The following is a 144,179-nucleotide window of genomic DNA, read 5'->3' as shown; positions in this document are numbered from 1 at the left end:
CATGTCAATATCAAATTGATGTCTTAAGGAGTGTAAAAATGTTTCTGTCAGAAGCCCACTGATGCATGAGTAATGAAAGTGGGCTGAAGCTGAAGCACATTCAGCAGAGAGAGACAAGGCCATTGCCCATATATTTCATTATTCATCCGTCTACCGTGTGGTTACTGTCCAGAATATCTACATCCACCTTTCTTCATGTGACACATCTAGGAATACAGCAGGATTTCCTTTTTCAGTTAATCTATGTATAAATATTGGATTCCCTCCCTCCAAGACCAACATCTCACTTAGGCCATGTCCTAATAACCTTTCCTTCCTCTCAAATTGTGCACTTGCTCCCTTCTCTTTACTGATTTGAAAGGAAATGGCTGGTATAAGAATATGGTGAAAATTCCCACCAGCCCATACCTCCACCAATCCAATGCTTTTAGATTTGTGCACTTCAGGAAGGAGACGATATTATTGGGATGCAGGCTTGGATTGTAGATTGCTGCTCACCTTTTGTAATGGCAACAGCAATGTGTTGTGTAGCATAACAAAATAATTAGGAGTGCAAAATACTGAAAATATTATTAGCTTTTTCCGTAATCCTTTACCAGTCCCTCCAGGATTCTGCGATCGCATAATTCAATGGAAAATCAACAAATGTATGCATATTATGTGAGACCTTCCAATTTTGACCAATCACACTTTTACCGCATAAAAGGGTCCAATCAAAAAAAGGTTTGCAATTTCGACCACTTACCATGGAAAAACGCTTAATCAAACCACACGTAAACAAACTTTTTATCCCAGTCAGTGTAGGAAGCGGATGGTTGATGACTGACAGATTACAACCGACAGAGCAGAAACACATCTCATCTACCAACAAATAAAAGCTAAAGTCGCTTTGAATCTGCAATAAATGTGAAAAGAATGTCCGAACAGCCACCATAGCAGCAGCAGATCACCGTGACCGAAGCAATACCAGGGAAATCTGTGGTAGGGATGTCCAATTCGCAAACAATTCTTCTTTTTACCGACTCAAAAATCATTATTATTTTCTGGAACTGATGGTCGCAATGAATGACAATGAAAGACTGATACACCCGGCTCAGCAGAGTGGCTCCAGACTCAGAGAGGTGTTCAGACCAACAACTGTCTATCATACGGTCTGTGCACGCAAGAAAATAGATCAAATCAAATCAAATTTTATTTGTCACATGTGCTGAATACAACATGTGTAGTAGACCTTACAGTGAAATGCTTACTTACACGCCCTTAACCAACAATGTTTTAAGAAGTTAAGTAAAAATATATATATATATATAAGTAAAAAAGAATTAAACGGCAGCAGTAAAATACAATAGCGAGGCTATATACAGGAGGTACCGGTACAGAGTCAATGTACGGGGGCACCGGTTAGTCGAAGTAATTGAGGTAATATGTACATATAGGTAGAGTTAAAGTGACTATGCATAGATAATAAACAGAGAGTAGCAGCAGCATAAAAGAGGGGTCTGGGTAGCCCTTTTCAGCTGTCCAGAAGTCTTATGGCCTGGGGGTAGAAACTGTGAAGAAGCCTTTTGGACCTAGACTTGGCGCTCTGGTACCGCTTCCGTGCAGTAGCAGAGAGAACAGTCTATGACTAGGGTGGCTGGAGTCTTTGGCAATTTTTAGGCCCTGACACCACCTGGTATAGATGTCCTGGATGGCAGGAAGTTTGGCCCCAGTGATGTACTGGGCCGCACGCACTACCCTCTGTAGTGCCTTGCGGTTGGAGGCCGAGCAGTTGCCATACCAGGTAGTGATACAACCAGTCAGGCAGGATGCTCTCGATGGTGCAGCTGTAGAACTTTTTGAGGATCTGAGGACCCATGCCAAATCTTTTCAGTCTCCTGAGGGAGAATAGATTTTGTCGTGCCCTCTTCACGACTGTCTTGGTGTGCTTGGACCATGCAGGCAGCATAGTGATGTATTCTGCTTAAAATGTTACCAGAAGTAAGCACATATTTTTGCTTTATACGAAATTAACATGATAAAAACAAAAATGATAAATCACATATTGCATTGCAAAATTTCAGTAAAGTCGTCGCAAAACTCAAGCATTCTTGCCCACAGATATCACACAAAAAAACATTGCGAAATCCTGGACGGACTGCTTTACAGCTAAACTCATGACAGAAGGTGATGTATAGGTGACTGACTATAGCTGCAAGGTATGAAGTCTTAAAACTGCAAAAACGCTAAATGAACACATGAAAAGACACGAATTGGCTACCCATGCAAAAATGTTGTTGAGCCAAATAAACAAAAATTGCTGCACATATACAGTGCCTTCGGAAAGTACTCAGACCCCTTGACTTTTTCCACATTTTATTACATTACAGCCTTATTCTAAAATGGATTACATTTTTTTTTTAAATCCTCAGCAATCGACACACAATACCCCATAATGATAAAGTGAAAAACAGGTTTTTAGAAATGTTTGCAAATGTATTAATATAAAAAACACAGAAAAACCTTATTTACAGAAGTATTCAGACCCTTTGCTACAGTATGAGACTCAAAATTGAACTGGTGCATCCTGTTTCATTTGATCATCCTTGAGATGTTTCTACAACTTGATTGGAGTACACCTGTGGTAAAGTCAATTGATTGGATATGATTTGGAAAGGCATACACCTGTCTATATAAGGTCCCACAGTTGACAGTGCATGTCAGAGCAAAAATTGAGCCATGAGGTCGAAGGAATTGTCTGTTGAGTGCTGAGACAGGATTGTGTCGAGGCACAGATCTTGGGAAGAGTACAAAAACCTTTCTGCAGCATTGAAGGTCCCCAAGAACACAGTGGCCTCCATCAATCTTAAATGGAAGAAGTTTAGAACCACCAAGACTCTTCCTAGAGCTGGCCGCCCAGCCAAACTGAGCAACCGGGGGGAGAAGGGACTTGGTCAGAGCTTAAGTTAGGGCTGCTCACTCAGTAACCCGCCTCTGTGAAAGGACAAGGACTATAAAACTTTTAAAACACACCCTCCTCTGCCTTCCTATATAAAGCCTTGACAACAACATAACTTCCTGTTCCGAGGATATGAGGGCGACGGTCCTATGTCAGAATGGTTCAGATAATAACTACAGAACGAAGCCAACATCAGCATGAGCTTTGATTGCGAATGGTATGAACTTTGAACTCTTATTCACGACAGAAGTGATACCTCCTAGCTGTTGAGTTAGGGACCGCAGCTGCAAACGCAGGTTAGGAAGGAACAGACAGAGTATCCCATCTACCACACAACGACGTTACTACAACTTATCCAATTAACAACCAGAGACATTCTTCAAAGGACAGAGGACTCGGTTTGGCAACACAACCTACTGAAGCGCAGCTCAGAGTAAATATTTATTGCATTTTCCTTTTCCAAATGGGCGGTACTTTAGAATGCATAAGATACTGTATTTACGATAGCACAGCTTCTCCCTGTGTCCCTCATTCTTCCCGCTCCTTTACTCCAACCCAGCCCCTTTTCCTTTGTGTAACAAGCTGTCATATCTGTTCCGCCCGCTAGGGACGTTTTCCTTTTTGACGTAATTTGTAATCAAGTTATGATTAATTGTGTGTATGTGAATTCTGTGTGATTAGTTAGGTATTTAGTAAATAAATAATTAAACCCAATTTTGTATTGCTGATTCAAATTGTTAGCCAGGGTTCTTGCAGATAAATAATGAATGATTTTACTGAAGTAAAATGAAGATTAATGTTGACTGCTATTGATGTAAAATATTACTAGTTCTTTAAGAGTTTATTCGGAAGATAACAGCTGATGACTGTACCTATTTTGTAATGACTACTGGTAATGCCTACTGGGAAACCTTAAAGCATCTCATCAAAGGGGAGCCTCTGCAAGCCATTAAAGTATGATATATACGGTTGCTATATTCTAACAAATGTATCATTGGAACCCATAAGAGAATAGTTCATTTTCTCAAGCTTTAGGAAGAACATTACATCGCTGAGCCATTGAGAAGTAGAGGGGTGCTGAGCAGACTTCCACTGGAGAAGAATTCTACGTCAAGCTAATAAGGATGTAAAAGCATGTTTGGGGTTCAAGGAATACCAAAAACAGCTATCAAGGGACAAAGCCGCAGGTGAATTTCAAGAACAGCTAAAGTTGTAAAAATAGAATCCCAGTAATTTTGTAGTTTAGAGTATTGAATAAGAATGTGACTAAGGTCACATGGTGAGACATGACATGTATCACACTCATCGTTTACATTTGGATATGAACGTCCTCTCACTGTCAAGTGTGTTTTAATTTCAGAAAAATTAACATGTGTATTTGTATGTGTACATTTGTATGAACATAACAAGATTCAACAACTGAGACAAACTGAACAAGTTCCACAGACATGTGACTAACAGAAATTGAATAATGTGTCCCTGAACAAAGGGTGGGGATAAAATCAAAAGTAACAGTCAACATCTGGTGTGGCCACCAGCTGCATTAAGAACTGCAGGGCATCTCATGGACTGCACCAGATTTGGCAGTTCTTGCTGTGAGATGTTTACCCCACTCTTCCACCAAGGTACCTGCAAGTTCCCGGACATTTCTTGGTGGGAATGGCCCTAGCCCTCACCCTCCGATCCAATAGGTCCCAGACATGCTCAATGGGATTGAGATCCGGGCACTTCGCTGGCCATGGCAGAACACTTACATTATTGTCTTGCAAGAAATCACGTACAGACGAGCAGTATGGCTGGTGGCATTGTCATGCTGGAGGGTCATGTCAGGATGAGTCTACAGGAAGAGTACCACAAGAGGGAGGAGGATGTATTCCCTGTAATGCACAGCGTTGAGATTGCCTGCAATGATAACAAAGTCAGTCCGATGATGCTGTGACACACCGCCACAGACCATGACGGAACCTCCACCTCCAAATTGATCCCGCTCCAGAGTACAGGCCTCGTTGTAACGCTCATTCCTTCGAAGATAAATGTGAATCCGACCATCACCACTGGTGAGACAAAACCGCGACTCGTCAGTGAAAATAACCTTTTGCCAGTCCTGTCTGGTCCAGTGAAGGAGCGTTTTTGCCCATAGGTGACGTTGTTTCCGGTGGTCTGGTGAGGACCTGCCTTACAACAGGCCTACAAGCCCTCAATCCAGCCTCTCTCATCCTATTGCGGACAGTCTGAGCACTGATGGAGGGATTGTGCATTCTTGGTGTAACTTGGGCAGTTGTTGTTGCCATCCTGTACCTGTCCCGCAGGTGTGATGTTCGGATCTACCGATCTTGTGCAGGTGTTGTTACACATGGTCTGCCACTGCGAAAACGATCAGCTGTCCGTCCTGTCTCCCTGTAGCACTGTCTTAGGCTTCTCACAGTACGGACATTGCAATTTATTGCCCTGGTCACATCTGCAGTCCTCATGCCTCCTTGTAGCATGCCTAAGGCTCGTTCACGCAGATGAGCAGGGATCCTTGGCATCTTTATTTAGGTGTTTTTCAGAGTCAGTAGAAAGGCCTCTTTAGTGTCCTAAGTTTTCATAACTGACCTTAATTGCCTACCGTCTGTAAGCTGTTCATGTCTTAACGACCGTTCTACAGGTGCATGTTCATTAATTGTTTATGGTTCATTGGGAAACAGTGTTTCAACCCTTTACAATGAAGACCTGTGAAGTTATTTAGATTTTTACGAATTATCTTTGAAAGACAGGGTCCTGAAAAAGGGACCATTCTTTCTTTGCTGAGTTTGTCAGACTGTCTGGATTTGGAAAAAATCTGTCTGCTGGAGCTGTATTGCTGCTGGATTGATTGGGAAACACTCACTTTTCTGGAGATTCAGCTTGTAACCGGAGAAGGAGCCAGGTTGCAAGGTTATTTGCAAGGTTATTTACATAGAGTAACAAATCATCTGCATATAATGATAATCTATGTTCAACTCCTTCCCGTGTTACACCTTGGACAGAGGAGGATGCCTGTCAAGCTACTGAAAGAGGCTCAATGACGACGGTAAATAATAAAGGGGACAGTGGGCAGCCTTTGCGTATCCCACGTTCCAGGGCAAAATAATCCGAACGGGTGTCATTGGTACAGACACTGGCCTGGGGAGATGTATACAGGAGATGGATCCATAAGCAAAATTTGACCCCAAATCCAATTTTTTACTTCCACTCAATTCTGTCAAATGCCTCCTCTGCGTCTAGGGAGATTACCACCTCAGGAAGTTGGAGAATTGTTGAGAATAAATTATGTTAAACAGCGTCCGAATGTTTAAAAAAATCATATCTGTCCTTTATTAAGCCGGTTTGTGCCTGTGATATGAGTCCTGGTAAGACTACTTCCAAATGCCTAGCTATCACCTGTGTTAGGTTAGGTGGCAACGAGCCATGTTCAAATGATTCATTATACATAGATAAAAGTAAAGGGGCTAACGTGGTATAGAATTTCTTAAAGAACTCAGTTGGAAACCCATCAGGCCCTGGAGCCTTGCTGCTCTGCATTGACTTTATAGACTGAATCACTTCTTCAGGGCCGAGAGAGGTCATCTGCAGTTTCAGCCTCAACTGTGGGAGTCTCCAGTTCACCAAATGTAGTCATATTGGTAGTATCTGATGGAAATTCAGATGTATACAGGGAGGAATAGAAAGATTTGAAGGTGTCATTGATCACCGAGGGTCAGAAATCAAGCTATGAGAGGAATCTTTAATTTGGGGAATCAGGTAGCAGCACTGCGTTTGAATTGGTGTGCGAGCAGACGACTTGCCCTGTCACCATGTTCATAGTAGGTACCACGTGAATGCAATAGTAACCGCTCTGCATCTGTAGTGGACAAGAGATTGAATTCAGATTGTAAGTTCAAGCGTAGCTTATATAGCTCTGGGGATGGCGTCAGGGCATACTGATGGTCTGACTCAAGGATGGCTTTAGTGAGTTCTTCTTTTTTAGCTTTCCGGGTTTTGTTTAAATGAGAAGAATAAGAAATAATTCTCCCCTAAGATAGGCCTTAAGTGATTCCCATAAGAGAGAATGAGAGGTTGAGCTTGTCTGTTTTGAAAAAATAAAATGATCAATAGAAGTGGAGATGACGTTACAGAAGTCTGCATCAGACGGGAGAAGAGAATTGAATATCCAGACATTATCAAAATTGTGAGCATATACATTGACCAATATTACACGTGTGTGCCAAATGGCACCAGTTATGATTAAATATCTCCCATTACTGTCTGAAATAACATTAGTAGTAGAGAAGTGTATTATTTTACGAACCAAAATTGCAACTCCTCTGGCTTTGGAGTTAGTCTGAATGGAAAACCTGACTAAACCTGGAGTTTTGTAGCCTTGTGATCTTTAATGTGTAATTGGGTCTCTTGTAAAAATACCACATCTGCTTTGAGCTTTTTCAAATAAGAGAAGACCCTAGACCTCTTGACAGGATTGTTCATTGCCTTAGTATTCCAAGATAAAACCTTTATAGGATTAGGCCTACCTATGGTACTATTATTAGCGTTGTTAGCCACCTAAAATATTGAAATGAAAAAGGTGTGAAAACAGGCCAAGCATTTGCAAAGATAACAGAGAAAACAAATTAAAAAAGCTAAGAAACTAAATACATAAATAATAATAGGACAGAAAATGGTCACTCTCCTCTCCTCCCCTCCCCTCCCCCCAAACCTAAAGTCTATTCCCCCAGCGAGGAGACACCAGCTTGAAGTTTACGCAGCTTCGATGCATATGAACAGAAAACCTTCCCATCCTAATGCAGAGGCTCCATAGCACCAGTCGTGAAATACATTTGAAAAGGCATTCACAAACCGGTAAAGTAGGTCAACAGATAACCAAAACAAACACCCCATAACAGTGAAACGGAACTGTCCTGACTCAGGGAGTCTTCAATCAGTGCAACAGGTACAATGTGTCTTAAGGATGGCCAAATAAGTGTCCCACAGTATGTTACCCTGTTACAAAAGAAAAAAGGTGGGCCGAGTGTCTGTATATGTACGAATGATCAATAGGGCGTAATAAAAAGTGGTGAAAAGTCCTTCAGTAAGTATCTAGACGAAAAGAACGGGAAAAAACAACAGCGGAAAGCTCTGCAAACGCCTGGAATTGTAGCCATGCAATACTACCTTAGCCATCTAGCCAAATAAAAATGACCTCCCAAATGTGTAGCTTAAATGACAACCACACAAGACAGAGTAGGTCATGGATCCAAGATACGGCTCAGAAGTGACTGTCGAACCAATGCTGGGCATCCTCGTGGGAGTCGAATTGTAGCTTCCCCCGGCATGTTCAATGTGCAGGGAAGCAGGGAGTGAGAATTTCACTTTCCTCTCATGAAGTCTGCGTTTCACATTGAGGAATTTAGCTCTTTTCTTGGCGACATTCGAGGTCAGGAAAGATGAACACCTTGCGTCTGCAGAAGTGTAGCTGGTCTCTGCCCTGCCTCTGGAGGATGCACTCCTTGTCACCGTATTAGTGAAAACGGACGATAAAAACGCTAGGCTTGGAGTTGTCGTCTCCCCCCGCTGGGGAGGGGCCAATGCGGTGGGCTCTATCCAGCTTCGGGGGTGATGGAATGATGGCCCGACCCAGCACATCCGTGAAGAATTCTGACATTAACTTAACTGAGTCCCCTCCTTCACGTTTCTCTGGTATACCAACAACACTAAGATTGCAATGGCGAGAACGGGATTCCAGGTCATTGGTCTTTTCAATCAGTTTTTGGTTTTCGGAGCTCAGACGGGCTCAACCTACATATTGAATTGAGGATTATTAGCACCTGTTTGGTGTAATTGTTTAATCATACACCTGACTATATGCCTACAAAATCCCTGACTTTGTGCAAGTGTACCTACAAGAATTGATGCTGTTTTGAAGGCAAAGGGTGGTCACACCAAATATGGATTTGATTTTTCTTCTGTTCACTCACTTCGCATTTAGTGAATTGATAAATATAATCTATTAACATGTCTATTTTTGAAAGCATTCTTACTTTACAGCATTGTTTCACACCTGCTTAAAACTTTTGCACAGTACTGTATATTTTTTAGATCACAGTAAGTGAAAATAGACAACAACAAAAAAATACTTTTGGTCATGCACATTGCCCTCTTGCTGTCGCAAAAAATGAAGATAATGTTTATGCATGTTGATATACTTACGTTAGACAAAGTAATTCATCACTGTGGCCAGTCTGCCAAAAGCTTATAATGTCCATTGCAGAAATCCCAAACACTACGAAATATGCAATTGATCAATGCCAGAAAATGACAACCCTGTAATACTGTCTTTCAAGGCCAATTGAAATAATTTGGCCATATCCCACCAACACCGCGTTTAACGGTGCCCCAGGTAATATGCGAGCAAGACCTTTGCATTAAACACATATTTAATCTACCTGTGCCTAATAGATTAATAGACGCAAGGCTATGTGGGAGCGTGTTCAAAATCAAGTTAGCCTACCCTACCTTCGTAATTAGCATATAGCCTGATGTTCCTTCTCTGCACATGATTATGAGGACCGATTTGAAAACGTGGTCCTGGCCAAATTGTGAACATTATCTTAGAGCAGAGACCCCAAACTATATAAGCCATAACACAGGTCATGCATTAGACCAACTACCAGACTATTAATGTGTTCGTTCTATAAAAAATAGAAGCTTCTCAATATAGTAAATTGTGTCTGAGCTGTAATACATCTCATCGATTGATCCCTGGACGCTCAGGCCTAGTGTTTAAACAATAATTGATTTCTCTACTCACGTTTATGGAAGAATTGATTCCAACACATCAGAAACTGCTGGGCTTCTAATACATTTTGGTGGATTTAGTTGTTCTTAGTATTACATTGGAAAACAGTGCTTTTCGCAGAGATGTGTAAATCTGAGAATAAACCCGTTCTTTCTGAATGTCTTTCCCATTTACAGTGGAGTCAAATTCTCCATTGTGTCATTGACACTGACCATTGTGATAGCAGACAGTGAAAACAGTCAAAGCATCACACAGTGACGATCCCTCCCCAAATAGACCCATAATTGCAAACAATTATTAGAAATAGCGGACAGGCAAATAGGAAATGAACTGTTAAACCCATTTCCAGGTACTTTAAAGTGGTCTGCAGCGGCAAAGATCATTCTAAATGGATGTTGTTTGCTTCCTTGTGACCAAATTCAAATTTCAGTGTAAAAGCCAGCTGGCTACAGTCTTAAATACAACTCGGTGGATGCTGGATCTTTTATTATAAATAACGTTTCTTCATTTCGCACCTGATCTTTGTATCCTCGGATAAGGCCACAGGTTCTTAAATCTAGGTCTGTCTGGGATACGATTACAACAAACCTTTTCCTTGAAAGGCTTCAGTTTGTTCAGAACAGTGTCAACACATTGAGTTCCTCATATTAGCACTGCTTCTTTAGACTGGTGAAATGCCTCCCGGCCAGTTGAAGGAAGGACATTTTCATTGTTCATCATTAACATAGTAGGACAGCAATGGAAACAGCTCCACTGAAATGACAAGATGAGCCTGCAACAATATTCTGTTCTGCACTAGATGTGCTCAAGTAGATTACATCGAACACTTGGGATCACAGTGTGCAGAGGGACGTGATGTTTTTCTCTCCCTATCCAACTGTACAGTGTGTGCGCGTGTGCCTGTGGCCAGTTTGATCAGAGTAAGAGCAGTGTATTTTTGAAGACCATGCTCCATGGTGGCTCTGTCTGGTTGCCATGAAAGGTTGCTAGGTGAACATGTGCTAGTGGAGAAAGCAGCATGAGTGACTGTGATGAATGTGGATGGATGCATTAGCCTCAGACGTTTGCTGGAGCGGGCTCACATAGGGCATCCGTTCTGTTTAGGGGCCATTTGGAGGGATACAGATCCTTGGATTTACAGTACATTCAGACCCCTTCACTTTCACATGTTGTTACGTTACAGCCTTATTCTAAAAATGGATTAAATGTCCCTCATCAATCTACACACAATACCCCATAATGACAAATCAAAAACATGTTTTCAGAAATGTTTGCAAATGTATAAACGTATATTTACATAAGTATTCAAACCCAAGTCTTCTTGGGTATGACGCTACAAGCTTGGCACACCTGTATTTGGGGAGTTTCTCCAACTCTTCTCTGCAAATCCTCTCAAGTTCTGTCAGGTTGGATGGTAGCGTCGCTGCACAGCTATTTTCAGGTCTCTCCAGAGATGTTTGATTGGGTTCAAGTGCGGGCTCTGGCTGGGCCAATCAAGGACATTCAGAGACTTGTCTCCTGCGTTGTCTTGGCTGTGTGCTTAGGGTCGTTGTCCTGTTGGAAGGTGAATCTTCGCCCCAGTCTGAGGTCCTGAGCGCTCTGGAGCAGGTTTTCATCAATGATCTCTCTGTACTTTGCTCTGTTCATCTTTCCCTCGATCCTGACTAGTCTCCCAGTCCTTGCCACAATTCCTTGCCACAAGTTCAATCTGGTCATCAGACCAGAGAATCTGGTGGTTCCAAAACTTCTTCCATTTAAGAATGATGGAGGCCATTGTGTTCTTGGGGACCTTTAATGCTGCAGAAATGTTTTGGTACCCTTCCCCAGATCTGTGCCTCGACACAATCCTGTCTCAGAGCTCTACGGACAATTCCTTCGACCTCATGGCTTGGGTTTTGCTCTCTGACACGCACTGTCAACTGGGGGACCCTTAAATAGACAGGTGTGCACCTTTCCAAATCATGTCCAATCAATTGAATTTACTACAGGTGGACTCCAATCAAGTTGTAGAAACATCTCAAGGATGATCAATGGAAACAGGATGCACCTGAGCTCAATTTTTAGTCTCATAGCAAAGGGTCTGAATATTTAGGTAAATAATTGTGTGTAGATTGATGAGCAAAAAAAGTATTTTATCCATTTTAGAATAAGGCTGTAACGTAACAAATGTGTAAAAAGTGAAGGGGTCTGAATACTTTCCAAATGCACTGTACATCATTACATTTGCGGGACAAGTGTCAAATCAGACAGAAATTTAGAATTGTTCCGGCTCATTAAAAGTATGGCAGTATTTGGCAGTTACATTAACCCATAATAATAGTGATGCAAAAAAAAACAATAGTTTTATATTGCAATATTATTTTGGATGATATCGATACGTTTTTTTGTTGCTAGGAAGCATTAGCTAGCACAAGTCGGCTGTACCTGTGCCAAAACTCCAGTATTTTTCATCCTATAGCTTGTTCGCCATCTTATTATTAAATAGTGAGCCAACATGTTTTCAGCATTTATTTCCAAAACTGATCAAAACATTTCCTCATGCCCTTTCATCTTTCTGTAGCAGACATATAGTGAGAAATATGTTTGGAACATCAAATCACAACAAATTTGCAGTTTCAAATTGCAATACACATAGAATCATGGCAATTACAATGCACGTCTTGCTCTTTGATGTAATCAGAGGGCTAATATTAACACGTTGCATGCCAGTACATCTTGGTTAAGAGTTGAGGAAACACTGACTGAGTCACTTCTTGTTTTTATAAGAAACATGAATGTGTTGGAAACTTACACACAGCACAGACACACACACTTACCCCACCAGACATGCCACCAGGGGTCTTTTCACTCAGGTCCAGAACAAATTCAAGGAAACGTACCGTATTATACAGAGCCATGAGTGCATGGGACTCCCTTCCATCTTATATAGAGCAAGTGAACAGCAAACCTAGTTTCATAAAGATGAGCAAAAAATACTAGAATAAATAATACAAATACTGAGTATAAGGACTAACCTTGTTAGGTATTTCAGGCAGCCCTTCTTTCATGTCAGGCCTAAACTGCTGGTGGCATCCATTTTATTTTATCATTCTGCTAAATGCTTCAGAGTTTTCACAACCCTTGATTTTTTCTTGTGTTACAGACATAATTTTAAATGGATTCAATTGAGATTGCGTGTCCCTGGCCTACACAGACACAATACCCCATACTGTCAAAGGGGAAATATGTTTTTTAAAATGTTTACAAATTAATTAAAAAAATATAAGCTGAAATGTCTTGAGTGAATAAGTATTCCATATCCCTTTTGTTATGGCAAACATAAATAAGTTCAGGAGTAAAGATTTGCTTAACAAGTCACATAAGTTGCATGGACTCACTGTGTGCAAAAATGGTGTTTAACATGATTTTTGAATGACTACCCCATCTCTGTACCCCACACAGAGTCAAGCAGGGAATTTCAAACACAGATTCAACCACAAAGATGAGAGAGGTTTACCAATGCCTTTTTAAGAAAGGCACCTGCTGTTAGATGGGCAAAAATAAAAGCAGACATTGAATATCCCTTTTACATGTAGCACAGTGAAGTTATTAATTACACTTTGCATATTGTACCATTATACCCAGTCACTACAAAGACACAGGCATCCTTCCTAACTCAGTTGCCGGAGAGGAAGAAAATCATCTCAGGGATTTCACCATGAGGCCGATGGTGACTTTAAAACCGTTAAGAGTTTATTGGCTGAGAATGGATTAACAACATTGTAGTTACTCCACAATACTAACTCCACAAAACACAAGACCAAATATACACTGGAGTTGCTTACCAAGATGACATTGAATGTTCTTGAGTGGCATAGTTACAGTTTTTACTTAAATCGGGTTGAACATCTGTGGAAAGACTTGAAAAATTCTGTCAATTCTTTTGACCAGGTAAGTTGACTGAGAACACATTCTCATTTACAGAAACGACATGGGAATAGTTACAGGGGAGAGGAAGGGGGGATGACTGAGCCAGTAGAAAGCAGGGGGTGATTAGGTGGCCATTATGGTATGAGGGCCAGATTGGGAATTTAGCTAGGTAAACACCCATACTCTTACGATTAGACCAGAGGAAATAGTGCCTCCCACTGGCCCTCAAAAACACCACTTCAGCATCTGGTCTCTACTCTAAAATGTGCAGTTTTGTCACACAACACAATGACACAGATGTCTCAATGATCTTTAAGAGAATATGGTAGTACGTTGAACCGGCCTCACAACTGCAGACCAACGCCAGCCCAGAACCACATCCGGCTTCTTCAACTGCGGGACCAGCCATCCGGCCAGCTGATGAAACTGTGGGTTTGCACAGCTGAAGAATTTCTGCACAAACTGTCAGAACCCGTCTCAAGGAAGCTCATCTGTGTGCTCGTCATGCTCACCAGGGTCTTGATCTGACTGCAGTTCGGCGTTGTAATCAACTTCAATGGGCAAATGCTCACCTTCAATGAACACTGGAGATATTCACAGATGAATCCCGGTTTTAAACTGTACCGGGCAGATGGCAGACAGCATGTACGGCTTCACGTGGGCAAGCGGTTATCTGATGTTAATGTTGCGAACAGAGTGCCCCATGGTGGACGTGGGGTTATGGTATGGGCAGGCATAAGCTAGGGACAACAAACAAAATTGCATTTTATCGATGACAATTTGAATGCACAGAAATACCCATTGTCGTGCACTGTCGTGCCATTCATCCACCGCCATCACCTCATGTTTCAACATGATAATGCACAATCTCATGTTGCAAGGATCTGTACACAATTCCTGGAAGCTGAAAATATCCCAATTCTTCCATGGCCTGCATACTCACCAGACATGTCAAACATTGAGCACGTTTGGGATGCTCTGGATTGATGTGTACAACAGCGTGTTCCAGTTCCCGCAACTTTGCAACTTTGCACAGCAATTGAAGAGTGGGACAACATTCCACATGCTACAATCAACAGCATTATCAACTCTATGCGAAGGAAATGTGTCGTGCTGCATGAGGCAAATGGTGGCCACACCAGATACTGGTTTTCTGATCCACGCCCCTACCTTTTTTTTAAGGCACACTACATGGCCAAAAGTGCTAGACGAGCATCTCATTACAAAGTCATGAGCATTAATATGGAGTTTGTTTCCCCCCTTTGCTGCTATAACAGCCTCCACTCTTTTCTACTAGATGTTGGAAGATTGCTGCAGGGACTTTCTTCCATTCAGCCAAAAGTGCATTAGTGAGGTCAGACACTGATGTTGGGCGATTAGGCCTGGCTCACAGTCGACGGTCCAATTCATCCCAAAGGGGATGGGGTTGAGGTCAGGGCTCCGTGCCGGCCAATCAAGTTCTCACATACCGATCTCGACAAACCATTTCTGTATAGACCTCGCTTTGTGAACGGGGGCATTGTAATGCTGAAACAGGAAAGGGCCTTCCCCAAACTTTTGCCACAAAGTTGTTAGCACAGAATCGTTTAGAATGTCATTGTATGCTGTAGAGTTAAGATTTCCCTTCACTTGAACTAAGGGGCCTAGCCCAAACCATGAAAAACGGCACCAGACCATTATTCCTCCTCCACCAAACTTTACAGTTGGCACTATGCATTCGGGCAGGTAGCATACTCCTGGCATCCGCCAAACCCAGATTCATCCGTCAGATGGTGAAGCGGGATTCATCACTCCAGAGAAAGCGTTTCCACTGCTCCAGAGCTTTACACCACTCCAGCCGAAGCTTGGCATTGCGCAAGGTGGTCTTAGGTTGCTCGGCCACGGAAACCCACATCATGAAGCTCCTGACGAACAGTTCTTGTGCCAAAGTTGCTTCCAGAGGCAATTTGGAACTCGGTAGTGAGTGGTGCAACCGAGGACAAATTATTTTTACATGCTACACGATTCAGCACTCGCCGGTCCCATTCTATGAGCTTGTGTGACCTACCACTTTGCGGCTGAGCCGTTGTTGCTGCTAGACATTTCCATTTCACAATAACAGCACTTACTGTTGACCGGGGAAGCTCTAAAAGGGCAGAAATTTGACGAACTAACTTGTTGGAAAGGTGGCATCCTGGACTCTCGGGTGGCGCAGTGGTCTAGGGCACTGCATTGCAGTGCTAGCTGTGCCACCAGAGACTCTGGGTTCGCGCCCAGGCTCTGTCGCAGCAGGTTTGGCTGGTAGGGATATCATTGTCTCATTGTCTCTGGCTTGGTTGGTTGGGTTGTGTTTCAACCTTCGACTCTCCCGAGACCGTATGGGAGTTGTAGCGATGTGACAAGATAGTAACTACTAACAATTGGATACCACGAAATTGGGGAGAAAAGGGGATAAAAAAAGAAAGAAAAGGTGGCATCCTATGACGGTGCCATGTTGATAGTCATTGAGCTCTTCACTACGGGCCATTCTACTGCCAATATCTGTATATCTGTCTATAATGCTCGATGTTATACACCTGTCAGAAACGATAGAGGCAAGAATGGCATCATCAGAGGAAGTAGAGTCAGCAGAGTCCTTCGTAGAGATTAAAACTTCTTAGGGCTAGGAGCCACCTGTCGACAATTTCCAGTGAAATTCGGAGGGCGCGCAATTCAAATAAATAATCTTTCAAATTATGGATATTAAACATCTATATTGGTTAAAAGCTTGAATTCCTGTTTAACTGCATTGTCCGATTTACAATAGACTTTACAGTGAAAGCATGCCATGCAATTGTTTGAGGACGGCGCCCCACATCAACACATTTTTCAACTAGCACAGGCTTCATAAAATCACCAATAGCGATTAAATAATCACTTACTTTTTTGAAAATCTTCCTCTGATTTGCAATCCAAAAGGGTGCCAGCTACAACATGCATGGTCGTTTTGTTAGATAAAATACTTCTTTATATTGGAGGTCGACCGATTATGATTTTTTTAACGCCGATACCGATTATTGGAGGACAAAAGAAAAATCCGATACCGATTAATCGGCCGATATATAAAATGTATTTGTAATAATGACAATTACAACAATACTGAATGAACACTTATTTTATCTTAATGTAATACATCAATAAAATCTATTTACCCTCAAATAAATAATGAAACATGTTCAATGTGGTTTAAATAATGCAAAAACAAAGTGTTGGAGAAGAAAGTAAAAGTGCAATATGTGCCATGTAAGAAAGCTAACGTTTAAGTTCCTTGCTCAGAACATGAGAACATATGAAAGCTGGGGGTTCCTTTTAACATGAGTCTTCAATATTCCCATATAAAAAGTTTTAGGTTGAAGTTATTATAGGAATTATAGGACTATTTCTCTCTATACCATTTGTATTTCATATACCTTTGACTATTGGATGTTCTTATAGGCACTTTGGTATTGCCAGTGTAACAGTATAGCTTCAGTACCTCTCCTCGCTCCTACCTGGGCTCGAACCAGGAACACAACGAGAACAGCCACCCTCGAAGCAGCGTTACCCATGCAGAGCAAGGGGAACAACTACTCCAAGTCTCAGAGCAAGTGACGTTTGAAATGCTATTAGCGCGCACCCCGCTAACTAGCTAGCCATTTCACATCACATCGTTACACCAGCCTAATCTCGGGAGTTGATAGGCTTGAAGTAATAAACAGCAGAGCTGGTGGCAAAACGCACTAAGGTGCTGTTTGAATGAATGCTTATGAGCCTGCTGGTGCCTACCATCGCTCAGTCAGACGGCTCTATCAAATCATAGACTTAATTATAAAATAATAACACACAGAAATGCGATCCGGAAACTATCATCTCGAAAACAAGACGTTTATTATTTCAGTGAAATACGGAACCGTTCCGTATTTTATCTAACAGGTGGCATCCATCAGTCTAAATATTCCTGTTACATTGCACAACCTTCAATGTTATGTCATAATTACGTAATATTCTGGCAAATTAGTTCGCAATGAGCCAGGTGGCCCAAACTGTTGCATATACCCTGACTCTGCGTGCAATGAACGCAGGAGAAGTGACACAATTTCACCTGGTTAATATTGCCTGCTAACCTGGATTTCCTTTAGCTAAATATGCAGGTTTAAAAATATATACTTCTGTGTATTGATTTTAAGAAAGGCATTGGTGTTTATGGTTAGGTACACATTGGAGCAATGACAGTCCTTTTTCGCGAATGAGCACTGCATCGATTATATGCAACGCAGGACACGCTAGATAAACTAGTAATATCATCAACCATGTGTAGTTATAACTAGTGATTATGATTGATTAAGTTTAATGCTAGCTAGCAACTTACCTTGGCTTCTTACTGCATTCAGGTAACAGGCGGGCTCCTCGTGAGGCAGGTGGTTAGAGCGTTGGACTAGTTAACCGTAAGGTTGCAAGATTGAATCCCTGAGCTGACAAGGTAAAAATCTGTCGTTCTGCCCCTGAACCAGGGAGTTAACCCACCGTTCCTAGGCTGTCATTGAAAATAAGAATGTGTTCTTAACTGACTTGCCTCGTTACCAAAGTTTAAATAAAAGGTGTAATTTTTTCAACCGATTTCTGATTGTTATGAAAACTAGAAATCAGCCCTAATTAATCGGCCATTCCAATTAATCGGTCGACCTCTACTTTATATCCATGAAAGTCTGTTTAGTTGGTGCCATCGATTTCAGTAATCCACTCGTTCAACATGCAGACAAAGGAATCCAAAAAGCTACTGCTAAACTTTGTTAAAACAGGTCAAACTACGTTTCTATTAAATCCTCAGGTACCCTAAAATGTAATTAACCTATAATATTTCATATGGAAAGAAGTATGTTCAATGGAAAAGTAAAATTAGCAAGTGTGACTCCCAGTACCAAAACTCTAAATTCTTCCTCGTTTGAGAATAAACAAGCCTGAAACCTTGAACAAAGACTGTTGACATGTAGTGGAAGCCATATGAATTGCAATATGGGAGCTGGAATTTCATAGGACCCATAGCTTTCCATTGTAAGAGCATGGGATCTCAAAACAAATACAATTCTGGATGGTTTTCTCCTACCATATCAATTGTGTTATAGTCTCATACATTATTTTAACATTTCTACAAACTTCAAAGTGTTTTCTATCCAATGGTACCAATTATATGCATATCCTGGCTTCTGGGCCTGAGTAACAGGCAGTTTACTTTGGGCACGTCAGTCAGACGGAAATTCTGAAAAAATGACCCTACCCTTAAGAAATAGGATGACCAAGAAACCTTCTACAGACTATAAATATGTGACATGCACAAGGCACGTGATGAACAACGTGAGTCACTGGCTAGGACCGTTAATTACAAAAATGGCTCTCCTCACAACCCACCTGTTGCTGTTTACATACCACCTAGTTGCAATATGGCACTGTTCAGTCGGTTCCCAGTGAACCCTGATGAAATTCCTATCGAAGGCTGAGTTGCAGCTATGAAATCCACTATGAAAATGTGGTAAACCCCAGTATTTACAGGGACAAGCCATGTGTGTTAAGTGTGTTTCAAGATGGCGGCGCTGATTTGGAAGTGATGGGTTAATGCTGCCCAAAAAGTGCAGTAACTACGAATTTGGCTAAAAATCTTTGATCTATTGTAATGGCCAGATCTGGGGGGGTCTGAAATTATTGACACCTGTGACAAAGATGGCATAATAACACAATAACCCCAAGCACACATCAACATCCACAAAGAAATGGTTATTTGACCTGAAAATCAGTCTCTGGGCTTTGAAAAACTGTGGTTTTAACTGAAGAGGGCAGTCCAGAAGCGCAGACAAAGGATTTCAAGGATCTGGAAAGATTCTGCATGAAGGGATGGTCTAAGATCCCTCCCAATATGTTCTCTAATCCCATAAAACATTTTAGAAAAAGGTTCGGTGCCGTTATCCCTGCAAAGTGAGGTATTAAAAGGTATTGAAAACCGGGGTGCCGATAATTCTGACCCTTAATCTTTGAGAAAAAAAGTATTACTTGTTAAACAAAATCTCTGAGCAATTGTATTAGTATGAAATCATTTTCAGAAAAATGTCAGCATACAATATAGATAAGTATTTGTATTATTTATTTTATACAGTCTTTTTTGCTCATCAAGGGTGCTAATAGTTTTGACCAGACTGTATATTTGGAAATACAATTTATTTGATTTTTTTTAGCTTTCCCTCACAAAATTAGGGCTGTAAAACAATATTTATTTTTAAATTTAGTTAATCAGAGGATTTGCTGCAAAGAAATCACAAATTCTGAATTTGCTCTAATTGAGCTGTAAATTTCTGATAGTTTGTAGACATAAAGCATTACAAGAATGCAGACATTTTGGGGCGAAATTGTCCAAAGGGTTAGCAAAGTGAGTTAAATTAATCAAGCACATTTTCTTTCTTAATTTTTTTTCATACCCATTTTCACCCTAATTTCGTGCTATCCAATTGGTATTTACAGTCCTGTCCCATCACTGCAACTCAAATCAAATGTTATTGGTCACATACATGTGTTTAGCAGATGTTATTGTGGGTGTAGCGAAATGCTTGTGCTTCTAGCTCTGACATTGCAGTAATATCTAACAAGTAATATCTAACAATTACGGAACATATACCCAATACAAACAAATCTGGTAAAGGAATGGAATTAAAAATATAAACATATATGGACGAGCAATGTCAGAGCGGCATAGAATAAGATACAGTAGAATAGTATAGGATACAGTGTATTGGGTAATGCAAGATATGTAGACATTATTAAAGTGACTAATGTCCCATTAATTAAAGTGGCCAGTGATTTCAAGTCTATATATATAGGCAGCAGCCTCTATGTGATAGTGATGGCTATTTAACAGTCTGATGGCCTGCTTTGATGCACCTGTACTGACTTCACCTTCTGGATGGTAACGGGGTGAACAGGCAGTGGTACGGGTTGCTGTTGTCCTTGATGATCTTTTTGGCCTTCCTGTGACATCGGGTGCTGTAGGTGTTTTGGGGGGCAGGTAGTTTGCCCCCGGTAATGTGTTGGGCAGACCGCACCACCCTCTGGAGAGCCCTGCGGTTGCAGGTGGTGCAGTTGCCGTACCAAGCGGTGATATAGACCGGCAGCATGCTCTCAATTGTGCATCTGTAAAAGTATGTGAGGGTTTTAGGTGACAAGCCAAATTTCCTCAGCTTCCTGAGGTTGAAGAGACGCTGTTGCGCCTTCTTCACCACACTGTCTGTGTGATTGGACCATTTCAATTAGTTGTTACCTGAAGTCCACAATCATCTCCTTTGTTTTGTTGACGTCGTGTGAGAGGTTATTTTCCTGGCACCACACTCCCAGAGCCCTCACCTCCTCCCTGTAGGCTGTCTCATCATTGTTGGTAATCAAGCCTACTACTGTTGTGTCATCTGCAAACTTGATGATTGAGTTAGAGGTGTGCTTGGTCACACAGGCTTGGGTGAACAGGGAGTACAGGAGGGGACTCAGCACGCACCTCTGTGGGGCCCCCGTATGGACTCTGGAGAGGCGAAGGTCGAGAGCCATGCGTCCTCTAAAACACGACACTGCCAGGCTGCACTGCTTCTTGTTTAACCCGGAAGCCAGACGCACCAATGCATTGGTGCGTCTGGAAACACCGTAGAAACACCGTAGAACTGGCAACTGTGTCAGCGTGCATGCGCCCGGCCTGCCACAGGAGTCGCTAGAGCGCAATGGGACAAGGTCATCCCTGCTGGCCAAACCCTCCCTAACCTGGACTACGCTGGGCCAATTGTGCGTCGCGTTACGGGTCTCCCGGTTGCGGCCGGCTGCGACACAGACCGGGATTGAACCCAGAACTGTAGCGACACCTCAAGCACTGCAGTGCCTTAGACCGCAGCGCCACTCGGGAGGCACAATGTCTACTTGTTTTGACATCTCATTGTTTTTAGTTGTATAGAGTATGTATTTTGGATGTTTTAAAAAAAACATTCAGAATTTAGGTTTTACATCAATTCAACTGAAGGAGTGAGCAAAGTATTTTGTGATATGTAAGGGTACACCCAACCCGAACAAAATAATCCTAAAATGCAAACATTGATTTTCTACATCGCATTTGCAATAACAAACATAAAACTTGAGCCCTATGAACAACAACTTTATTTTGCCTTCGTCAAAAGTGCCATAACCTGAATTTCACAGTTAATTTCGCTGTATATTTGAAGATAATAAAGTATTTAGACCTACATGTCTCTAGTGCATTTTCACTTTAGCAACCAAATCATTTAAAACACTGGCACAAAAGAAAAAGGGACAAATCTGGCAGGCAATTAAAAATGCAAAGTAGTCCAAGCAAGGCAATATTCCCTTACCACTAGAATGATTATTTCATCCAATCGTACCAATTCAGATTGGCCATCGTAAACTGCTTTGGGTCCCACTAATTACATATGGCTATAACCAGGCTGTATTTCATTCTACCAGACACATATCTATTCTGCATATTTAAAAGCATTGAATACATTGAGATGTCCTTTGAGACTCGGCTGGAGCAGTGAAAGGTTCCCGTTGCAGTGGGTCGCCTGAACGAGCCTCCATCAGTGCCATATCAACTCTAGTGTTTTGTAGTTTGTGTGTAGAACAGAAGTGGAACAGAAGCAGCAGGAGAGAATGACTGGGAGTGTGTGCATACAGTCCACACCCCAAATAGTCATCAATGGGCAGAGCGAGTCACTAATTGCATTATAACCAAATGACGAGTTTTATTTAGTCAACAAATACCCTCAAAAGAAGAGTAAAAAAAAAAAAAAGAAGCTATGTATCCGAACTGTTATTGTGGCAGAGTGTGAAGCTTAACAGAGAAGGGGATCAGGGAACGAGTGGCATTTCACTCTCAACAAAAGCAAAGGCAGTTTGTATTGCTGTTACTGTGAAATAGTCCTGTAGTTCTACTGGTTGTCTGTCCATCAACCTCTTGCATATGTATAAAAAAATAAAAAAATTAATGACAAAACAAACTTCAAAGATGGCTCCATTTTCCCATAACCCATGCTAAGGGAGAAATATTGCGCATTCTTCACATCGATAATGTCCACCATTTCTTTTATCTTTTCTGTAGGTGTAGATGGGTATAACCGGTCCCTACATATGAAGATGTATATTGTGTTATTGACTGTATGTTTTGTTTATTCCATGTGTAACTCTGTGTTGTTGTTTGTGTCGCACTGCTTTGCTTTATCTTGGCCAGGTCGCAGTTGTAAATGAGAACATGTTCTCAACTAGCTTACCTGGTTAAATAAAGGTGAATTTAAAAAATATAATAATGTTTACTATAATATAATATAAAAAATAATTTTAAAAAACACATTGATGATTGAGATTATATACTGGACATACACTCTGCCAAACACTCTCCCCATGTTGGTCCTCACAAAGGCAGCATTCATTCTGCTAAAGAAAGAAATGGGTTCAGGTGAACAGCCACTACAGTACTTGAGAACATGAGTGCAAGCTGTCATTTTGGGCTCCAGCTAAGTACACTTCAGTGTCCTTCTGGATCTGAACAGAGGTTTATTTGATTAATTCTCTCCTCGATAACAGCTTCTTAAAACACTGGCAGCAACAACGTGGTGAGGACTAATGACTATTCGATGAGAGGGCCAAGGATGGGGAAGCGATTACATCTCTCCTCGGATATCAATGGAAAAAGACCCAGGGCTCGCTTTTATCAACAATACATTTTGAAAGGCATTGTGAAATCATGGAGAACATGTGTACAACCTAAATACAAAGCCATATCAACGTATATGACGCATGTCGTACACTGCAGCATCTGTACCAGTACACTAATATCTGTGCATGGACAAGACTCGCGGGAGACTTTAAATGATGCTGTGCCTCAGAGGAACACAAACCATTACTGAACTGAAACAGCAAAATAAAAAAGCATTTTGCCTTTTGAATAAAGCTTCAAAGTATGGCATTTTGCAACCTCCAAACTGTGTGGTATTGCACACCTGGCCACAAAATAGGAATTTGTTGAGAGGAATCTAATTGCTTTGGACAGTGCCCAGGATGAGGTGGTTTATTATACGTTGTCATCCGGCATGGCAGAGGATCAAATGGGAGACAGAGATTCATGTTGCTCCAATGACTTCTATGGCCAAATGTTTCTGGGTCATGAGTATACTTTTAAACACAAACAGTGACAAGGGCAAGAACAACAAACATGTAAACTGCATTGGGAAATAATTGCAAACTTGGCATACACATGAATTGAAATGTGCTGTTCCACACCTAGGGAACTCAAGCGCTATACTGGTCACATTTTCATTTTGTATGTCTGAGACGTGAAATCCATAAGATCAGTAAATTGGTATTGCATCGATGCGAGTTGTCAGCAAATCCGTAAATAAATGTATCACCACAGAATAAATGCCTGTCAGAAATGCCTGTCAGTCTATGCATGCATCGTTGCTTATGATGCGATCAGTAAGATTAAAAGAAAAGCCAATGAACATGACCAAATTGTCCTTGATTTGACAGACCCATTCATCAGGCTGTCAGATTCCTCTGTCACCACCAGCAGCTCCTCAATCTGTTCTGTTGCACTTCTTTGATGGGAAAATGAAATTGTTGTTTAGAACTGCCACCATAAGTGTTAACAATAGAATGCAACAAATATGTTTTTGACAATGACAAACTTATTAACGTGGCTAATGTAGATAGTTTGCCATATTGCCGATGTTAAGCAAGCTAGCTAAAGTTAGCCATCTTCTCTAGCTTTGGTCCAACCTCACAAGCACTTGAACACAATCATGTCGGACTTCCCACCTCACCCACGTCCCACGAGCACATTCACTTAATAATGTTTACATATCTTGCATTATTCATCTCATATGTATATACTGTGTTCTATACTATTCTACTATATCTTAGTCCATTCCGCTCTGACATCTCGTCCATATGTATGTGGTCTCAATTCATTCCCACTTAGATGTGTGTGAATTGAGGAAATATGTTGTGTAATTTGTTAGAATTACTTGTTAGATATTACAGCACTGTAGGAGCTAGGAGGCACAAGCATATCGCTACACCCACAATAACATCTGCTAATCACGTGTATGGGACCAATAAAATTGGATTTGACATGAATACCCCATACACCTACAATGTGGTACCTGGTAGCATAATTCTTTACCACATAAATAGAGGTGCATTGGATTGTCACCCATCATAAATGCCTTTCTTCGTACATTCAGCTTTCGGTTTCTTACACCGAATTGAATTCCTCACTTGAACTCCAACACAGGTGACTCACAGCTTCAAACAAGCAAGGGTTATCAAATAGTTTACTCACAGTCCTTATATCCTAATTAGGCATATTTAATTAGGCAATGTCACGCCATTTTAACTGAATTCATTAACTTAGTTAATTAAAACCATGTTCATTTGTAAACCTTCCCCCATTGCCCCTGCCACCTGCATCATAATATGATAGTAATGGAAAAACTGAAAGGTGCTTTTCAACATTTCCAGTGCTGCAGAGTTAATACCATAACATCTACTGGAAGAAAAACACGAAATTAAAATGTAAAAATAATTGTACGTCCAGCAGGTAAGATCATTTGTTTGACTAATGAGGCACAAAGACATCTGGAGGTTCCATAAAAGCCTGCTTTTCTCTCCTGATGAACCATGACCACATGTGTAAATTCAGAGAAATACTGAAGCTCACACAATGCCTTGAATATTTCTGGGTTCATGAATTTTACTCATTCAAATATTCAAAATAGTCCAATATCGCAGAGAAACCAATGAGGTGAGGCCTCTCGGAAACATTTAGCTTACGAAACCATGTCTACTTAGTACAGTAGACCCTGACATTAGGTTTATACAATTTATGTAAATTACAATATTGTAACCAAATTAAAAAAGGAACAAGATTCCATTCATGGTATATTTGCAGATACGTTCAGAGCTAAGTAATCTAGTGCCTCCCTGGGTGTATTTTTCCTCCTGTAAACAAAGTTTAGATGGGTAGGGCAGGAGAGACTATCAGCACCCTAGTACCCAGGATGTATTTGTCAGCCTTACTTTAATGTACGATTCATTTTCCACTGTGCGTGATCACCAGCGAGACAGCAAGTAAAGCCCTGGTTTAGGCAGCATGGCCGTCTGAGATATATTACTGCATGACTCAACAACCAAAACCATTACAATTTATTATCGAAGAAAGGAAGGAAAAGAAAGAAAGAAGGACAGAAGGAAGGAAAGGAGGAAGTAAGAAAGGAAGGATAGGAGGAAGGAAGGAAGGAAGGAAAGGAGGAAGGAAGGAAGAGAATGAAAGAAAGAAAGCGAAAAATGTTTTGTGTGGACTCCAGGAAGAGTAGCTGCTGCTTTTGCAACACCTAATGGGGACCCTAATAAAATACCAATAAAATACCCAATTATCCTGCCTGGTCAGCCCTTTAGCCCTACCTTCTAACTACAAGACCTGAACACGAACTCCTATTAACCGTCAATATTGCACATTGTCCTTACTACAGTGTTTGTGGACATGAAGCAGCCAGCTATAAACTCAATAGGACCCCCACAAACCAAGCCAGCTGTATTAGAATATATTTGCATTATTAAAACGATAACTGTTTGTGCTGTAGCCTATGTACTGTAGTTATTGGTGTCATTGTCTTCATTAAGCAAGAGAAGGAAGCCCCCCTCCCTCAGACAGGCAGGTAGTGCTTTATGGTGCACAGTGCATTGCGGTGTGAGGGGTACCTCGGGTGTTTCACAGCCCTGTTTCAAAGGGAGGGCACGCTCTCTGATCGATGTTTTTATAAGTAAGACCTTGCACTGCGTTCCTCCTGGGCCGGGCCTATGCTTCCTGGCATCAATCACATGTCATTTCCATTCCTGCGCCACCACGTGACAGAAATACTGTAAAGGTGATCTATGTGTGTGTGTTAAGTAATTATTAAGTGTCCAGCTGCACTAATAAATCATTCACATCCACCCACCACCTCCTCAACACTCACATTCTCCCTTTCTTATACACCCCCTCTTTCCAAAATAATAACTTCAAGCTAGGGAGCTACAGTAGGGTTAGTGCTATTTACATTTTCTTTCTGGGGGTTATTTAATTGAGGTAGGGAGGCTTGGCCTAAAGGTACGCTGCGAATTTGAGCTGCCGGCTGGGTTGGGCTGTACGGCTCTGGCTGTGGCGCTGGCTGGTATGGTTTTAATGAGAAGCCTGCCATCAATCAGAGCCTGCGGAACGGGAGACGACTGTAAATAAGGTGGTGATTACGGGAGGCCAGTGACAGGTGTCAAAGTGACAGGGGTCAGGGCACACCGCGGGACCATTATTGGAAACTGATGCAGGACCCAAGATGCTCCCTGTCAGCATGGTGACCACACTGCTGATGGATGAAGCTGTGGGACCAATCTGAGGGAGGGGTTGTGTAGGGGTGGGGCAGACTAATGTCATTGAAATCCATTGTTTCAGTACTTCTAGGTGGACAACAAATTACGAAGGTGAAGCAGACTATAAACACCAAGATTCATCTAATTCAGTTGCCACTTTATATGGAGATGCTTTGATTGCGGTCAGTCATATCTACTGTGCACAAGCAGATTTGATTGTTGTCAACCATACTGTGCACAAGCAGATTTGATTGTAGTCAACCATACTGTGCACAAGCAGATTTGATTGCAGTCAACCATACTATGCACAAGCAGAGATTTTAAATCATCATGACAAAGATGGCAACCAAGTGAAAGTCACTTGTGGAAGAAATAGCTCCAAAATGTACTTGAATCGGGACTCCCATTCTTTTCATTCTATTTCTGTGCATTTAATCCTAATCCAGATCAATTTTGCAAATTACATTGAGTTTGTCTGTTTGTTAGTCAACAAAACTTTTTCTATTCAAAGCCTAACAAGAGGCTCGTTCATACTGCACTTTAGTTCTAGGCTAAGGGAGATTTTAGCCCAGGGCTAAGCATGTGTTCACACTTGCACATTCTAAAGTGGGCTAGCACAAACCTTAGCCCAGGGCTATATGGCCCTGCTCCGGAGCAGGGTTAGCATCGGCTTTTCGGGGCTAGCCCCAGAAACACTGTGCCTAAATAGCCAGTGTGAAACGGGGTCAAACACGACGCATAGAATTTTCACTGTCTAAACACAAAAGCTGCACTAGTATATATTTGCAGGCGAGTTTCAGAAGAAAGGCCTTTATTTCTGTCCCTTTTGAGCCTGTAATCGAGCACACAAATACTGATGCTCTAGATACTCAACTAGTCTAAAGAAGGACAGTTTTATTGTTTCTTTAATCAGAAAAACAGTTTTCAGCTGTGCTAACATCATTGCAAAAGTGTTTTCTAATGATCAATAAGCCTTTTAAAATGCAAACCTTGGATTAGCTTACACAACGTGCCATTGGAACACATCTGATGCAGCACACCATCACTCTCCTTCTTGGTCAAATAGTCCGTACACAGCCTGGAGGTGTGTTGGGTCATTGTCCTGTTGAAAAAGAAATGATAATCCCACTAAGCCCAAACCAGATGGGATGGCGTAAATGTCCATTGCTTGTGTTTCTTGGCCCAAGCAAGTCTCTTCTTATTATTGGTGTCCTTTGGTAGTGGTTTCTTTGCAGCACTTCTACCAAGAAGGCCTGATTCACGCAGTCTCCTTTGAACAGTTGATGTTGAGATGTGTCTGTTACTTGAACTCTGTGAAGCATTTATTTGGGCTGCAATTTCTGAGGCTGGTAACTCTAATGAATTTATCCTCTGCAAAGGTAACTCTGGGTCTTCCATTCCTGTGGCGGTCCTCATGAGAGCCAGTTTCATCATAGCGCTTGATGGTTTTTGCAACTGCACTTGAAGAAACTTTCAATGTTCTTGAAATGTTCCATATTGACTGACCTTCATGTCTTAAAATAATGATGGACTGTCGTTTCTCTTTGCTTATTTGAGCTGTTCTTGCTATAATATGGACTTGGTCTTTTACCAAATAGGGCTATCTTCTGTATACCCCCATACCTTGTCACAACACAACTGATTGGCTCAAATGCATTAAGAAGGAAAGAAATGCCACAAATTAACATAACAAGGCACACCTGTTAATTGAAATGCATTCCAGGTGACTACCTCATGAAGTTGGTTGAGAGAATACCAAGAGTGTGCAAAGCTGTCATCAAGGCAAAGGGTGGCTACTTGAAGAATCTCAAATATAAATATATTTTGATTTGTTTAACACTTTTTTAATTACTAGATGATTCCATGTGTGTTATTTCCTAGTTTTGATGTCCTTACTATTATTCTACAATGTAGAAAATAGTTTAAAAATAAATAAAAAATAAAGGTTATTGTGTGTAGATGGGTGAGAGAAAAAATCACTTTGACACAAAATGTGGAATAACTCAATGGGTAAAAATACTTGCTGAAGACACTGTATATATTTCTTCAGAGACACGCTTTTAAATGGATAGTCGTTGGCTCAAATGACTAGAAGTCTATGGGAACAGCTAGCATGTCATTGCGCTTAAGCTAATAGTAGTGTGACCACTAAATCTACTTACTTTGTTTACCTACTTCTGTTTTATGTCTTCTAAGCAAAGTAGCTGAATGACAGTGTGCTCAATTGCCTCCATTTTACCATACCCAGGCTATTGTGGTACTCCCTGCTCCAATATGTTCATGATACAAGCCCTGAGACTCCTTAAGTGAGAGCACCTGAATTTCATGACGCAACGCACAGCAGCCATTTCTAATGCAAATTAGTCACAAAATTACTTCTTTCATAATATGCATTAGAGTGATTGCAAAAATAATTCCATGTTTAACTATATTTAAGATAAAGGCATAAAGCTCGGATCTCTTTTTCAGCAGGGTAATGATTAAGCAGTCACGCTTTCCTAGCCACAGTATTGGAAAATGTAGAACTGGTTAATAAGGTCTAATGCAATATCTGAAGATAATACTGGAACAAGTCAAGCTGAGGAATGTTGTATTGTTTACAGTCAATTACAGTACCGCAGGGAAATGCTTAAAATATAAGCATTGCAGTAAATACAAATTTTACTGTAGGCCCGCAGAGAAAGAGGACCCATTTGACCTTCCCTCAAGCGTCCTGTCCAGGGGGTGTACTTGTACATCAAGCTGCCTCACGTTACAGAAACAGGAGATAGGCTCCTGTCCTATGGGTCGTTCCGGCTCGGAAAAGTCTTCGGCTCAGCATATACAGTAGAGTGCAGCTTCTCCCAAACCCTATCCTGGGGTGCCCGTTTCGTTTCCCCCCCTAGAACTACATAGCTGATTCAAAATAATCAAAGATTGAAGAATGTATTATTTGAAGTGGTTGTGTAGTGCTAGGGCAACAACCAAATGTGCACTCCTTGGGGTCCCCAGGACCAAGTTTGCTCTAGGACCAAGGTGCAAATCCTTACCACTGGGGGAAGTCTAATTGCATTTTTAAAAACCTTTCTGCATCGTTTGTTGGTTTGGAAATGCCACTGTCAGTCAGAAAAAAATGCTGAGACTGATCAGACAGACAGGCTTAGATGATATCTTTAGGGTTAGGGTCCTCTGCACGGCTCACAGAATCATTTTAGTCCCAAGCCACCCGCTATACCTGGACTTCAAACTATTCCCCTCTGGGCGCTGGTATGGAACAGAACTGTATATACTAATACGGTATAGCACTTATACATTTGAATTGAGAATTTGCTGTGTACCGCAGTGTTCTTATTTTTAACACCATTTTATACATGCACATGATACTGCAACAACTGTTTCCCACTGGGACAATAAAGTCAATAAAGTAAACATGTTACACCTTGTCAATGAAAGTCTTTCATAGTGCCAAATTCTGTCCAACAACAAAAATGAATGCAGACGTATGGACCAGAATAGCCAATAACTATGAGAACACTGTGTACAGTAAACTAGGTTATTCTATTTATAGTACAGCATATGAAACGAGGATAAATCCCAACTAAAGGCTACTTCGATATTTATTGATTTTTCCCTTAATCCAAAATGTATCTGGAACCATAGTCCATCTGTCAGCAGGCAGGGCCCCTTGTAGATTCTGGGGGAGTTTGAGAAGAGTTTGGGGGTTTTCCCAGATGTCAATTTAGTCCATATACTGGCCTATCTTTAAAATGAATGAGTGGGATCACAGTGGATGAGATGCAACAACCCCAGAGATAGCAATAATATCCATCCAGTGTGCCATCTCGGCAGTACAGGCCGCTGGCTCTGTCCTCAACCTGGGAGGAACCCGGCATTGGGACAAGGAAAATAAATCTACTTTTGTTGATCAAATCAAATTGTATTGGTCGCATACACATATTTAGCAGATGTTATTGCGGATGTAGCGAAATGCTTGTGAGATGAAGGATGCTACAGAGTGTCACAGTAAACTTAATGAACAGACTATAGGATCTTCAGGAGAAAAAACACAGATCAGTAAAGAAACTTTTCATGTCAATCCCAGATGGTACCAATAGGACATTATCAGATCCTTTAAATATATTATACTGCCTACTGTATAGTAAACAGAATCATTTGAACATCTTCCATCTTTTCCATAATCAAAAGTATACTGAAACTGTGCCATTTTGGGGGGGGTGTACATCACATTTGAAGAATAAATTCTTTACCTTTCTGTGCACTATTTTATTTTTAATTTTAAATTTTTAGTGTATTTTGTGTGTACAGTACATACTGTACACACAGTGCCTTAATACTCATTATATAGTAATGAAATGACTGCTTGGTGTCACAGTGCTGCAGTTCATCCTCCCGGTTTGAGACTGGAAGTGGAGAGGCAGGTGGTTTTAGTAACACTGCAAGCTTTAAAGCGGCTTCCTTTTGATCCCAGCATGTCACACACATACAAGCCCACTTCCAACGGGGTTGCCTGATGAACCATGAAGCCCAATATGATGCTGGCCCTCAGCACAGCTAATCTTGGTGCACCGGAGCCCTGCTGGGGGGCCCTAGACAATCTCAGTTGACATGGTGGCCTGCCTGACCTCAGCCTGGCTTCTCCAACATATCTCCATAAACATGATGCTGCTCTCTGACCTGCTGGACACAAACAGGAAGTCCGCTCCCTCCTCACTCTTTCCCTTTCCCACTGCCCTGTGTTCCTCACTACCTAGTAGATCCATTGATTTTCTAAACTAGTGTCTAATGCAGGATGATGTCTCGCCCCCGCGCCCTTCCCCTGGTATGAACTCTGGGTCAGTGGGCCTGGCATGTCCAGAGGAGGAGAGAAAGACAGGCCAAGGTTGAATAATTCCCAGTGGCTGATGGGTTTGGATGAGACCTTGTCCACCCTCCGTCTCCATGGCGGTGGCAATAATGATGACAGCAGCGGCTGCAGTAATGGCGACACATGCAGACGGGATCCATACAAATAAGAGTGAGATAACACTGATGGTCTCAACGTCATTAGTGTCCATCACATAGAATTACAGGGCAAAACCTCAAAGCCATATCTGTTATTATCAGCACGGCAGCCTGGTGTGTGTTTCTGCTAAAACAAGAGAGATTAGGCCCATCAACCTGGTCAGGGAATACTAGATTGGAGTGCTGCTACAGCTGGACATGCATGTGACTCCTTTACCCCAGTGCCTTTTGTCGTCATTATAGCAATACTCTATATTGTTGACATCAAACAAACCAACGCAGACAATGCAGGGATAAAACCCACCCATGTATTTACAACTTTGTCCTAATCTTTAACAGGCAACTCAAACATGGGATTAAATATTCAAAATGATTTGATTTGAAATGAAATGATTTAAAAGCTATTTTATCTCTCGCTGCATTTATAATATAATTGCTCATTACCACAGAACGTAAAATATTAACACCTTAAGTGGATTTGGGCAAGCATCAACATTTTTGTCGCTATTAACTTTGACACATTCCAGCATTAATACTGCATATTCCAGGAGGTGTACTTCAAACTCATGTTCATTTTGTATAAAGAGAAGCCAGGGAAAATAACAGAATGCTCTGGGTGAATAGCTGTAAAGGCATCATCCCACATAGCACCCCACTACACTCTGAAATATCAACAGAGCTGTGTATATGGTGATTTCCCCGTACTAACACGGGGGGAGCAGGAGAAATAGACTATTCTTCATGAGTTTAACAGTCCAGGCAGGCAGCTACACACGGATGAGAGGGAGGCGCAAAGGTTTTTGTGTGCCAGAATAAGGAGGGTAATTGGGAGGGTAATATAAATGTTGAGGTTGCTCTATGATGATTAGTCCAATGACGGTTCAGTAGGTTTAATCATATTTTTCCAAATCAATTTACCATGGATATAAATGAAACAGACTCCAAGACCGGATATAAGTCATTCTAAGTAACCCCATTAGGCTTTCCTTTTGTGAGTGTGTGTGTGCAGTAGTTATTGCATTTAACCATAATACAGATTTCATGATAATGAATTATTATTAAATCCAAAGTTCACAGTGGTACAAAAAAATGTATTTAAACTGGAGTGCAGACATTCCAATAACATTTCGATATGCCAATCCCCCCCTAATAGCGTGACAAACAGACAGTTAGCTCAAATAAAATGGTACCACTGTGGTGTAGACACATGAATCTTGGCACACAGGTATAATTTGTCAAACTGAACAATTGTAGTGCCATTTGATCCAAACGGGCTAAACCTGAAGCTAGGGTTTCACATTTTGGGGAATATTCAGAGGTGGAAACATTCCGTGGGAATTAACGGGAATATATGTGAATTAACGGGAATAGATGGGAATTAACGGACATATATGCAAATTAATACTAATACCATTTAAATGTAGATGTTTTTTCCATTGGATATATTTACCATATCATACGGACACAGAAACAAAACCTTTTACCTTATGATAAGTAGACATAATTGCAAATGATGAAATCTTTCCCAATAGAGATAAAAAATATAAAAAATGTTTGTTACGAATTGAACTTTAATTAAATGAGTTGACCCTTCACATGGGATGATTTCACTGATTTCACCAATTTTTCAACCCTTGGATTGGTCAGCCTGTTACGTGCTTTGGTGTGTGTGTTCCCAAACAAGAACCAATTGCGCTCTGAGGCGGCTGATGTTGGTGGGATTTGGAGGATGATGGAGGCAACAGGGGAAAGATCCACAAAGTCTCTTCCACCAGGTGGCTGATGAGATATGTTGACAAGACTGCCATATTGCATCTCCATCCCAAAGCCCTTGCTTGGAAGTGTACTTCGCCAGACTGCCAAGAACCTTGCCCTCATCCAGGCCAAGGTGGCGAGACACGGTAGTGATGACTCCATAGCCCTTGTTGATCTCTGCACCAGACACGATGCTCTTGCCAGCATACTTGGGGTCAAACATGTACGCTGTGGCTTGTATGGGCTTCAAGCAGAAGTCTTCTCCCTTTTTGATATATTTCAGAACTGCAGTTTCCTCTGCTTGGAGCAACAGTGAAGTGGGCAGGGTAGTACGGATTTCTTCTCTTACATCTGCAAGCAGAGTCTGAACATCAGACAGGATGGCATTGTCTCTCTTAATTTGTACAATGGCTACTGCTATAAATTCTATACTGCTATAAACTCCCAAAATATTTCATCCAGGAGGATCCTCTTGATGGGGCTGTCCATATCGGCAGACTGTGATATGGCCATTTCTTGGAGAGACTCCTTCCCCTCCAGGAGACTGTCAAACATGATGACAACACCACCCCAACAGGTGTTGCTGGGCAGCTTCAATGTAGTGGTCTTATTCTTCTCACTTTGCTTGGGGAGTTAGATTGCTACTATAACTTGATGACCCTTCACATACTTAACCATTTCCTTGGCCCTCTTGTAGAGCGTATCCATTGTTTTCAGTGCAATGATGTCCTTGAGGAGCAGATTCAATGCATGAGCAGCACAGCAAATGGGTGTGATGTGAGGGTAGGACTCCACTTTAGACCAAGCAGCCTTCATGTTCGCAGCATTGTTCGTGTCATGTCTGTGCGTTGTTTGTTTCTTATTTTGTATTATGTCATGTTTATTTATTAAAAACACTCACTCCCTGAACTTGCCCGACTCTCACGTACTTGTTACAGAATTACTCCTCTCCTAAGGGAAGCATCAGGGAGTGTTTTTTGTGTCAGTGGGAATAACGTCGGGTACGGGAGCAGCTACAGGCTCTCATGCCTCAGCCGGATCGCCAGGCTCCCTTGCCTCCACCGGCTAGTCAGGCTCTCATGCCTCAGCCGGATCGCCAGGTTCCCTTGCCTCCACCGGCTAGTCAGGCTCTCATGCCTCAGCCGGATCGCCAGGCTCCCCTGCTTCCACCGGCTCGAGTATGCTCTCTCTCCGGCGCTCTAAGTCACAATGCTTCCACGTCTCAGCCGGATTGACAGGTTTCCCGCGCCTCAGCAGAGGTGACCGGTCCGCTCCTGATCCCCGGGATCGTCATTTTGGTTGGTGTCCTGCGGTAAGAGCCGCGAGTCGGGGAGGGGGTACTGTCGCGTGTGCTCCCTCTCCGACCTGTAGGGAGCACCTGTAGGCTGCTCGTTATGGTGCACACCTGTCACCATCGTCACACAGACCTGCGTGTCATCAGACTCACCTGGACTCCATCACCTCCCGGATTACCTTCCCTATATATGTCACTCCCTTTGGTTCCTTCCCCAGGCCTTCCCCACACTGTTCCAGTGTCATGTCTGTGCCTTGTTCGTGTTTCTTATTTTGTATTATGTTGTGTTAATTTATTATAACACTCACTCCTGAATTTGCTTCCCGACTCTCAGCGTACTCGTTACAGTAGTAGTGTGGGCTCAATAGCATCTCATTAGTGTGCAAGATCTTGAGAATCAGCTGTACATGTGATGCACTGTGCATGCAGAGGGTTGCAATTTCATTGAATTGGGGATAGTTTAACCAAAATATGCCACAAGACCTAGAATTGCCTTTTGTGTATCCCACAAAAAAGGTTCACTGTTATAAGCTAACCTTTTTAACTTCCCATGGAAAATTTCTGGAAAAAATCCTTTGCAACCCGACCTGCAGCTAAATATCAACGTCAGCTATATTTTAGACTCCTACTTTGAGGCTATGTCAAATATTAATAGATTACTGCAATAACCAATGATGCCAGACACGTCTATGAGTGATTACAATAGAATCGTAGCAGGGAGTCCCGGACCAGCCTGAAGTTCATTCATTGGTTTCATGCAAAGATCAAACATCCCTAACATGATAAAATGGGTTAAATAATAAAGATATGCTTATTTTGTACCAGAATTGTTTTAAAAAGAGTCATAATTCAAAATAGGGTTTTTTTTTATTTTTAAAGGCCTATTTATTTCTGCAACTTTCAAATTGTAAGCAAGCTAGTTGCCTCAAAAGACATGATTGACGGAAAAAGAGGGTGGGCTATCATTTATGTAAATCTGCTAGTTAGCTAACTCAGATACTTTTTTTATCCTACTGATTGGGATTTATCTTCAATGCTAATAAATAATAACTTTATAATATAATATTCATAATCTACCTCATGGTAACTGATGGCAGGCTGGCTAGTGGCCGGTGTGGGTATTTTTGTATATGGTGGTTAGCTAGAGTAAACTACCTCTGTTGCTGCTGCTGCTGGAACACGTGCAAATCCCGACTGAAGAAAGGAGGGGGTTGGGTTGTAGATGCAGCTGCTCCTCTCTTTCTGCTTCTCTACTGCACGTATCAGCCAACCAGACCAAATATGGATTATGTAAATCAACTGTTAAAACTTTTTGGGGATAGGGGGCAGCATTCGGAATTTTGGATGAAAAGCGTGCCCAAAGTTAACTGCCTGCTACTCAGGCCCAGAAGCTAGGATATGTATATAATTGGTAGATTTGGATAGAAAACACTAAAGTTTCCAAAACTGTTAAAATAATGTCTGTGAGTATAACAGAACTGAAATGCCTGAGGAAAATCCATCCAGGAAGTGCTATTATTTTGAAATGGGTGTTTTTCCATTGAAAGCCTATCCACCATTTAAAGGGATAGGACCCAGATTCTATTCCCTATGGCTTCCACTAGTTGTGAACAGTCTTTAGACATTGTTTCAGGCCTTTATTCTGAAAAACGAGGGAGAATGAGCAGTTTCAATACATTTACATTTAAGTCATTTAGCAGACGCTCTTATCCAGAGCGACTTACAAATTGGTGCGTTCACCTTAAGACATCCAGTGGAACAGCCACTTTACAATAGTGCATCTAAATCTTTAATCTTTTTTTTTAATCTTTTTTTTTTCAATGAGAGGCCAGTGGAAAGTCCCCAACCTGTTTGGTGCGCAATCCCGAGAGCGTGCCTTTCTTGTTTCTTGACACTATTGAGAATTGATTATAAACATAATTTGACATGTTTCTATGAACTTTACGGATACTATTTGGAATTTTCGTCTGCCTCTTGTGACCGCATTTCCAACAAATTGGAGGTTTTTGGATATATAGAGGAACTTTATTGAACAAAACAAATATTTATTGTGTAACTAGGAGCTTTGTGAGTGCAATCATACGAAGATCACCAAAGATAAGTGTAATATTCATATGTGTAAACATACTGAATTGTAATTGGATGCTTTTTACAGCCATATCATACTGTGCTATGATTGGTTAAGACCACCCAAATGGTTAGGTCATGGGCAGTTTGATCCTGGTTGGCTATACGTGAACATGCCAGTTATATAGCTAGCTAATAAAGAGCTACGTTAAGAAATATCCTGTAGTACTGCATTTTATTATTTTGTACAAAGTGTGCAAAACAAGACATGGTGTCAGAGTAAAAGGTCTTAAAAGATAGATTTTTCTGGAGTTCCTTCACCTCGAAAGGACTGGCAGTCTACAAACTTATCCGATGCATGGCGTAAGTACAAACTGCATGTGGAGCTAATGTTCACGGGTCCTCTGAAGGACAGAGGAGAAGAGGAAAAATGCAGCTACCTGCTCCTCTGGATCGGTGAAAAAGGGAGAGATATTTACAAAACATGGACAGTTACCGAGGCTGAATCAAAGGTACTGAAAATATACTACGATCGTTTTGAAGCATATGTTGCGCCGAAGACCAATACGATATTCGCTAGGTACAAATTCCATGAGAAAGTACAGGGAGCTAGCAAGTCTTTTGAACAGTTTGTGACAGAGCTGCGTCTGCTTGTGAAAGACTGTGATTATGCAAACAAGGATGAGATGGTCAGGGACCGTATTGTATTTGGAATACACTCACCGCGAGTGAGAGAGAAACTTTTGAATGTTGGGTCTGAGATAACGCTGGACAAAGCTATCGACATAGCCAGATCTCATGAGCTAGCACAGGCTCAGATTAAAACCATTTTGCTCGGCAGCACGAGTGCATCACGTGAACAAGCAGTGCATGCAGTCAGGCAGACATAAAAGCACACCTCCGGTGCACAGAGAGCGTGTTTAGAACGGAGAGAGACATAACTCCAAAACAGAGTGACACAGACTCAAAATGCCCCAAAACATGTGGATACAAAGTGCATGGCGAACAAGGAAATTGCCTAGCTAAAGGCAAACAGTGTACTAAATGTGGAAAATGGAATCACTTTGCAAGTGTGCAGAGCTTACCATGGAAAAACAGTACACACAGTGAGTAAAGATGAAATGTCAATCAAAGAGTCAAACGCTGATGAACTGTTTATTGATTCAGTGACACAGAAAAGTCAAATATCAGAGACAGAGCAAGCCTTTGCTGACATTGAGATAGGAACACAAGGCACAAAGCTAAAGTTCAAACTAGACACTGGTGCACAAGTAAACATTATTCCTCTGAATAAGTACCGCAGCTTGACATCTGAGTGTGAGCAACAGCCCACCATGCACAGACTGACTGGTTATGGTGGTGAACAGCTCCCAGTAAAAGGCACATGCACTTTCAAATGCAAATACAAGGAAAGTGGAATTATGTTGGACTTTTATGTTGTTGACACTAGAGCACCTGCAGTGCTAGGTCTTAAAGCATGTTTAGACATGGACCTCATCAAGCTAGTTTTATTAGTGACAGCACCAGTAGAGACAGACAAATGTACTGGAGGAGTTTGCTGATGTTTCTACAGGAATAGGATTATTCCCAGGACAATGTACCATTCACCTTGACCCAGACGGAACCCCTGTGGTCTACCCACAGAGAATGATTCCCCTTGCTCTCCGTGCCCGTCTGAAGAAAGAGTTGGAGAGCATGGAGCAATCTGACATAGTCACCAAGGTTACAGAACCGACTGACTGGGTAAACGCGTTAGTGGTGGTAGAGAAACCACGCACAGGCAAGCTCCGAGTATGCCTCGACCCAAGAGACATGAACAAGGCTATCAAACGCCCACATTACCCTTTAGCGACGCTAGATGGCATCACACACAAGCTAGCGGGAGCACACTACTTCAGTGTCATGGATGCTAGATCAGGCTACTGGGCTATCAAGCTCACAGAAGAGTCATCTAAGCTCACAAAATTAAACACACCGTTTGGACGCTACAGGTTCAGTCGCCTGCCTTTTGGGATTATCTCAGCCCAAGACGAGTTTCAGCGAAAAATCGACGAAGTGTACGAAGGCCTCGACGGAGTTGTGGCAATTGTGGACGACATCCTTGTCTATGGTCGAACCAAAGAGGAGCACGACCGAAACCTCCGCGCGATGCTGCAAAGGTCCCACGAGAGAGGAGTCCGGCTCAACCCCGAGAAGAGCACAGTCGGCGCTACAAAGGTCAGCTACTTTGGACAACTTCTCACAGCAAATGGAATCAAGCCAGATCCACAGAAGATCTCAGCCATAAAATAAATGGAGCCACCAAAGAACTGTGCAGAGCTGGAAACAGTGCTTGGCATGGTCAACTACTTAGCCAAGTTCGCACCCAGTCTCTCCAATGCTAATGCACCCCTGCGTCAACTGCTAAAGCAGTCCAGTGAATTTCTCTGGGACAAGCAGCACGACATTGCTTTCCAGAATGTTAAAGACTTGATCACGAGAGAACCAGGACCAATCCTTGCCCACTACGACCCCGACAAAGAGCTCAGACTCCAAGTGGACGCGTCGAAGTATGGACTAGGTGCAGTGCTACTGCAAGAAGGAAACCCATCGGCTACGCTTAAAAATCTCTCACATACTGTGAAATCAACTACACTCAAATCGAAAAGGAGCCCTACGCCATTCTGTTCGGATGTAAACGTTTCCATCAGTACATATATGAACGACACGTCATTGTGGAATCCGACCACAAGCCCCTTGAGTCAATTATGAGGAAACCACTAGCCGCAGCCCCGCCAAGGCTACAGAGAATGATCCTTCAACTACAAAAATACGACTTCACAATCACTCACCGTCCAGGAAAATACACCCCTGTCGCAGACACACTCTCCAGGAAGTTTCTTACCTATAAGGACAGCAGCCTCAGTGAAGGCATGGACATGCAAGTGCACACTGTGTACAGCAACTTACCAGTTAGTGACACAAAACTGAAGGAGATCCAAGCAGAAACAGATAAGGACTCGCAACTCACACAGCTGAGGAAAGTCATACAGGATGGATGGCCTGAGGAGAGAAGAAAATGCCCTCAGAGCATCTCAGAATTCTGGAACCATCGTGATGAACTATCACAGATCAACGGAACAATTTTCAAAGGAGAGAAAATCATTATTCCTACCAGTCTCAGAGAAGAGATTTTGACAAAGATCCATGCTGGACACATGGGCATGGAAAAGTGCAAACAGAGAGCACGGGACATTTTGTTTTGGCCCGGAATGTGCAAACCAATAGAGGACATTGTTGGTAAATGCGCCATATGTCTTGAACGACGCCCCTCAAACACCAAAGAGCCAATGTTACCTCACTGTATCCCAGACCGACCCTGGCAGGTCTTGGCAACCAATCTGTTCACCTGGAACAACAAGGACTACATCGTAACAGTGGACTACTACAACAGATACTTCAAACTCGACAAGCTTCACAGCACCACATCTGCAGCTGTGATACACAAGCTGAAAGCAGCCTTTGCCAGGCATGGCATTGTAGAGACTTTAATATATGACAAGGGGCCCTGTTACACATCAAATGAGTTTGAATCCTTCACAAAAGCATGGGAGTTTACACATGTCACCACAAGCCCACATTACCCTCAAAGTAATGGCCTTGCTGAAAAATCAGTGCAGATTGCTAAATCACTCATGGACAAAGCAAAAGCAGACAAGAGAGACCCCTACCTCAGGCTCCTTGAATACCGCACAACTTCAGTTGACAACTTCAAATCACCAGCCCAGCTGTTGATGAGCCACAGACTTCGCTCAATCCTTCCCAGCACCAACCAGCAGCTGCAACCTGAGGTCGACCAGCTACAAGGAAATGTATGAAAAACGTGCACAGAGACAACAACAACAAAAGCGATACTACGACAGGTCAGCTAGACCACTGCCACCACTGATCAAAGGAGAGTCAGTTAGAATCCAGGAGCATGGCCTCTGGAAGCCAGCAGTCGTCATCCAGCCAGCTGACACTGAACGTTCATATCACGTCCGCACCGCAGAAGGAGCGGTGTACCGCCGCAATCGTCATCACCTACTGAACACAAAAGAACAACACACTGATGAGATGAACTGTTCCCCTGAAAGAGAACGTGATGGACTAAACACACACACAGCACAACATACACCGTACTTACCTGCAACACCACAAGAACTGTTGACTGACAGACGCATGCTCAGCATCATATCGCACAAGGTCAGGAAGAGAGGTCAAGCCCAGAGCTGTCCTAGACCTGTGAAATGTCAAAGGGTGTAGGCGGATCGCTGCCCTGAAAGAGTTGCAGACTGTAAACTTGTTATTGAAAGTTCACTTGAAATGCTTTGGTATTGTATTTGTTTGAAATGTTAAGATGTTATTTCTACAGTGAAAGCTGAGTTGCTGAGAATCCCTTGCTTGAAAAGTAACAGTATGTTGGATCATTGTTTCAGAGTCTATGTTGATTCAGTTGGTGTAGTAAGCAATATAAATGGTTACTTACCTTGAGTTCAAACTACAGAGCATGTATTCAAAAGAAACGCTTAGAATATGGAAACACTTATTTTTTGTTTTAAAAGAAGGGGGATTTAATATTCATATGTGTAAACATACTGAATTGTAATTGGATGCATTTGACCACCATATCATACTGTGCTATGATTGGTTAAGACCACCCAAATGGTTAGATAATGGGCAGTTTGATCCTGGTTGGCGATACCTGAACATCCCAGTTATAGCTAGCTAATAAAGAGCTACGTTAAGAAATATCCTGTAGTACTGCATTTTATTATTTTGTACAAAGTGTGCAAAACAAGACAGGAAGTGATTAATTTTATTGCTATTTCTGACTTTCGTGACTAATCTACTTGGCTGCTAACTGTTTGTAATGTTTTGTGTGCTGAGCGCTGTCCTCAGATAATCTCATGGTTTGCTTTGGCCGTAAAGCCTTTTTTAAATCTGACACGGCGGATGGATTAACAACAAGTTAAGCTTTATTTTGCACTTGTGATTTCATGAAAGTTAAATATTTATAGTAATTTAATTTAAATTTGGCGCTCTGCAATTTCACCGGAAGTTGTCGAGGCGTCCCACTGATCCATAAGAAGTTTTTAATCAACTGTTATGCTGCAGCTGCTGAGGCAGGACTGTTGATAATTAAAACATGTAGCTTGCTACATATACTCACTCATCTCAAGATATGCATGTTTGAATACCGCAATCTCCATGGGCAGACCGGAAAACAGGCAACCGAGCAACCGATAGTACTTACAAAGAAAGATGGATTTTTCTGCAATTTGGAATCGTTGGGCCGGCTGCCTGAGTGTTTTTTCCGGGGAACGGCTAAGTACAAATACATTTTCTGGATGGAAAAACACAAACTTAAATGACTGAAACCAGATGAAGTATTTAGAGAAGATAGCGGACCTATATAATTTCAAATAATATAATCATTGGGAACTAACAATCACCAAAATAAAAGCAAGTCAGTCAGGGAAAATTGTAAATTACAAAAAACAATGAATTTAGCAGTATTGATTTTCAGTGTTGTAGTACTCGAGTCTGGTCTCCAGACGACATATTGAGTGTCACGGTCTTGCCTTGGTGTTGGACAGCAAGGACTCGTAATTTCATAATTATCAGCTTCCATTCAGTCAGCACATAAAACTGTTTTGCCAGGCCAAATATTATTGAAACATTAATATTAGGGATGTACGATATATCCGAGAACATATCGGAATAGGCCGATATTAGCTAAAAATGCCAACATTGGTATCGGTCCGATGTCTAGTTTAATGCCGATGTGCAAAACCGATGTCAAAGCTGACATGCATACCTATATGACGTAGGTATATGACGTAATGACGCCACGTACAACACAGCATTCATAACCATAGCACACAATGTCTGCTGTGTGGATCGAGCAGTCAACAAGACAAGCAGTCACTGGAAATAATAACAACATTTCAGCAAGACAACTCAAATAGGAAATCCATGAAACGCCAAGATAATGGGATTTATTGCCCTGGACAATCAACCATTCTCTATCGTGGGTGATGTTGGCTTTCGCGACTGGTCGAGCACCGGTACACACTACCAAGTGCGCTATTTTTCAGATGTTGCCCTAACGAAGTTACACAGTAATAGCGTCACTGCTATAAGCTTCACGATATACTACGGAATGCCGTTTGGGCTTTGCATGTCAAAAAAAAGATACCCGTCAAATAACTATTTGACAATAACACTATTTGATGCGTTAAATAAGGTTTTAATTTAACATGTCAAATAACACAGTTCTATTATAAAATCAGATCATGTTAAACAAGGTTGGAATGTGAAGCAATGAAATGGGGTATCAGTTTACTCGGTGACACCCACAGAACACAACTGTGAAGAGTTTACACAAATATTAGCGTTGTAGCTCTCATCACGGGACTGTGACCATGTGACATCACCTCCCCAGTCAGCCTATTGTGTGTATTGACATTCATGTTGCATGGTACAGCTTTACCTATGGATTGGGGATCAATGAAATGGGGTATCAGTCTACACAATCCCCAAGATATTTTTCCCAACGTCCTCCTCAGAGTTATCAGATTCCAAAACATCCATGCAGTATTGTTTTTCCTAGGGGATAGTGTTCAATACACATAGGTTGACAATCAATGTGTCTCAATTCACAGTTGTTTCAGAATCCTGCAATAAAAGCTACAACGCTAATGTTCTCTGGGTGTCACTGAGACTGATACCCCCATGTCATTGATCCACAATCCAAAGGTAAGACTGTACAGTCGTGGCCAAAAGGTTTGAGAATGACACAAATATTAATTTTCACAAAGTTTGCTGCTTCAGTGTCTTTAGATATTTTTGTCAGATGTTTACTATGGAATACCGAAGTACACTGCTCAAAAAAATAAAGGGAACACCTAAACAACACATTGTAACTCCAAGTCAATCACACTTCTGTGAAATCAAACTGTCCACTTAGGAAGCAACACTGATTGACAATAAATGTCACATGCTGTTGTGCAAATGGAATAGACAACAGGTGGAAATTATAGGCAATTAGCAAGACACCCCCAATAAAGGAGTGGTTCTGCAGGTGGTGACCACAGACCACTTCTCAGTTCCTATGCTTCCTGGCTGATGTTTTGGTCACTTTTGAATGCTGGCGGTGCTTTCACTCTAGTGGTAGCATGAGACGGAGTCTATAACCCACACAAGTGGCTCATGTAGTGCAGCTCATCCAGGATGGCACATCAATGCGAGCTGTGGCAAGAAGGTTTGCTGTGTCTGTCAGCATTGTGTCCAGAGCATGGAGGCGCTACCAGGAGACAGGCCAGTACATCAGGAGACATGGAGGAGGCCGTAGGAGGGCAACAACCCAGCAGGAGGACCGCTACCTCCGCTACCTGCAAAATGACCTCCAGCAGGCCACAAATGTGGATGTGTCTGCTCAAACGGTCAGAAACAGACTCCATGAGGGTGGTATGAGGGCCCGACGTCCACAGGTGGGGGTTGTGCTTACAGCCCAACACCGTGCAGGACGTTTGGCATTTGCCAGAGAACACCAAGATTGGCAAATTCGCCACTGGCGCCCTGTGCTCTTCACAGATGGAAGCAGGTTCACACTGAGCACATGTGACAGACGTGACAGAGTCTGGAGACACCGTGGAGAACGTTCTGCTGCCTGCAACATCCTCCAGCATGACTGGTTTGGCGGTGGGTCAGTCATGGTGTGGGGTGGCATTTCTTTGGGGGGCCATCCTCAAAAAGTCACTGCACTGTGCGTGCAGATGCACTCACACCTGCCTGCTGCCATTCCTGAGCAAGCTCTGTACTCGTGGTGGCCCAATCCCGCAGCTGAATCAACTTTAGGAGACAGTCCTGGCACTTGCTGGACTTTCTTGGGCGCCCTGAAGCCTTCTTCACAACAATTGAACCGCTCTCCTTGAAGTTCTTGATGATCCGATAAATGGTTGATTTAGGTGCAATCTTACTGGCAGCAATATCCTTGCCTGTGAAGCCCTTTTTGTGCAAAGCAATGATGACGGCACATGTTTCCTTGCAGGTAACCATGGTTGACAGAGGAAGAACAATGATTCTAAGCAACACCCTCCTTTTGAAGCTTCCAGTCTGTTATTCAAACTCAATCAGCATGACAGAGTGATCTCCAGCCTTGTCCTCGTCAACACTCACACCTGTGTTAACGAGAAAATCACTGACATGATGTCAGCTGGTCCTTTTGTGGCAGGGCTGAAATGCAGTGGAAATGTTTTGGGGGGATTCAGTTCATTTGCATAGCAAAAAGAGACTTTGCAATTAATAGCAATTCATCTGATCACTATTCATAACATTCTGGAGTATATGCAAATTGCCATCATTCAAACTGAAGCAGCAGACTTTGTGAAAATTAATATTTGTGTCATTCTCAAAACTTTTGGCCACCACTGTACACTAAGGCATTGTTGGCAAAATAGATGGATGCAGTTCAATGCATTATTAATATAATTCACCAATACATTTCTTGATAGGCCAAATAATATTGCTATCGGGTTGTAAATCAAAGTTGGCCTGGTATATTGTTTTCCTCCTCCATTTGGGATGTACTGTTTCAGTTTCAATGACTCAATAACAGACAAATGTAACTAAGGCTGGGAATGTCAATACAATAAAACTCGCAGGGGCAATGATTACAAGTCAGTCATAGTGTGGCTAATAGGCTAGCGTATCTGTTTATGTAGCAAGCTAAAAACATGGAGCCTAACATTAGCTAGATAACCAGATAGCTAGCTGCTAGGAGGATGCCATGTCATGGCATTGGAGAAGTGGGTGAGTGACTGACCTTTTCCACTGATATCATTTTTTGGTGGCAATACACAGATAAAGATGCAGGTGTCATTTAGCTAGCAAGCAAGAACTTGAACGACTGTTTTCCAGTTAGCATATCTCTTGTGTTTGTAAATTCACTCTGGCTATCTACTCCGATTTCAGAGCACTCTCGTCTGAGTGTGCCTGAGCGCAGAACAACTGATGAATTTACGAACAAGCAACACCCGCTGACCAATGTCAGTAAATGTAGACTAAAAAAAGTAATAGTTAGTCAAGAATGCTCTAGATAACATGTAAACAGCCTAACTAGCGAGTAAAATTGTCAAAGTGAGGTGTTCTCTCATTTGTGTCTGGAAGTTGCTAGCTAGCAACTTCAGCCAGTTAGCTTGGGTGCTTGGTTGGGACAAGCATGCATTGGCAGGAAAGCTGCAGAAGGATGAGTAGGCTACAATTCCCCATTGTTTATCAGTGCAATTTTGACAGCCAACTAGCTGAAAAACTTTGAGAGTTTATCTAATGTTCCTTCATTAGATTTTAGCTCATCTTGCTCTGGCTAGCACTAGTTGTTGATCTTTTTGTTGTGCATAACTGCATAACTAACATTTATAGTTGTTTGATAAATAGGACTGTAAAGTTCCAAAATGTAAGGGGACTCCCATGGTGTTTACATATTTGCAGAAATCCATTCAGGTGTATTTTGTGACTTTGGCGAATGCGTTCTAATGATCTAAAGTCACGTTGTTGCTACTGCATGTAAACACACAGTCCAGTTCGAAGTCAAATCCAATTTTATTGGTCACATACACATATTTTGCAGATGATATTGCGGGTATAGCGAAATGCTTGTGTTCCTAGCTCCAACAGTGCAGAAGTATCTAACAATTCACAACAATTCTAAAAGTAAAAGAATGGAATTAAGTGGTTGATGTCTATTATCTTTTTTTGGGGCCTTCCTGTGACATCTGGTGCTGTAAGTGTCCTGGAGGGCAGGTAGTGTGCCCCACTCTCTGAAGAGCCCTCCGGTTGTGGGAGGTGCAGTTGCCGTACAGGATGCTTTCAATTGTGCATCTGTAAAAGTTTGTGAGGGTCTTAGAGGCCAAGCCAAAAAATGTTCAGCCTCCTGAGGTTGTAGAGGCGCTATTGCACCTTTTTCACCACAAAGTCTGTGTGGGTGGACCATTTCATATTGTCAGTGATGTGTACTCTGAGGAACTTGAAAATGTTCACCTTCTCCACTACAGCTCCTTTGTTTTGTTGACGTTGAGGGAGAGGTTATTTTTTCCGGCACCACTCCAATAGGGCCCTCACCTCATCACTGTAGGCTGACTCGTCATTATTGGTAAATCAGGTCTACTACTGTGGTCTACAAACTTGATGATTGAGTTGGCGGGGTGAACTGGGAGTACAGGAAGGGGCTAAGCACGCACCCTTGTGGGGCCCATGTGTTGAGGATCAGCGTAGTGGAGGTGTTGTTTCCCACCTTCACCACCTGGGGGCAGCCATCAGGAAGTCCAGGACCCAGTTGCAGAGGGCTGGGTTCATACCCAGGGCCCCGAGCTTGTTGATGAGCTTGAAGGGTACTATGGTGTTGAAGGTTGAGCTATAGTCAATGAACAGGATTCTTAAATAGGTATTCATCTTGTCCAGATGGGAAAGGGCAGTGTGCAGTGTGCAGTGTGATGAAGATTGCATCGCCTATGGACCTATTGGGGTGGTATGCAAATTGCAGTGGGTCTAGTGTGACAGATAAGGTGGAGGTCATATGATCCTTAACTAGTCTCTCAAAGCCCTTCATGATGACAGAAGTGAATGCTGAAGTGAATAGTCGTTCAGTTACCTTTGCTTTGTTGGGTACAGAAACAATGGTGGATATCTTGAAGTAAGTGGGGACAGCAGATTGGGACAGGGAGAGATTTAATATGTCTGTAAACACTCCAGCGAGCTGGTCTGAGCATGCGTTGAGGACACGGCTAAGGATGCCGTCTATGCCGGCAGCCTTGCGAGGGTTAACACGCTTAAATGTCTTACTCCCATTGGCCACAGACAACGAGAGCCCACAGTCCTTGGGAATGGGCCTCATCCACTTTGTCTCTGTACTGACATTTTGCCTGTTTGATTGCCTTACAGAGGGAATAACTACACTGTTTGTATTTGACCATACTCCCAGTGACCATGGTTAAATGCTATCGTTAAATGCGGTGGTTTGCGCTTTCAGATTTGCACAAATTCTGCCATCTTTCCACGGTTTCTTGTTTGGCTAGGTTTTAATAGTCACAGTGGGAACAACATCCCCTATACACTTCCTGATGAACTCAGTCACCGTGTCCATGTATACGTCAATGTTATTCTCAGAGGCGACCCGGAACATATCCCAGTCCGCGTGATCGAAACAAACTTGAAGCATGGATTCCGATTGGTCAGACCAGCGTTGAATAGACCTTAGCACGGGTACTTCCTTTTTGACTTTCTGCCTATAGGAAAGGAGGAACAAAATGGAGTCATGATCTGATTTGCAGAAGGGGGGATCTTGTAGGCATTTCAAAAGGGGGAGTTGCAATGATCGAGTGTTTTACCAGGGCGAGTAATACAGTCAAATTTGTTGATAGAACTTCGGTAGCGTTTCCCTCAAATTTGCTTTGTTAAAATCCCCAGCAACAATAAATGCGTCCTCAGTATATGTGGATTTCAGATTGCATAAAGTTCTGTGTAGTTCCTTGAGGGCTGCCGTGGTATCGGCTTGGGGGGGAATATACACGGCTGTGACTATAACCGAAGATAGTTATTTTGGGAGGTATTACGGTCAGCATTTGATTGTGAGGTATTGTAGGTCCGGTGAACAAAAAAAGACTTGAGTTTCTGTACGTTAACACAATCTGTACGTTAACACAATCACACCATGAGTAGTTAATCATGAAACATACACCACCGCTCTTCTTCCGTTCTTTATTCCTGTCTGCACGATGTATTGAGAACCCAGGTGGCTGTATGGACGGGGACAGTATATCCCGAGAAACAAAAATGTTTCACACACAACTTATTTTCAAATGAGATGACTAACAGCAAGCTCACTACAATTCCACTCACCAGATGATGATCATTTGAAAGTTAACTTCTTGAAGGTTATTGTTGAAAAGGGAGAAGCTAACAAATTAGCAACACCCTATTTGATAACACCTGCTGCAGCCGCTGTAAACTAGCCGAAAACAAAAGCGAGCTAGCTAGATCATGGGAAAACTATTGCTCGCTATTGCGCAGTGACCTGTTGGCCTTCAAGGCAGAAGTTTCCATACATTTTTGTAAAAACGGTCCCACCCATTAAGTCAAAATGTGATTGGTTGATTCCACTGTCACTTCAAAATGTTGCCCTAATACAGTTGAATGGCAGGTGCCTTTATCTAGATTCTGATAGCCAATGGCTGACATAGATAGCTAGATGTATCTTCCCAGACACGAGCAAAGAAAGATCCTGAGTGGATCTTTTTTTCTCGTCAGTGTTAATCCTGAAGAGATTAAATCAGGACATCAGTGAAAATAATATAATTGTCATTATTATTATAATCATTATTTATAAATCCTTAGCCCTAGAAGGCCCTTCCGTAGAAGGACCATCGTTCCCCACTGTGTTTGGGTTAGTAATAATTTTCCACACACATTGCCACGCTCACCACCTAAACCCCTTTTTGATCCCCCAAAAATTACCTGGATGCAACCAGAGGTTTGAAAATGGGTGCTAATTAGTAACAAACAATGGAGACAACAATCCATGAGGAGCTCATTTGGGGATAAATCAGGGGGCTGAATCTTTATCCACCCAAAATATCCTTCAGAGTACTAGAAGCCATGATAATTGTGACCCTAACATACCCCTAATGCTAAGGATGGCCAGTTCTTTGAGTTCTTGGCCACTTGATGCCTGGTCCTGAGAACGCTACAACCTGGTCCTGTTGACTTGCTATGTGGGATATTCTACTCTCATCTTCGAGCCTAACCACTTGGTTCAATTCATCGACTGCATGTCTTCTTAGAAACACATTAACTGCTTTTCCCTAAATGTGATTTAAAGATAGCTGGGGTCTCTCTGGACTGTGGATTTCCAGAGGCAGGCCTGAGAGCTGCAGGTCCTTAGGGAGACCTTGGTACAGTACATCTGGCTCCATTAAGCCTGCCAGGCTGGCTCTCTGTGATCAGCACCCCACACACACACTCACTCTGGGGTGGGTTGCAGACGGGTGGGGCCAGATCACCTTGCTCTGTAAACAAGCTCTGGAAAACATCATCATGCCAAAACACAGCTCATCACTATTAGCGAGTCATTTCAGCAAATTGAATCCCCTCAACTCCTCTGGTTAGCAAACAGCTTAGGGTGATAGCTAAAGATTAAGAAAAGAAAGCTAGGCAAATTAAGGTAGGGCCCTCACCTTAATGGTGCTTGTGGGACAAACAGAGAAATAATATGCTGGTTTTGTTAATGATCACAGACCAGGGTTTGACCATTTTTTCCCCGAGAGCAAACCAATCGGTTGGTTGGGGGTATATAATAAGCATGTGGCCTCAGTGGAAACATGCCCTCGAATAACATTAAAGACACCTAATGAGAGAGAAGCATATCAAATCAACTAATGAAACACTTTGTCACTATCATGTGAGGGGCATGGACAGGCAAGTGTCCTCTGTAGAAAGAAAACAAATAGTTTATTGCTTCCCAGTGTGCCAACAACTTCTTTTCTTTTTGATATTGCAGTTTAAATGTGATGACGCACAAAATGCATGTAATCAAATAGGCTCTTTATAGGAAAGCAAAGACTGAGGAATGGAAAAAATCATGAAATGTGAGCTGTGGAAAAGTAATCACACAGACTACAAAACTGGACGTGGATGCCTTTTCCCTCATGCTTACGGAACACATGCAGCGAGTATAGAAAATGTCTACACCCCATTTAACTTTTTTCACATTTTGTTGTGTCCGTGCCTCAAGAGTTTCATGCAATTAAATAAGGATTTCCCCCCCACCCCACTTATTTACATTTACATTTACATTTAAGTCATTTAGCAGACGCTCTTATCCAGAGCGACTTACAAATTGGTGCTTATTTACACCATACTCCACACTTTTATTGTGAAAAATTATATGAAAAATACCAAACAAAAATGTCATAATTGGTTAAGTCTCCACCCCCGAGTTAATTAGGCAATAAGGCCCGAGGGGGTGTGGTATATGGTCAATATACCACGGCTAAGGGCTGTTCTTAGGCACAATGTAACACAGTGTTACCAAGGCAACTACTGTAGTTATCTAGTAAATTTGCTAGCTACTTCAGTGGATGTTGAACACATATCGATCTACCTGCAAATGAACACCTTTCTAGCAACAAATGTGTTAAATTATAGCCATGGTGTAAAACTGATAATCAACTCGGGGCTCTATGCATTCTCTGGAAAATAATGCAACTCCGTGGAAGGTCACTTCCAATCCGCTAGCGCGTCGTGGAACACGCCTTCCACGTCGTTCATAGCCCCTCAATGATTATCCCTTAAGTGGAAGCTCCTTTGGCAGCAAATACAACTGGGTTGGGATTACCATCTATAATTTTATTTTTTTACATGTTTCTGATTCTGGACATAAGAACAGCGATCACCCACCTCGATTTGGATGAAGATTTCTACTTCCAACGAGTCAGCGGCGCAGGATATACTGCTCTCCCCAGACCAAACCCTATTCCCAGAGACTCGGAAAAAGAAGAGACCGTGGAAGGGGCCGACGTGTGGGCAGCCTTACAAAACTACTTCGGTGAGTAAATACGCCGCCTCTGCCCTCCGTTCTATAGGAGAACCTACAATTACTAGGGAACAAACTAGGGAACAAACTGTTAGAGACTATCCTCTCAACGGGACCTGAAGACCTGTAATATCCTATGTTTCTCTGAGTTGTGGCTGAACAAGGACATGGATAATATGCACTACATGACCAAAAGTATGTGGACACCTGCTTGGCGAACATCTCATGCCAAAATCATGGGCATTAATATGGAGTTGGTCCCCCCTTTGCTGCTATAACAGCCTCCACTCTTCTGGGAAGGCTTTCCACTAGATATTGGAACATTGCTGCGTGGACTTGCTTCCATTCAGCCACGTGCATTAGTAAGGTCGGGCACAGATGTTGGGCAATTAGGCCTGGCTCGCAGTTGGTGTTCCAATTCATACCAAATGTGCTCGATGGGATTGAGGTCAGGGCTCTGTGCAGTCTAGACAAGTTCTTCCACACCGATCTTGACAAACCATTTCTGTATAGGTCCACGCTTTGAGCATGGGGACATTTTCATGCTGAAACAGGTAAGGGCCTTTCCCAAACTGTTGCCACAAAGTTGGGGGCACAGAATCGTCCAGAATGCAATTGTAATTGCTGGAGCGTTAAGATTTCCCTTCACTGGAACTAAGGGGCCATGCCTGAACCATGAAAAACAGCCACAGATCATTATTCCTCCTCCACCAAACTTTACCGTTGGCATTATGCATTCAGACAGGTAGCGTTCTCCTGGCATCCGCCAAACCCAGATTTGTCTGTCGGACTGCCAAATGGTGAAGCGTGATTCATCACTCCAGAGAACACGTTTTCACTGCTCCAGAGTCCAATGGTGGCGATCTTTACACCACTCCAGGCTTGTGGGTGGCTGCTCAGCCATGGAAACCCATTTCATGAAGCTCCAGACAAACAGTTCTTGTGCTGACGTTGCTTCTAGAGGCCGTTTAGAACTCGGCAGTGAGTGTTGCAACCGAGGAAAGCACTTGGCAGTCCTTTTCTGTGAGCTTGTGTGGCCTACCACTTTGCGGCTGAACCGTTGTTGCCACATTTCCACATTACAATAACAGCACTTATAGTTGACCGGGGCAGCTCTAGCAGGGCAGAAATTTGACGAACTGACCTGTTAGAAAGATGTCATCCTATGACTGTGCCACGTTGAAAGTAACTGAGCTGTTTAGTAAGGCCATTCTACTGCCAATGTTTGTCTATGGCAATTGCATGGATGTATACACCTCTCAGCAAAAGATGTAGCTGAAATAGCCAAATCCAATTATTTGAAGGTATGTCCACTAGAGGTCGACGGATTCATCGGAATGGCTAATTAATTTTGGGCGCCGATTTTTTGTTATTAAAAAAAAATTATACCTTTATTTAACTAGGCAAGTCAGTTAAGAACACATTCTTATTTTCAATGACGGCCTAGGAACGGTGGGTTAACTGCCTTGTTCAGGGGCAAAATGACAGATTTTTACCTTGTCAGCTCGGGGAACCAATCTTGCAACCTTACAGTTAACTAGTCCAACGCTCTAACCACCTGCCTCTCATTGCACTCCACGAGGAGCCTGCCTGTTACGCGAAGGCAGTAGAAGCCAAGGTAAGTTGCTAGCTAGCATTAAACTTGTAAAAAACAATCATAATCACTAGTTAAAACTACACATGGTTGATGATATTACTCGTTTATCTAGCGTGTCCTGCATTGCATATAATCAATGCAAAGAAAAGCACAATCGTTGGACGACTGTACCTACCAATAAAAACCAATGCCTTTCTTAAGATCAATACACAGAAGTATATATTTTTAAACCTGCATATTTAGCTAAAAGAAATCCAGGTTAGCAGGCAATATTAACCAGGTGAAATTGTGTCAGTTCTCTTGCGTTCATTGCACGCAGAGTCAGGGTATATGCAAGAGTTTGGGCAGCCTGGCTCATTTTACGTAAATATGACATAACATTGAAGGTTGTGCAATGTAACAAGAATATTTAGACTTAGGGATGCCACCAGTTAGATAAAATACCGAACGGTTCCATATTTCACTGAAATAATAAACGTTTTGTTTTCGAAATTATAGTTTCCGGATTCGACCATATTAATGACCAAAGGCTCGAATTTCTGTGTGTTATTATGTTATAATTAAGTCTATGATTTGATAGAGCAGTCTGACTGAGCGATGGTAAGAAGCAGCAGGCTCATAAGCATTCATTCAAACAGCACTTTCATGCGTTTTGCCAGCAGCTCTTCGCAAGCACAGCACTGTTTATGACTTCAAGCCTATCAGCCTAATGGCTGGTGTAACTGATGTGAAATGGCTGGCTAGTTAGCTGGGTGTGCGCTAATAGCGTTTCAAACATCACTCGCTCTGAGACTTGGAGTAGTTATTCCCCTTGCTCTGCAAGGGCCGCGGCTTTTGTGGAGCGATGGGTAACGCTGCTTCGAGTGTGGCTGTTGTCGATGTGTTCTTGGTTCGAGCCCAGGTAGGGGCGAGGAGAGGGACGGAAGCTATTCTGTTACACTGGCAATACTATAGTGCCTATAAGAACATCCAATAGTCAAAGGTATATGAAATACAAATGGTATAGAGAGAAATAGTTCTATAAATACTATATTAACTACAACCTGATCAAGCCTACTACTGTTGTGTCGTCTGCAAACTTGATGATTGAGTTGGAGACGTGCATGGCCACGCAGTCATGGGTGAACATGGAGTACAGGAGGGGGCTGAGCACACACCCTTGTGGTGCTCCAGTGTTGAGGATCAGCAAAGTGGAGATGTTGTTTCCTACCTTCACCACCTGGGGGCGGCCCGTCAGGAAGTCCTAGACCCAATCGCAGGGGGCGGGGTTCAGACCCAGGGCCTCAAGCTTAATGATGAGCTTGAAGGGTACTATGGTGTTGAATGCTGAGCTGTAGTCAATGAACAGCATTTGTACATAGGTATTCCTCTTGTCCAGATGGGAAAGGGCAGTAAGCAATGTGATGAAGATTGCATCGTCTATGGACCTATTGGGGCGGTATGAAAATTGCAGTGGGTCTAGTGTGACAGGTAAGGTAGAGGTTAGATGATCCTTGACTAGTCTCTCAAAGCACTTCATAATGACAGAAGTGAGTGCCACGGGGCGATAGTCGGTTACCTTTGCCTTCTTGGGTACAGGACCAATGGTGGCCATCTTGAAGCATGTGGGGACAGCAGACTGGGAGAGATAGGGAGAGATTGAATATGTCCGTAAACAGAACAACCAGCTAGTCTGTACATGCTCTGAGGACAGGAATGTCGTCTGGGCTGGCAGCCTTGCGAGGGTTAACACGTTTAATGTCTTACTCACGTCGGCCACGGAGAAGGAGAGCCCACAGTCCTTGGTAGCGGGCCACGATGGTGGCACTGTGTTATCCTCAAAGCGAGCAAAGGTGTTTAGTTTGTCTGGAAGCAAGATGCCAGTGTCCGTGACGTGTCTGATTTTCTTTTTGTAGTCCGTGATTTTCTGTAGACCCTGCCACATATGTCTCGTATCTGAGCCATTGAATTGCGACTCCACTTTTTCCCTATACTGACATTTCGCTTGTTGATTGCCTTGCGGAGGGAATAACTACACTGTTCGCATTCTGCCATATTTCCGGTCATCTTTCCATGGTTAAATGTGGTGGTTCGCGCTTTCAGTTTTGCGCAAATGCCGCCGTCTATCCTCGGTTTCTGGTTAGGGGCTACCCAGAACATGTCCCAGTCCATGTGATCAAAACAATCTTGAAGCGTGGATTCCGATTGGTCAGACCAGACCAATAGTCCTTGTCACGGGTACATCCTGTTTGCGTTTCTGCCTATAGGAGGGGGGGGGAGCAAAATGGAGTCGTGGTCAAATTTGCAGAATGGAGGGTGGGGGAGGACCTTGTATGCACCGTGGAAGTTAGAGTAGCAGTGATCCAGTGTTTTGCCAGCCCCGGTACTACAATCAATATGCTGATAGCAAATTTGAGAACAAGGCTATATTAAAATGTTAAAATCCCCAGCTACAATAAATGCAACTGGTTTCCAGTTTGCATAGAGTCCAGTGTAGTTCCTTGAGGGCCATCGTGGTATCGGCTTGAGGGGGATATACATGGCTGTGACAATAACCAACGAGAATTCTCTTGGGAGATAATACGGTCAGCATTTGATTGTCAGGTGAACAGAAGGACTTAAGTTCCTGCATGTTGTTATAATTACACCATGAGTCGTTAATCATGAAACATTCACCCCCGCCCTTCTTCCCGGAGAGATGTTTATTCCTGTTGCCGTGACGCTAGGGTTTCCAACTTTCTCACTACCAAATAAGGGACAAAAGGTGGCGTGCCAGTGCACAGTGACACGGCGGTGTGGGTATGGTGTTATGGGTATGAATATACAGTGTATATTCATCGTCTTATTCAATTGGAAAGGCAAAAGGCATTATGAGTTATGTGAGCTGGGCAATTAGCTTTCAGAATGCGATTGTTGTCACTGCTCAATAACTGGTAAAAGGAGTGTTTTTTTCCAAAGTTGACATGGGCATTATCTGCTAACATCAAGTTCATGATTTTCCAGACAGTTCATCAGCGCTTGATGTTTGTCATTTGCCGTTTCAGCACTGTCTTCATAAACGTCAAGTAACTTGCACTGCACTCCATCAGACACAGAGAAATATCTCACGCACACTGGAAACATTTTTCTATTTCCCTTGTTTGAGGCATCACTGGCAACTGAGAAATACACGGGCTCACCTTCCGTAGGAGGCAGATAATCCTTTTCCGCAGTAGACGTCACGAAGAATGCGCCGATATTGCTAGCACCTTTAGCTAGCGTGGCCTTCTTGTGCATTTCTGTGGATGCATGCTGAGTTTGGTCACTCTCCCCTCCATGGCCAATTGAGAATTCCTGACGGCTTAAAGTACAGAAAGCTTTCGCCGAGTCACCACTGACAGCTTTAACCCACGTATTTTTTGCTTCCCATTGTTTGTTGTCGCTGCACAGTCTTTTCTTTTTTGCAGGTTATCCATATGCCAAACCGACCGAACAACAACAGAAATGACTTTGCAGGAATTGGCAAACCAATGTAGCCCAATATAAGGGACACCCCTGCTAATACGGGACAGTTGGCAACCCTGCGTGACGCACAAAGAATCCCGGTGGCTGTACCGACTCCGACAGCATGTCCCAAGATAGCCATGTTTCCGTGAAACCGAGGATATTACAATCCCGGATGTCTCTCTGGAAAGCAACCCTTGCCCTAATTTCATCTACTCTTGTTATCTAGAGACTGGAAATTAGAGAGTAATATACTCGGAAGCGGTGAGTGGTGTGCGTGCCTCTGAAGTCTGACCAGAAGGCCGCTCCGTCTCCCTCTTCTGCGGCGACGTTGTTTTGGGTCGGCCTCTGGAATCAGTTCGAATACCTTGGGTGGTTCGAACAAAGGATCCGCTTCGAGAAAGTCGTATTCCTGGTGCTGGTAAGTTGACGTCGCTCTGATATCCTATAGTTCTTTCCGGCTGTATGTAATAAGACTTAAGATTTCCTGGGCTAACAATATAAGAAATAATACATTTAAAAAACAAAATACTCCATATTTTCATAAGGACTAGAAGCGAGGTGACCCTCTCTGTTGGCACCATCTTGCTCCGGGGCCACAGGTAGCCTAGTGGTTAGAGCATTGGGCCAGTAACCGAAAGGTTGCTTGATTGAATCCCCGAGCTGACAAGTAAAAAATCTGTCGTTCTGCCCCTGAACAAGGTAGTTAACCCACTGTTCCCTGGGCACCAAAAACTTGGACGTCGACTATGGCAGCCCCCCACATCTGTTCTATGTGCGCTATTTCTATGCTTCCCGTTCTTTAGTTTAGCTTTTGCGTCTCTTGCTTTTGTACACCAGCTTCAAACAGCTGAAAATACAATATTTTTGATTATGTAAAATATATTTCACAAGAGTTTAGATGGTACGACGATTCTCTAGACTATACTTGCTTGTTTTGTCACAAATTAGGCAAACTATTAGAATTTTAGCAACCAGGAAATGGCGGAGCGATTTCTGCATAGTGCACCTTCAAGTCTTGAGGTTCTGCTCGCCGGAGTTAGAATACTTCTTAATAAGCTGTAGACCTACTATTTAGCAAAAGTTTTAATCTAAATGTTTTGTAGTTGTCTATTTACCACCACAACACGATGCTGGCACTAAGAACGCACTCAATGAGCTGTATAGGGCCATAAGCAAACAAGAAAATGCTCATCCAGAGGCGGTGCTCCTAGTGGCAGGTGAATTTTAATGCAGACAAACTGAAATCCGTCTAACCTCATTTCTACCAGCATGTCACCTGTGCATCTAGAGGCAATGAAACTCTATATCACCATCCATTTCTAAAATCTGACCATACCTCTATTCTCCTGAATCCTGCTTACAGGAAATAACTCGAACAGGAAGTAACAGTGACGCACAATATAGGAGTAGTCCAATGAGTGACCATAGGTACATATCTAAACCAGAAGCCATGGATTACAGGCAACATCCACACTCAGCTAAATGCTAGAGCTGCTGCTTTCAAGGAGCGGGACACTGAATCAGAACACTTACAAGAAATACTGCTACAACCTCTGACCAGCCATCAAACAAGCAAACCATGCATTGAATGCCTTCTAGCACCAGCTGTTCCTGACAACTGTGTGATCACGCTCTCCATATCCGATGTAAGACCTTTAAAAAGGTTAACATTACAAAGGCCGCAGGGCTTGGTTGGGTTGTGTATGGGAGGATGCATGACTTTCAACCTTCGTCTCTCCCGAGCCTGTACGGGAGTTGTAGCGATGAGACAAGATAGTAGCTACTAAACAATTGTATACCACGAAATTGGGGAGGAAAAGGGGTTAAAAAAAAAACAAAACAAAAACAAGGCCGCAAGGCCAGACGTACTCCGAGCATGCGCCGGCAAGTGTCTTCACTGACATCTTCAACCTCTCCCTGACCGTCTGTAATATCTATGTTTCAAGCAGACCACCATAGTTCCAGTGCGCAAGAACACCAAGTTAAGCTGTCTAAATTACTATCACACCGTAGCACTCACTTCTGTAGCCATGAAATCCTTTGAAAAGCTGGCTCACATCAACGTCATCATCCCAAACTCCCTCAGAAGGCTGTAAAGATTTGGCATGGGCCTTCAGATCCTCAAAATGTTCTATAGCTGCACCATTGAGAGCATCTTACTGGCTTTACATGCTTCACAGTAGCAATGGTGATCTTTGGGTGATGTGCTGTGTTTGCTCCAAACGTAACGCTTTGCATATAGGCAAAAAAGTTTTTTTTTTTTCTTGCATACTTCAAACGGATTCAAGATGGGCATTGAGCTTTGAGTAATGGCTTCCATTCATGCCAGATGTGAAGTGCTTGGGATATTGTTATCACATACACACCGACCAGTCTTGGCCATAAAGGCCTGTAGTTCTTTCAAAGTTGCTATTAGTTACTCTTGGTAGCCTCTTTGATCAGTCTCCTACTTGCTCGGTCAACCAGTTTGGAGGGATGGCTGATCTAGGCATGGTCTTGGCGGTGCCATGCACCTTGTGCTTCTTAATAATCGTCTTAACCGTGCTCCAAGGGATATTCAAGGCCTTTGAATTTTGTTTATACCTATCCCCTGACCAGTGCTTTTCCACAACTTTGTCTTGGGGTTCTTTTGAAAGCTCCTGGTTGAGTGTCTGCTTTGCAATTCCCTCCCGAGCAGAGGGAACCAATAGGAACTGCTGAATTTATCCTGAAATAATGTGAATAACTACAGGTTAACACAGCTGGAGGCCAATTAACTTGGTGTGTGATTTTGAAGGTGATTGGTTACACCTGAGCTAATTTAGGATTGCTATTACAAGGGGTGTGAAAAATCTGAAGAAAGAAATTTACCTGGAGGTTCTGGGGTAGGATATGAAGACCAAATGGGAAAAAATAAATGCATTTTAATTCCAGACTATAAGGCAACAAAAGGTGAACACTTTGAAAGAGGGTGTAGACTTTCTATAAGCACTGTAGATAATCTGACGATTCCGAATCTCTGTGAAGAGGTAGAAAGCAGGGTAGGAGGCATCTTTCACAAACACTAAGCTACCAGCCCAAAACCCAAAGCTTCTCAAAAATGTATGTTCTATTAGTAATGGGTCTTATGCAAGTGTTCTCAACCAGTCTTGGCCAAAGAACCATGTGTTCTGAAATAGCATGTTCTGGACCAAAAAGTCCATGTCTGTGACCAAAAGTTTGTATATTTTCTAGAACAAACAAAAAACTATAATATGCCAATTAATTATACGTTTGAGATTCTTGAAATATTCTGAAAGCGTTGTGGGAATATTTGAAGAAATACAAGACAATGTTGCAAAGCTTCTAATAACCTTCTTTGCTTGTTAGAAAATCAGGGCTGGCATAGTTAATGTCCATTGTCCATGTCGATCCACATCCAACTTGACATCAATGCAACTTTAACTTTCAGCGATTTACTGTATTTTCTATTGGAAAGGGAACGATGTGATCTAACCTAAAGTGAACTAAATGACCAACAGGCCCTTCATAACCGCTAAACCAACAGCAAAACTTCAGATGCAGTTAGCTATTTTCTTCCTGATAGACGGGATGAAATGACATTCACAGGTTCGTTTTCAAAACATGATGTCTGGAGCCTGCCTCCAGACGCCGCAATAAATCAGGATGACTTTGCAGAGTCCGACTAATGGCGACAAAACAGAAGATTAGTACGGCTCAAGGTTTTGATAAAAGTCAATTTAGTAAAAGTATGCATCCGTTTGAAGCAATTACCACCAGCGATCTGGCTGTACCTGCAGAATTAGGGTTGCCATGGATACCCGCTGAGCTGGAAATGGGAATGTTCCCCTGCATGACAACATCTTGGATTTGTTCATTACACTCCTATTTACCACTGCTAAAGCCAAACAAGCAATACATTTGTCCTAAAACTTAAAACACTGCTAGTCGCGTACAAAGACATTAGCCTTGTATCTTCTTCATTACACAAACACTGTAAATGTATTTCTGCTTGTGAATATCTGGGAAATTTTAGGGAAATTTTTAATTTTCTTGACAGGAAATGTCATCTTTTGTGGTCTGTGCCAAAAGCAAACAGGTAAAAAGTGTTCATGAATGTGTTTATTAATGTTGTTTAGCTTCCAAACTGGTACATAATCTTACATTTCAGACCTCTAAAAAGACTCATGGAAATGGAGATAACCCTGGTGCAATGTGACATGACATCAATTTGTTTTCCCATTGTAAGACTGCATTGATCTGATCATCAGTAATAGCAGGCTAAATCAAATCAAATGTATTTTTATTTTTCTAATCAAATTTATTTATATAGCCCTTCGTACATCAGCTGATATCTCAAAGTTCTGTGTACAGAAACCCAGCCTAAAACCCCAAACAGCAAGCAATGCAGGTGTTGAAGCTACTGTGATAGACAAATCAACAAACCAAACTTCTAAAATGGGTCTAATCTAAGTCTTCTCTCCACATCGGCAATACAACTTACCTAACAATATTAGCTAGCAAGTCAGAATAGGCCAATACCAACTGCAAGGGATCCTGTTAAAATATTGTTGACCTATGAGGATATAAAAAGTCTCCAAGTCTAATCACGTACACCAGCAAATTACAAATCGTGAGTAGGAGCGCAAGGTATTTCTGAGGGTGTGTTTACATCTGAGAGACCGAATGATTTCCATAAGTCAATAAGACTTGCTTGATGAACGCTGCATCTAGAGAACAATTACTCGTCTACAGGCCACAATGTCTCTCTTCAAATGTTTCATATTCCTCCCAGTGCAGTTTGTCTAAGGTACTGTATGGCATTCATTAATATGATTTAGGTAGAACCTCATCTTTTCTGAAGATACCTCTATGTGGTGACACCCTCTCCTGGGTTAGCAGCGTTTTAATTAAACCCCAAACACTAGAGTGAAAGATAAAGTCTTCACAACTTAATGCCTTGTCAGTCGCTGCTATGGAGATGGAAAGAGAATGGGGAGGTTGTTTACACCAAGAGGAGAGTTAATCTGCTTTGATACTCTTAGATTTCTAGTCAAATAGAGGTATTGCATATACAGTACCAGTCAAAATATCATTTACATTACATTTAAGTCATTTAGCAGACGCTCTTATCCAGAGCGACTTACAAATTGGTGCGTTCACCTTATGACATCCAGTGGAACAACCACTTTACAATAGTGCATCTAAATCTTTTAAGGGGGGGGTGAGAAGGATTACTTTATCCTATCCTAGGTATTCCTTAAAGAGGTGGGGTTTCAGGTGTCTCCGGAAGGTGGTGATTGACTCCGCTGTCCTGGCGTCGTGAGGGAGTTTGTTCCACCATTGGGGGGCCAGAGCAGTGAACAGTTTTGACTGGGCTGAGCGGGAACTGTACTTCCTCAGTGGTAGGGAGGCGAGCAGGCCAGAGGTGGATGAACGCAGTGCCCTTGTTTGGGTGTAGGGCCTGATCAGAGCCTGGAGGTACTGAGGTGCCGTTCCCCTCACAGCTCCGTAGGCAAGCACCATGGTCTTGTAGCGGATGCGAGCTTCAACTGGAAGCCAGTGGAGAGAGCGGAGGAGCGGGGTGACGTGAGAGAACTTGGGAAGGTTGAACACCAGACGGGCTGCGGCGTTCTGGATGAGTTGTAGGGGTTTAATGGCACAGGCAGGGAGCCCAGCCAACAGCGAGTTGCAGTAATCCAGACGGGAGATGACAAGTGCCTGGATTAGGACCTGCGCCGCTTCCTGTGTGAGGCAGGGTCGTACTCTGCGGATGTTGTAGAGCATGAACCTACAGGAACGGGCCACCGCCTTGATGTTAGTTGAGAACGACAGGGTGTTGTCCAGGATCACGCCATGGTTCTTAGCGCTCTGGGAGGAGGACACAATGGAGTTGTCAACCGTGATGGCGAGATCATGGAACGGGCAGTCCTTCCCGGGAGGAAGAGCAGCTCCGTCTTGCCGAGGTTCAGCTTGAGGTGGTGATCCGTAATCCACACTGATATGTCTGCCAGACATGCAGAGATGCGATTCGCCACCTGGTCATCAGAAGGGGGAAAGGAGAAGATTAATTGTGTGTCGTCTGCATAGCAATGATAGGAGAGACCATGTGAGGTTATGACAGAGCCAAGTGACTTGGTGTATAGCGAGAATAGGAGAGGGCCTAGAACAGAGCCCTGGGGACGCCAGTGGTGAGAGCGCGTGGCGAGGAGACAGATTCTCGCCATGCCACCTGGTAGGAGCGACCTGTCAGGTAGGACGCAATCCAAGCTTGGGCTGCGCCGGAGATGCCCAACTCGGAGAGGGTGGAGAGGAGGATCTGATGGTTCACAGTATCGAAGGCAGCCGATAGGTCTAGAAGGATGAGAGCAGAGGAGAGAGAGTTAGCTTTAGCAGTGCGGAGCGCCTCCGTGATACAGAGAAGAGCAGTCTCAGTTGAATGACTAGTCTTGAAACTGACTGATTTGGATCAAGAAGGTCATTCTGAGAGAGATAGCGGGAGAGCTGGCCAAGGACGGCACGTTCAAGAGTTTTGGAGAGAAAAGAAAGGGATACTGGTCTGTAGTTGTTGACATCGGAGGGATCGAGTGTAGGTTTTTTCAGAAGGGGTGCAAACTCTCGCTCTCTTGAAGACGGAAGGGACGTAGCCAGCGGTCAGGGATGAGTTGATGAGCGAGGTGAGGTAAGGGAGAAGGTCTCCGGAAATGGTCTGGATAAGAGAGGAGGGGATAGGGTCAAGCGGGCAGGTTGTTGGGCGGCCGGCCGTCACAAGACGCGAGATTTCATCTGGAGAGAGAGGGAGAAAGAGGTCAGAGCACAGGGTAGGGCAGTGTGAGCAGAACCAGCGGTGTCGTTTGACTTAGCAAACGAGGATCGGATGTCGTTGACCTTCTTTTCAAAATGGTTGACGAAGTCATCTGCAGAGAGGGAGGAGGGGGGGGGAGGAGGATTCAGGAGGGAGGAGAAGGTGGCAAAGAGCTTCCTAGGGTTAGAGGCAGATGCTTGGAATTTAGAGTGGTAGAAAGTGGCTTTAGCAGCAGAGACAGAAGAGGAGAATGTAGAGAGGAGGGAGTGAAAGGATGCCAGGTCCGCAGGGAGGCGAGTTTTCCTCCATTTCCGCTCGGCTGCCCGGAGCCCTGTTCTGTGAGCTCGCAATGAGTCGTCGAGCCACGGAGCGGGAGGGAGGACCGAGCCGGCCTGGAGGATAGGGGACATAGAGAGTCAAAGGATGCAGAAAGGGAGGAGAGGAGGGTTGAGGAGGCAGAATCAGGAGATAGGTTGGAGAAGGTTTGAGCAGAGGGAAGAGATGATAGGATGGAAGAGGAGAGAGTAGCGGGGGAGAGAGAGCGAAGGTTGGGACGGCGCGATACCATCCGAGTAGGGGCAGTGTGGGAAGTGTTGGATGAGAGCGAGAGGGAAAAGGATACAAGGTAGTGGTCGGAGACTTGGAGGAGTTGCAATGAGGTTAGTGGAAGAACAGCATCTAGTAAAGATGAGGTTGAGCGTATTGCCTGCCTTGTGAGTAGGGGGAAGGTGAGAGGGTGAGGTCAAAAGAGGAGAGGAGTGGAAAGAAGGAGGCAGAGAGGAATGAGTCAAAGGTAGACGTGGGGAGGTTAAAGTCACCCAGAACTGTAAGAGGTGAGCCGTCCTCAGGAAAGGAGCTTATCAAGGCATCAAGCTCATTGATGAACTCTCCGAGGAACCTGGATGGCGATAAATGATAAGGATGTTAAGCTTGAAAGGGCTGGTAACTGTGACAGCATGGAATTCAAAGGAGGCGATAGACAGATGGGTAAGGGGAGAAAGAGAGAATGACCACTTGGGAGAGATGAGGATCCCGGTGCCACCACCCCGCTGACCAGAAGCTCTCGGGGTGTGCGAGAACACGTGGGCGGACAAAGAGAGAGCAGTAGGAGTAGCAGTGTTATCTGTGGTGATCCATGTTTCCGTCAGTGCCAAGAAGTCGAGGGACTGGAGGGAGGCATAGGCTGAGATGAACTCTGCCTTGTTGGCCGCAGATCGGCAGTTCCAGAGGCTACCGGAGACCTGGAACTCCACGTGGGTCGTGCGCGCTGGGACCACCAGATTAGGGTGGCCGCGGCCACGCGGTGTGGGGCGTTTGTATGGTCTGTGCAGAGGAGAGAACAGGGATAGAGAGACACATAGTTGACAGGCTACAGAAGAGGCTACGCTAATGCAAAGGAGATTGGAATGACAAGTGGACTACACGTCTCGAATGTTCAGAAAGTTAAGCTTACGTAGCAAGAATCTTATTGACTAAAATGACCAAAATGATACAGTACTGCTGAAGTAGGCTAGCTGGCAGTGGCTGCGTTGTTGACTTTGTAGGCTAGCTGGCAGTGGCTGCGTTGTTGACACTACACTAATCAAGTCGTTCCGTTGAGTGTGATAGTTTCTACAGTGCTGCTATTCGGGGGCTAGCTGGCTAGCTAGCAGTGTTGATTACGTTACGTTGCGTTAAAAGAACGACAATAGCTGGCTAGCTAACCTAGAAAATCGCTCTAGACTACACAATTATCTTTGATACAAAGACGGCTATGTAGCTAGCTACGATCAAACAAATCAAACCGTTGTACTGTAATGAAATGAAATGAAAATGTGATACTACCTGTGGAGCGAGCGGCATGCGACTGTTGGCGGGTTGTTGGGTGCGGAAGTTCTATTCGGTAGACGTTGGCTAGCTGTTGGCTAGCTAGCAGTGTCTCCTACGTTAAGGACGACAAATAGCTGGCTAGCTAACCTCGGTAAATTAAGATAATCACTCTAAGACTACACACTCTAAACTACACAATTATCTTGGATACGAAGACAGCAAAGACAACTATGTAGCTAGCTAACACTACACTAATCAAGTCGTTCAGTTGAGTGTAATAGTTTTTACAGTGCTGCTATTCGGTAGACGGTGGACGTTTGCTAGCTGGCTAGCTGCTGGGCAGATAGCAGTGTAGACTACGTTAGAAGAAATTGCTAAGATTAGACGTTGTACTATAAACATGTAATAATTACGTGCAATTATCTTTGATACAAAAAACGAGCTATGTAGCTAGCTAAGAAGAAATTGCTAAGATTAGACAAATCAAACCGTTGTACTATAATGACATGTAATGAAATGTAATGAAAAGTTATACTATCCTGCGGACCGAGCGTGCGGATGCGACCGCTAGGAGGTATACTTTTCGCTCCAACCAAAAGACAAACAAATCTCACATTTTGACGCTAAAATCACATTTCATCCTGGAAATAATTTCATCAAACATTTAAATAATTTCTGATAATATTCAAACATTGATGAGAATTTAAATTGAACAACAATTCCATGTTTATTTCCCCACACATACTATCGCAAACTGTTTGACTTGGAAAAATTACAAAACAACAAAATTGGGTTTAATATATTTATTTTTTTTTTTAAAGAGTCGTTTGGGAGCCAAAAGAGCAGGCTCTTTTTGGTGAGCTGAGCCGAACGAGCCTGCTCACTGGAAAGAGCCGGAATGTTTGGGAACACCTACTCATTCAAGGGTTTTAAATTATTTTTACTATTTTCTACATCATAGAATAATAGTGAAGACATCGACACTAGGAAATAACACATATGGAATAATGTAGAAAGCAAAAAAAGTGTTAAAAAGTGTTCAGAATGCTGTGGTAGCCATGCTGGTTAAGTGTTCTAAATACATCACTGACAGTGTCACCAGCAAAGCACCATCACACCTCCTGCTTCATGGTGGGAACCACACATGCGGAGATCATCTGTTAATCTACTCTGCATCTCACAAAGACACGATGGTTGTTACCAAAAATCTGTGACGACCCTCCCACTCTGTCTGCCGTATTCTGTCTTTGTTCTTGTTTTCTTATGGTCGACCTTCACCTCTCCCGAGGCGGGAGTTGGTGAGACAAGACTGGGTTGGGGAGAAAACCGGGTGAAAAAAATAGCCCTTACACAGCCTGGAGGTGTTGGGTCATGTTGCATGGTCCCACTAAGCGCAAACAGATGGGATGGCGTATCCTTCAGAATGCTGTTAGGACCTCCTGCTTCATGGTGGGAACCACATGCAGAGATGCAGCCGGTGGGCAGAGTTGAGAGGGTCGTCAGCTACATGGGAAACACCTGGGCCAGGTGTCTGCCAGGATAAATAGACCTCTTCCACATTCATGGAGGAGACTCTCTCCATGCAGACACCTTTTGTAGATTGTGTTGTGGTTCTTGGTGGCCTTTTGTTTGTTTGCTTTGGCACCTTTCAACACCCTGCATTATCACATTCATTCATGCAAAACACTCACTTACACTACTGATTACTGATTACACACACCATTGTATATTATACTTAGTTGCTTTAGTTAATAAATATATATTTTGCTACTCCTTATCTCCACGTTGTCTCCCTTTGTTACGGGCTTTGAGGACCAACAAGGACCCCGGAACAACATACCAGCCTCCCGCGTCCCAAATTGACACAGGCCTCTGCGTCCCAAATTGACACAGGCCCCTGCGTCCCAAATTGACACAGGCCCCCTCCCTGCAGGCCCCTGCGTCCCAAATTGGTGAGGGGTTATGTGTTCACACCTCCACCTGCCCCAACCAACCTCCTCCTCAGACCTCAGCAACCTTTGCACATAGGAAGCAATATTTAAGAGGAAAGAACAACACAAGACCAGGAGGGAACAGACAGGAAAGATAGAACATGACAACCCAAAACAATGGTCAGTCATGTAAACATTCAGGAACATGGCACAAAAGACCAACAGCTACAAACTCCAACGAAAAGAACATCAGGGTCCTTCTTAATTTTTACAACTCCCAACGATTCATAGTCACTTCCAACGATTCATAGTCACTTCCAACGATTCATAGTCACTTCCAACGATTCATAGTCACTTCCAACGAAACAGAATTTCACTAATTTCAATCATTTAAGCTTGTAGTGTTCAGCGATCTTCAACAGCTGTTCTTAAGTACATAATTCTAACAGGTCCTCTGATGGAAAGCAAATTAACTTGTATACGTGAGACACCATAGTCATAAGTAAATAATATTGCTCAACTCCTCTGCTGAGCACATCAGACCACAACCAGAGAAATGACAATCACCCTGAGCACCACAGAAGAGAGATGAGATACGGAGCTTCCCCAAAACCTACAATAACTCAACCCTAGTCTTCGTGCAGATTTGCGGTGGGTATTTACGCACTGTAGCCCGCTGGCAAGGAAATAGAACTCCCCAGCATGCTGGCAAATTCCGCCAAGCCACGGACGTGCCCCCCGAGACAACTGCTCAGTCCACAGACACCACACAAAAATAACAAACATTTAACCATGCCCAACATGTCCAAAATTGAAACACGTCGCTAAGCCTATCAGGGGAAAAAGGCTATAGCTCCGGGTAGCAAGTTCCACTACCCTACACAAATCTCCTACCGAGGTACACAGCCGATTTACTCACCTCCTCAGACTGACTTCCCTTACAGAAAGTAGAACAAGAGTTTCCAGGCTAGGCAAGGCCTGGAAACTAACCATTATACTCTCTCCAACGCAGCACACAAACCAAACAACAAAGGCAACCAATACTGGGCCGATCACACTCAAACACCATATTCAAACCAAACACGTACCTCCACGGTCTCCCAAACCAATAGTTCAAAGATCCCGGATGAGCCCCCACTTGTTACGAACCGGCTCAAAGCCCGTAACAAAGGGAGACAACGTGGAGATAAGGAGTAGCAAAATATATATTTATTAACTAAAGCAACTAAGTATAATATACAATGGTGTGTGTAATCAGTAATCAGTAGTGTGTGAGTGTTTTGCATGAATGAATGTGATAATGCAGGGTGTTGAAAGGTGCCAAAGCAAACAAACAAAAGGTCACCAAGAACCACAACACAATCTACAAAAGGTGTCTGCATGGAGAGAGTCTCCTCCATGAATGTGGAAGAGGTCTATTTATCCTGGGAGACACCTGGCCCAGGTGTTTCCCATGTAGCTGACGACCCTCTCAACTCCGCCCACCGGCATCCTAATAAGAAAACAAGAACAAACAAAGACAGAATACGGCAGACAGAGTGGGAGGGTCGTCACAAATCTAAAATTTGGACTCATCAGACCAAAGGACAGTTTTCCAACGGTCTAATGTCCATTGTGTTTCTTTGCCCAAGCAAGTCTCTTCTGCTTTTGGAGTCCTTTAGTAGTGGTTACTTTGCAGCAATTCAACCATGAAGGCCTGATTCACGCAGTCTCCTCTGAACAGCTGATGTTGAGATTTGTCTGTTAATTGAACTCGGTGAAGCATTTATTTGAGCAGCAATTTCTGAGGCTGGTAACTCTAATGAACTTATACTCTCTGCAGCAGAGGTAACTCTGGGTGTTCCTTTCCTGTGGTGGTCCTCATGAGAGCCCGTTTCATCATAATGCTTGATGGTTTTTGAGACTGCACTTGGAAGAAACTTTCAAAGTACTTGAAATATTCCGTATTGACTGACCTTCATGTCTTAAAGTAATGATGGACTGTTGTTTCTCTTTGCTTATTTGAGCTGTTGTTGCCATAACATGGACTTGATCTTTTGCCAAATGAGGATATCTACTGTATACAACCCCTACCATGTCACAACACAACTGGTTGAATCAAACGCATAAAGAAGGGAAAAGAATTCCACAAATTAACAAGACACACCTGTTAATTGAAATGCATGAAGCTGGTTAAGATTAACTTTTTATTTATTTAACTAGGCAAGTTAAGAACAAATTCTTATTTAAAATGACAGCCTAATGGGAAACAGTGGGTTAACTGCCTTGTTGCAGGGCAGAACTACAGATTTTTATCTTGTCAGCTCAGGGATTCGATCCGGCAACCTTTCGGTTACTGGCCCAACTTTCTAACCACTAGGCTACCTGCCACAGCAATGCCAAGAGTGTGCAAAGCTGTCATCAAGGCAAAGGGTGGTTACTTTGAACAATCTCACAATCTAAAATATATTTTGATAAAGAAAAACCCTGGAATGAGTAGGTGTGTCCAAACTTTTGACTCGTACTATATCACTACAGAATAATCCTCCCTACCCATACACTGAGATGTCAGATTAAGGCAAAAGTTCAGTGCAATATGAGTACTTCTTGCATGATCTGAGCCACCTGTTTCTAGCATCTGCTGTTCTTCATATAGCAGTCCAATGAATGACTTTATTGGCCGACTGTGGGTTAATACTTTGGTGTATGATGTGTATAAGTGCAGTATGGTATGTGGAAAAGGCTTATACTGAGTACTACTCGTATCAGGTGGTGAAACTGAACATGAAAGACTTTCCCATCTGCAACAGTCTCACCAACAGCCTCCTTTAGCCCTTATTTCAGGATTCATGTGCACTCAGGAGTATAAGACAGGTGGTCTCAAAATGATATGAACTGCTTTGGAAATGCCAAAGTAGAAAAAGGAACTTCAAACAGAATATATTTCAAGCTTTGATGTCTAGTTAGTGCCTTTATGGGCAAAAAGCTAGATTTAGCAGACAGCTTATTCAAAAAGGTATTATTATTAGGGATGCACGATATATCGTTGAACATTTCGGAATCGGACGATATTAGCTAAAAATGGCAACATCGGTATCAGCCCGATGTCTAGATTAACGCCGATGTGCAAAACCGATGTCAAAGCTGATGTGCATACCTATATAACGCAGATAGATGAGAACATCTTTGTACATAACGTAATGACGCCACGTAAACTGTTGTTGCCCTACCGGAGTTACACAGTGATAGCGTCACTGCTATTAGCTTCACGACTGACATTTGGACCAGCGATATCAGCCCCACAGTGACAGTGCGCAGAGGCCATGGACAGACAGCACTGAAACTTCACTGCTTGACATGTATGATGAAATCCTGGTTGAGAATGAAACGACTGAACAAATGAACAACGAAACAGCACAGCAAGTAAGTGAAAGAAATAGGTTTTGATTATGTTTTACTGGTAATGGGGACATACGTCAATGCCAACAAAATAACTTTTTGGTCAGTGTGGTGTGTGTGTGTGTAACCTTTATTTAACTAGGCAAGTCAACTTATTAAGAACAAATTCTTATTTACAATGACGGCCTACCCCGGCCAACGCTGGGCCAAGTGTGCGCTGCCCTATGGGACTCCCAATCACAGCCGGATGTGATACAGCCTGGATTCGAACCAGGGACTGTAGTGACGCCTCCTGCACTGAGATGCAGTGCCTTGGACCACTGCCTCCGTGTGTGTGTGTTAACTAATTGTACTAGAATGCTTAAAAGGCCGCAAAAAAATGTAATATCGGTTATTGGTATCGTTTTTTTTTTTGGCAAGGAAAATATCGGATATCGGCCAAAAATGTCATATTGGTGTAGCCATACATCACTACATTGTTCTTTCACTATGACATCACTTGCTTACAACAGAGAACTGGGGCTGGTCTTCCAATAGCGATGGAAATTATGATTACGAGCGTTTTAACGATGCATCTTTCCTTCAACAGTCAAAGATGTAACATGCATTTCCAAAAACACCAGGCAGAGAGAACGTTCGCTAAATGAGTCGTCGAGGCATGATTCGATGCTGATATGATCTAAAGAAAGGCAGCACTGCTCTCGGATCAGCTTTCTCCATTCAAATGTTACCTTAACATTAGAATTATTCCACAATACTGACAACATATCAGCTCCGAGAGAGTTATCACCTACGGCTGCAAATATTGAGGTGGCTGCTTAGCCAATAATAATGCACTTAATTTCAATAATATTTTTATCCTTTGCTTGTTTGTAACAATTACAAAGATGCCAATGTCTTTGAATGTGAGTCAACTTCGTTGTGAAGTTATTGGAGGTCACAGAGAGACATCTTGATTCTATGGTTAGTGGAGATCTGCGTATAAATTGACGCGGTAGGGGAAACGCATCCAACGATGCACTTAGCTGTTCTACGAGTGCTCTGAGGCAGTCGTTAAATAGTGAGCATTAATCAAGTGCAACTTCAGTAATGATGGTTTTGGGAAACTGCTCACAGATTTAACAATGCTCCTATGAAGGTTCTAACAATGAACTTAGCCTTAAGATGCTTTATGGGAAACTGGGCCCTGGTCAATTCGAACATTTCTGATTCATCAATAGGCGGAGGCCTGTATGCATATTTCTAAGTTAATTGTCATCTTCCATACACCATGCAGGCCTCCACTGGAAGGATTAAGTTAAAAGGCAGAAGGAAAAATGACTCACTGACTCAGTCTTCGACCATGCAGTGGGCTTTCTGAAAGCGACATGACTTCACCATGTCCCAGAGGCGATGTGAGGCTCGGTCATACAGCTCTGTCCAGTCAAACCTGCACAGGTAGCGCTCATATGTCATGGAGAACAGGTCTTTGAGACTCTTTAGGTTCGTTTCATCCACAAGGTCAGGCAAGTTAGTTTCATGTTCAGCAGAAAAAGACCACATCTTCCCAATATTCTCCACATCGCATTCAGTCAGCACAAACAGTCTGGCTGGATTTAAAACGCAGGTTATGGCAGGGAAGTATCCCTGTTGTGCTCTTTGTCAAGTTTGGTGATAAGGTTGAGCTGGAAGTAGTCGGTGCTTGCACAGATGCAGAGGTAGAGGAAGAAACAGAGTGACCTCGAGAAAGCCAGAGGCATCGCCTGATGCTGGACGAGCCAAGGTTGACTGTATCTAGTAGACCATGGAGAGAGGTTCTTCTGAAAAACCTCTGCAAATATTCCTGAACCAGCAAACTATCGGCCACTGGCCCAAGCTCCCAAACACTAGGCCACCAACCCAGACACATTTGCGTGAAAGCATTCAAAAACAGTAGTAGTTTGAAAGCATGGTTGAGCAATCTTGAGGAAAACAGTTTTAGGCCTACAGTTTATATGGTTCGTGTTCCAATTGAGTATTACACAACAAAACATATTCAATGAATAACACTCAATATAAATGCATTTAAAATGGTTGTAATTTGGCAGATGCTCTTATCCAGAGGGACTTACAGTGCATTAAATGAAGGCTAAAAAGTTATAGATTGTGTAACTGTATGGTTATATCAACATAAGATATTTTAGTGTTTGCCATCCTTCTCTTCATGGCCAATGATTTCCTGTTATACAAAGAAGTGGGCTCTGGCTTCCACCCAAACAACCCCCAACCCCTGTGAGACATCTCACGATAGGGAGTGTGATGTCCTGCCGACATCAATCATAATACATCAAGACACTGCATGTCCTCTCCGCTTAACAATCTCTACCTCACAAACCTCTTAGCCTACCTTCCAGTATCCACGTACCACTGGCAGACAGACTAGATACTGTACTGCCTGATAAAGGACCACCATCTCCTTTGGCACAGCTCCAACTGCACCCAATAATAAATCCAAGAGCAACTTTCCGAGGAAGAGATTTTCGATCTGACGATTCCATGCCCTGTTCAAAACAGTTTTTCAATTTAAATTATTAGTGACAAATTTCAGGAAACTATGCGTATGTCATGCATCACTACTTCACAGGAGCGCCATTAGAAGTTAGAAGTTAAACATGCAGGGTAGTAACATTATGAGTTGGGATTATGGTTCATTGTCTAAACAAAAGACTCCACTATGCAAGTAACTATAGTATCAGTCAAAGGTTTGGACACACCTACTCATTCCAACTATGTCTCTGATAGAGTTCAGTGTGTCAAATCAGAGGGCCTGTTGTCCGGGCCTCTGGCAGTCTCTATGGGGGTGCAACAGGGTTCAATTCTTGGGCCGACTCTCTTCTCTGTATACCATCAATGATGTCGCGCTTGCTGCTGGTGAGTCTCTGATCCACCTCTACGCAGACGACACCATTCTGTATATTTCTGGCCCTTCTTTGGACACTGTGTTAACAGCCCTCCAGACGAGCTTCAATGCCATACAACTCTCCTTCCGTGACCTCCAAATGCTCTTAAATACAAGTAAAACCAAATGCATGCTCTTCAACCGATCGCTGCCTGCACCTGCCCACCCGTACAGCATCACTACTCTGGGTGGTTCTGACTTAGAATATGTGGACAACTACAAATACCTAGGTGTCTGGTTAGACTGTAAACTCTCCTTCCAGACTCACATCAAACATCTCCAATCCAAAGTTAAATCTAGAATTGGCTTCCTATTTTGCAACAAAGCATCCTTCACTCATGCTGCCAAACATACCCTTGTAAAACTGACCATCCTACCAATCCTCGACTTTGGCGATGTCATTTACAAAATAGCCTCCAATACCCTACTCAACAAATTGGATGCAGTCTATCACAGTGCAATCCGTTTTGTCACCAAAGCCCCATATACTACCCACCATTGCGACCTGTACGCTCTCGTTGGCTGGCCCTCGCTTCATACTTGTCGCCAAACCCACTGGCTCCATGTCATCTACAAGACCCTGCTAGGTAAAGTCCCCCCGTATATCTCTCTAGTCACCCCCAAAACCAATTCCTTCTTTGGCCGCCTCTCCTTCCAGTTCTCTGCTGCCAATGACTGGAACGAACTACAAAAATCTCTGAAACTGAAAACACTTATCTCCCTCACTAGCTTTAAGCACCAACTGTCAGAGCAGCTCACAGATTACTGCACCTGTACATAGCCCACCTATAATTTAGCCCAAACAACTACCTCTTTCCCAACTGTATTTCATTTATTTTGCTCCTTTGCACCCCATTATTTTTATTTCTACTTTGCACATTCTTCCATTGCAAAACTACAATTCCAGTGTTTTACTTGCTATATTGTATTTACTTTGCCACCATGGCCTTTTTGCCTTTACCTCCCTTCTCACCTCATTTTCTCACATTGTATATAGACTTGTTTATACTGTATTATTGACTGTATGTTTGTTTTACTCCATGTGTAACTCTGTGTTGTTGTATGTGTCGAACTGCTTTGCTTTATCTTGGCCAGGTCGCAATTATAAATGAGAACTTGTTCTCAACTTGCCTACCTGGTTAAATAAAGGTGAAATAAAAAATTCCAGGGTTTTTATGTTTACTATTTTCTACATTGCATAATAATAGTGAAGACATCAAAACTATGAAATAAAACATATGGAATCATGTAGTAACCAAAAAAGTGTTAAACAAATCTAAATATATTGTATATTTGAGGTTCTTCAAATTAGCCACCCTTTGCCTATATAAACAAAAAAAGAAACGTCTCTTTTTCAGGACCCTGTCTTTCAAAGATAATTAGTAAAAATCCAATTAACGCAGAGGACTGAAGGTCAAGAGGGAATTAACGATCAATGGAAATAGTGTTTTTTCTGTAAATGGGAATTAATTATCAGTGGGTTAGAGACATAGGAGGAATTTGTCTGTACATTGAGCCTGAAACAGGATACTTGTTATTTGGCCATTGGCCCAGTTTTATTAGGAATTCTAATTGGTCAACCACAGGCTAGGGTTGGGTAATAAATTACATCATGTGTTTGTTCTGTGGAGAGAATCACTGAGGACAGGGAAGAATAAACATTTACCTCTAAACATAACATCTATTTTTTTTAATAAACCTATTTTTCTCCCTCTGATTTGCTATGGGGTCTGTGTTATTGAAGAGTAACATCAACTGCCAACACATGTTAGATATTGCTGCACTGTCGGAACTAGAAGCAGAAGCATTTCGCTACACTCGCAATAACATCTGCTTACCATGTGTATGTGACCAATAACATTTTATTTGATATGGCCGGTGTCAGTAAACGTTGGCAAAAAAACAGAATTAAATTGTTGCCAGCAGCACAGTTGCAGTCACCAACACTCGGGATAACATCAAAACAGCCTAAACAGCTCTGCTAGGGCAAGTAAAAGGGTCAGGAGGAGCTGTTGTCTCCTTTGTGTCTGGAAGTAGCTAGCCAGCTAGCCAACATTAGCCAGTTAGCTTGGGTGCTTGACTGCTGTTATTAGGTCAGAACGCTCGGATCAACCATACTTTTCGGCCAGAGCATCCAGTGTGTGCTCTGAATGCTCCGAGAGCGAAACGCTCTGTACTTACGAACAGCCAATCTGACAACGCTCTGAGTTTACGAATGCCCAGAGCACACTCTGACACTCCAGATTCAATTTAAAAACACACCCGTAGTATAAGCCAGACTTTAGTCATGAAATCTTCGGTTTTTAGTACATAGCCTCACATGTGAATCCTTAAAGAGATGGGTGGGGCTAAAGTTTAAGCGGGTGTGAAGGATCAAAACTGGATGGTGTTCAGTGATAGATGGGAGGTGTTGAGGGTAGGTGAAGGATGGGACTAAAAACAAACAAAAAGTTAACTATTGTAAAATGTATATAGTATAAATAAACTGGAAGTAGAACCCTAAGTGTTGTTGTCCATTAGTTTACTCCAATTAGGGGAAGGGTAGTAGGGTTAGGGGAAAATAATCAAAGGAAAATATATATAAAAATATATATTTTATTTTAATTTTATTATTATTTTTTACAGTGCATTCGGAAAGTATTCAGACTCCTTCTTCTTTTCCACATTTTGTTACATTACAGCCTTATTCTAAAATGGATTAAATACAAATCCACACCAATCTACATGCAATACCCTATAATGACAAAGCAAAAACAGGTTTTTAGAATTTTTGCAAATGTATTAAAAATGAAATTCCTTATTTACATAAGTAGTCAGACCCTTTGCTATGAAACTCAAAATTGAGCTCGGGTGCATCCTGTTTCCATTGATCATCCTTGAGATTAAAAATCTAAAAACCTGTTTTTGCTTTGTCATTACGGGGTATTGTAAGTAGATTGAGGGGGGGTGGGAACGATTTAGTCAATTTCAGAATATGGCTGTAACGTAACAATGTGGACAAAGTCAAGTGGTCTGAATACTTTCCGAATGCACTGCAGCTAAGTGAAATATCATCAGCTAGTTATCTTGATGTAGGCCTATGTATCATTGTAAATTAAAAACTCATGCTCCAAATTCATTTGTAGATAACAGCAATGGAAAATGGTGAAAGTATTCTCCAGTTTTAGTCCCTAGAGAAAAACTATGAAGACAGAGAGATAATGGTCAGGACTGTCTTTGTCATATATGTCCTCAGATATGGAGACCTGTGAAAGCTTGTCTGCAGATGAAGAGGTCCCAGTGAATGGTCCAAGAGACTGCTGGCACATTCTTGTATGCCATGGGTTGTATGTATACTAATGTCTGCAAATGTTGTATACAACAATACAGTTAAAAGTCACACACAAAGTAGGCTACAAACTTATCACAACTTTAGCAGGCAAATCCTTCTCCAGGAGGTATGCTGGGTGTGCAGGCTTCTGTTCCAGCCCAGCACTAACACACCTGATTCAACTTATCAAGCCTAATGAAATGATCATGTGTATTATTGCTGGACTGGAATAGAAGTCGACTCATCCAGTAGATCAGAGTGGCTCAGGGTTGGCCACCTCTGGTATGGACTTTTTAATTCACCTGAAATGATGCTTTAGTAATAATAGCCTACTTACTAAGAGGTCTAACTAATTCAATGTTGATTAATTCGAAGTGAAGTGTTTAAACTTGTTTTAATTCTTAACTTAAAAACATTATTCAAGATGAACTAGTGGCAATGTTCATTAATCACAAATCACAATTCTGCAATAAAAAGGTGTGAAGGGGGTCGGCCTCTAATTTGTCTGTTTCTGTGTTGCTTTACCAAATGAACATTACCTTTTTTGTCCAGTTGTGAGCTTTTCCATCGGTTGTATTTGATTGTCACTCTGTCTCAGGATATCATCCATGTGAACAAATTTTGCAGCTTATTATTATCATAATGGCATGCATCACCAATGCAGTCAAGAGGCCTACAGTATGATGGCATAACTGGCCTAATGGGCATGTGCAATCAATGTGTCCCTTGTCATTGTACACCCGAAGCAGAGAAAATTGATGGGCTAACTATATGTTCTCAATTTAAAATGATACCAGTAGATAATGTATATGAGGCAAACCATGAACCAGGTTTTCTACATAATTTTTCTGACATGAAATTGTTTAGTGCAAATCCAACCCTTGTATTCTAGGTACAGTACTGTTCATGAAAATAAAGAGCTGTGGGCTAATTAAAAATATAAAAAGGGAAATCATGTGGTGTGGGGAGTTGTAATTGTACCTTGTTTATTTGCTGAGAATGATTTTAGACAAACTCAGAAGGTCAATGGCATGGAGGAGGATTGCAGAGTTGTTGCTGTTTGTTGCAGGGATGCAAACTGGTGAGGACCCAAAAATGGGACACCTTTTTTTTTGCACTGAAACATGAAAACAAATCCCTGCTAAGGGGAAATGCAGATTTTAACGTATTAAACAACAAATAATATGATCTACATGATCAGTCTCTGTGTGTAAAATAAAAAGTGGTTAATGTGAACCTAACTCACAACTAAAAAACATGTAAAGAAAGCAATCCAATGTTATTTGTTGCCTAGACTTTACATTTACATTTTAGTCATTTAGCAGACGCTCTTATCCAGAGCGACTTACAAATTGGTGCGTTCACCTTATGACATCCAGTGGAACAGCCACTTTACAATAGTGCATCTAAATCTTTTAAGGGGGGGTGAGAAGGATTACTTTATCCTATCCTAGGTATTCCTTAAAGAGGTGGGGTTTCAGGTGTCTCCGGAAGGTGGTGATTGACTCCGCTGTCCTGGCGTCGTGAGGGAGTTTGTTCCACCATTGGGGGGCTTTACTGCAAATGACACTCAAGTCTTGAGAAGAAAAAAAATACACTAATATTGCAGTTAGCCATAACCGCCTTAATAATAGAACGCTTGTGACCACACACACATTTAAATATTGCACTTGTGAAAAAAAATCTTTAAGTAGAATCAAACAAACAGGTATTCTATTTTGCTCTATTATAGTGGCCACTATAGTAGACGTAGATCAAGTGCACAAGGCTACATGTGTGCAAAAATAACATTCACCGAGTAAAAACCTTAATCCCCCTCACATGTTACTGTTAAATTCAACCCAACAAAAACAGTATATTTGGGCTACACAGCACATTATTACATTGTACACTTTCTGCCTGTGGACTTCTATTCTACAATGTGCCAGCAGAGCATGATACCCTTTGTTGGCATAATTGATCTCTTTCAGGCAGAGAGTATATCTGGAATACCCCTTTTTATCCACTGTATTGAAAAAGTGAGAGAGGGAACGTGTGTGGTGTTCCTTTCAACTCTATAGTGGCATCCAGCATAAGCCAGGCCCAGCTCCAGCTACACTTGATCCCTGAATCCACTTGTTTAAAGCAACAATATTCACCTTAATCTCTCATTCTGAAAATGAACCACATACTGTAGAGGGGAAACATTAGTTCACAGATAGTACTCTAATTAGTTCTTTAACTTGTTAACATTTCACACAGATTGCCAGGGTCCAGTCAGCACCTTGAGGAACAGCAAGGAAACGTTAGTCGTATTCCAGTTAATACTATAGCGAATGGTTCAATTACTAACGTTAGCTCTTCTGATGATGTAACGTTAGCTAGCTAACGGAGAATTCGATCCAGCTACTGTAGCAATACTTGTTCCACCACACTTTCTCCCTCACCTCAAACTTTCCAACTGACAGTTGTTTTTCAGTTACAGCTCATGAAGTAGGCTTCTCACCTACCTCTTCGTTATCGTTCAGGGGACGCGTTGCTGTAGCTGGTATACTGCCGTTCCATGTTGTAACTGGCCCATTGGTTGTATCTTCTCTCCTCAGTCGAGTGCTGCATTCTGTTATGTGAACGATTAGACGAATACTGGCTCAGGCCTTGGATACAGCCAGTATTGCTCCAACGCGCTTCACTCGTTCGCATACAGCCAGTAGTGATCCAAAGCCCCCCCGCCCAAACTTTTCTCATCGGATCTACACAAATCATGTAGGTCACCTATTTTGGATTCAAAATGGTGAATTTCACCAAAAGGTGACTTGTTTGTGTCCCTGTTGTTGATGGTGGGTAAAGAGAGATTTCCTTTACCCAAAGTACCCATTCATGCAGCACGATGTATTTTACAGGAAGTGAGCTATAATCATCAATGTCATGACACAAGCATAATGAAATAATAATAAGCTATAATATATGACAATCATAATGCCTCATAACACAATACAAAAACAGTTCTACAAAATGATCCTGCAAAGGGCTACTATTGACAAGAATGATCTGTCAAAGTCAATGGGCTGAGAAGGTTTACAGACAGTAATTTGAGATGATGAAGGGGGTTTTGGTTGTGCTTATACAGTAAATGTATCGTTGTGTATGAGAGCAATGGAGGTGCTATTTCTCCTCAATCTCCCTTAAACAACAATTCATACTATGTAAGAACTGCCTTCCTAAGACTTTTCACACCTTCTTTAGCTCCCCCGGCCCAGTCACGTTGTTGACTGATTTTTTTTCCTCTCAAAAGCAGCTCCAAATGTCCCCTCATTGTCCTTAACAATACGCTAGCCGGTCCCATTCAGTTGATACCTTTACCAACAAAGGCATGTTGCCCTACGTCCCTTCCACAAAAAGTATTAAATTCTAACACCACAACCATGTCTTTCCAAGAGTCGTGCAGTACCAGCAAATCTTCTGCAAGAGGACCAAACAGTTGGTGGTTAAGAGGCCCTACACCCCTTTCGTCAAAGTCTTATCCAGCTGGCCGTTCACCACAGACAGTACAAGCCCAACGCCATAAGCACAAAGAGTCTCAGCTTCCCCAGCCCACCATTGCCAGTGCACCTAAGCCGAATAAAGAACTATGGCTGCATTTACTGAACGATCAGTTCTGAAAACGATCTGATGTGATTAAGACCAATTAGTGTAAAAACTGTCAGAATTTGGCTGCCTGTATAAATGCATCCAGTGTGACTCGGCATAAGACCATGTAGAACACACAGGAGGCTGCTGAGGGGAGGACTGCTCATAATAATGTCTGTAACGGCGCGAATGGAATGGCATCAAACACATGGAAACAAAATCAAATCAAATTTTATTGGTCACATACACATGGTTAGCAGATGTTAATGCGGGTGTAGCGAAATCTTGGGATTCTAGTTCTGACAGTGCAGTAATATCTAACAAGTAATCTAACAATTCCCCAACAACTACCTAACACACACAATAATAAAGGGGTGAATGAGAATATGTACATATAACTATATGGGTGAGCGATGACCGAGCAGCATAGACAAGGTGCAATAGATGGTATAAAATACAGTATATACATATGACATGAGTAATGTAAGATATGTAAACATTATTGAATTGGCATTGTTTAAAGTGACTAGTGATCCATTTATTAAAGTGGCCAGTGATTGGGTCTTAATGTAGGCAGCATCCTCTTTGAGTTAGTGATTTCTGTTTAGCCATCTGAAGGCCTTGAGATAGAAGCTGTTTTTCAGTCTCTTGGTCCCAGCTTTGAGGCACCTGTACTGACCTCGCCTTCTGGATGGTAAGCGCTGTGAACAGGCACTAGGTTGGTTGGTTCTTGTCCTTGATGATCTTTTTGGCCTTCCTGTGACATCAGGTGCTGTAGGTGTAATGGAGGGCAGGTAGTTTGCCCCCGGTGATGCATTGTGCAGACCGCACCACCCTCTGGAGAGCCTTGCGGTTGAGGGCGGTGCAGTTGCTGTACGAGGCTTTGATACAGCCCGACAGGATGCTCTCGATTGTGCATCTGTAAAAGTTTGTCAGGGTTTTGGGTGACAAGCCACATTTCTTCAGCCTCCTGAGGTTGAAGAGGCGCTGTTGCGCCTTCTTCACCACACTGTCTGTGTGGGTGGACCATTTCAGTTTGTCTGTGGTGTGTACGCCGAGGAACTTAACTTTCCACCTTCTCCACTGCTGTCCCTTTGATGTGGATAGGGGGGTGCTCCCTCTGCTGTTTCCTGAAGTCCACGATCATCTCCTTTGTTTTGTTGACGTTGAGTGAGAGGTTGTTTTCCTGACACCACACTCCAAGTTCCCCCACCTCCTCCCTGTAGGCTGTCTCGTCGTTGTTGGTAATTAAGCCCACTGCTGTTGTGTCGTCTGCAAACTTGATGAATGAGTTGGAGGTGAACAGGGAGTACAGGAGGGGGCTGAGCACGCACCCTTCTGGGGCCCCAGTGTTGAGGGTCAGCGAAGTGGAGATGTTGTTTCCTACCTTCACCGTATTTAATATATGCTATACCATTCCATTAATTAAATTCCAGCCATCACCACGAGCCCGTCCTCCCCAATTAAGGTGCCACCAACCCCCTGTGTTATAACAGGGGTCTCCAAACTTGTTCCTGAAGAGCTACCCTCCAGTAGGTCTTCGCACCAAACCCCAGATAATTAACCTGGTTCAGTTTATCAACCAGCTAATTATTAGAATCACATGTGCTAGATTAGGGTTGGAGTGAAAACCTTGCAGGATGGTAGCTCTCCAGGAACAGGGTTGCAGAGCCCTAATTTAGAACCACCATGAAATAAATATGGATATATATTTATTTTTTTTCAGTCTTTGAAATATGTCTGCACTTACGGATTTACATAATATATTTATATAAGCTGTACATGGCGCTGTAGCATCAAACAGATGCTAGACATTCAGATAAACAAAAGTTCTTTGGCTATTTGTCAAATTCTAAAACACAGGAGAGTGTACACTATTTAAAGCTAACTCAAGAGAACTGGTTATTCAAAATGTGTATATGGTAAAAGTAACTTAAAAATAAGTATGAACAGTGTCGTTCACTGTCCGAATGTGTCTCAGGTGTAGAGACACAAGTGCAGAGAACTGTAGCTACAGATTGTTACACCGCATAATGTGATTTAACCAAATACTTTTGCCAGCATCTTGTCTATTTCAATAATTCCCTCATTGATCGAGACAGGTGGGTGTCCACCCCATAGTGCTGCATGTCATGAAGACAAACCTGTCTCGATCAATGAGTGAAAAGACTTGAAATAGACACGATGGAGGAACACATTGTTGGATTGTTTCAAAGAGCATTTTATAAATTCCAACTTCCCCCAGCAACTGAACAAGGACATTTTCGAGGATGAAGGTGGCATCACTAAGGTAGGTTCTCCACACAAAACAGTGCCTATCCTGTAAATCCCAGTAATGGATACCAAAAATATTTTGTTAAATCTGGTGTAACGATCTGTAACTAAGAGAACTGGTGTTCAGCAGATGATGGGAATGATGAAATTGCACTTCAAATAATAAACATACAGTAAGTTCAGAGAGTACTTGTAAAGCTGTGGGCGGAGTGTTGTCATGATCAAACTGCCATTCAGCTCCTCATGAGTCATCTGCAATCTGAATTCCAGCATAATGTCTAATCCCTCTAGAAGGATACAGTTCACGGGATACAGTTCTGCTCCAATGACATACGCAGGCAAGGAATTCTGTTTCTGCATCTAGAATCCACTACAGGAAGAAGCCCAGGCATCACACAGTATTTTCTTTAAGACAAAAAATATATACACTAAAGGTCAAAAGTTTCAGAACACCTACTCATTCAAGGGTTTATCTTTATTTGTACTATTGTAGAATAATAGTGAAGACATCAAAACACATGGAATCATGTAGTAACCAAAAAGTGTTAAACAAAACAAAATATATTTGAGATTCTTCAAATACACACTCTATCTTGATGACAGCTTTGCACACTCTTGGCATTCTCCCAACCAGCTTCATGAGGTAATGCATGTAATGCATTTCAATTAACAGGCGTGCCTACTTAAAAGTTAATTTGTGGCATTTCTTTCCTTCATAATGCGTTTGAGCCAATCAGTTGTGTTGTGACAAGGTAGGGGGTGGGTACACAGAAGATTTGGTAAAAGAGCAAGTCCATATTATGTCAAGAACAGCTCAAATAAGCAAAGAGAAACAACAGTCCATCATTACTTTAAGATATGAAGTTCAGTCAATATTTAAAATGTCAAGGACTTGGAAAGTTTCTTCAAGTGCAGTCGCAAAAATGATCAAGTGCTATGATAAAACTTGCTCTTATGAGGACCACCACAGGAATGGGAGATCCAGAGTCACCTCTGCAGCAGAGGATAAATTCATTAGAGTTAACAGCCTCAGAAATTGCAGCCCAAATAAATGCTTCACAGAGTTCAAGTAACAGACACATCTCAACATCAACTGTTCAGAAGGACACTGTGTGAATCAGGCCTTCAAGGTCGAATTGCTGCAAAGAAACCATTATTAAAGGACACCAATAAGAAGACACTCTCTTGGGCCAAGAAACACAGGCAATGGACATTAGACCGGTGGGAATTTGTCCTTTGGTCTGGAGTCCAAATGGGAGATTTCTGGTTCCAACCACTGTGTCTTTGTGAGACGCGGTGTAGGTGAACGGATGATCTCCGCGTGTGTATTTCCCAACGTAACGCATGGAGAAGGAGGTGTTATGGTGTGGGGGTGCTTTGCTGGTGACACTGTCTTTGATTTATTTAAAATTCAAGGCACACTTGACCAGCTTGGCTACCACAGCATTCTGCAGCGATACGCCATCCTATCTGGTTTGGGCTTAGTTGGACTATGATTTGTTTTTCAACAGGACAATGACCAAACACACCTGCAGGCGGTGTAAGGGCTATTTGACCAAGAAGAAGAGTGATGGAGTGCTGCATCAGATGACCTGGCCTCCACAATCCCCCGACCTCAACCAAATTAAGACGGATTGGGATGAGTCAGACCACAGAGAGAAAGAGAAGCAGCCAACAAGTGCTCAGCATATGTGGGAACTCCTTCAAAACTGTTGGGAAAGCATTCCAGGTGAAGCTGGTTGAGAGAATGCCAATAAGAATGCCAAGAGTATGCAAAGCTGTCATCAAGGGTGGCTATTTGTAGAATCTCAAATATATTTTAATTGTCAGCCACTTTTTCTGTTAATGCAAGTTATTGCTAGTTTGACCACCAGAGGGTATCTTTGAGAATCATTAGATAGTCTTCCATATTGTAGGCAGGTGGGAGACCGGGGTCCAATTCCCCGACGTGGAGGAAGGAGTAGGCTGTCCTTGTAAATAAGAATTTGTTCTCAACGGATTCCATACGTGTTATTCCATAGTTGTGATGTCTTCACTATTAATCTACAATGTAGAAAAGAGTAAAATAGAGAAAAGTCCTGCAATGAGTAGGTGTGTCCAAACTTTTGACTGGGTACTTGCTTAATTCGTTTGATTAATATTATGGTGTTTCTATTCCATGGAAAACCCTCTGGGTAAATTCAGACCGTTCAGGCCGAGGAGTAGGATTGATTTGAGCGTTCTGGCCTTACAACGGCAGTCAAGCACCCACGCTAATGTTGGCTAGCTTACTAGCTACTTCCTGACACAAATGAGACCGCTCTGACCATTTCACTCGCCCTAGCAGTTTTCGTGTTAACCAGAGCGTTGGTGACTAACTGTGCCGCTGGAAACAATTTAATTAAGCTTTTTTGCTGACGTTTACTGACACCGGCCATATTCAACAGGTGTATCCATTGAGAACGTACTACGACTATACCATTTAGCTAAGCTAAGAATGATGGGAATAATCAAGTCAATAAACGTTGGGTAGTTAGATATCCTATAGTTAATATACTGTCAAGTTTGATGTATAACTACTAAAGTTAGGTAGATAGCTAACATACCGTTACATACTGCTGTAATGATATGCTATGTGGTTCGTAAGAACAGCGTAGCTAACAGATTGTCGGCCAACATAACGTGTAAGGTACCTTATTTGAAAAGTCATTACTTTATGACATTGAGTAGCAAGCTACCGCGAGGACGCGCTCTATCGACTCTGCGACTTGAGCATGCTTTTGGTGCACAGTCGATAGCACGCTGGACAAGAAGGTTGAGGGTTCGAAACCTGCTCCCTGCTTGTTTCACTTGAAGTCGTGCACAATTATCAGTTTATTATTTGGTTTATATTGCCCATTCATTGTCAGTTAGAAACACAGTAGTGCATTGGGCCCCAAAAGCATAATGAGTGCTCTAACTTCCCTCCCCCTTGGTCGTTAGGGAAAATCTGGTCTGTGATAGGACGGGTGGATTTCACACCTAGCTCGGCTATTAGACTATTCTTTAGTAAAGGTTGAATAGTCTATAGTTCAGCTATTAGCCCCCCTCCCCAACTTGCAGCAAATGGATGTATTTTTGTCTAGAGTGAAACGTTTTTTATTTTCCATCAAAAATAATTGTTCTGAAAGCAAAAACTAGGCTTCACAGTACAAAATCTAATATTTTGTAATAGAGTGTAAAACTTTATGCATTTTATTCCCCCAAAATATTATTTGAAAACAAAACTTCCATTTAATTTTGCTATCAACCACCCTCCATTTTGGCAATTTTTTGAGTGTCAGCCTTTCTTTCCAAAACAAAGGAAGTCATAGCAAACAGCTACAAAGAAGGACTGTGTGATGATGGCAACTCAGGTAAGCAGCACTGGGTGTTCTTCCGTCCACCTTCTACATAGCTAGTAGTTATAAACCGAGACTGAATCGTAGGAGCTAACATTCTACTATATTACATAGATACATACATACTGTAGAATTATAAATCATGCAATTATTATTCTCAAACTAACCAAAAACGTTTAGCTACGAACGCCTGTTCTCGCCATTTTCAGTTGAATTCATCTAACTTTCTTTCATGGCAACTCATACGCAGGCCATGTCCCATTTGTTTCGTAGTCGATATACAGTGCCTTGCGAAAGTATTCGGCCCCCATGAACTTTGCGACCTTTTGCCACATTTCAGGCTTCAAACATAAAGATATAAAACTGTACTTTTTTGTGAAGAATCAACAACAAGTGGGACACAATCATGAAGTGGAACGACATGTATTGGATATTTCAAACTTTATTAACAAATCAAAAACTGAAAAATTAGGCGTGCAAAATTATTCAGCCCCTTTACTTTCAGTGCAGCAAACTCTCTCCAGAAGTTCAGTGAGGATCTCTGAATGATCCAATGTTGACCTAAATGACTAATGATGATAAATACAATCCACCTGTGTGTAATCAAGTCTCCGTATAAATGCACCTGTACTGTGATAGTCTCAGAGGTCCGTTAAAAACGCAGAGAGCATCATGAAGAACAAGGAACACACCAGGCAGGTCCGAGATACTGTTGTGAAGAAGTTTAAAGCCAGATTTGGATACAAAAAGATTTCCCAAGCTTTAAACATCCCAAGGAGCAATGTGCAAGCGATAATATTGAAATGGAAGGAGTATCAGACCACTGCAAATCTACCAAGACCTGGCCGTCCCTCTAAACTTTCAGCTCATACAAGGAGAAGACTGATCAGAGATGCAACCAAGAGGCCCATGATCACTCTGGATGAACTGCAGAGATCTACAGCTGAGGTGGGAGACTCTGTCCATAGGACAACAATCAGTCGTATATTGCACAAATCTGGCCTTTATGGAAGAGTGGCAAGAAGAAAGCCATTTCTTAAAGATATCCATAAAAAGTGTTGTTTAAAGTTTGCCACAAGCCACCTGGGAGACACACCAAACATGTGGAAGAAGGTGCTCTGGTCAGATGAAACCAAAATTGAACTATTTGGCAACAATGCAAAACGTTATGTTTGGCGTAAAAGCAACACAGCTCATCACCCTGAACACAACATCCCCACTGTCAAACATGGTGGTGGCAGCATCATGGTTTGGGCCTGCTTTTCTTCAGCAGGGACAAGGAAGATGGTTAAAATTGATGGGAAGATGGATGGAGCCAAATACAGGACCATTCTGGAAGAAAACCTGATGGAGTCTGCAAAAGACCTGAGACTGGGACGGAGATTTGTCTTCCAACAAGACAATGATCCAAAACATAAAGCAAAATCTACAATGGAATGGTTCAAAAATAAACATATCCAGGTGTTATAATGGCCAAGTCAAAGTCCAGACCTGAATCCAATCGAGAATCTGTGGAAAGAACTGAAAACTGCTGTTCACAAATGCTCTCCATCCAACCTCACTGAGCTCGAGCTGTTTTGCAAGGAGGAATGGGAAAAAATCTCAATGTGCAAAACTGATAGAGACATACCTCAAGCGACTTACAGCTGTAATCGCAGCAAAAGGTGGCGCTACAAAGTATTAACTTAAGGGGGCTGAATAATTTTGCACGCCCAATTTTTCAGTTTTTGATTTGTTAAAAAAGTTTGAAATATCCAATAAATGTCGTTCCACTTCATGATTGTGTCCCACTTGTTGTTGATTCTTCACAAAAAAATGGCAATGGGCCATCGTCTACAATGGCGAGAGTTAGGGAGTCTTTGCAGCATGTAGATGGTGCAGGTATCATTGCCAGAATGATCCAGCTTCTTTGCATTGCTCGGCAAAAATACTCTGTTCTTGCTCCCTTGTTTCTCGTCCACATTGATACAAATCATATATTGATAAGGTACTAAGATGTGTCCATCAAATCTAAGTTACTCCAACTTTTTTATTCTTACATATTCATAGACACATTTTCAATGAAATATGTATGAAATTGGAGTTGTTCTTCATCAACTGGTAATACATAAATAATGAAGCAGGTTAATAGGTTAAACATTTCACTTTTAATTCCAATGCTTTTTTTCAAGATACAACATTGTCATCTTTGGCGGTATAGATGGATTTTCAAGGAAGGTAAGTATGTTATTTTGTATGCATATTTCCCATCACCTAATGAACAACCACAATACCAGTCTGGTGTTAAGATTTCTGTGCTTTATTGACGTATCCTGAAAATGACTGCTGCTTTAGATTGAACGGTCATATCTCAGTTATTGATTTCATATCTACAAAAAATAAGTTATTTTCTTTACTTTCAGAGAGCAAGCTGATCAAGGGGTCGGAAATGTAGATATTGCCAGAGGTTCACTGTCCAAGGAACAGGCCGTGGAAGCTTTATTGCTGGCAAAAGTGTCCATAACCAGAGGTAATTAAACTGTTCTGTGTTCTTTTATTCTCTTCATCTCTGCCTGTCTTGTTGTACATGGAACCTGTCTCAGATGCATTAATTCAAAAAACTTAAGATGTCAGCAGCTAATTTTAAGGTTTACACCACGTAAACACTCAGCCATTTTCACTGGACTACCAAGCCCCTGTTGCTGCCAAATGTATCATCACTAATACAGATTTGTTTCGTTTGAGCGTTCCAGATTCAGAAGGTGGAGGACCTGCTTTATCAGGAGGATAATCTGGAATCTGGAAACACTGACAATGGGGTCATTGTTCCTGACATCGCATGCCCCCTGTCTACTGAGAATCTTGCTGTGCTGCAACGTCAAGTGAACCCTACCACTGACTCCTCATCTTTTGGTCAGGACATATACATGCATGCTCTTTGATTAGTTATGAGTCTCCAGTCTTTTTAGGTGCAACCCTCCCACACTATGTAGGATATTGTTTTAGCCCCAGTGCCACTCTTAATAATAGCAAACATTTGTATATTTTGGAGGAGGGTGAAAGGATAGCAGGGCCAGCTGTCAAAGTGAGAGAGTAGGCTATTCTGGATAAAGCAGGTAATTTTGTGTAGTCTATTTCTTGTGAGGTTTTCTGTACTCAGATACAGAGAGCTGTGAAAGCCTGTCTGCAGATTAACCTTTTACGACTAGGGGGCGATATTTTAATTTTTGGATGAAAAACGTTCCCGTTTTAAACGGGATATTTTGTCACGAAAAGATGCTCGACTATGCATATAATTGACAGCTATTGTCTGTGAGTGCAACAGAACTGATGCTACAGGCAAAACCCAGATAAAAATCCAATCAGGATGTGCCGCATTTTTTGAAACCGCCTCATGCCAATGACTCCTTATATGGCTGTGAATGAGCTACGAATGAGCTTACGTTTTCTACGTATTACCCAAGGTGTCTACAGCATTGTGACGTCTTTTTACGCATTTCTGTTGAAGAATAGCCGTAAGGGACCACATTTAGCAAGTGGTCACCTGATGTCTCCCGCAGAAAATACTGAGGTAGCCATTTTTCCAATCGCTTCTTATGAGAAACCAATTGCCTCGACGGATATATTTGAGTCTATCAATACTGTTACACAAATGCTAGTTTTGCTATGGTTGATAAGCATATTTTTGAAAATCTGAGATGACAGTGTTGTTAACAAAAGGCTAAGCTTGAGAGCTAGCATATTGATTTCATTTCATTTGCGATTTTCATGAATAGTTAAAGTTGTGTTATGCTAATGAGCTTACGGATAGATTTACACAATCCTGGATACAGGTTTTTTTAGTAGCTAAACGTGACGCACAAAATGGAGCGATTTCTCCTAAACAAATAATCTTTCAGGAAAAACTGAACATTTGCTATCTAACTGAGTCTCCTCATTGAAAACATCCGAAGTTCTTCAAAGGTAAATTATTTTATTTGAATGGTTTTCTGATTTTTGTGAAAATGTTGCCTGCTGAATGCTAACGCTAAATGATAATGCTAGCTATCAATAGCTATCAATACTGTTACACAAATGCTAGTTTTGCTATGGTTGAGAAGCATATTTTGGAAAATCTGAGATGACAGTGTTGTTAACAAAAGGCTAAGCTTGAGAGCTAGCATATTGATTTCATTTCATTTGCGATTTTCATGAATAGTTAACGTTGCGTTATGGTAATGAGCTTGAGGCTGTATTCACGATCCCGGATCCGGGATGGCTCGAAGCAAGAAGTTAATGATCCAAGGTCAGTTTTGCATTTCACCTCCTGATGATTATGATGACTGACCGTGTTAGAATAAAATTTAAAAAATCTTAATCATGCCCTCGCTCTATCCATCTGTCTCTCGTCTCCAGGTATGTTTTGATGTCCCATCATCGACACCTCACCTGCTCTTAAGATAACCAGACTTGGGCTCCCAGTCTGCCCAAGAGACACTATGTAATTGTGATGAACTGAGAGAATACTGCTCCTCTGTTTCACCACTTTCCTTTTCTGTCTTCTACACCTCTCTCCCGACCTCTTCTTCCTATTTTTTTTATAATGCACACCATATGTGCATTGAAGTACAGATTGAACTTGTATTTATAATATAATTTTACAATTATAATATTTATAATGCATGTATTATGTATTTATAACACCTGGATAATGAACTTTCAATAAAGCTTTTCACATTCTCCACTGGTTGAAATTAAGTATTTCATTGGAATAGTATTTATAATATAATTTTACAATTATAATATTTATAATGCATGTATTATGTATTTATAACACCTGGATAATGAACTTTCAATAAAGCTTTTCACATTCTCCACTGGTTGAAAGTAAGTATCTCATTGGAATACTACACCTAACCTGTGTCCTCAGATTAATGCAGATGAAGGGAGTTAGATATGCATAGGTGTATTTCTGTATATACAGTTGAAGTCGGAAGTTTACATACACTTAGGTTGGAGTCATTAAATCTTGTTTTTCAACCACTCCACAAATTTCTTGTTAACTTATTTTGGCTGGGGGGCAGTATTGAGTAGCTTGGATGAATAAGTTGCCCAAACTAAACGGCCTGCTCCTCAGTCTCAGTTGCTAATATATGCATATTATTATTAGTATTGGATAGAAAACACTCTAAAGTTTCCAAAACGGTCAAAATATTGTCTGTGAGTATAACAGAACTGATATTGCAGGCGAAACCCTGAGGAAAATCAAACCAGGAAGTGGCTCCTATTTTGAAAACTCCATGTTCCATAGCCTGCCTTTGCTCCATTTAAATGGATATCAACCAGATTCCTTTTCCTATCGCTTCCTCAAGGTGTCAACAGTCTTTAGACATAGTGTCAGGCTTTTATTTTGAAAAATGAGCGAGAAAGATAACATCGCGTCATTGTATGGCCGGGTGCCAGCAGCGTTTTGTATGCGTAACAGAATTTGGGCAGTCATTGCCTTTCCCTCTCCGACTGAAAAAGACGGTTGATATAGTATCGCTTATATATTTTAAAAACAACCTGAGGATTGATTATAAAAAACATTTGACATGTTTCTGTGGACATTACGGATACTATTTGGAATTTGTCTGTATTGTCGTGACCGCTCTTTCCTGTGGATTTCTGAACATAACGCGCCAAACAAATGGAGGTATTTTGGATATAAAAATAATCTTTATGGAACAAAAGGAACATTTATTGTGTAACTGGGAGTCTCGTGAGTGAAAACATCCGAAGATTATCAAAGGTAAAATATCAATTTGATTGCTTTTCTGATTTTCGTGACCAAGCTACTTGATGCTAGGTGTACATAATGTTTTGTCGAGCGATCGATCAACTTACACAAACGCTTGGATTGCTTTCGCTGTAAAGCATATTTTCAAAATCTGACATGACAGGGGGATTGCTATATTGCACTTGTGATTTTATGAATATAAATATTTTTTTAAATATTATTTGAATGTGGCGCTATGCAATTCAGAGGTTGTTGATGACAATTATCCCGTTAACAGGATGGCAGCCATAAGAAGTTTTAACAAACTATAGTTTTGGCAAGTCGGTTAGGACATCTACTTTGTGCATGACACAAGTAATCTTTCCAACAATTGTTGACAGATTATTTCACTGTATCACAATTCCAGTGGGTCAGAAGTTTACATACACTAAGTTGAATGTGCATTTAAACAACTTGGAGAATTCCAGAAAATAATGTCATAGGTTTAGAAGCTTTTGATAGGCTAATTGATGGGTCTTCCAAATGGACAATGACCCCAAGCATACTTCCAAAGTTGTGACAATGGCTTAAGGACAACAAAGTCAAGGTAGTGGAGTGGCCATCACAAAGCCCTGACCTCAATTCTATTGTGGGAAGCTTGTGGAAAGCTACCTGAACTGTTTGGCCCAAGTTAAACAATTTAAAGGCAATGCTACCAAATACTAACTGAGTGTATGTAAACTTCTGAACCACTGGGAATGTGATGAAAGAGATACAAGCGGAAATAAATAATTATTATTCTATTATTCTGACATTTCACATTCTTAAAATAAGGTGGTGTTCCTAACTGACCTAAGACTGATTAAATGTCAGGAATTGTGAAAAACTGAGTTTAAATGTATTTGGCTAAGGTGTATGTAAACTTCCGACTTCAACTATATGAATTACAAATCAGCCTTAACTTAAATAATGTTTCTAGTCCATTGCATAGTTACAATGTGTAATCATTGATGTCCCAGGAGCAGGAGTGGTAAACACTGTTGAAGTGTATAATTGTAATACATACATGCAGACACAGCATCATTCAAATAATGGAGTTTGATACACCTGGTATTGGATATGACTGAAAAAGAATGTCTCACAGAGATATCACAGAATGTCTCGCACCTTTATTTGCCAAGGAAGAGTACATCATCAGTGAATATATTCAATGTACAGGCTACAATGTGGGGATCTCATTAGTGGTAATAACTACAGTACTTGCATCCTTCGTACAATAAAGTTATTATATTCTACTCAATCCATTGGCTTCATTATTGCCATTGAGACTTAAAATCGATACAACAACTATGATAGCTGAGGTTCAAATCAAATCAAATTGTATTAGTCACATGCGCCGAATACAACAGGTGTAGACCTTACAGTGAAATGCTTACTTATGAGTCCCTAGCCTACAGTGCAGTTTTAAAAAATATGGATAAGAATAAGAGATAAAAGTAAGAAGTAATTAAAGAGGAGCAGTAAAAAATGACTATATACAGGGGGGTGCCGGTACAGAGTCAATGTGCGGTGGCACAGGTTAGTTGAGGTAGTATGTACATGTAGGTAGAGTTAATTAATTAAGTGAATAAGTGGGTAGCCATTTTACTAGATGTTCAGGAGGTTATCGCTTGGGGGTAGAAGCTGTTTAGAAGAATCTTGGACCTAGACTTGGCACTCCGGTACCGCTTGCCGTGTGGTAGTGGAGAGGACAGTCTATGACTAGGGTGGCTACAGTCTTTGACAATTTTAGGGCCTTCCTCTGACACTGCCTGGTATAGAGGTCCTGGATGGCAGGAAGCTTGGCCCAGTGATGTACTGGGCCGTACACACTACCCTCTGTAGTGCCTTGCGGTCGGAGGCAGAGCGGTTGCCATACCAGCCAGTGATGCAACCAGGATGCTCTCGATGCTGCAGCTGTAGAACCTTTTGAGGATCTCAGGACCCATGCCAAATCTTTTCAGTCTCCTGAGGGGGAATAGGTTTAGTAGTGCCCGCTTCACAACTGTCATGGTGTGCTTGGACCATGTCAGTTTGTTAGTGATGTGGACACCAATAAACTTGAAGCTCTCAACCTGCTCCACTGCAGTCCTGTCGATGAGAATGGATGCGTGCTCGGTCCTCTTTTTCCTGTAGTCCACAATCATCTCCTTTGTCTTAATCATGTTGAGGAAGAGGTTGTTGTCCTGGTCTCTGACCTCCTCCCTGTAGGCTGTCTCGTTGTTGTCTGTGATCAGGCCTACCACTGTTGTGTCATCGGCAAACTTAATGATGGTATTGGAGTCGGGCCTAGCCATGCAGTCATGAGTAAACAGGGAGTACAGGAGGGGGCTGAGCACGCACCCCTGAGGGGCCCCTGTGTTACCGATCAGCGTGGTGGATGCGTTGTTACCTACCCTTACCACCTGGGAGGCGGCCCGTCAGGAAGTCCAGGATCAAGTTGCAGAGGGAGGTATTTAGTCCCAGGGTCCTTAGCTTATTTATGAGCTTTGAGGGCATTATGGTGTTGAACGCTGAGCTGTAGTCTATGAATAGCATTCTCACATAGGTTTTCCTTTTGTCCAGGTGGGAAAGGGCAGTGTGGAGTGCAATAAAGACGGCATCATCTGTGGATCTGTTGGGGCGGTATGCAAATTGGAGTGGGTATAGGGTTTCTGGGATGTTGGTGTTGATGTGTGCCATGACCAGCCACTTCATGGCTACATATGTGAGTGCTACGGGTCGGTAGTCATGTAGGCAGGTCACCTTGGTGTTCTTGGGCACAGGCACTATGGTGGTCAGCTTAAATCATGTTGGTATTACAGACTCGGACAGGGTTAGGTTCCTAGATAGGTTCTGAAATAATATGTATACCAAAAGTTTGAGGGTCCATACACAGATCGGCTACATACTGTATTGTAGCTAGCTACACATCCATAGGCATACAGTTATTTTTATCCTCCACTACACAATAAGCAAATAAATAGTTAGCTAGCTATGTTACTTCAGCTGTATTTCATGTCAAATATAAGCAAGGCAAACTAACATAATTGTACATTCAATTTGCAGTAAATGCTTTAGCTAGCTAGATTCTTTACATCCACTGTTACACAAGACAACAGCCTGGTTTGCTGGTTTTCTCAGGAGTCCCTAAAACATTAACAACACAAATTACAAATTACTACTCATGTCATAACACTAGCTAGCTAGCTGGCTAATGTTAGCTAGTCAGCTAACTCGCAAAATAGCGATTTTCGTAAATGAACTTTATGACAAAAAAATCTGCACAAACACTTTCTCTACATTAACTATCATTCCTCTCAATTGTACATTTTTGCTTGACTCATTATGATGTTATAACTACTTACATTTTCTTCCATTTTCTTCGCATCAAATTCGTCATTGGAACCACTCGATATGATTGGTCATATAAAAACCTTGGGACCCAAATACATAATGAGTGCTCTAACTCCCCCTTGCGGTGGTCTGGAGCAATGAAGCCATGATGCTGGGTACCTCTAAGTCCCGCGGTGTAAACTCACAACTTTTAAAGGAGGAACCACTGTATACTCTATTGTACAGTTTGAACAACTGTTGAACCGTGCCAGCATAACGTCAACATTAGGGTAGACTAGTTGAACATGCATGTGAACAGGCACAGATATTACATTTCCAACAATATCTAGGCCAATAAAAATAAATATGGCATAACCCTCAACTTTTGCACAGTGACCAGACCGTAGAAATGAGGGAGACAGTATCAGGCATGCGTAGGTATTTGTATAGTAAAACCAGCTTCAGTTTTAGAGATTTACAACAGTAAATTTAGCTAGCTTGCTGGATATGTGATACTTGTTATTTACATCTGCTTGGAATCCTCTCTTCCGTCATCGCTATAATTTGATGAGATTGAAATGCATACACTATCAGGTATGAAGGTAAGATCCAGATGCAGACCACGTCGAATAAACAATAGTTTAATATACCAACAGGGGCAGGCAACAGACAGGTCAAGGCAGGCAGGGGTCAGTGACCAGAAGAGGGGCAACGGTACTGGGGGGCAGGCAGGCTCAGGGTAAGGCAGATGTCGGTAATCCAGAGGGGGGCAAAGGTACAGGTTGGCAGGCAGGCTCAGGGTCAGGCAGAGTCGCCAGGCAGGCGGGTTTGGAGTCAGCACAGGCAAGGGTCAAAACCAGGAGGGTGAGAAAAGAGAGACTGGAAAAAGCAGGAGCTGAGACACAAAATGCTGGTTGACTTGAACAAATAAGACGAACTGGCAACAGACAACACAGTTATAAATACACAGGGGATAATAGATTAGATGGGTGACACCTGGAGGGGGTGGAGACAATAACAACGACAGGTGAAACAGATCAGGGTGTGACATACACGGTCATAATAATAACCAATGTTAGCCTTCATCAATTATGTTACATAGCTAGCTAATCAAATGTATTTACAGTTGCTGATGTTACACGAAAACAATTGGTAACACACTACGCCGTGAAGAACTGAAATCCTGCAGCGCCCGCAAGGTCCCCCTGCTCAAGAAAGCACATAGACATGCCCGTCTGAAGTTTGCCAATGAACATCTGAATGATTCAGAGGACAACTGGGTGAACGTGTTGTGGTCAGATGAGACCAAAATGGAGTTCTTTGGCATCAACCCAACTCGCCGTGTTTGGAGGAGGGGGAATGCTGCCTGTGACCCCAAGAACACCATCCCCACCGTCAAACATGGAGGTGGAAACAGTATGCTTTGGGGGTGTTTTTCTGCTAAGGGGACAGGACAACTTCATCGCATCAAAGGGACGATGGACGGGGCCATGTACCTTCAAATCTTGGGTGAGAACCTCCTTCCCTCAGCTAGGGCATTGAAAATGGGTCGTGGATGGGTATTCCAGCATGACAATGACCAAAACACACAGCCAAGGCAACAAAGGAGTGGCTCAAGAAGAAGCACATTAAGGTCCTGGAGTGGCCTAGCCAGTCTCCAGATCTTAATCCCATAGAAAATCTGTGGAGGGAACTGAAGGTTCGAGTTGCCAAACGTCAGCATCGAAACCTTAATGACTTGGAGAAGATCTGCAAAGAGGAGTGGGATCCCTCCTGAGATGTGTGCAAACCTGGTGGCCAACTACAAGAAACGTCTGACCTCTGTGATTGCCAACAAGGGTTTTGCCACCAAGTACTAAATCATGTTTTGCAGAGGGGTCAAATTTCCCTCATTAAAATGCAAATCGATTTATAACATTTTTGACATGCGTTTTTCTGGATTTTGTTGTTGTTATTCTGTCTCTCAATGTTCAAATAAACCTACCATTAAAATTATAGACTGATCATTTCTTTGTCCGTGGGCAAACGTACAAAATCAAATACTTTTTTCCCTCACTGTATCTACACCCACAAAAATGTATAGTGCGATCAGTAGAACATAGAGCCTTCACAGAATTCCACAAAGCAGGACTACATACATTTTTAGATCTCACCCCACCATCAAATGCCTCAGACATGATGAAAACAAGCCCATAATCCCCCAGGGTGAAATTCCCCTTTAAAGACATTCTAATTTCTGGACCGCCTCACCACTTTCATTCTTTGAGGACTTTTATCATCATCATCATCATCACAGTAATGGCCTCTGGAACATATTCACTCAAGTGAGTTCATCATTCCAGATCCCAAACGTTCGAACTAAAAAATAAAATGCACATTAGGGAATAAATCAATTGAATAAATAATGCACACGGTCTAACAGGGTTATTTAAGGACATTTAATGAAAACATATCTGCCTCAAGCAGAAGAGACACGGACAGGTTTACCTGATTCCTTTCTATAAGAGCTGCAGTCATTCCTGTGATATTCACTGTTTAAATTGTGCTGTGACATTTGACACACAATGTATAGAATAAATTGTGATTGTTGGCTGTAATCTCCTTACCATGTTTGTTTAAAATTGCTACATTGTGCTTACAATTAAATCACAGGCTACACTGACATTTTCATTAGAGACTGATAATGATTTTTTAATCTGAGTCAATTTGCTGATGTTCTCTCATAATAATCCAAATTACCCTAAATAGGCCGAGCAGAAATATCTGGATTTCTCTACTCCTTATCCTCCCAGATAAGCCTAAAAACCATGTACTTTGTGTAATTAGCTTCCATAAATTATGAATCACAACTAATTAATATTTCCATGTCTGGCTACTGTGTTAACAAAATTATATATATATTTTTTTCCCCATACTTAAATTCCCTTCGGCGTTTGACTGAGTGCAGACAAATGTAAAACAATAGAGTATTTATTCACAAGACTGTGTAATAAGTCGAAGTTTAATGTTTCCCAAGGTCTTATTTAGTGTTCAAAAGGGCAATTAAACGCAATACCCTTCAGAAACGATTTTAAAGGTGCCATCAGCAGTACTATGCAAATAACTTACCTTCCACCAATCAAGAGTCTGCACACTAACCAAGGAGTGTTAACTTACTATCTTGAAAATAAATAATATGATGAGGACTCAGAAATTGTATTCTTTGAGGGTTAGTGTGTAAACAGTAAACACGAGTTTACTGTAAACACTGGCATATAATAAACAAGAGATAGTATAGTATTGAATTAAATGTCAATCTATAGATCTAGACTATTGGATGTTTGAAATGCTAGCCAAAGACTGGGGGTATTGTCCTATAGGCCTATTTGGTCATTTAAAAAAGCATTTGAGAGCCATTTTGAACAATGAACCACAATCTAACAACATTGGCCTCTGGCATGTAATAAATGTTCCCTTCTTACCTTATCAGCCAAGACACCAATAAACAGTCCTTGGAGCTCCAACTCTGAACAAAATGACTTTGTGGGCATTCAGCCACTTGGAATTTCGCCATTATTCGTGAATTATATCAAGAAAAAATCCCCAACCGCTTGGCCTGACAGCACCTTAAGTTATGCAATCTAATGCAAGTGGTCTTGTGAGCTCAACCAAGGGAGAACAAACATTTTCAGGAGCTCATCTTATTTGGAAAGTTGCCCAAAACTAAAATAAACAACATCCTGCAGTCTAATGTTGTGCCGTGTCCTCAGCTCTACATCATGAGCATGAACTTCAAATTACCAATTTTAACTAAATAGAAACCACAATAATTTACATGTAAGCTTATTACTCCGATGTCCTCATTACAGTATAGTATACTACGCAGGAAATGTGCATGAATACCAGTCTTGTATAAGATACCGTATTCAGATGCATGTGCATACTTCTGATATCCATTATGAATCACACAATGTTCACTAGTTTCTGATCAATGAACAAACACTCATATAATACACACAAAACAAACAACTGCTAGGTCTACAGGCAGGAGCCTGGCTGGATGCTATCCTCAGAAGTCACTAATACACACTTCCACTTGTGTCTTCATTCAACATCCAACAAAGATGCATACAACTCAACCTGACATTAGGTTTAAAATGGGTGTAGAAAGAAGAGCCCTCCATTCAGTCCGGTTTACATTTAGTCCATTCCTGAATTAATTGTTTCCTCCTGTACATCCTCCCCTCCCTATTCACTCAGAATTCATATGGGTCCTGTTTTCACAGGAAAATTATGGTTGCACTCAGGAGAAACATCTTGGATGAAGAGAATGTAATAAATACAACTAAACATGTCTAATGGGAGCTGATGGATGCTGCTCAACCTTGAAAGTAATTTGACAGTCTTACTAAGTGAGCAGTTGCAGCAAAATGTCCATACAATTAACAAGGGTTCGGGTGCCAAAGATTGTATTAAAAGCCAGTCACTAGTTCAACATGCTTGCTGATTCAAGAACAAATTGTAATGTGGTTTTAAGTCACATGAAATAAGAAAACTACATTTGTACAATTAGTTTCACTAATGCCACATATCTCTGAATGCTTATGTAGAAGCCTATGCTAGCGACATTTAATTAAATGTGACCAACAGGCTCAAATCGATCTTATGTAGCGAAATTTGAAACTGTGTTTTTCGATATTGGATATAGAGGCTCAGCAGAGACTTAGATCTACAAAATGGTATATCATACACTACAGTTGAGGAACAACGGGAAAGTAATTTTGCTTTGAAAGTTGATAAACTTGTAAACTCACGTTTGACAAAATGGCCTTTGAATGTTTTGGTACTACTATTGGAGAGCCCGTCTTTGTATACACCCATTCAGCATCGCTCACACCCTCATAAGCTTTAGCCCCACCCATCTCTTTAAAGGTTGATCCGAATGTACTAACAGCAGCAGTCATGCACCCAAGCCAACCTGCTAGCTACTTCCAGACATCTAAGTGAGAGAGAGAATTACTCGCCCTAGCAGAGCTGGTTAGGCTGTTATGTTATCCAGGGCGTTGGTGACTGCAACTGTGTTGTCAGTTTGTAAATTCACAGCGCTTCGTGTTCAGAGCGCACAGTGGACGTTCTGGCCGATGAGTTTACTGACACCGGTCATATTTAACGGTCATATTTAACGGGTGTGGAGCATTCGTAAATTCAGCAGTTATTCTGCACTCTCTGGCACACTCAGATGAGAGTGCTCTGAGATCGGAGTAAATGGCCAGACTGAATTTACGAATGCACCCAAAATGTTTACTTGCATAGTAGAGTCTTTTGTTAAGACATGTAGCTACCTAGGTAAACAATGAACCATAATCACTCATGACGTTACTACCCTGCATGAATCTGCAAGTAGCTAACCAACCAGGTTCAATGTTAGCTAGCTAACATTAAGCTGTAGCTAGCCATGCAAATAGCTATGAGATACGAATAATAAGGTCATACATGTAACGTTAGCTAGCAAGCCAGCCAGCTAATGTTAGCTAGGTAAACAATGAACCATAATCACAACTCATGACGTTATTACCCTGAATAAATCTGCAGGTAGTTAACCAATCAGGTTCAATGTTAGCTAGCTAACATTAGGCTATAGCTAGTGTAACAGTATAACTTTAGACCGTCCCCTCGCCCATACCCGGGCGCGAACTAGGGAACCTCTGCACACATCAACAACTGACACCCACGAAGCATCGTTAACCCATCCCTCCACAGAGCAAGGGGAACCACTACAGAGCAAGTGACGTCACCGATTGACGCTATTTAGCGCGAACCACCGCTAACTAGCTAGCCGTTTCACATCCGTTACACTAGCTAAGCAAATAGCTCTGAGATACGAATAATAATGTCATACACGTAACGTCTAGGTAAACAATGAACCATAATCACAACTCATGACAATACTACCCTGCATGAATCTGCAGGTAGCTAACCAACCAGGTTAAATGTTAGCTAGCTAATATTAGGCTTTAGCTAGCCAAGTAAATGGCTCTTTCTGTTAAAATTAGAAACATGTCATATCTGATAATGTAGCTATTTTACCCGTATACATCATTCATGGTTGGACGCGTCTCCTGTCAGATGCCATGGTTGCCCTTAGTTTGAAGATGTAATCCAGAAGCTATCATACTCAAATTCCACTGATTTCAAACCTCAGTCTTTCAGAAAGTGGAGCGCAACATTTGTGAAGTTTTAATACACAATACATTTTTTTAAAGCTGCGTTAGACAGGATTACCTAGACATACTGACCAGCTCAAATAAAACAGAAGCGTGCTATATGGCAGACCAATCCAAACTCCTCTCTCGGCATGTCCAGCATACTCATTATCTCAGCCAATCATGGCTAGCAGGAAGGTTGCTGACTTATTCTTAGGCTAAACCAACTAGGCCCGTAATTTAACTATTTTATTTGTATTTACAGATGGCATACAAGTTTGTTATTAACCTCTTAGTCCGCACCATCCCGCATGCGGTATCGTTACTACAGCCTCAAGCTCATTAGCATAATGCAACGTTAGCGATTTTTTTAAATCGCAAATGAAACGAAATATATATGCCTGTTCTCAAGTTTAGCCTTTTCTTAACAATCCTGTCGTCTCAGATTTTCAAAATATGCTTTAGAACCAGAGAAAATCACTAATTTGTGTAAGAGTGGTGATAGCTAGCTTAGCGTTAGCATTAGCATTTAGCACGCAACATATTCACAAAAACCAGCCAAGGAATCAAATAAAATAATTTACCTTTGAAGAACTTCAGATGTTTCAATGAGGAGACTCTCAGTTACATAGCAGATGTCCAGTTTTTCCTGAAAGATTCTTGTGTAGGACACATCGTTCCCTTTTGTTACTATGCATATGGCTACCGAAACTAACCGAAAATTCAGTCACCTACATGTCGAACTTTTTTCCGAATTAACTCCATAATATCGACTGAAACATGGAAAACGTTGTTTGAATCAATCCTGAAGGTGGTTTGTCATATTTCTCTCCATTGAAAGCACCGTCCTTGTAGCCTGGTTTGTTCTGAGATTTGAATGGAAAAATACCGGGACCTGACTTTTGCGCACCAATTGGCACGCAGACACCTAGCGGGACACCTGGTAAATGTAGTCTCTTATGGTCAATCTTCCAATGATATGCCTACAAATACGTCACAATGCTGCAGAGACCTTGGGGAAACAAGAGAAAGAGTCCGTTTATTCCTGTCGCATTCACAGCCATATAAGGCGATCATGGAAAACGTAGCCTCAGAAATCCTGTGCATTTCCTGGTTGGTCATACATCTTGGTTTTGCCCGAAACATTTGTTCTAAGGGACTCACAGTGAAAATCTTTGCATTTCTGGAAACGTAAGACTGTCTTCTTTCCAAAGCTATCAATTCCAAGCATATTCGAGCATCTTTTCGTGACAAAATATTGCGCTTAAAACGGGCACGTCTTTTTATCCAAAAATGAAATACTGCCCCTATAGGACTAACAGGTTAAGGCACATGAAACTTCACATGTTCGAGAAGGCATTTCTGCCAAAAAACGCATTTAGATTTTTTTTTTTTACGTTTACGTTGAAATGGCCCTCCTGTGAAGTAGTGACCCGCGACATACACCTAGTTTCCTGAAACGGGTCACAAATACCTAAAACAGGAATGGCAACCAAAAGTTAATATAGAGACATTTGTACATAGACATATTTTACTCACTGGAACCAGCCAGTGGAGGAAACCATTTGAAATGGGTAGAGTACAAGACGAGACATGGTTTGTGTTCAAAGTTGACATTTTCAAGATTCTTTAGAATACATTAAAGCATTACACAGAACGTCCTCTGTCAACACACTTTCCATCTATACAAAGCCCATTAGTTTATGCATTGCTTAGCCACAGACTAGTGAATAGGCAGCTTTTATTGGCCCAACTAACACAGAAACACACCTCAACAACTGTTTGAACAATCAATATGCCATTCAGTGTTTTGAGTCCAGACCTGGGTTTAAATACTACTTGAAATCTTTCAAATACTTAAGTGTTTGCAGAGTCTGCCTGGAGTGCCAGATGGGCAGGGTTCTATTAAGCCAGGCAAGCTCAATCAACCGCAGATAAAATATTTGGAATAGTATTTGAACCCAGGTCTGTCTGAAACATGTCATTCCCAAATGTCATTCGTAAACTGACTGGTCATCACTTAATTTTACCACCTGACCACTGCAGCGGACTGAAATGCTGTATGCTGAACATACTCAAATCAAACACTCTTGTTTTCGTCCGAGTTCACTGTCAACAAACCAATGTTTTGCGTGCCTTCTACACTTAAGATATGCTTTAATCTCTCTCCTTTGCCTTCTTATCGACCATCCCCAAGTCTCAGACAGCTTTTTAAAACGGCACTTGTAAACTTACCTGCTCCACCTCCCCTGGGTGCAGTCGGTTCATTTAAAACCCATTGAATTAATTATTCAAGGGTATTATATTTCACATGCAATCTATTTCCTGCATCAGCGATGCTGATAATGGCTCCCAGAAGATTTGGGGGTGCCATGCATCCCTTGTTTATTACACACACTGCCTTCATAAAAGCACCACAGATAAATACTACACACTAAAATCAACGCTCAAAGGTCCAGCAGTGTTAGACATGCTCTGGAATTTTGGCGACTACTAAGTTTATTTTCTTTATCTTCCGCTTTAGGCTGGTTGTGTTAATGTGTAGTTCATACATGCATAATCTATGAGCGGAATTACTGTTACCTCAATTTGCCACAAAATCGCTAGTTTGAAAGCAACCGTTTTTGTAGAAGCTGTGCTGCACCATTCCCCCCCCCCCCCCCCCACGTGGGCCAGCCCCTAGCAATTCAAGTTCAACCAATGAGCTTCAGTCCCTCGCCATATGATTGACAGCTAGAAAGATGAACACGATGCACCCACAGCAGAGAGCGAGAGAGAGAAATGACATGCCACACATGTATGACTTAGTACACAATTTTCAGGGACCACTTTAGGCTTGTGAGCGCTACTTTCAGAACTACTACTACCCTTTAAGCAAAGTACACCACTAAATTAAAGTTCTGTACTTAGCAGAGTGGTGTACTTAGCAAATGGTATCATTCCATTTGAGGGATTTGATGTCGACACTGGAATGGCCACCACTCAAGATTGACAGAAGCAGGCAAGGCTTTTAAGCAGAAAACTTCAGAATCGACCACCTAAAAGCAACTTTTTCCAATGGCCAAATCATTTAGGGTTAATACCCATGCCCAAGACCCCAGTGTCTTTGCTCAATTATTTTTGGATAACATCCTTACATAAAGGAATAGTTTGTGATTTTGGCAATGAAGCCCTTCCCCAGAGTCAGATGAACTTGATACCATTTGTATGTCTGTGTCCAGCATGAATGAAGTTAGAGGTAGTTTCGCAAACCAATGCTAACTAGCATTAGCACAATGACGAAGACTAAAGGAACAGCTAGAAATCTAGTCTTTGAACTGACGCTAGTTAACAATTGCGCTTACAATAATTGGCAACTTCCTTCAAACTGCACGCAGACATAAAAATGGTATCCACAAGTTCATCCGACTGTAGCGAAGTAGACAAAGGGCTTCACAGACAACGTCCCGAACAAACCCTTTTAAGACAGGTATTCCAAAACTGGGGTACGTGCAATGCCGTCGGGGGTACGCCAAATAAAAATGTGATTCACTTTTTTTTCTTCTATACATGTATATAATAATAATAATTTCTTCCCATTTTCAAACAGTCCATTTATATTTTCCAACAGGGCTATATATTTGGGTGAGGTTTTTTTCTCGCCTGAGTAGCGTCGTTTCACTGCCAAAAATAAAATTAAACCATCCAGTATTCAGCGAAATAACACAATGTCAAATACAGGTAGCTTAGTCAAATAATTAACATCCAAACACATTAACCATTACTCTCTTGCGGGAATTCCACTAACGGTCCGTATGTAGCCAAACGTAGCTGCATTCACCAAGAGGCTCTTGCTGCCAAGGGAATGCCTGACACCTTGAAAGATGCTTTGGACACTACAGTGAAAATGGTTAACTTTGTTAAAGCAAGGCCCCTGAACTCTCGTGTATCTTCTGCGATATGCAATGATATGGGCAACGGCCATGTAACACTTTTACAACATACAGAAGTGCACTGGTTATCAAGGGGCTTAGTATTGACACGTTTTCTTTTTTTAATTGAGAGACGAGCTTAATTATGCAGGTACTTTCCCGAAACGAATGACAACAAACAACTGCATTCGTTATCCCTTTCATGCCCTGCCTCTAGTCCACTTACCGATATTTGAACAAGAGAGCCTCATCGAAATTGCAACAAGCGGTTTTGTAGAAATGGAATTTAATCAGAAGCCCACTGTCAAATTTCTGGATTGGCCTGCGCTCAGAGTATGCTTCCTTGGCAAATCGCGCTGTTAAGACACTGATGCCCTTTGCAACCACGTACCTATGTGAAAGTGGATTCTCGGCCCTCACTAGCATGGAAACTAAATGCAGGCACAGACTGTGTGTGGAAAATTATTTAAGACTGAGACTCTCTCCAATACAACGCAACATTGCAGAGTTACGTTCATCCTTTCAAGCACAACCTTCTCATTAACCTGTGGTGAGTTATTCACCATTTTCAAATGAACAAATAAGGTTTTATATGTAAGATGGTTAAATAAAGAGCAAAATTATTGATTCTCATTATATTATTATTTGTGCCCTGGTCCTATAAGAGCTCTTTGTCACTTCCCACGAGCCAGGTTGTGACAAAAACTCACACTCATTCTTATGTTTAATAAATGTATAGTGTGTGTGTAGCAGGCTTACAATGATGGCAAAAAAACAACATTTGAGAGTGCGCTGACCCTGGTGCTAGAAAGGGTACGCAGCTGGAGGTTGAAAGTTTGATGGGGTACAGGAATATAAAACGTTTGGGAACCACTGCTTTAAGACATAGGCCTAAATATCTCAGCCGAACACTCCTCAGCTTGCATCAGTCGTCTTGCCTAACCATACATTTTTACAAAATACTCTTGTTTATTGAAGTGCATTGCCACTGATAGCTACTGGCTGAGACAAACAATATAGCAGAAATGTATATACTGAAGGTATAATTTGATTACAGATGGTTGAGATTGTGTTAATGTCCACCCTGAATGCTTCATAACACTAGACTCTCTTAGGGCCATGTTCTTCCTTTTATTTAGACTGTGTGCTTTAGACTGGATGGGACAACAGTTTAAATAAATTATGAGGACCCAGCGTGAGAAAGGAGGTGGTCAAGACTGTTTAATCACTGAGGCGAGAAACAGAAGCTGCCCAAATGGAGCCTCATTACTAAAATCATCTTTAAAATATGCATGTGAACATGTGACTACCAAAAGACTGTAAACATGGTTGCTTAACACAGGGCTATATCTTGTGGTAATTTCAAGTAAGTTTAACCTGTGAATAGTTTATTATACTTACTTATAGCATCTCCCTGAAGTCCAATTCCTCAATTTGAAAGAAACCAATCAACAATGGTGGAACTCATAATATAATAGAAAACAAAATCCCGTAAGAGCTTTAAATGGTATGCTTATGATGGAGCAAAAACTATTTTCTCTACAAACATTAACAGCAATAACGTGTGTTAATCCGAGGACAATCATTTGCAATGTCAATTTAAACCACAAATGATGGCTTTCATAAATGAATGCATGTTTTCTCCAAATGAACGTACCAAATGAATCGAATGTCTTATCGCCAACTGATTATTTTAAGGGTTTTCAAAACAATGCAAATAGGAATACACTCCGGATAATAAGATTTTGCATTCAACACAACACCCCCGATCAGAATAACATTTTTATCAACAGGGCACGGGGAGAGCATTTCATTTAGAGAGAGAATCACTCCATTTCTAAAAATCACACTGGAATTATATGCAACGGGTGGAGAGATAGAGGGGCACAAAGAGAATAGAAGTGTGTGAGAGAGGAAGCAAAGATAGAGAAATAGTGGTGGGTAAAAGAGAAAGAAATGAGAAATTGCTTTATACAAAGGATTCATTAAAATACCTCTCGTCTATGCTCGTTCAAATAGACAGCTAGAATGGGTTGGCAATGTCGGAGTGCGAGTGGGGGCTCACCTACAAGATTAGGCCAACATTATCTTTCTCCCAGATGTAGCGTTCCTATTTGCATCACAGAAAGTAAAAATGTACATCTTATACAGTACCTTTTCGAAAATGTTCATAAAAATCTACTCAGCCTTGTGTTGAATATTCAAAAACATTTACAAATGCACTTTTGCTAGGCATAGGCCATATCAATAAAGTGTTTTTCCATTAGTTCTCACCAATGTACTTTTCTTATTTTAAAATGATTGGTACATTAGTGTTATGAGGGAGACTAGCCAATCCTTATTATTTTGTAAGTGTTACAGTAACCAGGTTTCCATCCAAACATTTCATGCAGATAAAAGTTGTCGTTAGAACTTCCTAATGTCGACAAAACAAAATAAGTTAGACAAGGAGGTATATTTAGTTTGTTGGTGAAGTAGATTATGCGACAGTGGAAACTCATTTATGAGCAAATAATGATAGAAAGAACATAATAATGCAGTAAACTTGGGAGTCACGAGATGTTGTAGCCTACTATCACCACGACATGGAAAAGCATGTCGAGTTCTTAGTCAGATAGAATAAGTTGTGTTTAAGTGCAAGATGATAAGCTTCAACCAAATGTCCAATAGATAGAAGGTTGGCTATCATTTGAATGATGCTGGGGACATGATCCATGCTTGGGATTATTTACTTTTCTTTTATTAAAAAAGAGGATCTTGGTTTTATCCATCATATAACCAAGCCTGTCCACTGTATCAGCAAACTTGTCTACAGAGCATGCGCCAAAACCAGATTGGGCAAGTATGCCATTTATCGCAACAGTTTGTGACAAAACCATCCTTAAGAGTTGAAAATGCAATGGATACACAATCCCCCTGCCGAGAGCGCTAATGGACACTATGTCACTGTTTGTGTGAGCATTTGTTTATTTGCTTTCTGGAGTCATGCTGTCTGACTCTCACCCATCCTCACCCTTTCATTGAAAATAAGAATTTGTTCTTAACTGACTTGCCTAGTTAAATAAAGGTTAAATAAAATAAATAAATAAAAATCTCCCCCTCATGTAAGAGATCGATATCTCCTGCAGCTCATGGCTTCAGCCAATCGGACAATGGCCATGTGTCTCACCCCTGTGCACGCTCTAGCCATGCAGTCTCTCCAGGTCCTGATTGGCTAGCCAGCCTGCCCCACACTCTCCAAGGGAGTAAATATTGCCAGGTACGGTGTTATTCCAGTCTGTGAGTATGGGTGTATATATGTGCATGGGATGCGTGGACACAGAAAACATACCCATGTTCATCTTCTGTGTGTGATTAAAGTTCCTGTGTGTGTTAACTCTTGGGCTCCTTTATTCCCCTCTAACCGGGGGCGGTGTCAGTGAGTCACAAACCAATAAAATACGTAGAACTGGGTCACTGTCTTTCAACATTAAAAGTCAACACATCTGGTCGGAAAATGCACATATTTTTCGATGCAGACTTTAGAATATTCTCGTGAAAATCTGTCGCCAATTGGATGGAAACCTAGCTGGTGGTAAACTTTAATTCCTAGGTAAAATCTCTACAAATGTCTCAAAGAGGCTTTCTAATCCGTCTAATAAATGGTGTTATTGACTTAAAGTCAATATTCCAAAATCAATATAAACAGGATATTAAGACCCTGGCAAAACATTCTGTTCAAACTAATAAAGTGTTCAAACAATGTCTGAGATTAGCTCAAAATGAACAAATGCTGAAGGCACACCTGTATCTCAAATTTAGAACTAACCAAACAGGGAGGCTTGAGATCTGACTTATACTCAAGGGTCTCATATCACATCAGAATTTGGGGCTCTAAATTTAACTGAATCAGAGCCCGCTAACTACAGTTTGTGTAATAGAGTAATTCCAAAAATGAGGGGGGAAAAAGCCTTTGATACCAGCAAACAGGTCATTTTTTATTGCGAGTCGTGTAACGTCAAACAAACACGACAAAAGGTTTGCACAAACATTGTCCTAATCACTGAGACCACACAACCACACACTAAAACAAGGTACTGACATCCCTAGAATGAATAGGCCTACCACAGTGTCCTCTACTGGGGGAAAAACAATATCCCACATCGCCTCGGCGCTACAGGATCAGTATGCACATAAATGGAGCTACAGAATCAGTATGCACATGTATGGAGCTACAGGATCAGTATGCACATGTATGAAGCTACAGGATCCGTATGCACATGTATGAAGCTACAGGATCAGTATGCACATAAATGGAGCTATAGAATCAGTATGCACATGTATGGAGCTACAGGATCAGTATGCACATGTATGAAGCTACAGGATGCACAGTATGCTACAGGATCAGTATAAATGGAGAGGCTATGCACATGTATGGATCAGGATCAGTATGCACATGTATGGAGCTGAAGAGGCTACAGGGATCATGTATGGAACTACAGGATCAGTATGCACATGTATGGAACTACAGGATCAATATACACATGTATGGAGCTACAGTATGCACATGTATGAAGCTACAGGATCAGAATGCACATGTATGGAGCTACAGGATCAATATACACATGTATGGAGCTACAGGAACAGTATGCACATGTATGGAGCTATGCAAACGCCATCTGAGGGAAATGATCAAACAAAAAGAGCACAATTAAGGCTGCATTATTAATCAAACAATAAGTCCTGCTCTGGCAACTTTCTAGAGATTGAAACATCAGATTGGTTTGATTTGGTTTTGTATGCCAATGTTGAGAATCAAGAAACAATGTAGAAAATTATTTTATAGCCTGTAAAATGCACGGTCAATGACTATTATGTCATCACCCAAGATATTTCATGCAATCAATACAAAGGCTATAGAAGTAGCCTAACTGGGTCAACAACAGTCTATCCCAGTTCCAATTTATCAAAATAGTACAGTATAATGTTATACATTTGTCTGGGGTTTGCAACTATTTCAAAGTCTTAAAACAATAAGGCTCTCCCAGTTTGCCTTTATCACAAGGCTTATACAACATGTTTTTTAGGGTGACGTAGACGGAAACATTTCATATTTTTCTGCAGGAGATGTAGGTGTATGAACAGTCAGGTTATAGGGAAAATATCATGGTCACTTTGCTAAACGTGTTATCCAGGCGCCAAGGTGTAGAACCTCAAAAGCGTTGCTTCTTGTTGAAAAACATTAAGGGATTTTGAACATACCCCTTGTGCTCAATCAGAGCAGGGTAGCTGAGATTTGTTAGTGAAGATAACTATAGTTTGACACGGCATCAATATAACACTTATCATATAGGGGCTGTCTGACAGCTGCTGCCAGCAAAGAAGAAAAATACATCTCTGAGGACACCAAGTTCCTACGATGGTTTAATCTTAAAATGTAGAGAGTGTGCAAAATGATGTTCTTATGGAAATGATGCAAATAATAACACTACCATCTACTATAAATAAGTGACAGCATTACATTCTGCAATCAAACTAATGGCATTCCTTCTTAAGAATGATGGTGTGCATGCATTAAAGCAGCATACATTAACATCTGCTCATGAGAACATCCACCAAAGGAATTATAGCCCTGCATTAGGCCAATTTACAATTCAGGAATAGACTGCTAGGCTGGTGTGACCCCTCTGTATCTGGAAATTTACTGCCAGTACTATGGATATGGAAGAAAGGACTAAAAACCTCACAAAATTAACCTTAGACTAGGCCTACTGAGTAGGTTTACAGGTTTACAGCCAACCTACATAATTGAACACTGGACCCCATATTTTATTGCACTGCAATAATGCACATTATAACATAATTCATATAGTAAACAAAAACAACGTAGCCTGCATATTTAATTTACCCTTACCTGATTTGGTGGCGGGAAGAGTAAGATGTTTGCGAAGTTAACGTTTCAATCCCAACAAGGCTATTAAATACTGCAATAGATGTTTGTTCATCTCCATAAGAAGTGCTTTGTAGGCTAATAAATATCCTACTGTTAACGCAGAGCTGACTGACTGGCCTAGCTTCCAGACCTCGTGGTACAATGCGAGCTGACAGTTCTGGGTCTGGTAATAACTGGTGGGTTTTCCCTGAAATGCCAAGTACCACGACAACACATTGAAAAATACAGGTTATTAAAATCATAGGCTAGCTAGCCATTGCAATAAATACTGTTTTCCAGCTACACGTGGCAACATGAGGAACACGGGGTCAATGACTACAAATAAAAACGAATGTGAATACCCAACAAAAAAAGTAACTTTTCTTTTTTTTAAATTGGAGGATATCGTCATAGATTGAGTCTTTTGGGATAATGGTTCCATTTGACAATACGCACTAGCCCAAAAGCCGGCAGGTGGCGATATTGAGTCGTGCCATTTTACATGATTCAATCTCGCCATCTGCCGGCCTTTGGGCTAGATACCCACTTGGACGTCACTAGTTACCACAGTCAGTCATAAACCCCGCATATTTCTACAATTTCTCTTAAAATGTGATTTTAAACCTAACCATAACCCCACTGCTAACCTTAAATTAAGACCAAAAATAAAATGTTGGTTTTCATGAAGTTTGACTTTGTGGCTGGGTTATTTAGTGGAAACCTACGCACTGGGAAAGAGTTTTCCGGCACCAACCGTTCGTAAATGTTTGTTGCAGCGTTTTAACTACAAGCATATTTATGGTCACTTCGATAATATCCAGCAGCAAGGGCGTGCGCTTTGTAGTTATAACGTTGTATGTTGAGTGGTGAATTCCTAATATTTATTCGTCAAATGTTAATGTGATATTATATCCACATTTGTGGAAGTGTTTTATTTGTTAGCCATCGATATTGGAAACAAGTGAAAAGTAGGCTATTGATTATTTAAGCAGTTATGACATGTTTATCATGGATGTGATGCGGTCATAACCAGGAAGCGAACCGAGTGGTGTGGAACACACAGCCATGATTTTTTTTTTAAAGTCATAGCACATGGCCTCTTATGTATTAATGCTTTCATACAACGGTTACCAGCATAAAACATCTAGATTGTTTCTCAAATTATCAATTTTTCAACAAAACGTGATGCTACATTCACTAACACTGCTTTCTGCATGTATAACATTAACGCTGGGCTCAGGTTGCTGGTCCACGTTCTCTTCTTGTTTAATATCTTCAATATCCTCCTCTTCTTGTTGGCACCATTCTTTAAACGTTAGTGGATAAAACAAATCAAAAGTCACTTTAAAATCATCCATGACGAATTACAGGTGCTAAGAATGGTAGTTGTAAAAGTAGTTGTGATAGTGTGTTGCTAGGTAACGATGTAAAGATGTCACTTTATAAGAAGGTGGTCATGTGTATGTTGTCTCATATATCATGGGCAAGAGAGGCTCTAACAATGGGAATTCCAAACCACCTGTTGTATAATACAATATTAATGTTCATTCATGAAATAACCTACTTGTTCAGGTGCATTTTGGATTATCCCAGTGTTAGGGATGGGCATAGGGACGGGCCAGAAACATAAAACATATATATTCTATAAATAAATAAAAATGTTTGAATTTTCTAACCAGTTTTCATTGGAAAGACATATGAAGTGTTTTTGTCAAAAGCAAGCACTTTTGCATGGTAAAAAACAGAATCCTATTAATTACCACACATTCTTTATTACGTAACGATTGTTTTGAGCCAACTTGGACAGAGCTGTGCAAAACACGCCTACAAAGGCACCCAGGCAAGATTAATTGTACCCTCTTATTGGTTTGCTAAAGCAGAGGTTCCCAACCTTTTTTTGGTTAATGTACCACCGACTGAATTTTGCACAGAGTATTGCTAAATTTCCCCCCATGTGTATTTTACCAGTAGGTCTATGGTCTCATGAGTCTTCTCAAGTATCCTCTGTAGATAGGCCAAGTACCCCCAGGGGTCCTAGTACCCTTGGTTGGGAACCACTGCCCTAAAGCATGCTCATTTGACAGCGTGCTTCCTACCTAAAAGGTAGGATGTAGAACTATTGTTTGTTTTTAGGCCATTGCCCTATGCTTCTCTGAATTGAGAATTAATTTACTTAGATGCATTCTTTTCTATCATCAGTGAGAACAAGCGTTTCTATTGGACACATTCAGGTAGGCCCCTCATTTAGTTCTGATTGCTTCTGTTTGGTTCCTAGTGAATACACCCCTGATGTTTAACTTTCCATAAGCTAATGCTGCGTTTGCAACCAAGTGGGAAGTGGGGAATTTACCACATATAGGACTGGGAAAAGGAACTTTGAACGGCCCTCCAACTGGTAGGAACTAGTGAGAAAACTTGTCTATCATCCTGAGCTCATATTTCTCCCACATGCTGACCTCTGACGTCACCTACCAAGGAAATTACCTTGATAAAAGCATTTTCGGCAGTTAGATGCAACAGCAAAACATTATTTATCAAAAGCAATCTATTAATATGAACTCTAAAAATAAAAGGTTCCTGGAGTATCCTATAGGGGTTCTTCAAATTGAAACTGTGGGGGAACCCCTATAAGTTCCTCAAAGAACCCCTTTAAATGAATCCTCGAAGAACCTTTTGAATAACATTTTGGCGTTAATTTTTGAACAACCCCCCTCCCCTATTATTATTATTAATAATAATAATAATGCTATTATTGTTTTGTTAGTCATCTGTATAATTACAATTTTTCCATCCTCTCTACACCTCTGATGAGTATAACAGGAAACCTGTTCGATCACCATGCACTGCAAAATCATTCTGGCTAAGGATAAGGAGAACAACATATATTGGACATGGGGCTCTGCTGGGAGTTTACCTCATATTATTATTAATAATAATAATAATACACACAACAATAGCACAATACTTTAGTTGTCAGTGTTCATTATGATGAACCCCACCTCCTATGGGGTTCTTGGAAGAACCTTTTGGGGGCTATTTTCAGTACTAGAGAACCCTAAGCTTCTTCAAAAAACTTTGAGGATCTTAGAAAGACCCTTGTTGAACCCCTAATTTTTTGACAATAACAATAATTTGTTTACAAGCATGATAGCTGTACTTTTAGTTTGTTGGCCGTTGCAGCTTGTTGGCCAATCAGCGTTTCGCAATGAGTTCAAAGCAATTGAATATATCAAAGCATTATTTACGACTTCACTACTGGTAAATTCCCACCTCCCACTTGGATACGAATGCAACATTATCCTGGGACTTGTAGATAAGTGAATGCCCAGTCAAATTAATTTTTGTGTGTAGGCTACAGGATTTAAATGTTGGCACACTACTCCACTATGCCATTTAGCTTTTGTTCAGTTCAGAACATTACAGCCCCTAAAAAGATGTGACAAGACAAAATGTTGAATGGTACACAGTATGGCTTCAGACATGTTGTCACTTGAGACACATTTCAAGACGTATTCCATTCTAATGCGTCAAACCAAAAGACATGTTCATGTGTGAATGGTTGTGAGATGTTATGGTCAAATCTTGCAATTCGCATGTACACATTTCATGTCATGGCATATTCTCTTTTTTTGTTCTATCATTATACACATTTGGAACATAGAATGATGTCTAACACAAGCCTTGTCACTTTGGTCTTTTCTTTTCATGACAGAATTCATTGAAGTAGTGAAAAACTATGATGCCACCAAGAGGAAATGGCTACCTGCAGAGCTGGAGCTGAAGAGACACAAGGAGCTGATGGTGAAGTCAGACATAGCCCAGGCTGCCCTGGAGGTTAAACTGAAAAAAATGTTGCAACCAGGTCAATGTGGAGATTAAGAAGCGCTATAAGCCCGAAGCAGACTTTCAGCACTTGGTATGGATCCCTTTAACTTTGTTAGGCTGTCCTGTTGGAGCTCATGATTTAGACTTTGAGGTCAAGAATTCATTATCATTAGGTCATTATCATGGTACGTGTCCGATTGTTATTAGCACCATCATCTCGAACTTCCCAACATGCTTCTCATAAACTGAAGCCACTTACAGTTTGTTGATCAATAAATGCATGGTTTATTTGGTTAATGTTGTACTTTCTGCAGTCTGTAAGATGATGGGATAAACTTTTACCTTAAATGTCATACAGTACATTCGGAAGGTAATTCAGACCCTTTTACTTTTCCCACATTGTTAACTTACAGCCTTATACTAAAATGTATTAAATAGTTTTTTCCCTCATCAATCAACACACAATATCCAATAATGACAAAGCAAATATCACATTTACTCAGTACTATGTTGAAGCACATTTGTCAGTGATTACAGCACTGAGTCTTCTTGGGTATGACGCTACAAGCCTGGTACAAATGTATTTGGGGAGATTCTCTCATTCTTCTCTGCAGATCCTCTCAAGATCTGTCAGGTTGGATGGGGAGCGTCGCTGCACAGCTATTTTCAGGTATCTTCAGAGATGTTTGATTGGGTTCAAGTCCGGCTCTGGCTATGTCCTGTTGGAAGGTGAACCTTCGCCCCAGTCTGAGGTCCTGAGTGTTCTGGAGCAGGTTTTCATCAAGGAACTCTCTGTACTTTGCCCCACTCATCTTTCCCTCAATCCTGACTAGTCTACAAGCCCCTGCCGCTGAAAAACATCCACACAGTATGATGCTGCCAGCACCATGCTTCACTGTAGGGATGGTGGCAGGTTTCCTCCAGACGTGACACTTGGCATTCAGGCCAGATAATCTTGTTTTCTAGGTCTGAAAGTCCTTTAGGTGACTTTTGGCAAACTCCAAGCGGGCTGTCATGTGCCTTTTACTGAGGAGTGGCTTCCATTTGGAAACTCTACCATAGAGGCCTGATTGGTGGAGTGCTGCAGAGATGTTTGTCCTTCTGGAAGGTTCTCCCATCTCCACAGAGGAACTCTGGAGCTCCATCAGAGTGACCATCGGGTTCTTGGTCACCTCCCTGACCAAGGCCCTTCTCCCCCAATTGCTCAGTTTGACCGCGCGGCCAGCACTAGGAAGAGTCTTGGTGCTTCCAAACATCTTCCATTTAAGAATGATGGAGGCCACTGTGTTCTTGGGGACCTTCAATGCTGCAGACATTTTTTGGTACCCTTTCCCAGATTTGTGCCTCGACACAATCCTGTCTTGGAGCTCTACAGACATTTCCTTTGACCTCGTGGCTTGGTTTTTGCTCTGACGTTGACTGTCAACTCTGGGACCTTATATAGACAGGTGTGTGCCTTTCCAAATCATGTCCAAACAATTGAATTTGCCACAGGTGGACTCCAATCAAGTTGTAGAAACATCTCAAGGATGATCAATGGAAACAGGATGCACCTGAGCTCAATTTCGAGTCTCATAGCAAAGGGTCAGATTACTTATGCAAATAAGGTATTTCTGTTTTTTAATATTCATAAATGTGCAAACATTTCTAAAAACCTGTTTTTGCTTTGTCATTATGGGGTATTGTGTGTAGATTGATGAGATTCTTTTCATTTTTTAAAACCACTTTTAGAATAAGGCTGTAACTTAACAAAATTAGGAAAAAGTGAAGGGGTCTGAATATTTTCAGAATGCACTGTATATCCACACAGCAGCGACAATTGCAACTGATGTGTGATATACTGGTTCACGACAGGAAGTCCAATGCATGCCTGAATGATGAGCAGAGATCTATGCTGGCCAACTTCAACCACAGGGGAGCCAATGTCACCCAACACAAGAGCAAACAATAGGCTACTACAAGTATAGTCATATCCCAGTTCTTTTTTAAATGACCTCATACTTTATTCATTTGGGTTTTGTTTCTATTGATTTCTCATTCGATTATCTGTCATTGACGAGTCTTCATTCCCGTCTCACTCTGATATTAGTTATGATAGAACTGATGATGACACTTTATCACTGAAAATCCACATTTAAACCAAGATTAAATTATTTCATATGTACCCTTATATGACAGTGTAAAAGCTTGTGGCTTGTGGATGGTCCGTGTATCACTCTTTCACGTAGTGTTTCAATGTGTACAGGTCCTGGATATAACAGTGGTAAACCACTTAAGTTGAGGGCAAGAGAAAAAAGGGTAAGTGTGGACCAGAGGAGGCTAGTGGGAGGAGCTATAGGAGGATGGGCTCATTGTAATGTCTGGAATGGATTTAATGGAACGGAGTCAAATGTTGTTTCCATATGTTTGATGTGTTTTGTTACCAATCCACCCTCCCACCAGCCTATGGTGTGGACCTCTTGAGGTTTAAGTTATGATTCATTTTGATAGATATTTGACCCATGTTCTGCACTTTTGGGCATTCCAAGCTATCTTCCATGACACCAAATGCAGGTGCTCCCGCTGGAAAGACAGGAAGAGTAGGTGGTCGCTCAGAAGATCACCTTGGGGGAAGACGAGTGGAAAAGGTAAGCAGAGGCATAACATGGAGGTCTATGGATTGGTTAACTTTAATAATGAGAAAACAATTCACTGGGGTTTCAGTTTCAACCACATAAAAACGATTAACTGAATTGTTCAAGTTGAAAATCGATTCTTTGTCCTTTGTTTCAAAATTGATGCTTCTGGTTTTACACTAAATCTTTTACTAATAAGTATTGGCCTTCACAATGCAAAAGCAGTCCAGTTTCCTGAATGTTATTTGAACCACCTGGAGTGGAACTAAGGCCTTTTTACCAGGGAGACAGTTACTTGGTTCAGCCAGTCTATCTTAAGCCCTTGGCACAAAAAACACGAGTTTATTTTTAGTTCAAACATATAGATTCATTTGATCAGCCGGTCGTTAGGTCTTTGACAATAAATCATTAGACATTGTGTGGGATAGAAATAACCTTACTGGATAATCAATTAACAGAGAACCCTTAATATACACCATGATTTGTCTAGTGTTAGTTACCAAAACATTAATGCGGAATCATCTGATGTGTTCATGGCCATTGTGTCCCTAGTGTGTTGTCACTTCCTACTAGCTGGTTTATTCATCAGGCTCAGCGTCATCCTCTCAGTGCACAGAGCAGCACACCCGCCTGCTCAGGTGGAAATAGCACAGGACCATTCACATTGTGCTTCCCAAATGGCACCCTATTCCCTATATAGTTAACTACACTATATATACAAAAGTATGTGGACACCCCTTTAAATGAGTAGATTCGGCTATTTCAGCCACACCCACTGCTGACAGGTGTATAAAATAGAGGACACAGCCATGCAATCTCCATAGCCAAACATTGGCCGTAGAATGGCCTTACTGAAGAGCTCAGTGACTTTCAACGCGTTACCGTCATAGGATGCCACCTTTCCAACAAGTCAGTGCCCCACTCAACTGTAAGTGCTGTTATTGTGAAGTGGAAACGTCTAGAAGCAACAATGGCACAGTTGAGAAGTGGTAGGCCACACAAGCTCACGGAACAGGACCGTCAAGCATGTAGCGCGTAAAAATAGTCTGTCCTCGGTTGCAACACTCACTACCGAGTTTCAAAATGCCTCTGGAAGCCACGTCAGCACAATAACTGTTCGTCGGGAGCTTCATGAAATGGGTTTCCATGGCCGAGCAGCCGCACACAAGCCTAAGATCACCATGCGCAATGCCAAGCGTCGCCTGGAGTGGTGTAAAGCTCTCCCCCATTGGACTCTGGAGCAGTGGAAACGTGTTCTCTGAAGTGATTAATCACGCTTCACCATTTGGCAGTCCGACAGACAAATCTGAGTTTGGCGGATGCCAGGAGAATGCCACCTGTCCGAATGCATAGTGCATTCTGTTTTTCATGATTCGGTCTAGGCCCCTAAGTTCCAGTGAAGAAAAATCTTAACACTACAGCATACAATGACATTCTAGACGATTCGGTACTTCCAACTTTGTGGCAACAGTTTGGGGAAGGCCCTTTCCTGTTTCAACATGACAATGCCCCCGTGCACAAAGCGATGTCCAAACAGAAATGGTTTGTTGAGATCCGTGTGGAAGAACTTGACTGAGAGAGCCCTGATCTCAACACCTTTTGGATGAATTTGAACGCCAACTGCGAGCTAGGTCTAATCGCACAACTTCAGTGTCCAACGTAACTACTGCTCTTGTGGCTGAATGGAAGCAAGTCCCCATAGCAATGTTACAACATCTAGTGGAAAGCCTTAACAGAATAATGGAGGCTGTAATAGCAGCAAAGAGGGGGCAACTCCATATTAATGCCCATGATTTTGAAATTAGATGTTCAATGAGCAGGTGTCCACATACTTTTGGTCAGGTAGTGTATATACACTGGGTGTACAAAACATTAAGGACGCCTGCTCTTTCCATGACACAGACTGACTAGCTGAATCCAGGTGAAAGCTATGATCCCTTATTGGTGTCACCTTTTTAAATCCACTTCAATCAGTGTAGAGGTGGCAGGTAGCCTAGCGGTTAAAACATTGGGCCAGTAGCCAAAAGGTCACTGGTTCGAATACCTGAGCCTTCGAGGTGCCCTTGAGCAAGGCAGTTAACCCTAATTTCCTCCAGGGGCGCCTTACTACTAAGGTTGACCATGTAAAACAACACATTTCACTGCACCTATCTGGTGTATGTGACAATAAAACAAGTTATATTTCATTTCTTTTTTTACTACTTTTAGTGCAGGAAGGAATATGGTATCATCTGGGATGTAGCCTTTCTGACTGCCTTGTCACATTTATTCTCCTCCCACATGCACTGTAGAGATCACTTCACTCTGAGGGAGCAAAGACTACTCAGCACTGTGTGAGTTCATTCAATATGAGTAGGCCCACTCATTAATCTTGAAAATGGCAAGTGTTTCATACTTTTATTCAGAAAGTTGAGACTACGATTGTGAAAGCAACCGTCACAAACCCAGAGACTTTCTGGCAAGAGCATTAGAAAAGGACAATAAAGCCTACTTAACTCAATCCCTGTGGCTCAAGCTGTTTTTCCACAATTCCCATGCAATAAAATGGTCAATGTTCTTGACTCCCAATGATGAAACCACTGATGACCCTGAAACCACCGTGGAGCTCGACACCATAGCAGAGATGGAAATGACCACCACCACAGAGCCCAGACTCAAACGACACTACTTCCTGTCTGAAACAGAACTGTCTCATTGATATAATCTTCTTAAGTTAAACTACAGTTGAAGTCAGAAGTTTACATACACCTTAGCCAAATACATTTAAACTCAGGTTTTCAAAATTGCTGACATTTAATCCTAGTAAAAATTCCCTGTCTTAGGTCAGTTAGGATCACCACTTTATTTTAAGAATGTGAAATGTTGATTTATTTCAGCTTTTATTTCTTTCATCACATACCCAGTGGGTCAGAAGTTTACATATTAGTATTTGGTAGCATTGCCTTTAAATTGTTTAACTTGGGTCAAACGTTTCGGGTAGCCTTCCACAAACTTCCCACAATAAGTTGGGTGAATTCTGGCCCATTCCTCCTGACAGAGCTGGTGTAACTGAGTCAGGTTTGTAGGCCTCCTTGCTCACACACGCTTTTTCAGTTCTGCCCACAAATTTTCTATAGGATTGAGGTCAGGGCTTTGTGATGGCCACTCTAATACCGTGACTTTGTTGTTCTTAAGCCATTTTGCCACAACTTTGGAAGTATGCTTGTGGTCATTGTCCATTTGGAAGACCCATTTGAGACCAAGCTTTAACTACCTGACTGATGTCCTGAGATGTTGCTTCAATATATCCACGTAATTTTCCCCTCATGATTTGCACTTTTCGCACCAAAGTACGTTCATCTCTAGGAGACAGAATGCGTCTTCTTCCTGAGCGGTATGATGGATGCGTGGTCCCATGGTGTTTGTACTTGCGTACTATTGTTTGTACAGATGAACATGGTACATGCAGGCGTTTGGAAATTGCTCCCAAGAATTAACCAGACATATGGAGGTCTGGTTGATTTCCCCATGATGTCAAGCAAAGAGGCACTGATTTTGAAGGTAGACCTTGAAATACATCCACAGGAACACCTCCAATGGACTCAAATGTTGTCAATTAGCCTATCAGAAGCTTCTAAAGCCATGACATAATTTTCTGGAATTTTCCAAGCTGTTTAAAGGCACAGTCAACTTAGTGTATGTAAACTTCTGACCCACTGGAATTGTGATACAGTGAATTATAAGTGAAATAATCTGTCTGTAAACAATTGTTGTAAAACATACTTGTGTCATGCACAAAGTAGATGTTCTAACCGACTTGCCAAAATTATAGTTTGTTAACAAGAAATTTGTGGAGTGGTTGAAAAACAAGTTTTAATGACTCCAACCTAAGTGTATGTAAACTGTACACAGTGACTCTTGAATAGAAATTGTTAGTACTATTTAGAATATGTATAGAACTTTTAACCGTCTGTGCTCTATTCAGTTGATTAGTCCAGAAACGTGTGAGCCATGTCGGAAGAGGATCCAGTTCGGATAGATGGCCATGAAGTCCAGGGACTGCTTTGTGGTAGCTCATCCCGAATGTAAACAGAAGTGTCTGAACTACTCTGTCTCTGCCTCATGTGGAGCTCATGGATCTGAAGTACCTCAACTCAATATTCCCAAAAGTTCCAACCTTGCTTTGTTCTGTTTGTTAAAAATAAGCATTTCTAATTCATTTGCAGGACACGTTAGAGAGCTTTGCCCCTCAGATAATTGTTCAGTGCGTGAATGAAATTGAGAAAAGAGGATTGGAGGAGCAATATTATTCTCAATCTGGAATAGTTTCTATTCAGACACATTTATATTTGACTAGTTATCAGCATGTTTGACTTCCTCCTCCCTCTGTTGTTGCAGAAAGGCATTTAACATGTTCCTGGGGGTGAGTGTATGGTGAAGCAGCATGCCCAGAGTGGATGACATACACATCATTTCCTGAGGAAACTGAAGGAGTCTCTCATCACCTTCAGGCTGCATAGAACCTTAATGGAGGCCTGTGGTATGTGATCACTTTTAATGACAGGGTTGGGGTCAATTCGGAAATTACTGAATTTAATTACATTCAAACAATGAATTTGAATTGGCTACACCTCACAGCAAACATAATTTGAATTGCATTTGAATTGAAGGAAGCAGAATTGAATTCAAAGCAATTTAACTGAGAAATGGAAGATGTGAAACATGAAAGTTTCATTCAGTTGACAAAAGGATAGGCCACTTATTATTGCAAAGCATACAACAAATAAACACTATGATGATGTGTAGAATAAATATGCCTTTTGAATTTTGTTTCACAGTTACAACAATAACCATGTACCCTAAATGGGTCAGGTTAACGCATTCTCCAACACTTGGTACCTAAGGGTTTGCGAGGCGATTTTGAGATGCTCATTAAAAATCCATCCATGAGCGTTACTGCCAAATGCACTGCATCAATCATTATATTCATGTAGATTACATAGGTCAGATACTTTAGTGCGGCTTCAAACCAGAGGCCAAATCACTGTAAATGTTTGAGTGCAACACTCAGAAATCCTGCTTTACACACTCAGGGTCGAGTCCTAACCTCCACTTAATTCAAATTCTCACTTCATCTCCCAATGACATCAAAATGCATGACTATAAAGTGAAAATTCTACTGAAGTGGAAGTTATGCTTTGCCCAACACAATGAACAGTCACAGGGTAATTTCTTGGGGTGTGACCAATTCAAAAATGTAATTGTAATTAAAGGAACCCCCCCCCCACCAGAGGAATTTGCCGCCACTATTTTAACGTAATTTCCTGTCCTAGAGAGGAAATGCACGTTTAGGTTCCACCTTCGAATTCAGAATTGACCCTAACCCTGTTTAATGATAATCAATTACCCTATGGCTGTTTATAAACTTCCACTTAAGTAGAATTTTCACTTTAGCTTGAAAATTTGAGTTGAGTGGAAGTTAGGATTCCCCCTGAGTGTGTGAAGCAGGATTTCTGAGTGTTGCACGCAAAGTGATTTGGCCTATGGTTTGAAGCCACACTAAAGTATCTAAACTATGTAATCTACATGAATATAATGATTGATGCAATGCATTTGGCAGTAATGCTCATGGATGGATTTGTAATGAGCATCTCAAAATCACCTCGCAAACCTTTAGGTATCAAGCGCTGGAGAATGTTTACACTTAACCTCATCCATTCAGGGCAGATGGTTATTTCCTTGTTGTAATATGACTCCCTGATAACTGTAAAACTCCCCGATGACTATAAAAATATCAACACTCAATATTTCTCCCAGCCCAGTTTGTCTACTTCCAGCATATTAATTTCAATCTTATATATGGTCTTGAGTGAAGAGTAAGTGGTAATTTGTGGCATGCTGGGAATGAGCCCATTTAAATCAGTCTCTCTCGCTCTCTGCCTCAAAGCCGATTGACTTCAGGACATAACACCAACCCTTTTGTAAATTGCATTGAGATGTCTGAAGGAGCCCAGGGCATTTGCCATCCACAAAACGACTAATGCTACAAAGAACTATAATGTATCTCTAGAGGCCTTCTGAGTCATAATGGAGTGAGTGAATCAACAAAGAGATAATTGCCAGAGGGAGTGTAGATTATTTTGAGGTATAACGTTATTGTATGTCTCAGCATTTTTCTCTGCTGTTCTTTGTCCTAAGGGCCTCACTGATGGGTTGTGTATCGCTTACAGAGATTACAGATGACGACAACAGCGCAGCAATCATTTACCAGGCCATAGCAGATCTGCCAAAGCCTAACAGTGACACTGGTTTTCCTCATGCTGTATCTGCCGTGGTAACACCTAAGGGTGATGGGATACCTCCCTGTGTCTTTAGAGTGATTATTATTTTTGCTCCCCGAGAAGGTACTATTTCCTCAACTTACAGTTCCATAAATGACGAATCCCATAACTTGTCAGGAAATTGAGCAAAATTGGACCACTCAGATGCAGGTTACAGGAAGTTTATATTCAATAAGAGGTTAATGTCTTCTTAATAAGTTTATTGCCCACTGTAGAGTCCTGCAGAGCCCCTTATGTCAAATGGGACCAGAACAATTTGTCTAGAATGTTTGGACCAACCATTATGGGACATGGAATGGCAGAGCCCTTCCCCACGACCCTTGAGAGAAACAAACACAAAGCCAAAATGTGGGCACTGTCTTGTGTATAAATGTCATGCAATTGTGATCTTCACTATTTCACAGTGTTTCAGTATTTAAAATAAATAAATATCAAGTGTCACATTGAGTATTTCCATTGATCTGGTCCTTTCAGTGCTGTAACATTTATGCAATGCTACCCATGTAGATGCATGCAATACGTGTAATGCCTCTGCATTTGTGAACCAGGTTACTGTCGATTTCATCATCTCTCTCAGATCACAGGCCGAATGCTGTCGTTCCCTGCTGAGAACTGGAAACGCCACCTCATGGTGTAGAACCAGGTTATATCAGTGATCGATGCCAATGTCAGCCACAGCATAGACAGAGGGCAAACAAACAACCTGACACCAACACTCAGCTGCTGTGTGCTATTGAGAAACTCCACCGTCAATGAATACTCAACATCCCTTGCCCAAATGTAACCGGGGTGATGTGTCAGTTTTAATGTACACAATGCTGGATTAGGACAAAAGCTGAATCCTCATGGTGCCTCCAACACGCATCTACCATCTCTTCAGATGGTCTGTTTAACCCGCCGACTTCCCCTGAGCTGTGTATATACCCTAAGACTCCTACCCATGGTTCCCTAAAGGGCAGAATGAAGAATGCCTGCAATACGTAAGACCACTTTTATTTAATTAAAATAGTTTTTGAAATCTTTTAACACTTTTGAAATTTGTCAAAATAGTTTTGCGGATGGCATGACAATTCGCTACCTTTTCTCATTGTCCTTGTTAGAGTTGGCTTTTTTGCAGTAGCAAGGCAAAGACTGACACGGTTAAAGTTATTTACGTCCCTCAACTGATATCATTGTGGTTTCCTGACTTTTTAAAATTGGATTAGTTTTGTGTGGATAGTTCAGTGGAACGAAGAACATTGGTATGTTCTTGGGAAAATAAAAGCACTTCTTATTTGACTACATATCTGTGTAAAAATGTTAAATATTATATGAAATGTTAAGTATTGTAAAATGGAGTATGATAGGGCAGTGTACATTTGAGGAACTCTCAGCACTAATGCATGACGAACACAATTGGGTAGCTGTGATTGAATAAACTGCATTATGAAACATTTCTGCATGATCGAGAGAACCAATGTTTTTTTCTTAAACTTGGAACTGATGGTTGCAATTTTGTTACAAAAAAACAAACTCAGGCTGAACCATAAGTGATTGATTAAAGCCAAAATCATTCCATTTCAAAATGAGTCACGCAGGAACAAGATTTAATGATGGTTAACTATATCCCATTATGATTGTCACAAATAACAAAGTACAGAATCGAAGGCCAGAATCTCCAGGTCACCTGTTATGTTCAAATTTCAAGCAAACATTTCTTGATTGCTATTTAAAAGTGGAAAACGGCGATTGGTACATCCATTTTTGGACTTTTGCAGATTGCCCCTTTAATCAAAAGAAACATGAGACGGTCAACAATGTATTTCAGAGAAGAATGTCAGAATAACTCTTGCAATTAAAATGGTCACATTTTAAATCAAAGCACTCATGTTGAAAGGCCCCCAAATTATCACTCATAATTAAACAGTTTGTAACCAATTCCTTTTATTTTGCAATCTTTATAAAAGTCTGCAGCTGATTAGTTTACATTTTCAGGACACAATTTCTGAGTAACAAAAAGTTAGCACCACCACCTAAAGTAAGTAATGCCAGCAACCCCATGCCAAAATATGACCATTATTTTATAATTCCCCTTAAATGGTAGTGAATCCATCATACAGAGCTCATTAATAGGGCTAGTGCAGAAATGTAACAGTTAAAATACATTTTATGAAACGTACGTTTCATAAAAGTGGTGGGATGACATTCAGACGTGTCGAAGTAATCAAACCAACCAACGCTCATCATCAGCCTCCCAAAGCATCTCAAATGATGGTAACGTCAGTTAATGCATAAGGGGGGGGGGGGGGGGGGGGGGTACACAATATCAAATCTAGAACTTTCCAAACACCTAAATAAGTGTCATCTCCTTTTTATATATTTATCTTATGTACAATAACCCAGAGGCAGTGGCATTGTTCTTCAAGCTAAAATCCTTCATTTGGTTTGACACTAAATGAACAGCGCACACAGAAAATTAACTACAATATAATTTGGTTTTTGAAGCTCCGGTTGAGGTCTTTGTATGGCAGAACAATTGAGTTGAGTATGATTACCTCGGCCGGGATAGTTACATTACAACCTGAAAAAAATAGCAATATTAAAACATTGTCATGGTTACATGCTCCAAAAATCATGAATCCAATACCCTTTTCACACTATTGCCCTGAAATGCACTGTGCTGGCTCAGATATTTCCTTTTCAGCTAGTCCTTTCCAGCAACTATGGTGGAGGTGTAACCAGTCCAGCTCAACTCAATGTTATAAGTTATAGGCAACTTACCAAGAATGGTGATTGATGGTGTGAGTTCTCCATCTCTGAAGAGTGTTTCACTATCTATTTTGGCATAGGGGTCATTTGGATTGGGGTCACTGGGAGTTCCTTCAACTCTGGCCCATTTGCCGATAGTGCTGTCCCATCCCACTATACAGTTCAACACACAACTGTGATCCTAAAATAACCATATGAAAATGGAATTAGGTCAGTGTCAATTATCAATCCTACTTTAAACAAGTGGACATAATAAAAACATGATCTGTGTGCTATGATCAAGAGAAGAACAGCCATTTCAGCATTTATTTTTTGACTGAGGAACTGGCCAATTTTTCAAACAAAAATTTGCCATAATGTTAAGGTAGGCCAATAGGAACTGCTTGCCTGTAGAGTAGCCCCATGGAGAATAATGGACTCCCTCACTCGCACCCCAGCCCCGATGGTCACACCTGTGCCTATGGAGACGTTGGGACCCAACTATAGAAAGAGATTTATTTAGATTTTATTATTATTATTATTTTATTATTTATTAGTTTTATTAGGTATCATTTATTGTCTTTTTGTTGTTGTAGCATGTAGTGTCTTTGACTGTTGAGGAGTTGAATTGTATAGTATATACACCACCGTTCAAAAGTTTTGAAAGAAAAGCACATTTTCTGTCCATTAAAATAACATCAAATTGATCAGAAATACAGTGTAGACATTTTTAATGTTGTAAATTACTATTGTAGCTGAAAAAGGCAGATTTAATGGAATATCTACATAGGCGTACAGAAGCCCATTGTCAGCAACCATCACTCCTGTGTTCCAATGGCACATTGTGTTAGCTAATCCAAGTTTATAATTTAAAAAAAGCTAAATGATAATTAGAAAACCCTTTTGCAATTATGTTAGCACAGCTGAAAACTGTTGTTCTGATTAAAGAAGCAATACAACTGGCTTTCTTTAGACTAGTTGAGTATCTGGAGCATCAGCATTTGTGGGTTCGATTACAGGCTCAAAATGGCCAGAAACAAAGACCTTTCTTCTGAAACTCATCAGTCTATTCTTGTTCTGAGAAATGAAGGCTATTCCATGCGAGAAATTGCCAAGAAACTGAAGATCTCGCTGTGTACTACTCCCTTCACTGAACAGCGCAAACTGGCTCTAACCAGAATATAAAGAGTGGGAGGCCCTGGTGCACAACTGAGCAAGATGACAAGTATATTAAAGTGTCTAGTTTGAGAAACAGACATCTCACAAGTCCTCAACTGGCAGCTTCATTAAATAGTACCCGCAAAACACCAGTCTCAACGTCAACAGTGAAGAGACGACTCCGGGATGCTGGCCTTCTAGGCAGAGTTGCAAAGAAAAAGATATATCTCAGACTGGCCAATAAAAAGAAAACATTAAGATGGGCAAAATAACAGACACTGGACAGAGGAAGATTGGAAAAAAGTGATATGGACAGACTGATCTAAGTTTGAGGTGTTCGGATCACAAAGAACAACATTCGTGAGACGCAGAAAAAAATGTAATTATCTGTCAAGCATGGTGGATGCAATGTGATGGTCTGGGGGTGCTTTGATGGTGGTAAAGTGTGAGATTTGTACAGGGTAAAAGGGATCTTGAAGAAGGCTATCACTCCATTTTGTAACACCATGCCATACCCTGTGGACAGCACTTAATTGGAGCCTATTTCCTCCTACAACAGGACAATCACCCAAAGCACAGCACTAAACTATGCAATAATTATTTAGAGAAAAAGCAGTCAGCTGTTATTCTGTCTATAGTGGCCAGCACAGTCACTGGATCTCAAACCTATTAAGCTGTTGTGGGAGCAGCTTGTCTGTATGGTACGTAAGAAAGTGCCCATCAAGCCAATACAATTTGTGGGTGGTGCTTCAGGAAGCATAGGGTGAAATCTCTTCAGATTATCTCAACAAATTGACAACTAGAATGCCAAAGGTCTGCAAGGCTGTAATTGCTGCAAATGGAGGATTCTTTGACGAAAGCAAAGTTTGAAGGACACAATTATTATTTATTTAAATTAAAAATCGATATTTATAACCTTGTCAACGTCTTGACTATATTTCCTATTAATTTTGCAACTAATTTCATGTATGTTTTCAAAGAAAACAACATTTCTAAGTTCTCAAACTTTTGAATGGTACTGTATGTAGGTAAGTAGTAAGAGCAAGGATAAGCACTTACCACCGCAGTAGGGTCAATATTGGCTGTTGGGTGAATGTAAACATTTCCTTAAAAAAATAAAAAATAAATTGGTATAAATACACATGTAAAGACAACCAAAAACTTCAAAAAAGTAACAAAAGGAAAGTAATGTACTATAACCTACCACTTATTCTAGGCCCTCCTTCCTTGTTTGTAGCCAGTCTTTCAGGGTGGGTTTTATGGTACTGGTTGAGGTACAAGCGACTGGCGTATATTGCAGACCTGTAATTTTTTATTTACAAAAAGCAAATTGTAAAATGGGGAAATGTAAGATTCCTAAAGTTAATAAACTCAGCAAAAAAAAGAAAAGTCCCCTTTTCCGGACCCTGTCTTTCTAAGATAATTCTTAAAAATCCAAATTACTTCACAGATCTTCATTGTAAAGGGTTTAAACACCGTTTTCCATTTTCCAATTAATGAACATGCACCTGTGGAACGGTCGTTAAGACACGAACAGCTTACAGACGGTCGGCAATTAAGGTCACAGTTATGAAAACTTAGGACACTAAAGAGGCCTTTCTACAGACTCTGAAAAACACCAAATAAAGATGCCAAGGGTCCCTGCTCATCTGCGTGAACGTGCCTTAGGCATGCTGCAAGCAGGCATGAGGACTGCAGATGTGGCCAGGGCAATAAATTGCAATGTCTGTACTGTGAGACGCCTAAGACAGCGCTATACACTATCAACAGATTTTCTCATATCTGTTGATAGTGATTGCCGCCAGACTGGAGGTACAAGGACAAAAGACACATTATGTACGGTTGTATTGTATTGATGCCATTCGGTGAACACTGTATAGTTCTGTAGCCACTGACAAAGTCACTGTCTTCTGGTTCTTAGCTCTTGCAAGCCTCTCGGGCTGGCGTTTACAGAACATTTGGTGATTTCTGATTAAGATAAGGGCCTGTTCATAGAAGGCCAGTTAGACATTTTCCTGTGCTTGTTGCAACTCCTAATAAAAAAATCTATCTGGCTTATTACCTTTACCTATGACTGGTCTCCTTTTTGTTCACCTGTAAATTCCTATTACACAGATTCAGAAGATGGTTGAGTATCCTACTCCAACATCTTCAGGTCCCACTGACCACACAAGTTATTCACAGATTGAGACGACCTACTCACCCTGCAGATTTGATTTGGCTCCAGATGGCAGGTGTTTTGTAGACATAGAGCTTGCCCTGCCCAGCCAGGGCTGTGAAGATGTCCTGTTCTAACCGAATGGCCTCAGCCCGATGCCAGCCATTGCCATTGGTCTGCTCGTCTCTGTGAGGAAGAGACCAATCTATGAGACCATGCTCTTAACATTTATCTCTGGGTGAGTTTGTTTTGCATCATCCGGTAGCCACATTTTAGACCATTCAATTAGTTTTAAAGTGATACCTCCACCCAGAGCACCAGGCGATGCAAAACAAGCGTGATAAATAATTCTCTAGTACAGTGTTTTCTAAATGTTAGCTCACAACCACTTCCGATTGGATTGTGACCTAAGGCTAGCTTGAAGGTCACAAGAAAGTTTGAAAGACTTTAGATGGGTCATTAACAACACCAAAGTCACCAAGAAGAGTTGTCAAAAAGAGTCATTGATTCACCAAGTGCCCAAGGATACAGTGGGGATTGTTAAAAGTTGATAAAGCACGGTAGTATTAAAATGGATTGTGAAAGCAAAAGTAATTTGACAAAAGAGGGATCAGAGGCAACATGGTTGACTTGAGTAATGAAACACATACTCAAGGAAGTCCAAAAATATTCTTATATCAAGGTCAATGTCACAACAATCCCTTTGAATGGGTCCAAATTTGATAGTTAAATATCTGATTGTGCGATTTACTACTAACAATTGTATAAATGTGTATGCCAACTCCTTCAATCTTGACAAATGATGATGATGTGCACATCAAAAGATAAGTGAGTGTGTGGAACCTTCCAAAACACACCTTTGAGAGTGATTCATCACCCCATGTGCTAGTATTGACTCAATGAAGAGATACGCTTTTTAGATAGATATTTTTGTGTGACGTATTTGACTAATGCGTATCTCTACTCTAAAACCACACTGTGCAGTGGCCTAGTTGTACCGACTTACCCCTCGTATGGATATCTGGTGATGGGGACGGGAAACAGAATGATGGCAGGAAAGGGAAAAGGGAAAAAGACAAATGAGGAGAAACAATGATAGGAAATTATCAAATTTGCATGCACCACTCCCATGCATAGAGATCCTAGGATCTCCCACGATAGGGTCCCTGAGGGATCCCTCCCACTCACAACAGCATGTCCTGCTGGTTCTTCTGGAAGACTGCCCCAATGTGTTGGAAGATCTCCGGGGTAAACAGGTAGATTCCACAGTTGATGATGTCACTCACAAAAGTGCTAGGCTTCTCCACATAATGTAAAACCTGAAATAAGAGCAAGACAAATACTTTCTGGGTCAAGTAATAATTATAAATATAGAAGCGTGACTAAAATGTACTGCATCACCTCATTCGTTTGCTGGTTTTCCACGATACAGCCATAGTTCATGGACTGCTTTCTGTTTGCCTGCAAAATAAAGTAAAATAAAACAAGTGAGAGACAAATAATGATATCCCATTGTCTCCATCAAGCATATTCCCAACTTTTCCCTGTATTGTTGAAGGCCTAAGCCATAGAAATCATGGATGTCTCCTCACAGTTGTCCCCAGGATGACGAAACTGCTAGACTCTCCGTGTTCCTTCTGGAAGTTGAGCATCTCTGGTAGAGGAAACTCAGAGCACACGTCAGCATTCATAATGAAGAACGCCTCAGGGCCACCAGATAGAATCTGATCTCTGAAATGGTAGATGCCGCCTCCAGTGCCCAAAGCAGCATACTCCTGCAAATACCTACATATTTTCAACAAGTTCATCAATTAGACTACTGTCCATCCATGTGTTCTAGGCTTTGTCTTATTATGACAACGTTGACACAAAATTACTATGATCCTCTCCTTTACCTGATTGAGATTTTGAATTCCTGCTGTGCGCTAGACATGAATCTGGTAAGTTCTTCATTTGGCTGGTAAAAGCCAATTAGCAAAATCTCCTTCATATTTGGCACCTATGGGAAAAATGCAAACCATGTTTCTTTCTACCAATGTTGAAGAGAGGGACATTTATTATTTTTGTCAGTGCTAGCAGCCTACCTTGGCACATTCTTCAACGTGATGCTGAAGCATGGGCACACCAGCCACTGGAAACAAGGGTTTCGGGACCTCAAAGGACAATGGTCGAAACCGTGTACCTGTATGACAAGTAGGGCAAAAGTCACCTGCTCAGTTGATCATAATTACATTTTGATGACCTGTCTATCCTCGATCAGCACGCCAGTTCTTTCTGGAAATAATTAGAAGATACCTTGGGAAAATTAAAGAAGCTATACTATCCTAGATTATATTATATGGAGTTGAAACCACCCCTATTCTATTATTTTCTGTTCTATTTTGGTCTAGTGTTGAAAGCCCCAACTTGTGCAATGTGACAATTCAAGTATCTAGCACAGAATGTCTATGCCAGGCTATATTGACAGCTAGCTGTCAGCCCTTTTTCGACAACGCTCATCGGAAAAAATTTTTAGATATGGCAAACTGCACCTGAGGGTTTCCATGTTCACGCCACGTCATTCATTAGCCTCCAACTAGGGTGTATTCATTATGCAGATTATCTTGCAAAACGTTTTGCTCCAAACGCTCTTCAACGTGACGGAGAAGCGGTTTTCTTAAACGTACATTGTCGTTCATTTTAATTGTATGGTTTCCACGAGTTGCCATTCAAATCTGTAATAGTCTGCGAAGTGTTTGGCACCAGCACCTATCGATTCGGCTATGCGGTGAAGTCCGCTTATTTTTTATGAAGAGAGACACGACTTCACTTCAACTTCCATTTATGAACCAAACGGAACTCAACAGCGTTTGGAATAAACGGTTTCTGTTGCAAAAAGTTTTGTAACAGAATTGTTGTAACGAATACACCCCTAAACTAGCCCTTCAGAGCCAGGCTAGCTAACAGCTAGCTAGATATGTGGCTCTAGATAACAGAACTGGAGGAATTAACATGTATGAATTTAGTAATTTACTTAACACTCACCTTTCTGTGGGCCTCCAATGAGAATCACAGATTTCAGCATCTTGAATTTGTTGTAGCTAACGTTAGCTGTCTACTAGTAATCTGGATCAAATCCTGACTTTGTCTTCTTCCTGTTTGTTTGTTTTTGCTTAACACGTCATCACGTAAAACGGAGGATTGTGGGAAGTGGTGTTTTGTATACCTTTGTATATCAGAGGCATGTCAAATAATGAGTGGATGAATGCTGTGATGTTATATTCTGCTAGTTGTGACATGAATTATATTTGATTGTAAAACTTTAATGGGGGTATTACATGAATGTATCCTGCTCATCACATTCTCTTCTTCCCACTACTAGGATTCCTTCATGTCTCAAAGTCAGTTCAAACCCGGGTCAAACACCTGCTTCACACTGATACCTGTTGTTTCACATCATATTTATGCATGAAAACTGCCTAAGGTCAAAGAAGATCATGAACTTCAATAAAAGAGAACTATACATAAACAGATACAATAACAGAGGAGTTTACTTTCTTATTTGCTCATTAAAATGTAACCTGCAGTAAAATGATCTCCCAAGTGGTTTGTAAAGCACATCTTTTCCACGTTAACTATAACATATGCAAAACCACAGATAGTGTTTGTATCAAATGAATGGAACACCATACTCTGCAATAATCATAAAATGAGATACGAGTCTCTTTGGAGAAGTAAGGCCTCTTCAGCACTCAACATTTGCAATTAGAGAGACATGCTTAGAGCATCAGTAAGCATGAGGTTGGATCTGCTGCTATTCTTAACTCCGTGTCATATATGACTTGAATTTGAATAAATCAGCACATGTAAAGTACTCTATCTACCCATTTCCCTACCCTTCACAAGAACAAAAGGATTAACCACTAGGGTGCAGCAGCATAATAAGATTATGACATTTCAGGATGTCAGTACTGCATATGTTTAGTTAACGACAATGCAAAAAGTCACCTCCAAAATGGTTGGCACCTATGATAAAGATGAACAAAAAACATAATACCAGTAGTAAACTGTCATTTTCTAACAAGTGGGATTATATTTTTCTCTATTAATGATTCAATGGAATTAAACAAAATTACACATCTCAAATAAAATGAAAAAAGTAGCCAAAAACGAAGTGTCATAATTATTGGCGCCCCTGTTTTCAATACTTTGTGCACTGAGACTGAGATTGGAGAACATATTGGGACAGATCTTAGACCATTCCTCGATACAGAATATTTCCAGATCCTTGATATCCTTTGGTCTGCGCTATAATGACTGCCCTCTTCAATTCAAACCACAGGTTTTTAATGGGGTACAAGTCAGGAGAATGATATGGCCATTGCGAAATGTTTACTTTGTTGACAACTAAACCATTTCTTTGTGGATTTTCATGTGTGCTTAGGGGTCATTTTCTTGCTGGAAGATTCACTTGCGGCCAAGTTTAAGCCTTCTGACAGAGGCAACCAGGTTTCTGGATAAACTGACATTTTTGGGCACATTCTTACCATAATTCTGTAAACAATTTAAGATCTTCATACTGTATATCTGGTACACCTGGGTCATTTGGTTTTGTATTCTACATCACTGTAAATATGTGTATACACACACACTCTACCTTTCAAAAGCTTGGGGTCACTTAGAAATGTCCTAGTTTTTTAAAGAAAAGCATATTTTAAAAAACGCTGTGATCTCGTACAAACACCCGTCTCAACTTCAACAGTGAAGAGGCATTGCACCAGATCTTCAGTTTCTTGGCAATTTCTCACATAGAATAGCCTTCATTTCTCAGAACAAGAATAGACTGATGAGTTTCAGAAGAAAATTCTTTGTTTCTGGCCATTTTGCTTCTGTAATCGAACCCACAAATGCTGAACAACAACTACAGACCAGTATCCCTTCTTTCTTTTCTCTCCAAAACTCTTGAACGTGCCGTCCTTGGCCAGCTCTCCCGCTATCTCTCTCAGAATGACCTTCTTGATCCAAATCAGTCAGGTTTCAAGACTAGTCATTCAACTGAGACTGCTCTTCTCTGTATCACGGAGGCGCTCCGCACTGCTAAAGCTAACTCTCTCTCCTCTGCTCTCATCCTTCTAGACCTATCGGCTGCCTTCGATACTGTGAACCATCAGATCCTCCTCTCCACCCTCTCCGAGTTGGGCATCTCCGGCGCGGCCCACGCTTGGATTGCGTCCTACCTGACAGGTCGCTCCTACCAGGTGGCGTGGCGAGAATCCGTCTCCACACCACGTGCTCACCACTGGTGTCCCCAGGGCTCTGTTCTAGGCCCTCTCCTATTCTCGCTATACACCAAGTCACTTGGCTCTGTCATAACCTCACATGGTCTCTCCTATCATTGCTATGCAGACGACACACAATTAATCTTCTCCTTTCCCCCTTCTGATGATCAGGTGGCGAATCGCATCTCTGCATGTCTGGCAGACATATCAGTGTGGATGACGGATCACCACCTCAAGCTGAACCTCGGCAAGACGGAGCTGCTCTTCCTCCCGGGAAGGACTGCCCGTTCCATGATCTCGCCATCACGGTTGACAACTCCATTGTGTCCTCCTCCCAGAGCGCTAAGAACCTTGGCGTGATCCTGGACAACACCCTGTCGTTCTCAACTAACATCAAGGCGGTGGCCCGTTCCTGTAGGTTCATGCTCTACAACATCCGCAGAGTACGACCCTGCCTCACACAGGAAGCGGCGCAGGTCCTAATCCAGGCACTCGTCATCTCCCGTCTGGATTACTGCAACTCGCTGTTGGCTGGGCTCCCTGCCTGTGCCATTAAACCCTACAACTCATCCAGAACGCCGCAGCCCGTCTGGTGTTCAACCTTCCCAAGTTCTCTCACGTCACCCCGCTCCTCCGCTCTCTCCACTGGCTTCCAGTTGAAGCTCGCATCCGCTACAAGACCATGGTGCTTGCCTACGGAGCTGTGAGGGGAACGGCACCTCAGTACCTCCAGGCTCTGATCAGGCCCTACACCCAAACAAGGGCACTGCGTTCATCCACCTCTGGCCTGCTCGCCTCCCTACCACTGAGGAAGTACAGTTCCCGCTCAGCCCAGTCAAAACTGTTCGCTGCTCTGGCCCCCCATTGGTGGAACAAACTCCCTCACGACGCCAGGACAGCGGAGTCAATCACCACCTTCAGGAGACACCTGAAACCCCACCTCTTTAAGGAATACCTAGGATAGGATAAAGTAATCCCCCCCCCCCCTTAAAAGATTTAGATGCACTACTGTTCCACTGGATGTCATAAGGTGAATGCACCAATTTGTAAGTCGCTCTGGATAAGAGCGTCTGCTAAATGACTTAAATGTAAATGTAATACTCAACTAGTCTAAAGAAAGCCAGTTTTATTGCTTCTTTAATCAGAACAACAGTTTTCAGCTGTGCTAACATAATTTGCAAAAGGGTTTTCTAATGATCAATTAGCCTTTTAAAATGATGAACTTGGATTTGTTTACACAATGTGCAATTGGAACACAGGACTGATGGTTGCTGATAATGGGCATCTTTACGCCTATGTAGATATACGTATCCATTTAAAAAATCTGCCGTTTCCAGCTACAATAGTCATTTACAACATTAACAATTATTATTTGATGTTATTTTGAAATAAAATTGCTTTTCTTCCAAAGCAACGACATTTCTAAGTGACCCCCAACTTCTGAAAGGTAGTGTTTATACAGTTGAAGTTGGAAGTTTACATATACTTAGGTTGGAGTCATTAAAACTTGTTTCTCAACCACTCAACAAAATTTGTGTTAATAACAAACTATAGTTTTGGCAAGTCAGTTAGGTCATCTACTTTATGCATGACATACTCATTTTTCCAACAATTGTTTACAGGCAGATTATTTCACTTATAATTCACTGTTAAACATCTAACGGTTAAAACATCTACTTTGTGCATGACACAAGTACTTTTTCCAACAATTTACAGACAGATTGTTTCACTTATAATTCACTGTATCACAATTCCAGTAAATCAGAAGTTTACATACACAAAGTTGACTGCCTTTAAACAGCTTGGAAAATTCCAGAAAAGGATGTCATGGCTTTAGAAGCTTCTCATAGGCTAATTGACATCATTTGAGTCAATTGGAGGTGTACCTATGGATGTATTTCAAGGCCAACCATCAAACTCAGTGCCTCTTTCCTTGACATCATGGGAAAATCTAAAGAAATCAGCCAAGACCTCCACAAGTGTAGACCTCCACAAGTCTGGTTCATCCTTGGGAGCAATTTCCAAATGCCTGAAGGTACCACGTTCATCTGTACAAATAATAGTACGCAAGTATAAACACCATGGGACAACGTAGCCGTCACACCGATCAGGAGGGAGACGCGTTCTGTCTCTTAGAGATGAATGTACTTTGGTGCGAAAAGTACAAATCAATCCCAGAACAACAGCAAAGGACCTTGTGAAGATGCTGGAGGAAACAGGTACAAAAGTATCTATATCCACAGTTAAACGAGTCCTAAATCAAAATAACCTGAAAGGCCACTCAGCAAGGAAGAAGCCACTGCTCCAAAACCGCCATAAAAAAAGACAGACTACGGTTTGCAACTGCACATGGGGACAGAGATCGTACTTTTTGGAGAAATGTCCTCTGGTCTGATGAAACACAAATAGAGCTGTTTGGCCATAATGACCATTGTTATGTTTGGAGGAAAAAGGGGGAGGCTTCCAAGCTGAAGTACACCATCCCAACCGTGAAGCACAGGGGTGGCAGCATCATGTTGTGGGGGTGCTTTGCTGCAGGAGGGACTGGTGCACTTCACAAAATAGATGGCATCATGATGGAGGAAAATGATGTGGATATATTGAAGCAACATCTCAACACATAAGTCGGGAAGTTAAAGCTTGGTCGCAAATGGGACTTCCAAATGGACAATGACCCCAAGCATACTTCCAAAGTTGTGGCAAAATGGCTTAAGAACAACAAAGTCAAGGTATTGGAGTGGCCATCACAAATCTCTGACCTCAATCCTATAGAAAATTTGTGGGCAGAACTGAAAAAGCGTGTGCGAGCGAGGAGGCCTTCAAACCTGACTCAGTTACACCACCTCTGTCAGGAGGAATGGGCCAAAATTCACCCAACTTATTTGTGGGAAGCTTGTGGAAGGCTACCCGAAACGTTTGACCCAAGTTTAATGGCAATTTAATAGCAATGGTACCAAATACTAATTGAGTGTATGTAAACTTCTGACCCACTGGGAATGTGATGAAAGAAAAATATAAGCTGAAATAAATCATTCTCTCTACTATTATTCTGACATTGGCCTAAAATAGGGAGTTTTTACTATGATTAAATGTCAGGAATTGTGAAAAACTGAGTTGAAATGTATTTGGCTAAGGCGTATGTAAACTTCCGACTTCAACCTTATATATTGTGGCGTACAGCAGGTCAGCCACCAGGGGGAGACTCGTCGAGGCCTGGTGAGAGACGGAGTAGACATCACGAGGCGATGGCTCCATCAGCTGGACGTGCCAGGTCTCTAATTGGGGCTGATTGGGAGCTTGTAAGTAATCAAGGGCTGATTGCTCACCAGCTGTGCAAGGCCCATAAAGCTGCCAGAAGGGCAGTAACACAAGGGAGAGTGGGGGAAGAAAGGACTCCCGTATAGTTGAGGGCGGTTGCAGAGGTATGTGCAGGGAGTTCAGTTTTTGTACCCAATAGGATACAGCAAGATCCGGAGCCCAGAAGACGGTATCCCGGAGAGGGTCTCATGGGGGAGACCTATCCTTTTCTTTTTGATTTATTATTTAAATAAACACCATTGAAACCGAGCTAATCATACTCTGTCCGTGTCGGATCTGTGTAAACATCTTGACCAAACCCCCTGGTCTGCCACAAGTGGTGGAGAATGCGGGCATTCTGATAAAGTGGTCAAATCAGGGTTGACGTTTACACAGCATCAGCATGGACGAGTTGATAGCTCAGTTCGTCCGGACCCAACAAGCACAACAGGCAGTTCAGGAACGAACGCTGGAGGAACAGTGACAGAAAAACGCCCGCCTCGTTGAGGAAATCAAGAAGCTACAAGGAGGAGCGTCTCCTAAATCACACCCCAACCAGTTTTTAATCAAGCTAACGGAAGACGATGACATCGAAACATACCTCTGTACGTTTGAACGGACAGCGCTACGAGAAGGATGGCCAAGGCCAAAGTGGGCTAGTCTGCTGGCCACCTCTCTGGGAATGCCCAAAATCTGTATTGGGACCTGAACAACGAACAGGCAGCTAACTACGGCGGACTCAAACGGGAGATACTCAACCGATACGGGTACAGCCTGGCCCATCAGGCTCAACGGTTCCATGACTGGAGGTTCGTACCCGATGCATCCCCGCGAGCCCAGATGAGCGACATGAAGAGGGCAGCGAGTCTATGCACACCCCAGACTTTGGAGGGCCTCCTGGAAGCAGTGGAGACGCATCAGAAAACTGCAAAGCCGGAATGAGTTGGCGACCATTTCAAGGGGATGGAAGGACAGCCCCACCGCTGTATCCCCCAAACTGACAGTCGGCAGTGCCAAAGGACCACAAACCCGTGGAGAGACGACTGGGGTAGGGCTGACACGCAACCGACGACCCCAGGTAGATGGAGACCAAAGGAAGTGTTTTGAGTGTGGCGCCCGGGGGCACATTGCCTGGAATTGCCCGGCTCGAGAGGAGTCATTGCCATCAGCTAGCCCCGGACGTGAGGTGGGTCACGCTGTAAACTATGTCACCTCCTGTTGGGCGCACCACAAATCAACTGCACCCATGGTCCCGGTGAAGGTTGACGGACACGACACGGAAGCGATGTTAGACTCCGGAAGTATGGTTACGCTCGTAACCACGAGCCTGCTGAACCAGGACACCGAAGGGGGTAGGAAGATGTCCAATTCCTGTGTTCACGGTGACACAAAGGGATATCCAAACATATGGACCAACCTCGTGACGCCACCAGGGAGCTGCCAGATGATGGTGGGTGCAGTACCAGAGTTGCCGGTACCTCTCCTAGTGGGACGGGATTGTCCGCTGTTCGCGGCCCTATGGGGGCACGAGATGAGAAAAAATATACGAGCCGGCCGAAGAAGAAAGCGGGGACGACCCATCGCCTATGCGGCCCGGGAACTTGCAGATGCCTTGGTGGAAGAGTGAGGTAACATCTCACAGCAAGAACTGGCAAATCTGGTGCAGTCCATGAGGAGAAGATGCACTGCAGTACTTAATGCAGCTGGTGGTCACACCAGATATTGTTACTTTTGATTTTGACCCCTCCCTTTGTTTAGGGACACATTATTCAAATTCTGTTAGTCACATGTGTGTGGAACTTGTTCAGTTTATGTCTCAGTTGTTGAATCTTGTTATGTTCATACAAATATTTACACATGTTAAGTTTGCTGAAAATAAACGCATTTGACAATGAGAAGATGTTTATTTGGGCAGTCTACAATTATATTTCATACAGGTATGGTCATGTGAAATTGTCCCAAAGACCTCATTGAGTTGTTTGATGGCCATTTTGAAAAAAGGCTTCTGTGGGGTTAATGTATAAGTTGTGTGATGGCCCTGTATCTACACATCTTTTCAAAGCCCTGTTCTTGCTGTGTGTGCGCAACTTGGTGCCTCTATCACCAAAGTTACAATCCAAAAACATAGCTGCCCCAATACATGGAATTCTATGGCTAAACTTCCAACATTCTAATGTCAATGCTCAATGGCACAATATGGGGGATTTTTTAACTAATAGTTGTAGCTGGTGCTTTACAAAGTTTGTTATTTTATTGATCATTTGAAAGGTAATTTCATGGCCTTTCAGAACCACTTGTCAAACTGGTAATTCTGATATGCACCCTAGAGGTCAAACGACAATGTTCTGTTGACCAGAACATTCTGAAAATGAATGGGATGGAGGGATGAAAGAAAGAGTGATAACACAGAAAGCTACCATTGCTGCACTGCTATCACACATTTACCAACTCTCAGGACATAGACTTTCAAACAAATCACTATGCAACATCGTTGGCCCAAGTGAGCCCGACGGTCCAAATTTGGGGGTCTGGCTCATGGACTATTTGGTTTAGATATTAGATACAAGCATTGTGAAACTGATGGGGTCACCTTGGTGTCATGATAGGAGCTGCACCAAATGATTGATGTATTATAATAATTGATTATGCTTATGTTGTATTAATAGAAGGAGAATGGCTATAAGACCCTCCCCCCACTACATGTATAGGGTCCTGGACCACAGATGAGCAATATATGCATCATAAGGTTTAATAGTGTTCCACAGTTCTTTTCTAGTCTCTGCCTCTTAAGAAACGGTCTGAGCAGATGTGTGAGCCATTGCAGTCAAAACAGGGTGTCTGTGAGAAAGCACCTCAAGGCTAAAAGAGATACATAGACAAAGACCCCTACAGGGGAGTAAATAGATATGAGACAAGTCAGACATACCACTGTAAGCCACACGTGAATGGAAAATTACTTCCGAGCCCTTAGAAAACACAGGACTATTGTTTTCTCCTTTAGGTTTGTATAACTGTATATGCATGGGTTTGGTCTCATGAGTAGAAGGTGTTGACGTAGGCAGTTACATCACTAGGGGTTGACTTCAAGTATATTAAAGCAATTTTGACCTTTTTTATTTTGCAGAACTTACTCTGAAACATGTGTGCTGTGTTTCCATTGTCAACTTCTGTCTGCAATTTCATTAATAAAGGTTTGATTGATTTACTTAAAGAAGATATTGTCTGATTGCCAATTTCATCAATAAGCCAATGATTGACAAGGAACAAGCAACCTACCCCAACAAAACCTTTCACAAGAAATTATTTTGACTTGGTGAAAATGCAGTTTTTGGACATAACTTGCTCACCACCACTTTTTTCCACGTGATTTCTTCCTTCACAGACTCCATGAAATTACCTTTTATTAAATATTTGGTTAAATTATGCATTTTGTGTATGGTTTCCTCAAAACAAGGGCAGCTCAACTTACCCCTATGACTCAACTTACCCCACTCTCCCCTGATAAGGTCCATGATGTAGTTGACCTTAGGTGTTTTTAACAACACGGGTGCATTTACATACAATTGAAGAAACACTAGTGTATTTGGTTGCACGAAAACAGTCCATGGGAAGCCAGAAGTGAAATATAATTCCATTTCAACTCACTGTGCCGGTGGGCATGGTGGTTGGTCATTATGATGGGCGGAATTTGAAACAAAATATCTAAAGGATCAAATTATTAAAAATACTTTCCAAACCTGGGTCTGTGGTAGACCCACTTCCTCTCTGCTTACCTGTAAGAACTAACATATCTATCTGATCATACCACCATTATTCAAGTGTCAATGCCTTTTAGCAAACTCCAGGCGTTAACATTTGTTGGTTGCTCTCAATAGGCTTTTTTCTGGCAACCCTTCCAAAGAGACTATTTTCATGGAGGTGGTGTCTACTTGTAGATTTGGAGACTTGATGACCCCAAGATGCGACCAAGTTCTGTAATTCTCCAACTGTGACCCTTAGATTTTTCTTGGCCTCTGGAAACATCTTCCTCACTGTGTTTGGGGACAAGATACACTTGCGTCCTCTACCGGGCAAGTTTACCACTGTTCCAGTGGTTTTAAACTTCTTAATTATTGCCCTAATAGCAGTAAGTGGTATATTTAAGCAACAAGGCCCAAGGAGTTGTGGTTTATGGCCAATATACCACAGCTAATGGCTGTTCTTATGCACAACACAACATAGACTGCCTGGACACAGCCCTTAGCCGTGGTATATTGGCCTTATATCATCAACCCTGAGGTGCCTTATTGCTATTATAAACTGGTTACTAATGTAATTAGAGCTGTAAAAATAAATGTTTTGTCATACCAGTGGGATACGGTCTGATATACCACGACTGTCAGCCAATCAGCATTTTCAGGGCTTGAACCACCCAGTTTATAATAGATTTTAAAATGTACCAAATTGGCTGATCTATGAAGGTCAAGAACCATTTTTGTTTGTGAGTTCTTTGCCTTTCACCATGGTGAAGGATGACATTGGGAGAATCTCAATTGTGTACTCCTCGCATCCTCCCTTTTTTAAAACCCATTGGATAGGAAGCCGATTCTAGATTTAATTTTGGATTAGAGATGTTTAATATGAGTCTGGAAGGAGAGTTTACAGTCTAGCCAGACACCTAGGTATTTGTAGTTGTCCACATATTCTAAGTCAGAACCGTGCAGAGTAGTGATGCTAGTCGAGTAGGCGGCTGCGGGCAGCAAATGGTTGAAAAGCATGCATTTGGTTTTACTAGCGTTTAAGAGCAGTTGGAGGCCACGGAATGAGTGTTGTATGGCATTGAAGCTCATTTGGAGGTTAGTTAACACAGTGTCCAAAGAAAGGCCAGATGTATAAAGAATGGTGTCATCTGCATAGAGGTGGATCAGGGATTCACCAGCTGCAAGAGCGACATCGTTGATATATACAGAGAAAAGAGGATGCCCTAGAATTGAAACCTGTGGTACCCCCATAGAGACTGTCAGAGGTCCGGACAATAGGCCCTCCGATTTGACACACTGAACTCTGTCTGGGAAGTAGTTGGTGAACCAGGCGAGGCTGTTGAGTCTGCCGATAAGAATGTGGTGATTGACAGTCGAAAGCCTTGGCCAGGTCGATGAAGACGGCTGCACAGTACTGTCTTTTATCGATGGCGGTTATGATATTGTTTAGTACCTAGAGCATGGTTGAGGTGCAACCATGACCAGCTCGGAAACCGGAGAAGAGGAGAAGGTGTGGTTGGATTGGAAATGGTCAGTGATCTGTTTATGAACTTGGCTTTCTAAGACTAGAAAGGCAGGGCAGGATGGATATAGGTCTGTAACAGTTTGGGTCTAGAGTGTCACCCCCTTTGAAGAGGGGGATGTCCGCGGCAGCTGTCCAATCTTTAGGGATCTCGGACGATACGAAAGAGAGGTTGAACAAACTGGTAATAGGGGTTGCAACAATGTCAGCAGATAATTTTAGAAAGAGAGGGTCCAGATTGTCTAGCCCAGCTGAT

General features: G+C 41.8%; 1 protein-coding gene and 1 pseudogene across 2 annotated transcripts; one reads left to right on the top strand and one right to left on the bottom strand.

Moving 5' to 3' along the window:
- Positions 1-51,624: 51,624 nt before the first annotated feature.
- On the top strand, positions 51,625-125,047 carry LOC135573362 (rac GTPase-activating protein 1-like; annotated as a pseudogene).
- Positions 125,048-125,961: 914 nt separating this feature from the next.
- LOC115138842 (mannose-1-phosphate guanyltransferase alpha-A-like) lies at positions 125,962-133,258 on the bottom strand. 2 transcript variants are annotated; one of them, XM_029676068.2, is made up of 13 exons: positions 133,131-133,258; positions 132,191-132,288; positions 132,002-132,105; positions 131,699-131,891; positions 131,508-131,567; positions 131,295-131,425; positions 131,113-131,127; positions 130,152-130,292; positions 129,153-129,250; positions 129,008-129,054; positions 127,199-127,291; positions 126,824-126,992; positions 125,962-126,623 (listed from the first exon to the last, which is right to left on the bottom strand). In XM_029676068.2, exons 1-13 carry the CDS (start codon positions 133,168-133,170, stop codon positions 126,523-126,525), a joined length of 1,290 nt encoding a protein of 429 aa, XP_029531928.1. In that variant the 5' UTR covers positions 133,171-133,258; the 3' UTR covers positions 125,962-126,522. The 2 variants fall into 2 exon arrangements, with proteins under 2 accessions (XP_029531928.1, XP_029531976.1); XM_029676116.2 differs by lacking the exon at positions 131,113-131,127.
- Positions 133,259-144,179: the final 10,921 nt, after the last annotated feature.

This window comes from Oncorhynchus nerka, linkage group LG1 (genome assembly GCF_034236695.1).
Source record: "Oncorhynchus nerka isolate Pitt River linkage group LG1, Oner_Uvic_2.0, whole genome shotgun sequence".
Taxonomy (NCBI): Eukaryota; Metazoa; Chordata; class Actinopteri; order Salmoniformes; family Salmonidae; genus Oncorhynchus; species Oncorhynchus nerka.
Note: the sequence above shows the minus strand (reverse complement) of the source record. Positions and strands in the feature narration are given on the sequence as shown.

Coding starts and splice junctions, on each gene's coding strand:
- LOC115138842 (XM_029676068.2), bottom strand. CDS start 133,170: ATGCTGAAATCTGTGATTCTCATTGGAGGCCCACAGAAAG. Junction 129,251..130,151: donor AGCCAAATCAAATCTGCAGG/GTGAGTAGGTCG, acceptor AAAAAATTACAG/GTCTGCAATATACGCCAGTC. Junction 126,993..127,198: donor TCCATGGGGCTACTCTACAG/GCAAGCAGTTCC, acceptor TGGTTATTTTAG/GATCACAGTTGTGTGTTGAA.